Source organism: Musa acuminata, chromosome BXJ2-2 (genome assembly GCF_036884655.1).
Source record: "Musa acuminata AAA Group cultivar baxijiao chromosome BXJ2-2, Cavendish_Baxijiao_AAA, whole genome shotgun sequence".
In the NCBI taxonomy this organism is placed as follows: domain Eukaryota; kingdom Viridiplantae; phylum Streptophyta; class Magnoliopsida; order Zingiberales; family Musaceae; genus Musa; species Musa acuminata.
This window is the reverse complement of record NC_088339.1, coordinates 19,465,566-19,600,311: the sequence shown is the minus strand read 5'-3', so window position 1 is coordinate 19,600,311 and position 134,746 is coordinate 19,465,566. Positions and strand designations below refer to the sequence as shown.

Here is a 134,746-nt window from a genome sequence, read left to right as displayed (position 1 = left end):
TAACGTCACGCATGAAATCCAAGAATTAAAGTTGATTTTAATCATTTAGTCCTCCATATCAAACAATATAATATAGCATATATTTTTATCTCTTTCCTGTCTTTGCCAACATCGCATATCATTCATCTTTTAACTATTTCGTTTTCAAAGCTCTCCAAATTTTCATGAATTTGTCTTGACGTTGAAGATCTCCATCGATTGCTTTCTGCATACAACCCTAATTCTTTTGATCCCGCTCTTAATCACCAATCATATTGAAGATTCCAATCGATTGCCTTTCTACCTACAACCCTAATTGGCTTGATAGCTTTTTGATCGCGATCGATTGCTTTCTGCAATACAACCCTTATTGGTTTGACAGCTTTTTAATCCCTCTGATTCCGCTCTCGATCACCTCGTATGTTCGTTATACCCTTTGCGACTCATCTAGAAATAAGACGATATAGCTAACAAGCATCGGGTGTTTTGGGATGTTGCAGAAATATGATATTTTATTTTAATTTTGTATAAATCTAACAACAATTCAAACCAAATTCCAAACTTTTTTTTTTTTCTTTTTGGTAGTGTAACTAACACCCCAAACTTGATTCTTAAGCACGTGACTAAAATAAAATATATTGATGATAATATCAGGATTGAGGGATAGGCCATGGGCCCCATTCTGCTCAAATATAAGTTCATAAGGCATAAGGAAAACAAAACCTCTTCTACATCACTCTGCTAGAAAATATACCCAATTTGATGCATCTCAGCTTGTGAAAACAATTTGCAACTACCAAAGGCATTACAATTGGACCCAACAAATTCAACAAGATAGATTTCCAATCAGGTATACTCTTCTTCTCGACTCTCTGTAAAACCACATGTACACAGATGACAGATCTACTCATGGCAGCAACTATTCTGGACAAATCACAGGCACAAATATTAAGTTAATTGCTACTTGTAAGTGTTAAAATAAAGTTTTAATTTTAACAACAAAGCTGTTCGGAAACGGTTTTTTTTTTGTCTTTTTTTCCTTGCTGGCTTGCCTTAACTAGTAAGTACCTCAAGCCTTGGGAGAACCAATGGGAGGTGCTTTCTGTGCATGAGATTTTGAACTGGCTGCAGCTGGACCACCAGAGGCATTCTTTGGATTTGCTGCATCACCTGTTGCAGCCATTGACTTCTTAATCTGAAATAAAAGAAACATGCATTAAATTCTTGACATGCATAAAGAACTCTAAAAAAAGAAATACAACATAAGCATCACTAGGTCAAATTCATTGTCCGTTATAAGACAAAATTTACAAGTTATTTCTTGCTCTCAACCAGACACGCAACTATTACCGCCAGAGATCACAAAATATAACAAGATCATGCTAAGTTTTCACTTTAATTCCTTACCTTTTCATTTTACCAGCAAGGACCTTATTACATATGGTTACTAACCGTAGAATTTTAAGATTAGTCATGTAATCTGCCTGTATGTTCCTCTTTCTTAAACATACTTGTGTCATCATTGATAAATTTCACTTTACAATACTCTGAAAGTAAATCCCTTGAATGAGATGAACAAAACAAAAAAAACAGCTCACCCAATGTGTTTTTGAATTCCAAATATACAAGTAGTTAGCATATGTATAAGGATGATCTTTTTCTAATCTAGATTTTATATGTTCAAGTCAAAGAAATAACCTCTCTGCTTAAAGGGAATACTGCCCCCAACCCCGACCAAAGCAAGAGACTAATGCGACAAGCCACTACAGTTTAATGATAGCATATTGCAGCTTCAATTAGAGGTTCAGCACTGACATATGATGAAGTTGCTTCTTTGCAACTAGGATGACTAAGATTTGGAGAAAATCTCTTTGCTTGAAAAAGTAACGATATAATATGCTAGCAATGGTGAGAGTCTCATGTACTAGGCTAGTTGCATTGTTGGCAACTAATTCTTCCCAGATTTTGCATTGGTGAGAGTCTCGTGTGCTAGTCTGTCACATTTATTTTAGTTTGTAGTTTCAATTATTATGCAACATTTTCATATTTGGACCAAAACAAATGATTGTTTAACCTATCATTTTGTCCATTATTCTAAATTTCCACTGCATCTAAAATTCATTTATAATTTCTGAATTAACTTCTAAGACCACAACTAATACTTATGGCATATTACATATAAATTTTATTCTACATTATACATTGGCATCCTTACATTAGACTAAATAAAAGAATGATAGTCATCATATAACTCCACACTCAAACATGTATTTCATGTACAATAATATTCTTCATGATTGTTCGTGTTCATTATTGTTTCATTCTGTGGATCCAAAGTCATGGGAATTATTATCTTCGTCAACAAAGTCAGTAGTTTTTGACAGAAAAATGACATTAGCATGGAATGCAAATAAGGCAAGATGCTCCACATTTCCAAATACAAATCCAATAATTTACTTAGCATGCAACCCACATTTATGGATCATACCATTGGCAGTAATTAGAACAAACTCCACCATAACACTCATATATGTCAGTTTGTTGTTTCTCCATTAAAATACAGACCGTCATAAAAGCATCCTCCAACTTTTGTTTTAGCTTTTAAACCTAGATCAATCAGTTCAAAGTTGCAAAAGGAAGATCATTTAGAATGATGCCAACCGTAGTCAGCTAAATAAGCCAGATCTTTTCTTGTCCATTATGTGCAATACATAAAGTAAATATGATCGGTGAATGGAAATGGAAAATTAGTTGAAACATGTAGCATGAGAATGAAGTTTGCAAATATAAGGAGTAACAAGAAGAAAGCACAGATGGAAAACATACCACAGCAAGCCTCTCTTTGTGAATATCATTTGTGAACTGTCCCAAAGAAATCAAAACCAAATATTTTGTATAAGTTTCTAAAGGAAAAAGGAACAACATGACGCAACAGCAATTTAAATGTAACATGAATTTCATTCACAATCCAAAAATAATTGGATGAGCTACCCCTGCAAGTAGCCATAGATATACACTAATATGCCAAATATCACATATAACCCTACAAACCTAATGAACTGCCAATGGAATTCTTTCTTATGTTCCCTTTTTGGTCAACCATTGGAATGAGACCTCTGACTAGCCAAACATTTTTTTCCTGTCACGTTGTCTCCCTCACCTCCTTGTTGCCCTCTTTCAGACACCACCAGCATTACCTTCTCTCACATTTGGAATGTCTCTCATTAGTCATTAGGCACATAAAGGTTTCTGTATAAGGATGGAGAGAGTGAATGTAGAGAGAAGACCAGACAGTAGCAAGGTGGAAAGCTGGTGAAAGTCAAATGCTCTCAGTACAGTCATTTCATCCTCCTAAGCAGGTAATTGTGGGTATAACACTAAGAATTTGTGAACATAACGGCACGTCCATATCCAAGATTGAATTGTTTACATGGCATACAAAAAATATAAGATTCTCCGATTACATATTCTCAAGTACCTGCTTCTTATAACACTTGATCTCATCTCCACCATAACCAGGTAGCATCATGTTCCAGTTTCTCTCTGTACAGGAAAATTTGAATTTAACATTTAACATAGAAAAAAATGCAAGGGACAAAGAATAATAAAGTTGAAAGAAAACAAAACAACAGGAAATTATTAAACTGCTCACCTACATGGAGGAGTATGTCCTTTGCCTCTAATGTAGTAGATTTTCGATGCTTAGCCAAGGAGCAAGCAAAAGTTGCTACCTGCTTAAGATAAAAATATCACAAACAAATTGACACTGAAAGGGAAAACAATAAAGTTTGACAAGATCGAAGTTGGTTCGCAACTTAATTGATGTACAAATGCACAACCAACAGTTTGGGCCATAACATCTCAAGGTCAAATTCAGGCAAGTTTAATGGTTCCAGTAGAAATAAATTGAAGATATATATACTTCAACCACATATAGGTTAACATAAAACTCATACTTTTTATTTTAAATAAATTATGTTTTTAGGTACCAAGAGAGCTTCATCTTCTAAGCTCATCGAGCACCATCTTCTAAAATCATCTTTCAAGCATATAATATTTTGGAAAGATACAGACCAAGAAAAATGTCAAGTCCTAAATTAGAATATAAACTTTGCATAATGGACCTGTACAATTGAGAAAGGCTCACATCTGATGGGTCATAGAAGAGGATAAAAGGTGATTCATACCGGAATACTGACATTAAAAAAAAACAAAATTGATAGTTTAAAGGAATATCCTTCACACCGATCTGGGTTAGAAATAAAAGGACTGTCCAATAACAAACAAAACCAATGTGGTTCATCCTTCCATTAATCATCTGTCATAAATATTCTTCTTTTAGTACTTTTGCTGCTAGGTATAGCAAATTTCAAAGAAAGTAAGGCCATCCAGCAAAGCTGACAAAGAAACCAATAGTTGGTCTATGAAATTTATGTGATTGACCTGGACACAACTTGGGTTATAAAACAAAATAAATGTGAACTTAAGTTACAATTCCATCCCGAATAGGTATGATAAAGAGGCTCCACAGTATATGCATTCTTAAGAAAGAAAAGCAAGCATTTTTTTTTTAAGGTTCTAACTCAAACCAATGTACATATTGTCTGTGCAGTAAATACACCATGTTCATGTGGGCAAAGGAACTCACAGATTCTACAAAATCTTCAGCAATCTCAACAAGAACATCTTCAACTTCAGAATCCAACTTTTCAGATGGATCAATCTGCAATAAGTTATTACCAAATTATGAAGATTGTACAGCACATAATTTTCAGTAGGTATGTTCCATAAAAGCAAGTGAAAGCTAATTTTAGATATAAGTGCAAATGAGAAATGAGGGATCAAAGAGGCTGCAACTTTTGATCTAAATAATCGATCAATCTCAGCACACTGATACAGTATATAATAAGATTAAAATACAAATTCACTTACCTGGCTAACCAACTCACGAAGGCTTCTCTTGCCAAGAATATGGTCTCCAGATTCTGCAGCATCTGTACCAACAACTGGATGCGTAACTGCTGGTTGTGCAACATTAGTTTGGACTAATGTCGGCGGATTTGGCTTAGTAGTTGCGGGTCCAAGAGGTCGTGCAGGCTGTTGTTGTAGCAATTGCTGCTGGTTCCTTAGCTGTAGGTTTTGTTGATTATAGTACTCTTGTGTTTGACGTGGTGAAGAATGTTGTTGGTGAAACTGCGGCTGTTGCTGTTGTTGTTGTAGTTGCATCTGAAATTGTTGTTGTTTTTGTTGTTGCTGCTGCTGGGATGTTGGTATTTGCTGTTGATGAGAAGCTGCTGAAGGCGGTTGTTGAGTTTGTTGGAGACTGTGTGGCCTTTGCTGCAGAACATTTGGCTTCGCCTGGGGCCTAAATGATGATGAAGATGCAGGCATTTGCTTTCCTTGCGATGATACTAACGACTGCTGTGGCACAGACGATATGGAACCAGATGAAACCATGGAAGGGCCCCTTATCAAACCAGAATTTGGGAATTTCTGCAGAAAAGTAATAATCAAGCTCAGGATATCACATGGCAACAGGAAGAAAATTGTATTAAAAAAAACAAAGCTTTCTTCTCCAGAAGAAAATTGTAAAACAAAGTATTATTTAAGCACCATTTGATGCAAACTGCAAATTTAAAGAAACTAAAAGCCAGTACAAAAGGAATGCACTAATGACTAAACAGAACACAATACGCAGCACGACAAGAGCAAAAATTCCATTGTTTATTTGGCAAAATTGAGGACAATGTAATCAGTGACTTTATGGAACCAAACGAGCATAGAACTATGCAAATGTATCTAGATTAACATGCACCAATCTGTGGTCACAGGAAGGGACATTTGCATCTATTTGATTGGTGAGACTCCATTTTTCTGAAAAGCAATATCAAAGTTGAGTGGCATTCCCTCCAAAAGAAAGTAACATGATCATAAACAAATTTTCTAATTCTATTTCCTACTTAATTAAATCATCAATGCAGAAGACATGACTACAATCAGCCAACACAATTACTGTTTCAAACATCAAGAAGAAATTTCTTTGTTATAAGGTAAACTGGTATACATCTGATTCTTCTAAATGAGATGACAACCATGTGCAAGATGTATTAAAATGTTTGCCAAATGCAAGAAATGAAAAAAAAAATTCTCAAATTACCTGTGAACCTAAAGTTTGGTTAGTTGATGGAGATGCTGCTCTTGATGTTGGCTGAACCAACCTCTGCTGTGGAGGCCCAGTCACCCCACCTGGTCGAATCTGTGTCGTAGTGCTAAGAGAACCAATCATTCCAATATTCTGAATCCCTTGAATGGGTTGCCTTACCTGAAATATTAGACGAAAGGGATAAGTTCCATTAACATCCTACGAATAGAATATACTCGACCAGATCTATATTCAATCCTCCAGAATCAATCACTCAGTTTCTACTGCCATTGAATCTCTTTAAGCGAATCAGTAGGGAAAGAAAGCAAAACATATAGCTTAAATAGCATAAAATGCAAGTAGGAAGCCGAACTTATAGCTTAAAGTTTTAATGCCACTGTTGATAACTAACAAATTCTTTCCCTTTGAATGCTCAACTCAGATCGAATGTGTATTATGTAACAACGGGATGCAATAATGAGTTCAAGTCATCTCCCTTCAACATCCTACTTGTATCTACAGTGGGCTTCCGATCAAGACACTTAGTCGTCAAACTTACATTTTGACACCGAGACAACCATTGAAGTATGTCACTGTAGCGGCAAAAAAAAGAGGCAGATCCCTAGATTAGATTGTCAGGTAAAGCTCAAACGATACCTGGGCATTGGCCGCCGAGGACTGCTCCGTCATGCGAGGCAACGGAGTGAATGGCTGATTGAAGGCTGGGGAGGCGCCTATCGAGGAATAGGTGGCCACGGGCTGCTGGGCCCTCGGGAGGTGTGAGCTGTGAGCCGGGACCCCAATGGCGAGCCCTCCTCTCTGCGATGCGGCAGAAGGAGAAGGAGCAGGCGCGGCGGAAGAGGCGGAGGCGGAGGCGGAGGCGGAGGTGGAGGAGGAGGGAGGAGCGGAAGAGGGAAGGTGGTGCGAGAAGTGAGGGAAAGGGGCGGGGGGACGGTTCCGCACGAGAGGCGGCCGCGGCTGCTGGATCGGCTGCTGGGGCTGGGACTGCTGCTGGGGCGGTGGCGGCTGAGACTGAGACGGAGGAAGCGACTGAGGCTGGAGTTGGGGAGGGTTTTGGGCGGCGGAAGGGGCGGCGGATGGGGGAGGAGGGGCTGAGACGGGCGGTGGCTGCGCGGGATCCGGGGCGGGCGAGGGAGACGGAGACGGAGATGGCGTCTGCGTCGGCTCCGGCGGCTGGGAGGAAGCCGCGGCGGGGGCCGGCTGCTCCGCGGAAGCGGCGGGCTGTGGCGGTGGCGGAGCCTCCATGTCGCGCCGCTCGTGCCATCGGGTTCTCGGCCGCTCGAGGGCTTTTATACGTGGACACGTCTATTGATGGACCGGTTCGAGCACATGGTCTCACTCGACCTCTTTAGTTGTCATGTTCGCTCCCATTTGCACCCGATTGGTTTAAGCCCAAATCCGATTCGATTTCAATTTTATTACACTTGAACCCTAATTATATTGGATCCACTTAAATTTTAGACCGAGCTCGAATCCTTTCCTCGTACAATTTGGTGAACCCTAATCTCGGAATCCAATTGCTACTTTCTTCCGGTTGCAAGTGTTACCCTCTCATTATATTGCTATTTTGATCGTTAACTGTACAATTAGCCACTTTCCATTTAGTTGGGGAATAATGTACTCATAAATTATACCATTGATGAAGATTTTTAAGGTGTTGTTAGTTTGGGAATAATTTCATTAGTTTAATAAGCTTATATTTCTTTTTTCTAATCTATTCTATATATATTGCGTGTTCCAATACTAAAATAACTATCCGACTAAATAGAATCATCTTCATAGACATACAGTTACAACGACAACAAAATCATCCATCAACCGCAACAACACTAGTCAATCGACAGGTTATTCATCACAAGCGATGACGCTGTCATCGCCGCAGCAGAGCACGTAAAGGAGACGAAGAGGAATGGGCACCAATGCTTTCGGATTGGGAGAGAGAGGACGACAGCCATCAGCGCCGCCGGGCGGCCGTCTCCCTCTGAGCGTTGAAGTAGACGGCGGCGACCGGGAGGCCGAGGTCGTTCTCCTGGGCGAAGCGGCGGGTATTGAAGCGGTCCCGCGACGGCGGCGGCGCCACCACCGACTGTCTCCGCTTCTGCTGGAAGAGTACAAAGACGAAGCGGTGGATGCCGATGCTGGGCCTGGGGCTCTCGTAGCCCACCACCTCCTTCCCTGCTTCTCAAATGTCACATAAAGAGATCGAAGATAAGAGACGTCAACACGACAGAGAGGAGAAAGAAAGCCCACCCAAGGACGCATCGGGAGTGCCGGGTATGTCCGTCACAATCCTGCATGACGTCGATCGATAAAGGCAAATGGTTAGTCGAAAGCAACTCAGAATCATCAGTATCACTTCTTCTATCTTCCTCTACGGTAGCAATGATTCATGTGATTTACCAGTGGACGTGCTCCCTCAGGTATGGATCACTAGGGCCTGGCACATCTGGGTCCGTCATCACCTGCGACAGCAGCAGCGGCCGTGGTTAAGATGCATGGAGCAGTGGGGTCGGGGAGAGGAGAGGTGTGGAGGCTGTAGCATAGATACCAGGGTAAAGAAGGACCTCATGTCACCACATTGGACCTCCACTCTGGGTTCGGACACAACCGCAGAGGGGTAGAACTCATGGCCATTGCAGACCAGCTTACTGGAGTTGTAGGTCACCGTCATCCTCACGCTCGGGTGGAACGAGTCGATGACTTCTCCGATCACCCGCCCGACGGCCAGTATATCCGACAGCCTCGCCATGTCGTCCGTGAGAAGCGAAGGGAATGCTTTGTTTTGTGATGGGGAGTGCAAGTAGAGATATCTGGCTCTATTTATAGTGCTCAAGTGAGTGACAACTTGTTATACTTTGGGCTGCATTTTTCTCATGTGGATGTCCCAAGGAATCCTTTTGCTATTCTACTTAGTCGCCATACCCATGATTGGAGATTTGGAACGGATCTATTCTGGGCCTGCCATGGTTGCAGCCGAGCTCACCTTTTTTCTCTCAAGGCAAAGAAGAAGGAACAGCTTAGATTGGATGCTGCTTAGACCTTCTGAAACTTCACATCCATGGATGGAACTTGCTATGATTGCCTATATTCTCTTGAGGAATTGGAACAAATAAAAAAGAGAGAGAAGCTCTCCCTCTTCACAAAGAAATGGTAGTGCTCACATGTCATATCATGTAAAAAGAGATCCTATGGTTCTTGATCAGGAAAAAGAAGGCATAAGTTTACATAAATGGCTGGGAATACTGAAGATGCATATCTTGTGCATATCTTGTCAAGGTGTTGATCGGATCACAGACTGTCCACTATGGCTACTGTCAAGATCTCAGTAAGCATTTGTCCATCATGTTTATTAGTCGAGATGAGAGGGTACGTTCTACTCATTTCAACCCAACATGGTTCTGATTCTTAGCCTGTCTCGTCAAAGGTTCCCTGTTTTCAACCCAACATGGATCTTGGGAACTTATAAGCTTCTGTTCTTACAAGTTTAGAGTTCCAAAAAAATTTCAGAATCTCATGGTGTTCAACCTAAAATTTGTAGATTTGCACCTCTGCATTCTTCCTTGCATTTGTGTATCAGAGAGACAAAAAAAAGGAACTAAAGGCATATAATAAGGAACTGATGCTCCTGATAAGAACTTAATGCAATAGTCCTAATTTTCAGTAAATTATATATAGTTTGAAATAGACCCCTAAGATTGATGTGAGGGTTTAAAGGTTATTATTTTGTTTCCATTTGAAAAAGTTGATAACCTACTTTGGAGCTTTGTGGTTACTGACAATAATATGCGCCCACTCAATCAATCTTAACGAGTTGTAGAAACGAATAATGTGAAGGTGGCTAACTTTGTTCATTGGGTAATGAAGTGGATGCTTGCCTTATCTTTGAGCTCCTCAAAAGCAGATTATACTTAAATCCCAAAAGCCACTGCAGGAACAACAACTACAAATCCACCAGGATCAATTAAAATGGTTCTTGAGGGATCCAAGTAAAACCTATAGACTAACATCAACTATGTAGATAAGTTTTATGGTTTGTGTGTCAAGTATGTCTGTCTCAGTTAGAAGTATGTCTCAAGCATGATGATCCACACCACCCAAAGAAAACATAGCAGTGCAAAGCAAAGGAAGTATACTTGGTAAGCTTTTCTTTTGCAGCAGTAAAGTTTTTGCCCTTCTTCTCCTCATTTTATTTCATTAGAAAAATATCAATGTAAGCAATATTTGGAGGTATAATAGCTAGCAAGCAGGGGCAATTCAGCTCTTCCAAGAGATACATGGGTATCAAGGTAGTAAGTCTACAGTCCACAGACACAGATCTTGGGCCACAATAGCTGCAGGATTTCTGAACCTGGGATATATTAAGCTTTAACTTTTTCCTCACATATTCCCATCTTTGTCTCAAACTTCTTCTTGTCATCAGAAACCAGTTTGCTTCATGTAGATCAATCTCCTCAGCTGTGCAATTATTTGTCTGATCTTGGAGCCGGTTTCATTTCTAATTTATGATCAATTCCTTCTTGCTGTGACACATCGTGCATGCTTTAACTTATCTTTGATTGTTATATTTTGGTTGATTAGGTCTTGTCATGATCTTGTCACTAATGTAATCTTTTATTGGTGTTACATTTCTTGTCAGCTTAGCTTTGGAAATATAAAAAGACTGAAGCTATCTTGAGATTATGTGGTGTTATATTATTATTCATTCTTCCTTTTATATCTGATTCTTCTAATGCTCTCCTCCACTGTAACCAGGATTAGGTCATCTGTAGCTTTCAGTAACTATCAGACTGTCTTAAATTAGGGAAAGTGGCCTTTTAGAATACACATGGATTGTGTTTACCAACAAAACACATGGATTTTCTTTACTATAGTAAAGATGGAGGAGGGAATTAAAATACCACAGAGCTTTTGCATACTTGTTTCCATTGACTTTATGTTTACCAAATTGTTGAGGAATGGGAAGCAAAAAGTAATGAGTTCTTGGAGATTGTCAACAAGGAAGTTTTGAAGCAAGAAACACTTCCCCCAATAATTAACCTGCATTCATCTTTGCTTGTGGACACATGAGAATTTATTTCTTCACTTCGGAAGTTTCTTGGAAACTTCATAGCTATACATGTGGCTATATCAAACAGTTCTTTTACCTATGTTTAATATCTCGATCCTTATATTTTTAAAAATTATATTAAGATCCTTATATATATGTATATATATATATATATATGTATATATATATATATATATATATGTATATATATGTATGTATATATACATATATATATATGAAAGTAAAACATTTAACATTATTTCTTTTCACATCGTCAACTTTGTTAATAAAAATACTGTAATGTTTACTACTGAGCATACTGACTCTGTCTCACTTCGATTTACCACTGAACATATGTAATATTTTCGTTAATAAAATTGATGATATGAGAATAAATGAAGTTAAATATTTCACTTTTGTATTTCATAAGTATAGTGATCCTAATATAACTTTTAAAAGTATAAGAATTGAGATACTAAAGGTACCTAATTACAAAAGATAATTATATAATTAGCCCTCGCATATTATATCAAAATTCTATTTAAAGATACTAGTTATAGAAAAATAATTACAATATTATTTCATGTGTTATAAAATTGATAAAAATAATATATATATATATATATATATATATAATTGCAGTAAAAGACAATTAGTTATATAAAGCAGCATTTGTTAAAATCATACACTCAAATTTGTCTTATTCTAATGCAACTTAGGAAATTATTTGAAGTTAGGTCTAGGTTGGATAAGGTCATACTGTGGCTTAGAAAAGTGCTTCCCTGTTGCTTTTATTGGTACATATGAAACAAGCCTTTTGTATTCATATTTTACTAACAATTTCTTCCTATTGTTCAACAACCACAACAAGAAATGCATTAGAATAATCTTGCTTTTAGCACCCTTGAGCTCTTTTTTTGGGCCAAGTACAAATCTCCTAATGCATAAGAATACAGTCATGGTACAACATGGATGAGCTCAAAATGGAAACTATGCACAGCATATTTCTTGATTGGGAATCTTTTCAGAAGGAAGTAAAATGATTCTGCAGTGGTTGATGAACAATCTGCAGGTCTGTCGCTGATGAGACAACACTGTCATGAACGATTAAGCTCCTGTGGGGAAGACAAGCAGGCGCTAGTCATGTAAATGCGAAAGGATATATGACCAATCAACAACATGATCATAACTTGATTGATGCATTTATGCATTGCGGAAGAGATTGTTTAGCTGCATGCATATTGCAAGGTGCGTTGTATGTTTATAGTCATGCATACCGGAGAAGCTTACACCGTTGCTTTAACCAAGAGAAAGTATCGAGTATAAATAGCAGATGGCGCATGACGAACTTACTGCCGAGGGCGAGAAGCCCACAGAGAGCTCAGAGCACGCAGACGAGTATAATATTCTCCGATCGCTAGGAAACATCTTGCTGCTTGCTTGATCGTCAAGTTCCGACGCAACTGGTGCAACGTTTGTTGTCTCAGGTTATCAGCCTGCAGAATCACAGACTTCAGAATGACTTTATGTGGGAACCAATGACCATTTCTTTCTCGTTCATGGATTCCAGCAACGATGGCGATCGTTCTACCTTACTTTCTTGGCGGAATAGAACTGGCAGAACTTTAGAAATGGAACGGATTAGAAAAGACTATTATTTCTCCTCAAGCCTTCTTTCATACCTAATGTCTTTGGTTTACTTTCCCATTTCTTTTGCTAGAGGACAACTCTACATGGTCATATTAAAGAACAAGTGGGGCTTGAGGTACATGAACTGGTCATCCGTAATGAATCGAGCTATGATCAGGACTCTTTTGCATGTAGAACATGGTTTTTCTATGAAGAATAAACTATTGCAATTAGCTGTGGCCTGGTCTTTCTCTGACTACTATACTTGGCCGGGCATAAAACACATTATGTAATCGAAACAGCTCCTATGAGGGTTTTCTTTTGATGGTTTGTGAATCTGTTCATTGCTCGAATAAAAATAAAAGGGATGTATGAACAATAATGGGTCAAGAGGTAGGAGAACAAAAGAAAGATATATGATAGGGACATCTTTAAGGACTCCAATATTCTTCCTTGACTTGGCAAGTCTTATACGACAACCTTTTTGTCTAGTTGAGGTCTTCTTTTAGTATTTTGTTTTGAGTATTTATGAGTCCTTTTTTTTTATTTGGATTAGATTTAGTAGAATTATATTTTAATTTTTTTGGTGGAAATTTTGGTTCATTGGTGTGCTTATAGAAAGTCTTAAAAGACAACGGTGTGTTTCGGCTGTTGTTTATGTAGGCATGTGTTTTGCTTATAGGAAGACTCGGAGAATGCGAAGTAGAAACCTGGCGGACGAATCCTTCGAGGTTGGCCAGCTTCCCCAGTGCAAGAGCCATGTGGCCCATGTAATTTCCGACATCGACGCCGTCGCTGAGAGAATCGCCGGTGACGGTGTCAGACAAAGACCGGTGAAGCTGCTCGAGGCCCTGCGAGAGAGCCTCCTCCGCCTGCCGCGACGAGAGCCGCAGGTTGCCGATCACCAGTAGCTGTTGCTCCGTCAATGGATCAAGATGAGGCATCAGTATCTGCCGAGCTCATCAACAACCAAACAAGAGTCGAATGAGAGTTGCGTAGATAAGCCTACTCCATTTCCATATTATGACTCTTAAGACAAATCTGTCACAACACGTAATGGTGGATCTCATACCTCGAGGAGCTCAGAGGGCCTAAACCCACCCATCCACAGGAAACAGCGCTCCGCTGGAGTCATCCATGTACCATTCAAGAGGTGGAATACGTCGGATTTCGCAACAATTTCTTTCATACGGAAGAGCTCATCGTAGTTCGCGATGCATTGATCTACGATTACACCAAGATTGCCGTCGGGGAGGTAAGCCTGCATTGCACCTCGAAGGTCGGACATGTGCTTGCAGTTCTCGTCCAGCCATCGAGCATATTCCACGTCAAACATCGCTGCGCCTACAGCGCGGAAAGCTCCGGTTATGGCCAGCACAAGAAGAACGATAAGATCCACCAAAAAACCACCTCTGAAAGCCAGCAAGCGAGGAAACAAATAGCTTATTACCGGAAGTGACAGCTCCATTTGCGCTGCCTGCCACTCCTAAGAAGAGACCCTGACACCGAACAAACAACATAATGGAATCACTGTCTGAAAAAGGCAGATAATAACAAAGGGAAAACAAAGGAGAGAAGAATCAATTAAAAGTTTTAATCATCAGAGTAAAATTGAACCTGTGATCTTGCTCGCTGGAGATCGTGCTCTAACTGCTGAAGTCTAATTCTACTGGACTCTAATTGTTGCACGTAAGCCTGTTTTATTCAGGGCAGTTTGGTGCATCAGATCGATACAATACACACATATGGCATTGTCGCCTATGGGAGATTTGAGATTTGAGTGCACCTTTTTCCTCAGCCGGCTCTTTCTTGCTGCCTCTCGATTTTGAGCTAGGCGTCTTAACGTCTGATATGCAAGTCGATCATTAATAAACGAATTCCTCTAAAGAAAAGAAAAGCACTTAAATCTCCGAGTTCAGATATATTTAAGTCAGCTTTTTTGTAACAGTGTTTCTTTCTTCTTTTTGAGAAAGAAAACATATGAACAGCTTCTTTCCTTTGCAGGGTTATATTTTACTTCGATTGATGATCTTTAAAGGAACCACTCCATGTTTGGCACTCTTAAGAACATGAATCCAGGTTAGCATGATCAGCGCAGGCACGCACACGAGAGAGAGAGAGAGAGAGAGAGAGAGAGAGAGAGAGAACCTTAGCATCAAGTTTCTTTCCATCTTTTCCTGCAGCTGAACCAGTCAACTTTCTCTGCAACATGCAATATAAAATTCGTAGTTTGGCTTGAAGTCAAAAGAGCAGCGAAGATAAGATAACAACAGAGACCAGCATACTTATCATTGTGCAAGTTCAAAAGGCAAATACATAATATATATATATATATATATATGTATATATATAATAATTCTATGATTGGAGCTGATAAAGATGCAAACGCTACAGTATAGGCGATGGGCCAGGTCATGTCAGAACTCAAACCGCATGATCCGTGAGAAAAACGGATGAAGACCTGAGTTTATGAAGGTGAAAAAGTCAAGCTTGGTAGGTCTTGCTGGGATCCGTTTTGACATTATGCTGTTGTTATAGGATGGTCGTCGGTCAAGTATCCGGTTGCAATGATCTGAGGCTTCAGCAAGAACCTAGAGTCGATGCAGTTGAGGAGGTGAAAAAGGCCCAGGTTGTTCGTTTCTTATCTCGGGAATCGAGCTACTGCTATGCTACTGCTACTGCTTAATAAAGCAATCAAACGGTACCTTCTCTTGGGATGCGAGTTGAGAAGTTGGTGTCGTTCCTGTGATGGAGCCGTCGCCTGCGATCATCATCGTCATCATCGCCTGCTCCTGGTCAGCAGACTGGTCCGAAGAAGCCCTTCTGCTTGCTGTAGAGTCTGATCCTAGATGAGATGTGGTGGTGTCTTGAGCCGAGCCCAGATCGGTGCTGTTTGCCGATCGTGTCTTCCCCTGGAGGGTACAAAGCAGGAGCCATAAAGCCTAAATGGAGCAGTCAACCAGCTCCTTCTTCTTCTGGTCTATCTTAAAGGTATTTCTACACCGTAAACCCAAGTCAAGAAGGCAAGACCTTACTCTGGGAGTTTGCTGGGATCTCATTGGCCATGATGGGAAGATCTCAAGTGTCGCTGGCCTGGTTGCGAAAAAGGCTGCAGGAACGGGAGATGCGGCAGATTAAAGAAAGCTCCAAATATGAGGAGAAAATAGAGGAGCAGGTGTCAGTTCTTGAAGAGGTAGCGAATGCAAAGAGTTATAGAACGCTTCAACGAACTTGAACATGCGATCGACCAAGACGTGTCTGTGGTTGATGTGTTTAGAGTTGGGAGAGAACCAAACGAGAAAGGAAAGAGAGAAGAAGGCCCACCCTTTGTGTCTTCTTCGGTTTCTCTTATGCCGTCTACTCCCTGCATGAGAGCCTTTTCCAACTCCCCAAAGTAGGCAGCTCCTTCCTGATCACTGTTCGGGCAACACAAGTCCATCTAACTCATCGATTACGATTTAGAACAGGAAGAAAAGCAAACTGAAACAGCTGCTACTTTTTATGCAGACGGGGAAGAGGAAACAGTGAGCGGAGGAAAGAGGAGGTAGAGATACGAGGAACTGAGAAGAGTACATGTATGGATCAGGCCAAAGCTTTGTGAAATTGGTGTGCAGAGGTGTAGCACAATAAGAATGGGATATAACATAATAAAGAGCCCACTTGGGAAATAGGTGCTTGGAAAAGGTGGTGCTATTCCAATTAAAGGCGGTCGATTAGCAAAGCAAATATGATAACTCTGCGACGATGTGTAAAGCTTGCATGATATTGGGGCAAAGGATGAGATCCAGCCGGAAACTATAAGCATAAATCATTAAAATAAACCTCGAAGAAGAAGAAGATGATGATGATGAGAAGGAGCAAAGACTTCAAGAAGAAAATTTTAGGAACAGTACAAGAAATTAGTCGCAGCTTGAGGAGTGGTGCCATGAATTCCATCAGCGACTGATCGAGTTGAAGGTCCAGAATCAGAAAGGCCAGTTTCACCGACTCTATGATTTGCCATCCGAGTTTCTTCTTCTCCCTCTTGCACCATTCCGAATCTTCAAAGCTGCTTCGTATACTGATCTCTCAAGCTTGCCCGGAGCTTCTGCAGGAACAGAAAATTGCAGCTGGCTCCGAGAGAAGAAATCTGAACAGAAGCAAAGTTACCGTGCACTCGAAAATAAGAGGAGCTCTTCCAGGCAGGGAGGATGAGAAACAGAAGAGAGTTAGTTCCCCTTCCAAAATGGCCTCAGGATGGTGGTATTGCTTTCATATAGCTGAAGCTGACTCGTCCGATGGACCACGGCCGCTGTGTGGTTCTCTTTTTCCGCTCCGGTGACTGGCAATTATGTCCGACTCTCGAGTTCATCCATGGTACCTCCTCGAAGATCTTGTCCTTGTGGATTTTCTGCGCCCGCACACAGAAGGAGAGAGGAGGGAGAGAGGGGGCAAATAATGGTAGGATTCTGGCACCGTCTCCACACCAGTCCTTGTATCGCTATTTGGCCCTTCGGAAATATAGAGTCTCGATTTCGCATCGATGAGAGACAGACAGCCTTCCGTCCAATAAATAATTGCCAGCGAGTTCTCTAACTTATCGTCTATTATACCGTCTCCGAAAGGCAGAGTTTACTTTGACCAAGAAAACACATTTTAGATATTTTTTCCTTACATGAAAAATAATATGAACACTTATGAATGCATTACGGGACGCACACAGACGCCGTGGGCTTCCCTCTGTCTTTGCTCGTCAAGCTCGAGGGGCTGAAGTTGGTGACACGCCATGTTTTCTGCACCTCGCGCTGCAGAATACGCTGCTGCTCCTTTCCCTTCCCGGAAAGCTTGGTATCGACTCCTCGAACCGAAGCGCTGGGAATCGAATCTGTAGCCATCGCAACTCATCGGAGACCTCGCTCGAATTATAGAAGACAAATGGCTGTCCACCTTTTGAGCTCGCAATCATTCCATGCGCATGAATATTCATTCCGGCTAAAACCTATTAGCAAACTCATGCAGAAATGGGTGCGACAGCCATCACCAGCATGTCTGTAGCAGAAAGAGGACAGAAAGAATCTGAAACGAGCAGGCAAACAGGCATTAATTAGATATCCAGCAAGTAGACGGCGTATTAAAGAAACAGGGAATTCGTTCAAGAAGCCAAAATGTAGGATGAACCACCATCCACAATGATAGTCCTCCAATAATTGAACCCGCTCCGACCATCGACTTCTAAAGGCGTCTATAATTAAATGATCAGTTTCTTAAATATTAGACCGACTATGGGCAAGAAACTGCACACATCTATCTATCTCTGATCCTTCTAAGTTGCTCCCATTCCGATAAAGATAAGGCCCGAGCTTTGAAGTCAATCAGCAGGGTAAATATATTATCTGCTCTAATGGGAGCCAAGGCGGCATTGCATTATTCATCCACGCCATTATAGAGAATAGGAACCTCCAATCGCCCACGGCCGGATGCTTTACGTGTGTATCATTTGCATGGAGGCTTATAGAGCCCTCGCATTTGGGCCTCAGAAAGCTGCTGGCCAACAGATCCAACACAGAGAGAGAGAGAGAGAGAGAGAGAGAGAGAGAGTGAATATATGTGTTGGATCCAACAGATCCAACACATATATTCACATTCTATGTCATCCCGAGGCTTCATAAAATCATCTCTCTCTCTCTCTCTCTGACTCTCTCTCTAACTGGATTCGGTCCAAACCTGCACGATAACTCGGTGGCCCAATCGAGATAACATCATGACTAACGCCATTGACAGAAATCGAGTTTGATGTAGAAAGAATGAAAGACAAACTAATGCTAAATTCCACATAAAAACCCGAGAAGAATGGTGCTCACCATTGACAATGATCCTTTGGTTTAGAGGCTTCTGTTCTACGTAAAGAAACAATGTAAGATATTAAACATCCGAAAATAGATCTGCCAAGTTCATAAACCAATAGTGAAGCAAACTAAAGAATTACACAAAAAGTGAACGAGTTTGAAAGATCGAGTAGCTGTAAAAGCTCAAAGCACTAACAGGAATGTAACAGAAGAGCTCATGATATAAAAAGGCAAGCTGCTTGAACAGATCATTGATTACAGAAGACAACTCAATCTATAGCGTAAGGTCTTTCTCTAACATTCGGAGTTGCTATCGATTGCTATATTTTATGACGAACAAATCTATTAAAAATTCTGTACAACCTTAAAAACGTTTTGCTTATTACTACGTGCAAAAAATTTGTTGTCGGTGCTCGGACAACAATAGATGATACCAAAGCAGTGTGTTGGCAAGTCGAAACATAATGCAAAGGATAATAATATGAACCATGGTTAGTTTTAAGTTACACAGGGAAAATAATATGAATCACGGTTCTCTATTTTTACTGTACTAAATAGATGGTAGGTACCCATCTAGGTCTGGATCGGACCTCCTATTTCGGATGGCTTGGTCCAACCCATTAGAAAAATTATAGTTCTCCGTACGCGAGAAGCATGCAATCGCTCCCGAGCCACTACCATTCGATGCTGCCTACCTTCCTGCCGCTATCGTTCAAAATTTCTTATCTCTCGAGTACACCTCCCGCCTCCTCTTCATCCTTCACAACTCCACTGTCTTCACTTTCTCCTCCTACTTTTTTCTTCCTCCACTGCCGCCCCCTCTTCTTCTTCTTCCTCCTTCCTTCTTCTTCTTCTTCTTCTTCTTCTTCTTCTTCTTCTTCTTCCTTTGGCTTACGTTTCTTTTCTCCTTCTTCTTTCTTCTAAGGCATCGGTATTGATCGGTGTATATTAATATAATCAACAGTCAATATAGGGTTCAATATGCGAAATATCATTGTTCGATAAGGATACAACAACAACAACAACAAAGTCATAAATCCCAACTATTTAGCGTCATCAGTTATATGGATCTTTTATCATCATAGAGATATTAAAAAATCATATATTGAGTTACATTTAAGGTACTTAAATCTTTATTTATAGTTTCCATTAAGGTCTTTTTAAGTCTTCCTCTATTTCTTCTTATACCACTAATATTAATTATTTCACCTCTTTTGATCACCACATCCAGAGATCTCGTTAGTATATGCTCATACCATTTTAAATAATTTTCTCTTATCTTATACACTATCTAAGTGATACATAGTTATTTACAAATAAAAGTATTTTTTTCTTATTTTTTCTAATAACTTTATACATCCATCTCAATATTCTTATCTCGACAACATAAACTTTTTGTATATATTTTTTCTTTAACTGTCCAACACTCAGATTCATGAGGCATTGGTAATCTCACAAATGTATTATATATATCTTTTTGAATCTCAAAGTTATCCAATGATTATACAAGATTCCTAACACCTCTCACCATTTTAACCATTTTATTTTACTCTATAAATAATATCTGTATGGATCTCTTATTTTGTTGAATAATTGATTCAAGATATCTATTATTTTTATTTAATGAGACTTTTTGTTCATCCAATTTAACTATATTCTCTTGTCTATTTCTAGAATCACTAAAATTATATTTTATATATTCAATTTTAGTCCTATTTAGTCTAAAACTTTTAGTTTCTGGAGTTTGTCTCCGTAGCTCACGCTTATAATAACATACACTATAGAGATCTATTATATAAGTGACTAATAAATTTATCTATTATCAATATGAATACGTGGAGATGTAATGTTGATTCTTAATGTAATTCTATGTTAATAACATACTCATTATATAACTCCCATAATTCTAACACTAGTAGCTATATTATCATACATATCTTTAATAATATTAATATAATTAGTTGATACATTTTTTTTCTCTAAAACCTATCATAATAAATCTCTAGGAATCCTAACATAAGCTTTCTTTAAGTAAAAAATATATATATAATTTTTTTCTCCCTATACATTTTTATTAACTATCTTAATGAATAAATAGCTTTTATGTTTCATCTTTCAAGCACAAAACCAAATTATTTTTTCAAAGATATTTATTTTAAACTTTATCTTACTTTCAATAACTCTTTCCAAAGTTCTACGGTATGACTCATGACTTTAATTCCTCTATAATTTGAACAATTTTGTATATCATCCTTATTTTTGTAGATTGATACTACAAAACTCTTTATCTATTCATTGGGTATCATTTTGAATCTTATAATTTTATTAAATAATTTTATTAACTAAATTACTTTTGTGTTAACTAAACATTTTCATACCTCAATAGAGATACTATCAATCCCACACTTTTAACTATTTTTATCTTCTTTAATACTTCTTTTATTTCATTAGGTCTAATTTTATGAATAAATCTATGATTATTAAATCTATCAATATTATTTATCATTAAATCTAAGCCATGTGTGAAATATTCATTAAATAATTAATAATTTTTTTTTATTTTTATTAATCTCATTATCATTAACAAGTATTATTTAATCTATGTCTTTAATGCATTTAATATTACCTAAATTCTTATACTTTCTTTTTTTAATTTTATTAATTTGATATATATCTTTTTCACTAACCTAATTTATTATAAAAATTATCATAAACTTTATATCTTATCATACTTTTTATAAAAATTATATAGCCCAAAAGTAATCGTTTTTCTACTGTGCCGCTCATCATGCCTTAATATAAATTATTAGCTAAAATACTTAATTTAAAATTAATAATTATATATCTATTAGACCCTTATAAATTATTTTTAATTTTCTTCACTTCCAATGTGGGACTAATATGAGGTATTACAACAAATTTTTTTAATTATGAGCATTCCTTAAATTATATTATTTAAGTCTTTATAAAATTTTTTATTTGTTTGATCATCTAATTCGACTTGAAGGACATAAGTATTAATGATAATCAAAGCATCTTATCCTTTTACAAATTATAGAACTATAATTATATCTTTAAATCTTTTTACATCTATAATATTATTCTTAAGATCCTTATAAATGATAATTTCTATATAATTTATGTATTTAACTTTTTAAATATATCAAATTTTAAATCCAATATTATCAATCTCTCTCAACTTTTTCCCAACCTACTTAGTTTCTTATAAGCAAATAATATGTATTCTTTACTAATCTAACACTATGACTAACTTTTTTACTCTCATTGGTCCAAAACAATAAGAGAATTTTTACCTACTTAGGCACCACATTTGGACGTTGATGTGATAAGCAGCTTTCATGCAATCTTTTAGCTAATCATTTGTAATTTGAGATACTTAGATACTAAAAGTGTCTCGTTTTACTTCCAGATAATAACCTAGCTTCATATTTAAATCAATTAAAATTCATGTTTATGAGATCTAACATAGTTCTACCCTAGTTGTTAGTGACCTAACGCAATCCTTTAGTTTTTTTCATATGAGCTTAAGACCGACATTGGCAAGATTCCTTGATAAGGTTAGTATTAGAAAATTAGATTTATTACTTATAATTTTATAATTGACAAAACAAGATAACGAGAGTAATTCTCTTATAATAATTGTGATTTTATGTTAGTGCCTCTTATTCACATAAAGTTTGCTTCCTTGCAATATAATATAATTGGCAGCACACGAAAATTTATTGATTATTCTAAGCCATCTTCTATGCCCTAACATGAGCCAATACAACGAGATACAACACCGATAATAATATGTAGCCTTGATGCCTAAACCATTTGGCAACCTAGAGAGCTTTTTTAAATCATTTTACTACTCTTGTAAAGTTGTCTTATGTTTGAATCTATCTATCTTACTCTACTAATCATAATTGTTCATTTCATCTAATTGGTGTGACCGTAGAACCTCCCTAGCATTGGCTATCCTTTTACGTTATCTTCAATTGTACCTATGTCTAATTGTTCATAAATATATAAATTTCTTATTTCATCTATTATAGTGACTCTATGCATCTCTCAATATCACCATCTTTATAATAAGTTTTAAGAACATACAGAAAAGTTGATACTATAACAGTCAAGACAACCTATCACACAATAATCACATAAAATATGTGATGTTTCTTACTTTTTCATTTTTTACATAGTACTTTAATTAAATATATAGTATATTCACCCTTCCCATGAATTATATATTTAACATAGCAAAACTTTTTCATTCAAGGAACTTATAATTCCAGAAACCCTTAATCCATTAATTTTAACTATGCTGATCCTATTTAGTTTAAAACTTTTATTTTTAAGGTTTATCTCAGTAAATTATTATTCGACTCAATCTTTGGAAAACTCAATTATCACTAAGAAATTTCATTCTAATTATGCTTAGTTCATCTCCGATAAGAGATTCTCTTTTAATAGGAACTTTTATTATTCTAAAATGAGAACTTCATTCAACCTATCATCCGTATAGCATGTCATTGTATACAGATAAAAACTTTAAGTATAATTATTTTTTAATAACAATAAAAATTGCATGAAACTATTTTGCCTTTGTTCGTTCACCCTCTCTAAAAGGTCCATAATATAGCTCATTAGCTTAATCTCTCGTTAGTTTAAGCAAAATCGAACATCTTCCTTGATTTTAAAATTATGATTAATAAATTTTATTCTTTAATCATTGATAATTTTTTAATTTTAATTTTCTATTATATAAACTAGCCAATCAAACTATATCCTAAGCCAATAAAATGAAATATTCTCTAAGGATCTTTAAAACACATAAGTAGAAAAGAAATTGTAGCTTATAATTTGATCATATGAATTATTCTCGAATCCTTATTTAACAACAAACATATGACTATGAATTACTAGGATACATATTTGATTAACAGCTAAGTGACTGCACCCATGTAAAATCATGATCCCAGAAAGGATCACGATGATCCACATCATTTTGTTCGAGCTCATAATAATAAATAAATCATACATAATACGAGTGACTTGACTTAGTATAAGGCTAATCTCAACTAATTGTATTACAAATTTTAAGTGTAGAATAGATAAAGGGCTTACCTTGATTACCTTCAGATTATATGGATTATCTAAGTATTAATATTTAATTAAATTTGAGCCATGCATAAAAAGGGATCCTAAGAACCAGAAATTATGTTAGATTATGTGCCTTCTTTAATTAGATAAGATATATTATAATTTAAATTAAATTTTGATTATAATTATCAATTAAAAAAATTTACTTATGATAAAATTTATTAAGAGATTAACTAGGAGGACTTTCCTAATTATTTATCCTAAACCCTCTACTCTCATCTATAAATAGACAATATTTTCTAGAGACTACATACCATATGATATGACATGACATGATCGAAATTATTCATATATTCTAGTCTCCCTTTAGTTTATATTTCATCGCTCATAATAATCATATGAATGATAGAAAAAGATGAAAAGACTAATTTAGTTTTTTTACATATTAATACTGTTATATTCTTTGGATTAAACAATGAAGTACATTCTACAAATCAAATAAAGTTCAGAATGACATCCTAAGTTATGCATCCTAATCTTGATATATTGTTACTTAATTTTATATTTTAATATTAAATTTATTCTATATAGAAATATGATTATGATCTTATACTTATAATTGGTAATAGCAACAGGAACTTATAATAGTGAGAACTTTTTCGATGGATCTTATGGACATATATCATATTTATATTATTTCTAAAAATTTAATTTCTCTATCTATAATTGATAAGTTAAAATATTACCTTTCTTTTCGTAATTAACTCAGTATATTTATGATTTAATAAAAGTTTATTTTAGAATTTTATATAATGATTTATACAGAATTAATTTGAATTTAAGTTTGCAACAATATTAGTGACCCTATAATCAAATGTTGGATTGAAACATAGTTTCAAAAATGAGAAATCTTCCATCTTGTAACACAAATATTCGAGATATATCTTTAAGAAAAGAATCAAAAGATTAGTAAAGAATAATACTTTAGAGGTTTTAGACTATAATGATTTTAATATTTGCATAAATTATATTAAAAAAGTAAACTAAATATATAAATAAAAATATCACAAGAAGTAAAGAACTCCTTGATGGTATCCATACTAATATTTACAAACCATTTCATATTCATTGTTTCCGTGGAAAAAGATATTTAATCATGTTCATAGATAATATATCAAGATATGATTATGTGTATCTAATATATGAAAAGTTTCAAAGTTGATACTCATATAAATGAAGTCAAGAGATAATTAGATAAAAAAGTTAAAATTATCAAATCTAACAAGGGTTTACGGTATATATAATAAGTTAGGTTAAAATCTTAACCATGAGATTCCTCGAAAAGCGACATACTTACGCTCATTATATCTTACCCAATATGCCACGATAAAATAATTTTACTAAAAAATAAAATCATACTATTATAAAAATGATTAGAAGAATGATGAGTTATTTCTTTATGTCCGAGTTAATGTGAGACGAAACTCTTATAATAGTTATGTATATCTTGAATAGGATTTCTAGTAAGTCAATTCCATCAACTCTATTTGAGTTATGGATTAACGGAAAACTCAGTTTAAGACATTTAGATATTTGAGATTGTTCTATAGAGATAAAGAGTCTTCAATCCACATAAAAAAAATCCAATAACTATTTTTTAGTATGTTATTAGTTATTTAAAAAAAATCTAAGTGATTTAAATTTTATTATCTTAATCATAGTTCGAAGACAGTAGAATATAATAATATAAGATTAAAAAAATATATAAATATCAATATAAGTGAAAAATCTCAAGATTAATTTTGATATAGATCAGATATATGTTGATGGTCCTTTATTATTTTTTATTCGAGTGGTCGTGGTTCCTCAAATCACTGAGCAACAAAATAAAATCACTGAGCAACAAAATAGTATTACTGAATCCAACATAATGTCATCATTGATAATCTTGTTAAACAACTATAATCGATAATTTTAAAAAGAACTTAAAGAAAAGAGACATATAATTTCTAATGATTATATAGTATATCTATAAAAATTAAAATATGATATAAAATTAAAATATGACCTATATCATTTTCAGGAAAGCAATAATTCTGAATTGTCTAATAACTATAAAAAAAGTCAGTTGCAAATTGGCTTTTAAGATAAAATATAAGTCAAACGATAATATCAAATGATATAAAATCAAACTTATGATCAAACAAATTTCTTATAAATAAAACATCGATTATAATATGATAATTTATCTAATTTCTAAAAAAGACTTATTAAGAATCGTCGTGACATTAGTAGTGTATTACAATATTAAATTACATTAAATAGACATAAAAATAAAATTTTTGAATGGAGATTTAGATGAAAAAATCTATATATAATAACTCAAAGGATTCATAGAAAAATTAATAAAAAGTTGAGCTTGCAAAATTAGAAAGTCTATTTATGACCTTAAACAAACTTTCAAACAATAATATATAAAATTTCATGATACCATTACTTTCTTCATATTTCAAAAAAATATTATTGATCAATGTATATATCTGAGATCAAATTTATTATATTGGTTATATATATAGATGATATTTTGCTTGTCAACAGTGATTTTGGTTTATTGTATAGAACTAAGATATTTTTTAATGAGAATTTTAAGATAATTGATATGAATGAGACAACTTATATTATTGATATTGAGATATTTAGAGATAAATCTCAAAAATTACTATGATTGTCTTATAATAGGTATATTGATCGAGTCTTTAAGAGATTTAGTATATGACTTTGTTCAACTAATGAATTAAATAAAGGATATAATTTATGCATACATAGTTAAAAATCTATTATATACTCAAATACGAGATTGAATATTAGTTTTTTATTGAATATCGGATAGATACTAGAGCAACCCAAGAATGAAATATAGAAAATTATAAATAAAGTGATAATATATCTATAGGAGATGAAATACTATACACTCGCATATAGGAGATTATATTAAGTTGAAGTGATGAGATATTTTAATGTTGATTCTATAAATTATCTCAACCATAAGATGTCCACTAAAAGATTCATATTCATATTAGTTAAATGGACAATTTCTTGAAAAAATACAAAGTCATCATTTATTGTATCATGAATAATAAAAAATAAATTTATGATGTACTATAAGACTATAATTCAAGCTTTATGATTACGAAATTTCATATCATGTCTTTGTATAATTAATTCAATTGTTAGACTACTAAAAATATTTTTTTATGATAATACTATTATTTTTTTGTCTAATAATAACAAACACTCTAGTGATTCCAAACATATCGAGATAAAGTACTGGTAATTAAAGAAAAAGTTCAAAAATAATAATTACCATTTTGATGATTATTGATCCATTTATAATACTAGTTATAAATGTATGAAGTACGTATTGGAATTGAACTTGTGAACAACTCATAAGAGATATGATGATGCAATCTTAAGTAATATTACTATTAATATTTTTTTATTTACTTAATTAAAGTTCTTTATTTTTTTATCTTATATATATATATATATAATAGTAGAATGTGATAATAAGATTATCTTGACAAGATAAATTATAAAGTATATTAAGAAAGACTAACAATATCGTGAGACATAAAAAAAAATATAATATTGATGATATAAAACTGTTATGACTCGCATTAGTAGTCGAATGAAGTATTATTATACTTATTGGCTTATTAGTCTATTTTAAAATTTATTATCATGTATAAAATACTTTTTTAAAAATTTAAAATCTAATTAGATAAAATAATTTTTAAATAAAATTTTATTTTATTTATTTTAATTTTAAAATTTATTTTATATCTTACTAATTAATTGATAATGTATGAGAATGTTAAATCATGTGGCTCTATTTAATTATGTAAGATATATTATAATTCATATTTGATTTTAATTATGATTATTGATTATTAAAAAGAAAGCTTATTTATCGTAGAATTTCTTAGAAGATTATAAAAAAGTCTCTCATAATCACTAATTATAGACCCTCTATTCTCATCTATAAATATACAAGACCTTTTAGGACTACATACGGTATAATATGACATGATCGAGATTACTAATCTATTCTTGTTTCCCTTTACGTTTTATTTCATTATCTATAATAATCCTATCAATGATATATAGAGATAAGAATGCAACTATAGTTCTCTTGATAAATCTATGTTAGTATATTCTATATACTGAACTACTAAGTACGTTCTTCAAATCAAATTAAGACATTCATAATAACATTCAAATATACACATATAATATTGATCTATGATTATTTAATTTCAGTTCTTAATATTAAATTTATACTTATAATCCTTTACTAGTAATCTCAAAGGGGTATCGGCAATATGCCTTCTAGATCTCTATCGGTTCCAAGTCCCTATAAGTCCCTATAAATTATTATCTATAATAATTTCAGTTCCAATATGACTGTGGGAGGAGTTAGGAGTTAGACCTGAAGGAGCTTAAATATATCTAGCACATTACAAATGATGGTCAAGTTAGTTTAGTCATTCATCAATTAATAACTTTTTATGGACTCATAAATATATCTAGGATATTATAAATGATGTTTACAATAAAATTATGTAAAGAGCAAATTATGAATACGATCTTATGATGATCTATTGTAGTATTACAAGTCAAATTAAAGTGAGTCCAATATGGCAAATGATGCTCTAGTAAGTATATGGTGTAAACAAAAAATTTCTTTGTATCATCCCTAAAACCAATAAAAAATATGTGTTATATTTTTTCACTCAATTCTCTCTCTAGTTGGTTCCATTTTACTTTCCCACTATCTCTCTCCACCATACTTCTCTATCACTAGTGTGATCTTTGTAGTTTGTTAGTTCCAACTCATTTATGTTCACCATCATAATATTATTTTAATGTTGACACTCTAATGGACGTAGTTTAGTTTTTGGTGGCCTTATTGTAACATCAAATTTAGTATCCTAGTTGGATAAAGGCTAAGATTAATTTATGAAGATTGTCAATAATATGGGTTCAAATATTCTAGTTAATGATATACACTTGTCAATTGTCTTATGAGATTGAATCATGATAATTAATATTAATTAGTATAATATTAAGACACGATGAAAGACTTGAATAAAATAAGTTATGGTGAAGATTGATATCAATCAATTTAGTATTAGATATATGGATGACTTGAATAAAAAAAAAATACTCATGGATGAGTCCTAATATATAAATATAGTGTACAAACATCTCATAAAAAATAATATATAGAGTTTTTTGTTACTATGATATATATGGATAGATTTTTTGAATGTTTGTGTTATTATATTATCTTATTTTTAATAAATTCCGGTTTTATTTTTCTTTAATTTTTAGTGGATTGCAATAGAATTCTTTATTATATTATCTTATGTTTCTCTCTCTTCTATTGTCATAATATTATTAATCATCATATTATTTTTTAAAATGAGATTCATAGACAAAAATATATATTTATAAAATAATTCATAAATTGAATATGTAGTGAAATATAAAAGTTACTCTAGCCATAGTTGTTCAAAAATAAGATTTAGAAGAATAATATTTGATTCCTTGAATGATGCACTAAAAATAATAATATATTCTAACTAGTTTATACCTTATACAACTTAAAAGATATATATATATATATTATATACCTTGATGAGTAGCCATATACCCTTACGAAGGATGGACAAAGGATTCAATTCAATATAATTATGAAATGCTTGATGCTTTTATCTTTTAAGATAACCTTAATGTATCAATATTTTCTTTTATGATTAAAAAATTATTTGATCATCAATGTTATATAATTTCTATCATCATTATTATCATGACAATAATACATTTGAAACAATTCAACCATGTATATTGTAGTATTCCAATAACCATTGTAATTTTCAATAAAATAAATCTATTTAATGAAAAGTTGACATGTGGAATGAGATTAGCTCTATAAATTATATTGAAGCTTGGTCAGCTTAGCTCTTACATAATTAGATCAAAATGTAAAGATTTACATCAATAAATTTTATGCCTATCGCGATTTATAAGCTCTTCCTTAGCAATTTATTTCAATATTATATTAAATAACTGCATTATCTTAATTAATTATAACAAATTTAATTTCTATTTTATAATCAATTTAATTATAAAAAATAATGCGACCAAAATTACAATCATTATTATGAGATTGAAAGACTTCAGACCGAACCAACCCACCCAAACCTTCCTGCAAACTGTTGAAAGCATATATCGTGTCCGTTGGATCGAAATCCGACGGACAGAAAGTAGCGCTCGGCATTCTAGGGTTTAAAAGCTCCCCCTTATATATACCGTCTCGGCCGCCGCCGCGTCTGTCCTTCCCCTCACTCTCGCTGTCTCGGTGAGTCTTCGTCTGCTTTTCGCCCCCGAAATCGCCTTCGTGATTAAGATCTGCGTGTTTCCTTTGATGTCGCCTCGATCATATCTATTTTGTTCGAATTGTTTTGCATGCCGTTTAGATTTTGATGGCGTAGCTCATTTATCTTTGTGTTTTGCTTGAAGGATCGGAGGAGGCGACCGATACACATCCGAACAATGAGGTATTGTGGGTTCTCATAAGTGTTTTTCTATTGATATCATGTTGCACGAAAGAGTAGTCGTTGTTGATGTTCTAAGGACTCTACGTGTAGTGCAAATGGTTCATTCTATCGTTTATGTTCTGGAGAATTTAGGACAAGTAATCATCTGCGTTTTTTATCGGATCGTCACACTGAAATACTTTATTCCGTAATCAAGATGTGTCAACAACTACGAGCAGAACCAATATGGGGTTTTTCTAGTTCATATCTATCACATTCTTAGCATTTTGTGGCTATCTGCATGTTGTAGTTTCCTAGCTGTTCATAATGTTTGTTCTGATTTATGAGACAAGAAATGTGTTTGTTGTTATCAGGTATGGTTGTATAAAATCTTACTATGTTGGTTGATGCTTGGCCTGGTAGAAGTCCTTTGTGCTTGACGTTTGCATCATATATCAATGTTTTGTTGATTGTGATCGAGGAAGACAAGTTTGGCCTTGCATGTTTGCTTATCCTTATTTAGAGGGGCTTTTTTTTTTTCATTTATTTGAATCTTTTAAATTCGATGTGAAGCTCCTCTGTTTTGTTACATCAGTTGTTCTTTCAGTATAAATTAGGATAAAATCATAATGTTGTGTTGCATGACAAGATGATCTTTTGTTGTCTTCTTACCTTCTATTTGTGTTGAAATGTAATTTGTTGGTTACTTTATTTGAAACTATATATTCATTTTGGCAGTGGGTTTGAATTACCATATTTGTTTATGTACTGATTACTTTACAGTTTCTGTAGTACAAGTTCATCTTAATGTTTCTATCATGTTGAACTCACCTTTTCAATTATTTTGTTGCTGCACAGCAAATTGCAGAGTGATGTTTTGAGGGAAGCAATCTCCCAGGTTGTTGGTGATTCTCGGGAGAAGAAACGAAAATTCACTGAAACAGTTGAGTTGCAAATTGGGCTGAAAAACTATGATCCTCAAAAGGACAAGCGATTCAGTGGATCCGTGAAACTACCTCACATTCCACGTCCGAAAATGAAGGTCTGCATGCTTGGAGATGCTCAACATGTTGAGGAGGTAAAGCATGTAGAACTTTGTGTTACCCTCATCAATTTCTTTGGTACAGGAATTGTTCAGAAGGTGCAGTTGTAAAGTTGTCCTGACCATTGGAGTTAGTGTTTGTATTACTGTGAGCGTCGAATGAGTCTATAAAAATGTACAGATCATTTAGGCAATTCCAAGTTCACCTTAGATTCAAATGCTGGAAGAGCATGTCCACTATCTCTTGTGTTCAACTGTCAATTTAGTAATGCTGGTCTGCTGATAAAATAGGTGGCAGTTATCTGGAGTATTATGTCTACTTCACTATTCATTTTGATTACATATTTATGTGCCATATGCATGTAATAATTCGGACAAGTATACCATTCTGATTGTAGCCGCTATTAGTACAATCTACATGATGATGACATGAGCAGGACATTTTAGATCCATTTTCACATTATCTCGACACTGAAACATGGCCCTTTGTGAATTCACTCTCCTGCAAATTTTTAGCAGTTCATTTATGAGCTTGTGGACTCAGACTGAAATGCTTGTCTGATTCTGATTCTTGTGTTCTCATTTGATTGCTGTAAGTTGTATTAATGATTACTTTTGTGACCTCCAGGCAGAGAAAATTGGCCTTGATTATATGGATGTTGAAAGTTTGAAAAAGATGAACAAAAACAAGAAGCTGGTTAAAAAGCTTGCAAAGAAATACCATGCTTTCCTAGCATCAGAGGCCATCATCAAACAGATCCCTCGTCTTCTTGGCCCTGGTCTTAACAAGGCAGGCAAGTACAATTTGTTTTAACTTTTACTGCATGATCAGTGTATGCTGCACAATATGAAATGATCATAACAATGTTCATTTACCATTTTTTCATTTTTTTAGTTGCATTTTGGTTTGAGAAATAAATATTATTGTCACGTCTAACACAGCTAAATATGCTAATCGATTGGTATCCACCCATGAGTTAGCTGGCTAATGAATGTTAAATTAAGAACAAATATAAGTCTCAGTTAAAAACAGTTATTACATTGTTTTAGTTGGATAATCTGTATTTGGCAAGTTAGACAAAAGCAAATATGATATACTGCAATTATTCATTTTGTTGAAACCCTAAATAACTTTTTGGCCCTTTGGATGTCTTATTCACTTTGATTGTGTTGCTTGTTGGAATGAAATTTTTGTTTGTGTTTACATATGAAAATAAAACAGACTTGTGACTGACATTGTCATCCGAGAGATTGTTTTTGGGATTGATTGTAATGATCTCAAATATATGCTCGTGTTAATTTATTTGGGATTGACAATCTATTCCTATATATGCTCTTGTGTGGAGTACTTTTTTGTTATTTTTGTCTCCTAATACAAATTTGAATTTGTTTTGCAGGGAAATTTCCCACATTGGTTACTCACCAAGAATCTCTAGAGGCTAAAGTTAACGAGACAAAAGCAATGGTGAAATTTCAACTCAAGAAAGTTCTTTGCATGGGCGTGGCAGTGGGTAACTGTGCCATGGAGGAGAAGCAGATCTTTCAGAACGTTCAACTCAGCGTAAATTTCCTCGTGTCTTTGCTGAAGAAGAATTGGCAAAATGTGGGTTCCTTGTCATCCTCGTTAGTCTATTTTTTAAAGCTGCAACTTTTTTCGTTATTAGAAATAATCAAATAATTTTTTATTGATGCTTATAGAACTTAATCTGCATTTTGTGGACTTGTTTAATTTTGATCACTCGAATTACTTCTTCTGCATTGTAGATTTTGCCAATGATTTTGTAGAATTTCTAGCATATAGATTTTGTAGAGTTGTTTAATGGTTGAATTTGTTGATCTGTACTGTAGCGTAACTAATAATATTGTGTCATTACATGTTCCATCGCTGACTCTGGTGTGTTCTTGCAGGTGAGATGCTTGTACCTGAAGAGCACCATGGGGAAGCCATACCGAGTGTTCTAATCGGCTGATCGATGAATTGGAAATTCTACTTTCTTTTCCAATTTCTAGTTTTTTTTGTTTATTTTGCAGTATTAAAGGACTGAGGTTATCAAGTTAGGCATATTTGAGTCTTTAAATCAATTCTTTGTTTGCTGCAGCCACCGATGAGATACTTAGGTTTTATTGCATCCGTGCGAGCTTCTTGTGGCGTCTGTTCTCTTCCTTTTTGCAGTTAATTGTGACTGACCTCAGTGATTTTATTTATCGTTATGAAATGATAAAAAAATATCTTTATAATAAATATAACATCTATTTAGTTTTCTCATACGGAAATAAATAGGGATTACAAATTCTCTCATGATAAAAATTATAAGATGGTTGTTAGAACAATAATATTTTATGGATTTAAATGTTGAACAGTTAAGAAAACAAATATAATTTATATTATTAAAAATATTTTTATTTATGAATAATTAAATGATATGAATATGTGCTGAAAATTTTGAATGATAAATTAGTATATAAATGTTATGAAAAGAGATAAAAGAAAATTAAAAAAATAATAAATACTATAAATAAAATTTTAAAGAGATTCATGTAACGGACGCAGATAGTGGAAACCTGTTTGTTATTGTTGTTGTACAAATTGCCCCCTCATCTACTCTGAAACAACGAGCGCTCTCCTGCCACCGCTGCCTCTCCCCACGACGCTGCACGCCTCCTGGACGATAACCGCGCCATCGCTCCCGGCGCCGGCACCACGGGTGGTTGCTCTCTGGCTGATACCCCCCTCACCGTCTTCGCCGGGATCATCCTCGGCGGCTGGGTTGATCTCCTCTCCCCTTGCACCGGCTGCTGCTCCTCCTCGGACGCCCCCGGTCCACAGCCGCCGCACCTAAAGATGGCCGTCAAGCCGGCCCAAAAACCTCTAGCCTTCCGATCCTTCACCGGCCTCCGCCGCTGCTCCCGCTCAGGTCCTGTATCCGACAAGACCTTGCCGAGCCACGACACCTTCGGAGACGCCGGCTCTGACTTCGACTCTGGCACAACCGGATTCCTCCCTCCTCTTCGCTTCCTGGGGAAGATCCGGCTTCGTGCGGGCCGACGGTATCCCCGCCCGGCGTAGCCCGAGGTCTGGATCTTGGCGGGGAGGCCGATAATGGGCGGCTTCGATGGGGCGTTCATGGCGCCGGAGAGGCTTTCGGAGCCGGACCGGGACTTGGGCTTGGCCTTGACGGACTTAGGGTTTGTAAGGCCCCTGGTGGAATCCATGCGGCCATAGTCGTGGTAGATGAGCCCACCCCCACCGATCGCCGGCAGTGGACAAACCTCGTCCACCTCCTCTCTATCGCCATCGGGTGGAGTTCCGCAGGCGACCTTGGTTTCGCCGCCGCAGAGGAGGGTCTCCAGCTCTACTTGGCGCATCGCACGAGATAGGGAGGAGTGAGAGAGGAGGGCGTCGAGGCGTCGAGAAGGAGGAGGGACGGAGTCTTAAAAGAGGAGACGAGAGATTGCACTCATCGCACGTACACGGTACGTTCTCCTTCGTTGGCCGTATCCTCTCGGACACGCATCACGCACCACTTCAAGGAATCATTAATTTGATTAGGTGCGCTCTCCGTCAAATTCAATGGATATAGGGGTTTAAGGAAGTCAAAGTAGTTTTACTTTTTGTTTGATAAAATTATATATATATATATATGTATGATTTCAATATTTGGCATAATTAAACAGCTTTTTATTATTTAAAAACCGTATGACCCTAATTTTTTTTAACATGACAAAATATAATCCTAGTAAACTTATGGTAAGTTCAAGAGCTATAATTACATAATTCAAGCAAAATTTAAATTTTTTAGGTATATCTTTATTAAATTTTGGAAGAGTTCTCGTCTTTATCAATTATCTTTTGAAAAAATAAAAAAAATAAAATAAAGTATATCAATTAGCAATCTGAATTAGAAGCACAAAGTCACAATAGATGGGCTGAGGGGATTCTGTCAAGTCCAAGGATGCGTTGCAAGGAGTTGGAGTTGTTTGACCTGAGCACAAGGTCAGAATCCTAGAAATCACATTGCACGAATCATGACCGTCAAGTCAAATAATCTCATATTTGATTCATACCATGTCCCATAATAATGTATGTGGGCTATAGTTTTGATTAGTATAAGTTGTTATGGCGAACATTATAGAAGTTGCAATTGTTTTCATTAAAATTGCTCCCTTTACTGAGAAAGACATGAGATGAGGACTGCCACCAAAGAGATGAAATGCCGGTCAGCAGTAAAATTTCACGTAGAATAGGCAGTTAGAAATCTAAAGAGCCACGTCTGGTTCGAATTAACCATCCGATCATCGAAAGATAATAATAATGCTTTCTTCTTTCTTGATGGATGCCTCTTCACAGAGAGAGAAAAAGAAACACGGCCTCTCTCTTCCCGGTGAAAGGGATTCGGGCTTTTGTACCTCTGGGCTTGTATGCTTCTAAAGTTGGGCACTACGGATATAAAAGGAAAAGTGAAGACGTAAAGGTCGCTGTTAAGTTCTTCCAAGGCACGTAAACTCCGGTTAGTATCTAAACTTTGACACTCGTAAATCCATTATTGGTGTTGAACCAATCTGATTTTTAAGACGGATCTCATGGTCACGTTACAGATATCAGATTGTGCTCTTTGTACCACTTAGCAACTAATGTTTGGGTAAATAAAGTCTGAGTTTATCAAACTCGAGATTAGGAGATCGGTAGTTTGGGTCAAAATCTTGTAAAAAATAATTATATCAGGGGTATATCTAATAAGACTCTTCCTAATGTTTAAAATTAGTAAGTAGTTCAAATCATTTGATAAGTGCCAAAGTACTAAAGATATAATTGTAAGTATAAAATATGTAATCATGCTGTCTGTAATGCAGAAAAACTTTTATGCCAAGATTAAAATCAAATAAATTAGATCTGACAATATTACGATGCGTACCTTTTCTTGTTGTTCAGAAAAATAAATCTTATCTGAACTTCAAGCGCTGAAAACTAGATTATTCTCCTGTCTTCCTATCTTTTCACATGACCTCCTCTTTTCCTATCTTTTCACAGGACCACCTAACCTAGATTGATGGATTAGGGGATTAGGAGAGAGGGAGATTGAGAGAAAAACCTACTCAGATGATGCAACCCTAGAGGTCCTGTCTATCAGATGCCCACAGATGATATCTTTAACCCCTAGAGGTCCTATCTATTTATAGGCGAGAGCAGAGGGTCTAGAATAAGTTATTAGGAGAGTTTCTCTCATCAAGGTTATCTCCTAAGGATCTCCTAAGGAATCCTACTTTAATATGGACTTCTTTTCTATTGGCCAATAGCCATAATCAGAATCCAATTATATATATAATATATCTTATTTAATTAAATAGGATCACATAATCTTACATTCTCCCACTTGGCCCATTAATCAGTAAGATATAAAAGGATTTAAAATAAATAAAAAATAAAAAAAATTATTTAAAAATAAATTGACTCAATTGGATTCTGAAATTTTACAAAAACTATATACACACATCTGAATTTTTTGAAAATAGGTCAATAAGTCCAATAATAATAATAATAATAATAATTCATTAAGTCTAACTAACAATATGAGTCATAGCGGTTGTATGTCATCAGTGTCACACTTCCTTTTATGTACCACAATACTATTAGTCTTTCCTAATACAGTCCAAAATGACCCATATAATTTGTTTTGTCAAGACAATTCTATCATCACATTCAACCATAATATGTACATACATAATTGTGAATAGGATAACAGAAACAAGTAACTTTAAGTACGTAAGTAAGAATGTCAATTATAATATCCACTTAAACATGCATCACCATATCCTTTATGGGTTGCTCACAAACCCAATCATAAGAACATGTTCTTTCAAAATACTTTAGACTGTAAGTCCTAAGTGAATGGATCAGCAATCAATACAGTGGAACTCAAGTAATTATTTGACATTAGATGTTTTTGGACTCATCTTCTCTAACCATCAAGTACTTTATACCATAATGCATATAGATGCAATAGTACTTGTCATTCTTAGAGAAGAAAACTACTACAATGTCATAAAATATCTTCAACGACTTGATAATTGAGTCTGACTACACCAAGTCCTGAGATAAAAAAAAAATTTTGCAGTCAAAAATTTGATTAGTGGCCTCAAAGCATGCCACAAAATCAACTTCTATTATTAATAATAATAAATTACATCTCTAATTACATAGATATTAACTGTAAGGTGGACTTCCTATTATCGAGGTAATTTATATAATCAGCATTTGAAAAATACCATTATTTCAAGCTGATATAATTTCATACATGTGAGCATATAATCTCTTGTCCCTTCCGGATATCTTATTACTTTCTTTGTAGTCCTTTAATGTTTTTACTTCTGGGTGACTTCAATATATACATAATATTTTAATTGTAAAAATTGATATATTTTCTAACACAAGCTTGAGCATAGACTTCCAACTGCGCATATACAAAGAATATCTTCTTTATCTGATTCTTTTCAAGTCATCTTCAAGCATTTACTATTGATTAAAACTTTGCTTTTATGATTGACTGAACGAAGCTGTATATTAAAATCTTTTCAAGACTCGGTTGATATATCCTTTCTAAGACAATCTTCATAATCATTGAGGTATATCCTTGAATTACTCAATGCTAATAATATAAGATGTCTCATTCATATCAACCATATTAAAACTTTTATTGACAAAATTTTGATTTAATATAATAAATCAAGATCACTATTGGTAAGGCAAAATATTTTCCATATATAAGACCAATATAATAAACTTTCTCCCACTAATATAAATACTAATTAATAGTATTTACCTTAAATATGAAATAATGATATCAAGAACCTTTATATATCATTACCTTGAAGCTTGTTTAAGGTCATAAATGGATTCCTGAATTTGCATACCAAACTTTATATTTCTTTCATTTTCTTTGTAAATCATTTAGAGTAACCATATAAAGCTAGATTTTTTTAAAAAAATATTTTCATATCATTATGATATAACTTAAACTCATAATGAATCACTAATGTTATGATGATTCTTAACGAGTTCATTAAAAATCTCATTATGATCGATACATTCTTTATGAGTAAAACTTTTAATCACAAGTCTGACAATTATATCATTTGACATTGTCCTTTGAGTCACATTTATATAATAGACTCTTTTACAATTATTGAACAATTCGATAAATTTATCAGACACTATTCTGGTTATTAATTTTAACTCTTCTTTTATTGCATCATATTATTTTTCAGAATCATTACTTTTCATGACTCGTGACAAAAATAAGGGATCCATTCTGATTCCTATAATATAATTATTGTAGATATACAACATAATAACTATAAATAACATAATTCCTTCCCCTTTGAGATATTCTCAAAGTTATCAATTATGGTTGTCCTACAAGACCATTAACAGTGATATCAATATAATGTGGGAGTTTAATAATATTATTTTGTTGTTCACTTTCATCAAATCATTTAATGATTTGAGTAACAACAATCTCTCGAATAATAAAGGAGTATTAACTTGTATCTCCTTTATATCAAAATTAAATTTCGAGATTTTTACTCCCACTGATTTGCTATTTTATAGGAATCTTATGTTACCAGATTTAATTGTCCTTGTACTATGATTAGAGCAATAAGATATGTACCCATTTTAAACTTTTCTGAATAGATAATAAAATATTCAGAAATAATGATTAAATCTAATTTTCTTTTATATGAGTTGAAGATCCTTATCTCCATAGGACAATCTCAAATATGTAAATATCTTAAGTCATGTTTCCTATCATTTCATAACTTAAAAGAAGTCATGTAATTTACATACTAGGAACACCATTCAAGATATACATAGTTGTCCTTGGAGCTTCCTCTCACATTGATTTGGGTACAATATATATATATATATATATATATATATATATATATATATATATATATATATATATATATATATATATATATATCATGCTCTTAACCATATCTATATGGTACGATGACATCTTTCATCAATCATATTCTGCTATAACACATCTGGTAAATCATATACCTTATTTTTCTAAGAATATAACAAAAGAATTGGGTTCATCATAAATACCATAAAATTTATCACCCTTGTCAAATATAATGATCTTGATTTTTCTATCTAATTGTCTATCAACTTCATTTATATACACTTCAAGAGTATAAATGATCATAGACTTTACATGAATTAAATATATATATATATATATATATATATATATATATATATATAAAATCATATCTTAACATATTATTTATATGATGATAAAATGTCTCTCTTTAATGAGACAAATGCATAAAGTGATAAACATAACCTCAAGGAGTTTATAAAACTACATTTCACTTCAATATTTAATTATAGGATCATTGTAAACTTATGATTCATATTAATTCTGCATAGACTATTATACAGAATTCAAAGGTTAATTTTATTGAATCACAGTAAGTTTACAACCATTAAAAGGGAAATAATATTATAACAATTCTAGGTAAAGAACTTAAATTCTCAGAATTATAAGAACATGGATTCTCAAGATTTATCAAATTGAATCATCTTTAGATATAAGCGATAAATACAAACTAATATCGCTTTCACTTTAAGATGATTCCCGATAAATATTTCATTCTCTTTTGATTTTATCCCTCTTCATTTTTTTAATGAAAATATCTATTATTGGTAACATATGATGAAGCATTAAATTAATCCATCAATAATATCCGTAATATTTGATTTAAACCATACAAAGGTTATAATTATACCTTTTTTATTTCAAATTAAATCTTATAATATATTTCTTCTTCACATAACTTTATTTGCTACAAAAGTAACATTTTATTGTGAATATATTCTTTTATGAGTTTATATAATAATTATAAACTCAGGTGAAATTATGTTACATCCTTATTTTAGTGTTACCTACTCCTTGAGTAGTACTCAAAATAGTACTCAAAATATTATGAGTCTTGAGCTTACATCTTTATCATTTATTTTGAGGATATAATCTTAAATTCCTCAAATACTATCATAGTAAGGTGTCAACTAATGACTTATCAAATTTAAATTGATCCTTAGATATACTCATGCGCTAGTTGTAAACTATACTAAAGTCTAAGTATCATAAAATTGAGTCTTTCATACCTTTTTTGATTAATCACCTCAATTATTTATTTCACAGAACTTTCAATAATTAATATTATGTTCTGTTCAATTAATCTGATCAAGGTCTCACTCACTCAATACAACTTGTACATGCTCAAGCCATTTATTTCAGAAAGTATAGGGATATTTACAGAAACACAATAAAAGAAGTGCCACAGTAATAATATAACATTAATGCTTTGAGTTTCCAAAATATGATGAAATATTGATATCATCTATATTTCACCTTTGAGTGAAATATTGACATATCTAGTGTTCACTCAAAATCACTTATGGAGGACTGATACTATTCTTGTGGAAAAGTGTTGTTACCTTTGGGTATACAACCCTAAACTATAAGAATATCCAAAATAGTATCATCCTACCCCGTCACATAATTATTTGAAATAGATTCTCCTTTGGGATTATCTAAATCTCATAATTATATGTGCCATCGTGAATATTATTTTATTTAATGTTATTTAGGATGAATTTCATAATGTATTTTATAGATTATTAGTCCAGATCACTTTGGTGGCTACAGGACCAATACAAAAAGATAAAATACAGGCTAAAATATCCCATGAATGACATGAACTTTATTATAATTCATATCCTATAAGCCTATCATCCCAGGCTACTTTGGTAGCTACCGGTCAGATAAAACTTAGGAAGATAAATTACAAATAATATTCACTAAATTTCTTTATCCTGATTTATACGGCCATTATGAATATTATTTTTATTTAATATCATTTAGGACTAATTTCATAATGTATTTTATAAATTATCGGTCCAGGTCACTTTGGTGGCTGCAAGACCAATACAAAAATATAAAATACAATCTAAAATATCCTATAAATGATAAGATCTTTATTGTAATTCATATCACAAAAGTTTATTATCCAAAGCCACTTTGGCAGCTACAAGTCCAATAAAACTTAAGAAAATGAATTATAAATAATATTCATCAAATTTCTTTAATTTATGTTAAGCAATTCAAGAATAGAATAACAACCATAATAATTATTGAACATTAATGCTAAGCAGTTTCAATAATAAAATAACTATAATAATTATTGAACATTAATGCTAAGCAGTTCAATAATAGAATAACAATAATAATTATTGAACTTTAATCAGCAAAAGAAAACTCATATGATAATCATGATAACATATAAATCATGTCTTCATTGCCTTCATGTGAAAGGTAAACATTATTTCATAATTTTAAATATATACTAAATAAATATCCAAGAACAATAATTAGATTTTATTTATCACATGTATAATCAATAATTCATATGAGAAAACTATAAAGTAAACCATCATTTATATTTTTTTAATCAAAAAATAAATTCAATCAAATAACCAAAATATAATCATGATTAAATTCAATCATAATTATAATAAATCATATTTATCAATTTTATTATTGAGAATATAACTTAAAATTCTCAATTTCATAAGAATAAAATTGTAAATATATGATAGGATATAAACTGAAATTAAGAAATTCATAAAGGGCAGAATTATAATTTGACAAAATTAGACGCGAGGGTAAAACTATAAATATGTTGACCGAACATAAATTGGAATTACGAAATTTGCAAAGGGCAAAATTATAATTTTGTAAAACCCTAATCTCGAGGTCAAAACCGTAATTATGCCAAAACCCTAATCTGCCTTGCCTGCCGCCTTGCCTGCCGCCGCCTGATTTATTTATGCGACGTGCGGCGTTGACGCCGCTTGCACGCGGCCGTTGCGACGCTACATGTAGCGCTGAAGGGCTGGCCGCGGTTGTTGCCAACGCGCGGCCGCTGCCGCCGCGGGGGCTGCGTCTGCCCACGAGCGGCAGTTGCGGTCGTTCCTGCCCGCGCGTGGCCGCCGCTTATGCACGACCTACCCACCCGCGGCCGCCGCCGATGCGCGGTTGCCATGCCGCCGCGCTGCCTATGCCCACGCGCAACCGCTGCCACTACTGCGCGCGACTGCCGCGGTTCCTGCTCGTGCTTGGCCACCGCCTTGGCGCGGCCGCTGCCGCTGCCCTCTTTCCACGGGGGCAGCAGTTGCCGCCATCTGCGGCCACCGCCCTTCCGCAGGTGTCTTCTTCTGCGGGCGCCACCATTATGCGTGAGGGCAGCCGTCGCCTTCTGTAATCACCACGTTCACATGCGGTGCGGGATGTCCGTGGTGCCGCCACCGCTCGCAAGCGAACCTCTGCATGCGCACGACCGTGATGCGCGGCTGCGGGGTGGTACACGACCCTTCGTCGACAACGATCAACAAAGATGATCATCTCAATAACATCGATGATAATAAATAGTAAATTCATCGATCAAACATAAAATTATACATTGCTCGTAAACAGTAATAGAGCAAATCATATAGAAAGAAAATAGATCAATAATCTCCGATAAATCATTCAAGCATCGTAAAGAACAAAATAAATCTAATATATTTGATCTCAAGAACCTGGCTCTGATACCAATTGTAAGCATAAAATCTGTAATAATGCTGTCTGTAATGCGAAAAAACTTTTATGCCAAGATTGAAATCAAATAAATTAGATCTGACAATATTACGATGCGTACATTTTCTTATTGTTCAGAAAAATAAATCTTATCTGATCTTTAAGCGCTTCATCTTCGGATCTGAAATATCAATCTGCAAGGATGCAAGGATCTGCAAGGAAAACTAGATCCTTCTCCTCTCTTCCTATCTTTTCACAGGATCACCTAGATTGATGGATTAGGGGATTAGGAGAGAGGAAGATTGAGAGAGAGAAAAACCTTAATCTCTCAATTACTGAGATGCTACTCAGACGCACTCTGATGCTACTCAGATGATGCACCCTTAGAGGTACTCAGATGATGCATCCCTAGAGGTCCTGTCTATCAGATGCCCACATATGATATCTTTAGCCCCTAGATGTCCTGTCTATTTATAGGCGAGAGCAGAGGGTCTAGGATAAGTTATTAGGAGAGTTCCTCCCATCAAGGTTATCTCCTAAGGAATCCTACTTTAATATGGACTTCTTTTCTATTGGCCAATAATCATAATCAGAATCAAATCATATCTATAATATATCTTACTTAATTAAATAGGGCCACATAATCTTACAATAATCACTAGAGAAGGGGAGCTCCTTTCAAAACATATCTAGTGAACTTTTTATAATATAGCATTTGATAATTGGATTGTAGTTGTGGTTAAAGTAACACCGAATCTAAAAGACATAAGTTAATAAATGGTTGAGTCAATTTTCATCTACTAGTTTCCGCAAGGTTGAGTTGGTTGCCACATCACCCAATGATATTGTCCATCTATATCAAGGTATCAACCATATGGTGATGAGATATCATCCATGTAGCTATGAGGTGTTGGTCATGTGATATTGAGTGTCAATCACATGATGTTGAGGTGTCAACCATATGACATTAAGATATCGATATTCTTTTTTATGTCATTATTTTCACATCAATTGTCCCCATCATGCCTCGATGAGTGTAGTGGAATCGATGCATGATAAGACTTCAGCTTATTATTCAAAAAAATGGTTTAACAATCATATCACAAAAAGGAGTGCTTTGAGTTGTTTCAGTAGCTTGTTATTGACAAGAGCACTCGGGTCATCTCAATCACATTGTCATGGAAAGGAGCACTTTTGATTATTTCGACTGCATTATCATCGAAGAGAGTGCTTCGAGTTAGTTTGGTTACACTGTTATTAGAGAGAGCGTGGGTCATTTCAATCATATTGTCATCGAAGGGAGTATTTTAGTTGTTTTAACATGTTATCATTGATCACATTATCGTTGAAGGAAGCATTGTTAGCCATTTTAGTCATGCTATCTTGAAGTGGCACTTTAAGCTATTTTGATCACACTATCGTTGGAGGGAGTGCTTTGACCATTTTCAATCATATTATCATCGAAGGGAGCACTTTAGTTGTTTTGATCGTGATATTGAAGGGAGCACTCTAGATCGTTTTGACCATGCTATCAATGAAGGAAGATCATTGAATGTGATGCTTTGGATCATTTCAATCATATTTGTCATCAAAGTTTTAGGTCATTTCGATTATGGTATCATCGAATGGAGTACTTCATGTTACTTCAGTTGCACTGTTGTTAAAGATAGCACTTTATGTCACTTTAATTATGTTATCATCTAAGGGAGTATTTTGGACTATTTGGATAATTTTCATTACGTAATTATTTAACATAATGCTTTCAATCGTTTCGACCATGTTGTCATTGACGGGAGCCGTTGGGTTATTTCGATTGCGTTATTAATGTTAGTAATACTTTTGGTCATTTCAGTCATGTTGTCATCGAAGGAAGTGCTTTGGGCCCCCCCTTTTTTTATATTATCATCGAATGGAGTGTTTTGGGCCGTTTCAATTGCTATCATCAAAGGAAGCACTTTGAGCTATTTTAGCCACACTACCATTAAGTGAAACGATTTAGGTCATTTTGATTATATTATCATCGAAGGGAGCGATTTGGGTTGTTTTAATCGTGTAATCATCAAAGGGAATGCTTTGGATCTTTTTGATCGAATTGTCATCACAGGGAGTGCTTTGGACCGCTTTTGGTCTTGTTGTCATCGAATGAAGCACTTGGGTCAATTTGATTGTGTTCTCAACAAAGGAATGCTTTAGACTATTTAGGTTGAAGGGAGCACTTTAGGTTGACTCAATCACGTTGTTATTAAAGGGAGTGCTTTGGTTCATTTCTACCACGTTGTTGTTCAGTGGAGGACTTTTGGCAAATTCAGTCTTGTTGTTCTTAGGGAACACTTCTCGAGCAATTTAGCTTGTGTTGTTATTGAGAGACACTTCTAGAGTCATTTGACCTCCATTGTTGTTTGAAATGTATTTGGACCAAGTTGATTATGTTATCATCCATATATGCTTTAAAATAATATAATATTAATATTGTTTGGAGATGTATTTGGACCAAGTCGATTATGTTGTAAAAGGATACTTCTTAACTAGATTTGGTTGCATTATCGTATGACACACTCTATGGTTCAATTGCATTATTATAGAAGAATGCTTCTTGATCGATTCAATCACATTATTATGGAGTTTCGACTATGCTGTCAGAAGTTCTCCCCTAAAGTGATTCGATCGTGTCGATGTCGAGAGCTACTTCTTTGGGGGTTCAACTATGTTGGTGTTAGAAACCATCTATTCGAGGGGTTAACTATATTGGTATAGGGAGTCATATCTTTGGAGGGTTTAATTATATAGCCTATGTTATTGTTGGTTGTGTATACTAAAGTACCACTTTATCCCACCATATTGTGGCATGATGCAATTGCTGCACTTAGTATTATTGCTCAAACCCAATGGTAGCTCTTGTGCTAAGATAGTTTGTGACATTCTTTTATTAAGCTATTTCTTTGGCATCATTCAATTAAAGCAAAGCTTGATTATCCAACATATTGAGAGGGTTCAAAGCCAATCTTAATTCAAGTATGTGTCATTCATAAACTTAATATCAAGAGTTGAGTAAAATTGACAAGAATCCTACAAAAAAAAAATAAATTCGGGGTGTACCCAAAAGACCCATATGATGCTTCAAGGTAAAATAAAGATAATATTAATAGTTATATCAATATTTCACCAAGGGTGAAATAGAGATTATATCAATAGTTCAACATTTATAAAAAAAATAATTAAAGTATTAATATTATATTATTTTATTACAATGATACTTCCTTTATTGCATTATTATAAATATCTATATATTTTTTGGATTAAATTATTATAAATAACTTAAGCATAAGTAATTTATACTAGGTATGTTGAATCTTGATTAGACTAATTGAAAAGATCATAGACATAACTATTGAAAGTTCTGTGAAACGAATAATTTAAATAAATGATCGAAAAAAGTCTAAAAGACTCGGTTTTATGATAATTACTAATAATATTTAGACTTTATTAGAGTGTACAACTAGCATACTAGAGTATTTAAATATTAATTTAAATTTATTAATAAGTTACTAGTTGATATATTAATAAAAACACTGATTGAAAGTTAGTATGATAGTATTTGAGAAATATAAGATTATATTCTCATATAAGATTATAAGTTTAAGAATATTGGGCATGAATGTAATTAATTTTTTGCTCATATAATTTATTCTTAATATTTTTTTTCTTAGTTTGGCTAATTTAAAATTTACTATAATAAAATTAAGAATACATAAAGCTTAAATGAGCTAACTAATATATATATATATATATATATATATATATATATATATATATATAAATTAAGATTTATAATATTTTGAGTACTACTTAAGGAGTAGGTAACAACTATTATATAATTTATCAAATAAATTAATTAAGTTTATAAAGATTATATAAACTCATAAAAGAAAAATATTTATAGTAAATTATTATTTCTGTAGCAAGAAAGGTGGTCTTAAGAAGGATTATAAGGTTTTGGTTTGTAAGGAAAGATATAGATATGACATTTGTATATTTTGAATCAAAAGAAATCATTTTCTAATATTCGATAGGTTGATACTAACGATTTAACTCATGTTACTAATAATATAAATTTATTTTAATATGATAATTGAAAGAGTATGAAATATTTATCGTTGTCAGGAATTATGATGATATTGTTTCTCTAGTTGTAAGCTCCATATATTTATGATACCATAAAAGTTAAATTTTAAATTATGTATTATAGTTTGTATAGAATTAATATAAGTCTTGAGTTTGTAACTGTAATCAAAGGAATGAAATATAGTTTTATAAACTTCTTGAGATTATATATGCTTAGATCTATGGGTCACTCTATGTTCTCTATCTTAGTGGAAAGAGACATTTTAACATCTTTATAGATTACTCGTTGAGATATGAGTATCTAAGGTATGAAGTTATTGACATCTTTAGGTATAAATGAATGAAGTCAAGAAATAATTAGATAGAAAAATTAATTTTGTTAGATCTAATAAGGGTGATAAATTTTATAATAGTTATGATGAGTGCGGTCATAATTATGAATCTTTTGTTAGATTCCTAAAACACGGGGTATTTAATATGTCTTACTAAGTATATTAAAGTAGAATAAGATTACTATAAGACGAAATTGTGCTTTTATAGATATAGTTAGAAGCATGATGAGTTATTTTTTTGTACCCAAATTAATATGAGGAAAATATTTAAAGACAATTATGTATATTGAATATGGTTCCTAGTAAATCAATTTCATTATTATTTTTTAATTATGGATAAATAATAAATCTAACTTGAGACATTTACATATTTAGGATTGTCCTATAAAGATAAGAGTCTTTAATTCGCATAAAAAATAGATTTAAGGACTATTTTTAGATATTTTATTATTTATTTAATTTTTTTAAAGGGATATAGATTTTATTATTTTAATTATAGTATAAGATTAGTTGAATCTAGTAATCCAAGATTCTTAAAAAATAATGAGCTAGTGGGAGTGAAAATATCAAAATATAATCTTCAAATTGAGAAAATATAAGTTGATATTTTTTTATCATTTTCAAGAGATTATTATTCCTCACATCACGAAAGAATTGATACGTGTGAATAACAAACTATCATTAATGAACTCTCATATAATACTGATATCGTCACTAATAATCTTGTAAAATAACCATAACTAATAGTTTTGATAAGATCTTCAAGAGAAAAGAAACCTGTCATTTCTAATTCTTATATGACATTTATATAAGAATCAAATTATGATATAGAAATAAAAAAATATTTTATTTTTTCACAAAATATAGAAAATAATAATTTTAAAAAATGATACGATACAATAAAAATAGAGTTAAAATCAATAGATCCAAATAGTAATTAAAATTTTATTAAATTTATTAATAATTATAAAAGAGTTGCTAGATTTGTCATGATTTAATCCTAACTTAGTAATCAATATTTTTTAAATTTGATTTATTATTTAATAAAATTAGAGGTGATCTCGTGCATTGTACTCATACATAAAATTTGATTAATTCCTTGGGTATTTGTACTCGTTATATTTGGTTTGAGTATTTACTTTTCTAGTTTTGCTTGTCTCATATATATTAATTTAAATAAATTAATAAATATTTATATTTAATTTATGAATATATATTTTTTATGAAAGATAAATGTTGGAGGGGGGATTAGAGCTCAAGATATCATAATATTCTATTAAAATCATTATCAGCTAAGTCAACTGGTACCTACAAAAGTATATTAGATGAGATTTTAAATTTTTAACATAAGTTAGTATATTTCAAACCCTTGTTAGTTGGTTTTGTTGAATCTCAGATTTTGATGATAAAATCAATTGATGGGTTAATTGATGTAATCCATATTATTGAGTTAAGTGTGCAGGATTAACTACGATAGCCAAAAAACATAAAGCAAGAATACTGGAGTCAAGTTCGATGGACGTTTAAGAGTCCGAAGAATCGTCGGAGATGTTGCCAGAACCAACCGAGAAGAAATCGGGAACTTGTCGGAATTTTTGGAAGTTCGCCGAAGAGATCGTCGGAGGTTCGCGGAGATCACCAAGAAGGCTCGGCTACTCGTTGAAGTTGTCACAAGATCGGGAGCCTGCTGGGAGACCGTTGGAAGAAATCCAAGGGCATATCGGAAGTCCACCGGAAGTTCACCGGAAAGCTTGCCGGAACAAGACTCAACGTTTGCGGTTGAAAACATGCTTGGGATTTTTTTTTGAGTTACGTAGTTCGCATGTAATTAGGATTAGGACTAAGAGATAATCCTATATCCTGGTTAGGGGCCAATTGGGCCCAAAATTAGACTTGGTTTGGGCTGGATTTAAAGCCCAACCAGTGAACCGAAGGGTCTGGCGGTGGCACCGCTCAGCACCCGAGAGCCAGGCGGTGGCACCGCTAGTACTCTGTCAGTGTCAGACACTGACAGGCGGTGGCACTGCCAGCATCGGGAACCAAAGAGAATTCAAATTTTAGAGCCCAAATTTGAATTCTCTTGAGGCCTATAAATACCCTTCAATTCTCAGCTGAAAAAATAACTTTTGCAAAGCATTAGTTTGAGATAAGAGCCTTAGCAAAGTCTTAGCAAGCCTTGTTTTCAAATTGATTGAGTGTTCACCTCCTTTCTTCTTGTTGAAAAAAATTATAAGAGTGTGAACCACTTATAAAAGTTGAAAGAGGGGTATTTGTCCTTCCCCTTCAAGAGATTTGCTAGTGGAAGGAGGGAGCCTCATCGAAGAGGGCCTCGCAAGTGGATGTAGGTCATTTGACCGAACCACTTTAAAATTGGCGTGATCTCTGATTTGCATTTTCTTATTGCTATTTACATTACTACAAACTTTCTTACGTGCTTTATTTCTTCATTACCTTTGCTGCACACCTTTATGAACATGCGTTCAAGTTAAGCTTTTCAAGTTCGGTTTTTATCGAATAAAAGATTTGTCGAAACCAACGTTTTAATCCGCTGCACTAATTCACCCCCCCCCCCCCCCCCCTCTTAGTGTCGCTCCGATCCTAACAATTGGTATCAGAGCGAGGCTCACTCTCATATTTGGTTTGATATCCAAGAGAGATGGCTTACTCCGGCATACATAAGGGTCATTCTATCACACGTCTACCTATGTTTAATGGGTCGGATTATACTTATTGGAAGACTCGTATGAGGATCTTCCTCATTTCCATGGATTTCGAGCTTTGGACTATTGTCAAAAACGGATTTCAAAAATCTTCTCTTCCGACGAGCGAATGGAATGAATCGAAGAAGAAGGTTTTTGCTTTAAATGCAAAGGCTATGAATGCCTTATTTTGTGCACCAGTCAAAAATAAATTTAATCGTGTTTCAATTTGTGATTCGGCTTTTGATATTTGGAAAACTCTTTGAGGTCACTCATGAAGGCACTAGCCAAGTGAAAGAGTCCAAAATCAATATCCTTGTGCACTCTTACGAACTTTTCCGAATGAAACCAAGTGAGTCCATCGGAGACATGTACACTCATTTCACGGATGTCATCAATGGACTCAAAACTCTTGGTAAAGATTTTACTAACTTTGAACTAGTAACTGAAATCTTAAGATCCCTCCCTAAAAGTTGGGATCCAAAAGTTACGACAATTCAAGAGGCCAAAGACCTTAAAACATTCCCTCTTGAAGAACTTATTGGGTCTCTAATGACCTACGAAATGACATGTCAAGCTCATGATGAGCTTGAGAACCTCCTTCCAAAGAACAGGAAGGATATGACACTCACATCACAAGAAGATCACTTGAAAGAAACATCAAGTGATGAGGACAGTGACAATGACATTGCACTTTTGACTCAAAAATTTAAAAATATTTTAAGAAAGAATAAATTTAAAAATAATATAAAAAATAAATTTGAACACAAGAATGACCAAGTTATTTGCTATGAGTGCAAAAAATCAGGACACTACAAGAACGATTGTCCCCAAGCCAAAAAGAGAACATCAAAGAAGAAGGCGCTCAAGGCAACGTGGGATGATTCAAGCGCGTCCGAAGAAGAGGAGTCCAACACCGAGCAAGTAGCTCATTACGCCCTAATGGCCATCGGAAAAGAGGTAATGGATTTAATTGATGCAGATTTACCATATCATGAATTATTAAATGCCTTCCATGAGTTATTTGATGAATGTAAGACAATTAGTAGAAACTATAAATTGCTAAAAAAGGAGCATGATAGTCTCACTTGTAATTTCGATAAATTAAAGACTGAATATCATGATAGTTTAGCTCCATGTATAAAATGCCATGATATAGAAACTCTCCAAAAAGAGAACTTACTACTTAAGGACACCTTGAAGAAATTCGAGGTGGGTAGCAAGTCTTTGAACATGATCCTTACAAATAAGGGTCACGTTCCTAAAAGAAGTGGAATTGGATTTGTGAAAAGTCCTCACCAAAATCCAACCACCTTCATTAAAGGCCCTGTCTTACATGTTCGGCACCAAAGCAATTGCAACTTTTGTTGCAAATATGGACATAAAACTTATAAATGTCCATTCAAGAAAATTAGTCCGAACAAACTAATTTGGGTTCCTAAAGGAACTATGATCAATTCTATGCAATATGATGAACAAGTCAGATCAGTTTTTAAGGCACCCAAAAGAAAATAGGTACCTAAAAATAATCCCTTCTTATAGAAACATACTGATACCGGGGAGGGTAAAAATGCAGAATGGATGTCGATAGAAAACCGATATAACAGTTGTTCAGATAGAAAATGTCACAAAAGGCAAGGAACGCACTTTTGAAGAAACTTCGATAAAACGATATATAGCTCACCACCAAGTTTAAAAATCAAAAGGGATACAGAAGATCACCACCCTAATGATAATAAACAAGGATACAGAACTGAAAGCGAAAGACTCACCACTCAAGGACGCATCCAAGAGATACAGAGTTCAAAAGAGCACTCCAAGAGAGCTTCTGCCAATATCCTCAGTTTTCTAAAAGTGCTTTCTAAGTCCTAAACACCAAAATAAATACTAGTGCATGAAACAACCCTTCATGCATAGGGAATTTCGAAATTAAGTGTTTACAGCTTCTAACCAACTATTTTAATGCCCTCATTGGTAATGAAGAAATGTTCACAGCTGCCAACCAACTCCTTTAATGCATTCCTTTGTCTTGAAGAAAAGCACCTTAAACAGCTTTAACTTTGTGCAGAGAATATGCTGATGAGCTGTCATTTTTTTTGTGTGCTGAGATAAAGATTATGAGGCATCATTATTGACTGAAAAAGATACTAGATCATAATCAAGGCTCATATAATCAGATTGTAGTAAATTAGACACTCCCGTGTCAATCTCCCCCGGTTGAATGAGACTTGTCCTCAAGTCTTCGTTTGATTCATCAACATGATTATAAAAAGGACTCAAATCAGCCACATTAAATGTTGGGGATACTCTGTAATCTTCAGGTAGCTCTATCTCATAAGCATTTCTGCCAATTCTCTTAAGCACCTTGAATGGACCATCAGCCTTTGGTTTCAATTTTCCAAATTTGCCCGGTGGAAACCTCTCCTTCCTTAGATGAATCCAGACCAAATCACCTGTATTAAACTCCACATGTTTTCTGTGTTTGTTGGCAGCATGCATGTACCTCTCATTTTGCTTCTCAATGGTTGCTTTCACACCCTCATGCAGCTTCTTTATCTGCTTAGCTCTTTCATCAGCATCTCCACTAAATTGCTTTGTTATAGAGTGAGGGATTAAGTCCAAAGGACCAGCAGGATTAGCACCATAAACTACCTCAAAAGGACTCTTACCAATACTATGATGCATAGAACGATTGTAAGCAAACTCAATTTGTGGAAGAATGACATCCCATTGCTTAATATTCTTGCCAACATAGCTTCTAAGCAAATTTCCCAAGCTTCGGTTTGTTACCTCAGTTTGCCCATCGGTTTGTGGATGATGCGAGCTGCTGAAATTCAAAGAAGTACCCAGCTTTCTCCAAAGAGTTCTCCAAAAATGACTAACAAATTTTGAATCTCGATCAGACACCATAGTTCTTGGAATACCATGCAATTTAACAATCTCCTTAAAATATAAATCAGCAATATGAGATGCATCATTTGATTTATTGCATGGAACAAAGTGAGACATTTTTGAAAATCTGTCAACAACAACCATGATAGAATCCTTGTTCCTTTGAGTTATTGGCATGCCCAAAATGAAATCAAGACTCACATCCTCCCATGGAGCATTTGGAACTGGCAAGGGAGTGTACAAACCAGAATTTTGACTTCTTGTTTTTGCCAAATGACACATTCGGCATTGCTTCACATGTCTATCCACATCTCTGAACATTTTAGGCCAGTAGAAATTTGATTGAACAAGAGCTAGAGTCTTATCCCTACCGAAATGTCCTCCCAAAACACCACCATGAGCTTCAGCTAGAATTACTTGTCTCAAAGAACAAGATGGAACACACAACGCATTAGCTCGAAAAAGAAAACCATCAAAGATAAAAAATTGTTGAAAGGAACCTGATTTACAATTCTGCCATATCGAGCCAAAATCCACATCATTCTCATATAGATCTTTGAATGTTTCAAATCCAACCACTTTGACTTCCATTGTTGATAATAAAGAATACTTTCTGCTCAATGCATCAGCAACTACATTTTGAACACCAGATTTGTGCTTGATTGTAAAGTTGTAAGATTGTAAGAACTCCACCCAAGCTGCATGCCTCTTGTTTAGCTTGTGCTGATGATTAATGAACTTTAATGCCTCGTGATCAGAATATAGAACAAATGGCTTGGCGAGAAGATATTGACTCCAATGAGACAAAGCTCGATAAATCACATAAAACTCCTTATCATAAGTAGAGTATTTCTTTCTTGTATCATTCAGCTTTTCACTAAAAAATACAATGGGCCTTCCGTCTTGACTCAAAACAACACCAATTCCCACATTAGATGCATCACATTCAACTTCAAACACATTATCAAAATTTGGTAGAACTAAGATAGGAGCCTCAGTAACCTTTCTTTTCAAAAGCTCAAAAGCATCGTTAGCCTCACTAGTCCATTTGAATTTGTCACATTTCAGACATTCGATGATTGGAGCGACAATAGAGCTGAAACTCTTGATGAATCTTCTATAAAAAGATGTTAAGCCATGGAAACTCCTCACATCATGTAATGAAGCAGGTGTTGGCCAATTGAGAATAGCTTCAACCTTACTTTGATCCATCATGATTCCATCTTTTGAAACAACATACCCCAAAAACACCACACTAGAAGTAAAGAAATCACATTTGTTTAGATTAGCATAAAGTTTTTGCTGCCTCAAAATAAGAAAGATTTCTTTCAGATGACTCATATGCTCCTCTTCACTCTTGCTGTACACCAATATATCGTCAAAATAAACAACAACAAATATTCCAATGCATGGCTTAAGTATGTGATTCATAAATCTCATGAATGTGCTAGGAGCATTAGATAGTCCAAATGGCATAACCAACCATTCATATAAGCCTTCTCTAGTTTTAAACGCTGTTTTCCATTCATCTCCGGGCCTCATTCTTATTTGGTGATAGCCACTTCTCAAATCAATTTTAGAGAAAATATAAGCACCACACAATTGATCAAGTAAATCATCTAACCTTGGAATAGGAAAGCGATAGTCCACTGTGATTTTGTTGATGGTGCGACTGTCCACGCACATTCTCCAAGAACCATCTTTCTTAGGCACCAACAAAGCTGGAACTGCACAAGGACTCATGCTCTCCCGAATTAACCCCATTTTCACTAATTCATCAACTTGCCTTTGAAGTTCTTCATGTTCTTTAGGACTCATTCTGTAAGCAGCCTTATTAGGTAGAACAGCCCCCGGAATAAGATCAATGTGATGTTGAATGTCTCTCAAAGGTGGAAGGCCATGTGGAATCTCTTCCGGTATAACATCTTGAAATTCTTCTAGGATTGGTTGCATGATTTTCGGTGTCTCCTTATGTTGTTCGTTCTCCTCTACTACCATTAGGGCCAAAATATGACCGCCCTTGTCCAATTCATATCTGCATTCTCTATAAGAAATAAAAGCACTAACTTCCTTCTTTGGCGCACTGATTTCGGAAGGTTGTAATGGAGCTAAGATAATCTTCTTTTCATTCACTTTAAAAGAATAAGTATGTTTATAACCATCATACAATACTCTTCTATCATAATGCCAAGGTCTTCCCAATAGTAAATGACAAGCATCCATAGGGGCAATATCACACCACACTTTATCTTTATAATACTTGCCAATAGAAAATGAAACTAAACATCTTTTAGTTACCATGATGTCATTTCCTTTTTGCAACCAACATAATTGGTATGGATGTGGATGAGGGATCGTATCCAACTTCAGCTTCTGCACCATCTCCAAAGAAACCACGTTCTCAAAACTGCCACTGTCGATGATCACCAAGCACACCTTGCCAAGAGAAGTGCATTTAGTGTGAAACACATTTTTTCTCACCCAACTTTCATCGTCGGCCACATATGACACTTGTAAACTACGTTGCAATACAATAGACAAACCATGATCAGCATAAGTAATCTCTTCTTCATCATCATCGTATTTTGGTTCGTCGTCAGCTTCATCTTCGCCTCCATCACTATGATCTTCAACCAAAGTTACAATCCTCCTATTTGGACAATCCGAAGCAATATGCCCAAAACCATGACATTTGAAGCATTTTCGACCACTTGGGGTAGAAGAATTAGGTGTTTTTTTGTTGCCAAAAGACTCTTCACCCTTTTCTTGCACCTTCGATATCACCTTGCTTTGGACAGTAGGCTTGGAACTTCCTCCTTTTGTGTAGTCTTCTTTTGAGCCATACCGAAAACTCTTTTCAAACTTCTGTTGCTTTTCAACTTTTAATGCCAGCTTGCTCACATCATTTAAAGACCAATATGACTGTAGCTGAACAACTTTAGCAATCTCATACTTCAGACCTCCTAAGTATCTTGCAATTGTTTGCTCTTCCGGTTCCACAAGCTCTCCTTTTAACATCAAATTATCAAATTCTGCAGTGTACTCCTCCACACTAAGATCTTTTTGCTTGAAATCATGTATTTTGAGAAAGATCTCTTGTCTATAATTATCAGGTAAATATTTTCTCTTTAGCTCCCTTTTCATTTTCTCCCATGTAACGATCTTACTCTTCCCCTCACATTCTCTTTGTTTCTTCAGATTTTCCCACCAAAAAGATGCATTCCGCCTGAGTTTGAGTGCCACAAGTTTGACCTTCTTTTGTTCCGGTGGTTCATGAAAATCAAAAATTCTTTCTACTGTATTAAGCCAATCGATAAAGTCATCAACATTTATTTTGCCTTCAAATTCAGGAATATCAAATCTGGGGTTATATTTATTCTGCCACTCGTCTTGGACTTCATTTCTGCTCCGACATCTTCTCGACTCCCTTGGAAGAAGTGTATCATCATCATAAGTAAACTCTCGAGCTTCATTTTCATATTTGTTATATCTACTCTGAAGTTCATCGATTATCTCATTTTTTTCTTGTAGGCTACGCAGCAATTTTCGTAGCTGCAGCCTCAATGACTCAGCGTCATCTTCGTGATCGCTACCTTCACCAACTACATCTTTTCCATTCCGCCTTGCCATGATCTCTAGCCTTTAGCTCTGATACCAAACTGATACCGGGGAGGGTAAAAATGCAGAATGGATGTCGATAGAAAACCGATATAACAGTTGTTCAGATAGAAAATGTCACAAAAGGCAAGGAACGCACTTTTGAAGAAACTTCGATAAAACGATATATAGCTCACCACCAAGTTTAAAAATCAAAAGGGATACAGAAGATCACCACCCTAATGATAATAAACAAGGATACAGAACTGAAAGCGAAAGACTCACCACTCAAGGACGCATCCAAGAGATACAGAGTTCAAAAGAGCACTCCAAGAGAGCTTCTGCCAATATCCTCAGTTTTCTAAAAGTGCTTTCTAAGTCCTAAACACCAAAATAAATACTAGTGCATGAAACAACCCTTCATGCATAGGGAATTTCGAAATTAAGTGTTTACAGCTTCTAACCAACTATTTTAATGCCCTCATTGGTAATGAAGAAATGTTCACAGCTGCCAACCAACTCCTTTAATGCATTCCTTTGTCTTGAAGAAAAGCACCTTGAAACAGTTTTAACTTTGTGCAGAGAATATGCTGATGAGCTGTCATTTTTTTTGTGTGCTGAGATAAAGATTATGAGGCATCATTATTGACTGAAAAAGATACTAGATCATAATCAAGGCTCATATAATCAGATTGTAGTAAATTAGACACTCCCGTGTCACATACACCATCACAAGCTATGAGCAAGAGATGGTATCTCGATAGTGGATGCTCAAGACATATGACTGGAGATCCATCTCATTTCTCTATGCTCACTAGCAAAGAAGAAGAGTACGTCACCTTCGGAGACAACAACCAAGGCAAAATCATTGGCAAGGAAACCATAGGTAACAAATTAAAATTTTCTATTGATAATGTCTTACTAGTTGATGGATTGAAACATAATCTCTTAAGTGTTAGTCAATTATGCGATAAAGGTTATATCGTTAGATTTGAATCAAATGTGTGTATTATTGAAAAACCAAACCATAACATAACTATGATTACATTAAAACAAAATAATGTCTATACCATCAACCTTGATGAACTAAGTAATGAAATGTGCTTCTCCGCTTTAAATGATGATGCTTGGCTTTGGCATAGGAGACTAGGCCATGCAAGCATGAAACTAATATCTAAGATCTCATCTAGAGAATTAGTACGAGGAATTCCAAATATGAAGTTTATTAAGGACAAAGTATGCGATGCATGTCAACTAGGTAAACAAATAAAAACTAGTTTCAAACCAAAAATTCAAATTAGCACCACTAGACAATTAAAATTGATTCATTTGGACTTATTTGGACCAATTGACATGACAAGTCTAGGAGGAAGCAAATATGCGTTTGTAATCGTGGATGACTATACTAGATACACTTGGACCTATTTCTTAGCTCACAAAAGTGATTGTTTCAAGTGTTTCTCTAAATTTTGTAAACTCACTCAAAACGAAAAAGGCTTCGTGATTTCATCAATTCGGAGTGATTACAGTGGCAAATTTCAAAACCGTGACTTTCAAAATTTTTGTGAAGTTAATGGATACAATCACAACTTCTCCACTCCGAGAAATCCTAAAAAAAATGGAGTAGTTGAGAGAAAAAATAGAAACCTACAAGAAATGGCAAGAACGATGTTAAATGAAGATAGTCTACCCAAGTATTTTTGGGTTGAAGCCATGAATATGGCTTGTTACATCATGAATAGGGTTCTAATAAGACCGTCCCTATCAAAAACTCCCTATGAATTATGGAATAACAAAAAACCAAATGTTTCCTATTTTAAAGTTTTCGGTTGTAAATGCTTTATTTTGAATGAAAGGGATGCCTTAGAAAAATTTGATGCTAAATCCGATGAAGGCATCTTTCTTGGTTACTCTTCCGTTTCTAAGGCTTTTTGGGTTTTTAACAAAAGAACCTTAGTAATAGAAGAGTCTATTCATGTAGTTTTTAATGAAATTTCTGATTTAAAGAAAAATGATTTTAATGATGATCTTGGTTTTGATAATTTGAATTTAAATGAACCCCTCCTCAAAATAGCAACTTGGATGCACATTTTTCCGAAATTTCCTTACCCAAGGAATGAAAGTGTATAGATGCTCATCCAAAGGAGCTAATTATAGGAGATACATCAAAAGGGGTTCAAACTCGTTCCTCTTTCAAGAATTTTTGTGCTAACACTACCTTCCTTTCTCAAATCGAACCTAAATGCATTGACGAGGCCTTAAAAGATGATTTTTGGGTTATTGCAATGCAAGAGGAATTGAATCAATTTGAGAGGAATAAAGTATGAAAGCTTATTCCTAGACCTAGTGACCATTTAGTCATTGGTACTAAATGGGTCTTTAGAAACAAGCAAGACAAAAATAGTATCGTGGTTAGAAACAAGGCTAGATTAGTGGCCAAAGGTTTCAACCAAGAAGAAGGTATCGACTACGAAGAAACCTTCGCTCCTGTGGCAAGATTAGAAGCCATTAGGATGCTCGTTGCCTATGCTAGTAGTAATAATTTTAAACTGTTTCAAATGGATGTCAAAAGTACCTTCTTGAATGGTTTTATTTCCGAAGAAGTATATGTCGAACAACCTCCCGGATTTGAAAATTCTCTTCTTCCTAATCATGTATTCAAATTGACTAAGGCTCTCTATGGCTTGAAACAAGCTCCTAGAGCTTGGTATGAAAGGCTTAGTTCCTTTCTTATTTTAAATAATTTTACCAAAGGCAAGGTTGATACTACATTGTTTATTAAATATTTTAAAAATAATTTTTTTATTATGCAAATTTATGTTGACGATATTATTTTTGGCTCTTCAGATGAATCATTATGTGAATAATTTGCCAAATGTATGAGTCATAAATTTGAAATGAGTTTAATGGGTGAATTAACTTTCTTTTTAGGATTACAAATCAAACAACTTAGTGATGGTATATTTCTTAACCAATCTAAATATACATTAGAATTGTTAAAATGATTTAACATGGATAATTCAAAAGCAATAAACACTCCTATGAGTACTTCGACTAAGTTAGATATTGATGAAAATAGTGAAAATTTTAATCAAAAAACATATAGGGGAATGATAGGTAGTCTACTCTACCTCACCGCGACTAGACCAGATATTATGTTTAGTGTAGGACTTTGCGCTAGGTTTCATTCTAATCCTAAATTATCTCATCTTAAGAGTGTTACAAGAATATTTAGGTATCTTAATGGAACTCCAAATTTAGGATTGTGGTATCCAAAATAAAAAAAAATTGATTTAATAGCTTATGCCGATGCCGATTTTGGCGGATGCAGGATAGATAGAAAAAGTACATCCGAAACATGCCAATTTTTAGGACATGCACTTGTTTCTTAGACTTCCAAGAAACAAAATTTAGTTGCACTATCTACGACGGAAACCGAATACATTGCTGCAAGTGCATGCTGTGCACAAGTTGTTTGGATGAAAAATACATTAGAAGACTATGGAATTCACTTCAAAAACGTTCCCATAAAATGTGATAATACTAGTGCTATATGTCTTACTAAAAATCCAATTCAGCACTCTAGAACTAAGCACATCGACGTTAGGCATCATTTCAAACACGATCATGTCCTTAACAATAATGTTGTTCTAGAATTCATTGACACAAAGCATCAATTAGCAGATATATTTACAAAAGCTTTAAATGAAGACCAATTTGAATTCATTAGAAGGGAATTAGGTATGTTAAATTGTCCCTAAGAATAAACTTGTTTGAATGGATTTTTCGTAAAGTTTTTCATCCTCTCTCAGTTCCTCGGTGGATTTGATCATTCTCTTTCGATTCTAAATGACATGTTAAATTACCTTATCATATCTTGAGTCAAACACCGCTCCCATTTGATCAAGATTATTGATTTTATGATATTATGTGAATCTCGAAATTGATTTTGATGGCTTGATTACGAGTTTCAAGTTAACGATTTGATTTGAATGAATTTTATCTAAATCATAATCTTGATCTTGCAAAACTGGAATCACAAATAATATCTTTTGGTATTCATGAATTGATACTCACAATATGAAAGGATTGGTATTCATGACTTGAATTTGATTGAAATATTGCATGCTTAAATTAATCATTTTCCTATGTTAAAAAAAAAAAACTCTTTAACTACCTTATGTGATGACTGAAAATTAATTTGATTTATGATAAATCCATGAATACCATTTTGAATCTCTTGAAAGTAATGCTAAGATTTTGATGAATTTGATGATTTGAATTTAAATTAGTTTGTATTCGAATTATGATCTTGACTTATTGGAGTTACTACTTGAAATTTTTTTTTTCACAATCTCTTCTTTGTACACCTACAATTTTTGTTATCTATAAAAAGAAGAGATTTGAGAAAATGGATGAATGCTGAATTTTTTCTTTAAGATGAACTCTGCGTAAATATTTTAGCATGCTTAATTTTGAATGATGAATTTTGTATGATCAATGCTAAATTCTTGGTGTTATAATCACAAATTATGTGCTTCAAGTCTCATTCCTTTTTGTTGATGATAAAGGGGGAGAAGTGATGACTAAGTAATGACTTGTACCATTTCGATAGCATGACTTAATGAAAATGTCTTATGCGCATCGATAACATGACTTATATGAATTACAAGAGCTTGTATAATACAAATATCTTATATGCCTTGCAAAATCCTTGAGTATATCGCAAGTTTTTAGATTGGTTGATCATATGAAATCATGCCTTACATTTATATCATGAAATTCATGTTGAAAATCTTTATCTCCTGTCGTAGTAAAAATTGTCTCTTATCATTCGACTTGAAAATGATTTTCATAAATAGAAATACGAAGTTTCATATTTATTTATGCTTGAATTCAATAGGATGGAATTCAAGTATTTTTTTCTCATAATATGACATATAGATAGGGGGAGTTATGTTTAACTCCATCATCAATTGATTGTCATCATCAAAAAGGGGGAGATTGTTGAATCTCATATATTGATGATAAAATCAATTGATGGGTTAATTGATCTAATTCATATTATTGAGTTAAGTGTGCAGGATTAACTACGATAACTAGAAAACATAAAGCAAGAATACCGGAGTCAAGTTCGATGGACGTTTAAGAGTCCGAAGAATCGTCGGAGATGTTGCCGGAACCAACCGAGAAGAAATCGAGAACTTGTCGGAATTTTCGGAAGTTCACCGAAGAGATCGTCGGAGGTTCGCGGAGATCACCGAGAAGGCTCGGCTACTCGTTAAAGTCGTCACAAGATCGGGATTCTATTGGGAGACCGCTGGAAGAAATCCGAGGGCATATCGGAAGTCCACCGGAAGTTCATCGGAAAGCTCGCTGGAACAAGACTCGACGTTCGCGATTGAAAACTTGCTTGGGATTTTTTTTGAGTTACATAGTTCGTATGTAATTAGGATTAGAATTAAAAGATAATCCTATATCCTGGTTAGGGGCCAACTGGGCCCAAAGTTAGACTTGGTTTGGGCTAGACTTAAAGCCCAACCAGTGAACCGAAGGGTCTGGCGATGGCACCGCCCAACACCCGAGAGCTAGGCGGTGGCACCACCTAGCACCCCGAGAGCTGGGCGGTGGCACCGCCAGTACTCTGTCAATGTCAGACACTGACGGGCGGTGGCATCGCCAGCATCGGGAACCAAAGAGAATTCAAATTTTGGAGCCCAAATTTGAATCCTCTTGAGGCCTATAAATACCCCTCGATTCTCAGTTGAGAAAATAACTTTTACAAAGCATTAGTTTGAGATAAGAGCCTTAGCAAAGTCTTGTTTTCAAATTGATTGAGTGTTCACCTCCTTTCTTCTTGTTGAAAAAAATTGTAAGAGTGTGAACCACTTGTAAAAGTTGTAAGAGGGGTATTTGCCCTTTCCCTTCAAGAGATTTGCTAGTGGAAGGAGAGAGTCTCATCGAAGAGGGCCTCACAAGTGGATGTAGGTCATTTGACCCAACCACTTTAAAATTAGCGTGATCTCTGGTTTGTATTTTCTTATTGCTATTTACATTACTGCAAACCTTCTTACGTGTTTTATTTCTTTATTATCTTTGCTGCACACCTTTACGAACACGCATTCAAGTTAAGCTTTTCAAGTTCGATTTTTATCGAATAAAAGATTTATCGAAACCAACATTTTAATCCGCTGTACTAATTCACCCTCCCCTCTTAGTGACGCTCCGATCCTAATAGGTTTGATGATGACTAAAATCATTATTAGGTCAGATAATAGACTTGGTTCGAGATAAGATTCACTATTCATGATTATTATCGATATCTAATCGAATAGTCATGAATTATCATAAAGAACCGATGGAACCCAACCCTGTGCATCCCAAGCTTGCACCGGCGGGATGAAACCGGGATGCTCATCTCATGATCTCAGTCGTTAAATCTGGCTCGAACAAAAACTCAATCGCATGTCGTTCTTACTCGAACTAATAATAATATTTTATAACGAAAAATGGGAAATAAAATAAAATCTTATCGGTTCGGATCGAGTTCGAGCGGATCCGGGTCGAGAGCGGATTCACTAGTTGTGATCACCGTCCATGTATAATCCGACGGTCGTGATTAACCAGACGGAACCAGAGTTGCCCAAGCTCGCAAAACGCACGAAGCGTAGGGTTCCGCTCGCACCGCCCGGACCAAACCGGGGCGCTCCTCTCACGATCTCGGCCATTAGATCTGTCATAATCGCAGGATCCTACGGCTGATGCTTCTCGGAGTTCCATCGAGTGATGAAATTTTGAACGCCATTTTGAATCCCGTCCTTCCCCCAAACCAAATAACAAAAGCCATCATTATCCCCGATAAAGAGAGCGAGCGAGCGGCTCCCTCACATCCTTTTCCCCATCTCGCGTTGCCATTAACGACGCTTCGATCTCTCTCTCGGTAGTCTTCCAGAGATGGGATCTCGCCACGACAAATAGAAGGCCGTCAACGTTCAGGTCCTCCTCCGCTGCAGGTACGACAGCGACATACCCCCTTTTTTGCCCTCCGACCTGCTAAATGTGGGTTAGGGTTTACGCTTCTGTGACCATTGTGGGCCTGCATCGGTGGCATGGCTTGAATGATTTCACTTGTGGGTGGTTTTAGGGTTCTTTCGTTGGTTGTTTAGCGGTTTTCGTTCTTTTTGTCGTGCAGGCCGTTCAACTAGGACTAGCTGTGGAACAACGCGCGCGCCGCAGGTTGTGACCTGCAACGACTATCATAGGGAGGTCTCCGTCACGCAGACTATAGCGGGGAAGCAGTTCGATCGCGTTTTCACATTTGATAAGGTGCGATATAGTCTCTAGTTCCAAATTTTCAACTGATATTGAAATCTCGTAGGTGTGTGATGGAGTGATATTTGAGGACCTTTCAACTTCTGAAGTGACACAAGTAATCTTGGTTGATCTGCTCGTTTGTTCCTATTTTCTTTAAGATTTTTGTCATTTCTTGTCACAATATTTGACATCGTGCACAAATTGGGTGTCTAAAATGATCCCTCTGTTGGAGTTATCCTAACATCAGCAATAGACATAAGTTCATCTTGTAAGACAAACATTTGCTCACTGGCCCCATTAACTGCACATATGAATTGATTCTCAGGTAATTATGACCGTTAGTTGTTTTCTGTTTCAAGGTTTATCATGATACATAGGTCATCCATTGCTTTTCATGTGATTCTGGTGATTGAAGGCTTTCAATTTTTATGTGAAAACAATTGTACTTCTTTAGTTCAAACTTCGATCGTGTCGGTGTCGAGAGCCAAAAGAGTAAGAAATATTTACTGTTATAGAGAACCAAAATCACTGTTAATACGAGAACCAAAAGAGTAAGAAATATTTACTGTTATAGAGAATTATCTTAAAGCGAAAGAAATAGTAGTTTATACTTGTCACTTATAATTTTAGAAATTATAATAGTAGTTTTTAGAGATGATTCATCTAGTGTTATCTTTCTGTAATTTTAGAAATTTGAGTTCTTTATATAGAATTATCATGATATTGTTTCTATTTTGGTAGTTTTAAGCTTAGTATATTTATGATTTTATAAATGTTAACTTTTAAATTATGTATTATGGTTTGTACATAATCAATGTGAATATTGAGTTTGCAATAATCTTGTAATCAAATATTGGAATGAGATATAGTTTCATAGACTTAGGAAGATTATATATGCTTACATTTACGGCTCACTCTATGTTTCCTATCTTAGTGGAGAGAGATGTTTTATCACTTTTATAGATTATCTATTGAGATATGATTATCTAAGGTCTCAAGTTATTAACACTTTTAGGCATATATAAATGAAGTCAATAGATAATTAGATAGAAAAGTTAAATTTATTAGATCTGATAAGGGTGATAAATGTTATAATAGTTATGATGAGCCTAATCATAATTTGAGTCTTTTATTGGATTCCTAAAACATGGGGTATTTAATATATCTTACAAAGTGTGCTATAGCAGAATGAGATTACTAAAAGATGAAATTGTACTTTTATAGATATAGTTAGGAGTATGATGAGTTATTGTTATGTACCCAAATCAATGTAAGGAAAACCTTTAAGGATGATTATGTATATCTTGAATAGGGTTTCTAGTAACTCAATTCCATCATTTTTTTTTAAATTATGGATAAATAAGAAACCCAACTTGAGACATTTATATATTTAGCATTGTCCTATAGAGATAAGGGTCTTCAATTCACATGAAAAGAAATTAAATTGTCCTATAGAGATAAGGATCTTCAATTTACATGAAAAGAAATTAAATTTAAGAATTTTTTGGATATTTTATTATTTATTTAGAAATTTTTAAAGGGATATAGATTTTATTGTTCTAATCATAGTATGAGGATAATTGAATTTAATAATACAAGATTCGTAGAAAATAGTGAACTAGTGAGAGTGAAGATCTAAAAGTTTAATCTTCATATTGAGGAAATATAAGTTAAAATTCTTTTATTATTTTTGAGAAATTATTATTCCTCAAATCACTGAAAGAATTGATAAGGGTGAACAACAAAATAATATTGATGAACTCCCACATGATATTGATATTGTTATTAATAAACTTGTGGAACAATCATAACTAATAGTTTTTAGAAGATTTTAAAAAGAAAGGAGACTTGTCATTTCTAATTATTATGTGGTATATCTATAAGAATAAAATTATGCTATAGGAATCAAAATGATCTCTTGTTGTTTTCACAAGATATAGAAAGTAACAATTCTGAAAAATGATATAATACAATAAAAATAGATTTTAAATCAATGGATCATTAAATTTTCTAATAATTATTAAAAAGTTAATTGCAAATGAATCTTAAAACGAAGAGTAACTAAAAGGATAATATCGATTGATATAATGACCAAACATATGATCAAAGGTTTTACTTAAAAAAAATATATCAATCATAATGAGATATTTTTTGTTTTTTAAATAAATTCTTTAAGAATCGTTATGACATTAGTGATTCATTATGATTTTGAGTTATATCATATAGATGTGAAAATAAGTTTTTTGAATAAGGATTTATATATATATATATATATATATATATATATATATATATATATATATATATGAACTTAAATGATTTATAAAAATGAAAAAAATATAAAATTTGCTATGCAAATTTAGAAAATCCATTTATGACTATAAATGAGCTTCTAGATAATGATATATAAAGTTTTTTGATACAATTACTTTCTTCATATTTAAAAAAATAACTATTGATTAGTATTTATATCTGAAGATTAGAAAAAGTAAGTTTGTTATATTAGTCTTGTATGCAGATATTATTTTGCTTGCTAGTAGTGATTCTGATTTATTGTACTAAACTAAGAAATTTATCATCAAGAATTTTAAGATTGTTGATATGAATGAGATATCATATGTTATTAGCATTGAGATATTTAGAGATAGATCTCAAGGATTGCTAGGATTATCTCAAAAAGGATATATTGATTGAGTTTTGAAAAGATTTAATATAAAGATTTGTTTAACAAATAATATAAGTAAATTTTTTTAATCAAAATAAATATTTTTAAAATAACTTAGAAAAGAATCTAATAAAAAAATATTTATTATGTATGCATAGTTGGAAATCTAATTATAATAGGATTATTTAGGAGATGACTTTGATGAGAGAGACTATCTCAATTATCATCTTAGATCCTTTGTTCTCGTCTATAAGAGGTCAAAATCTTATAGAGATGAAAAAATCAGTATAGCTTCTCTTATTTCCCTTTATCTCTAATTGATCATTGATAGGGGTCCTATAAAGGATAGAAAAAAAAGGAAAAGACGAATTTTGTTTTCCTTGCAAATCAGTGTCGTTTTGACTTTTGAATCCGATGACGATACACTTGCAGATTAGATAAAGACTCTTTGAGTAGCATCAAAAGGTACATATTATAAATTTAATATATTATTATTTAATTTTAATTTTTAATATTAATTTTTTTACGTAATAATAACATAATCACGATTTTTATACTTACTCATACATTCACATAAGCAAAACACTCGTCTTAAAAGAAATTGGGTAAAAAATCTTCAACAAAATATTATTAAAAATAATTGATAATTAAAACATGATTTAACTTATTTAGAAGCTCAATTAAAAAAAACACAATACAATCATTGGGTCATCGATCCACTTGACTCGCTTTATCATGATTTAATCCTAACTTAGTAATTAATAGTTTTAATTTAATTTATTATTTAATAAAATTAGATGTGATCGCATGCACTGTACTCATATATAAATCTGATTAATATCTCGAGTATTTGTACCCATCATATTTAGTTTGAGTATCTACTTTTCTAATTTTGCTTGTCTTATATATATTAATTTAAATAATTTAATAAATATTTATATTTAATTTATGAATATATATATTTTTATGAAAGATATATGTCAAACCCTCACTTTAATTAGTTGGTTTAATGATGACTAAAATCATTATCAGGTCGGATCGAGTCAGAGCGGACTTGGTTCGAGGCAGGGTTCGCTATTCGTGATCACCGTCAACATCTAATCGGACGGTCATGAATTACCAGATAGAATCAGAGGAGCCCAACCCCGCATCCTAGGCTCGCACCGGCAGGATGAAACTAGGATGCTCCTCTCATGATCTCAGTCGTTAAATCTGGCTCGATCGCGGCATCCAACGATTGATAGTTCTCGGGGTTCCATCGCGTGTGATGAAATTTTGAACGCCCATTCTTAAGAGAGCACGAGTGAGCAAGCGAGCCGCTCCCTCCCATCTTTTTCCCCTTTTTGCGTCGCCATTAACAAAACTTTGATCTCTGTCTCTCTCGCTCTGATCTTCTAGGGATGGGATATTGTCACGGGAAAGAAAAGGCTGTCAACGTCAACGATACGCCCTTTGTTGCCCTCTTGTCTGCTAGATAAGGGTTAGGGTTTACGATTTGGTAGCTGATCTGGGTGGTGTGTTCTGTGTGATTTCAGTTTGTGGCCGATTTTACAGTTCGTTCTTTGTTTATTTAGTGGTTTTCTTTCTTTTTGTTGTGCCGATTTGCTTGCAGGTCGTCCAACGAGGACGAGCTGCGAAACAACGTGTCGCAAGTTGTGACCTGCAATGACTATTCGAGGGAGGTCTCGGTCACATAGATCATCGCGGGGAAGTAGTTCAATTGGGTTTTCACATTTGATAAGGTGCTGTTTAGTCTCTGGGTCCAAATTTTTGTTCGATTTTGAAATCTCGTAGGTGTGTGATGGTGTGATGCTAGACAACATTTCAACTTCTGAAGTGACACAAGTAATCTTGGTTGATCTGCCCTTTGTTACTATTTTTCTATCAAGATCTTTGTCATAGCATTTGATATTGCTAAACTAAGTGGAACATTACATATTGTTTTGACTACATACAATAAAGGTACACAAATTGGGTGTCTAAAATGATCCCTTTGATGGAGTCATCCTAACATTGGCAATATACATAAGTTCATCTTGTATGACAAAACATTTGCTCTCTGGATCCATTAACTGGCACACATGAAGTAATTCTGAGATAATTATGGCCTTTGAATGTTTTCTGTTTCAAGGCTTATCATGACATAAAGGCTAACCATTGCTTTTCTAGTGGTTCTGGCAGCTGAAGGCTTTCAGTTTATGTGAAAACAATTTTGCTTCTTTAGTTCAAACTTTGAAGTACAAGTCTTTAATTCTGATAATTGGAGGTGATAAATTCTATTGAAAACTCAAAAATTGAAAGCATTTTCCTTTATTTGCTGGAGATTGTGGCTTGAGAGCTTAGGCCCCTTATGCATTGTTTGGTCTTAGATCAAATGGTTTGCTGAGTGATAAAAATGAAATATTAGGTAATTCCAAACAATTGATGATTAGCTTGAAAATGCTTGCCTTAGCTGTGGTTTCACATGTCCCAAACACTCTACTTTCTGCTAAAAACAGCCTTACCATATTATGTTGTCCAATTATGTGGGTAAGGAAATAGAGAAAGGGAACTAACTGGATCATGGCTTTTGTAGGCGGGAGCAGCAATTTGGGTTCTTGTTCTTCTTCTTGTTGCTGCGGAGCGTGGTTTTGTGTTGGAGGGCAGGCCATTGAGAGATTGGTGGAGAGGGGGGGATGAGTTCTGCACCATTGCCCAAATGGGCATCGAAGCCCTGCATCATGGGCATTGACGAAGCCGGGAGAGGCCCTGTTTTGGGTACCATTCCTGCATTTCTTTTCCTTCCGTTTACTTTCGCCTGCTTGATTCTTACTTCGACTCTCTTGTTGTGCTTCAGGTCCCATGGTGTATGGATGCTTGTACTGCACGCTCTCGTACCAGAAGACCCTCGCCACGTTGAACTTTGCAGGTTCAAATCCTTAGCATCTTCTACTGATTGTTCAATGTTCTTGATTATTTAATGTTGACTTGTCTCTTGTTGGGAAAGATTGAATCTTTGTTGCAAAAAAAGAGTCCATCTGGGTTTTGCGGTTGAGGTTCGGTAGATAACCGAAATAGTAGCATTAGCCTTTGAACATTGTAATCAGAACCGATTTGGAATCACAGTTACACTGGGGAGGAACTTAACACTTCTCTTTTTCTTCCTTTTGAAGATATAGTCTTTATTGAATGGCTGACGAGTCCTTTGCTTTGCAAACAAAGAGATTTTATCTGTCAAATTACTGAAGTTTGATGTGTACGTGACATTGTTTTATTTTGTGTAATGAAAATAATGTGTCAACATGAGTAACTGATAGTGTAGTTGCAAGTTGATTTGGCTTATGACATATTCTTAATCAGAGTACACTTTGCCAATTAAAGGTCACTTCATCGGACAGTTCATTTGTTGTTTCACTTTTTCACAGATTCGAAGACTCTTAAGGAGGAAAAGAGGGAAGAGTTGTTTGAGAATATAAAAGCTGATGATTCTATTGGATGGGAAGTTGATGTCATAGATCCAAGAGAGCTTTCAGCTAAAATGTTAAAGAGGTCAGTGTAGGATGACTACTCTGCATATGAAAATGAGCTATGGGATTCTGTAACAATACATCATTCACTTCTGGCAGGACAAAAATCAATTTGAATGAGATATCCCACAATTCAGCTATTGGCCTTGTTAAAAGGGTTCTTGATATGGGAGTTCTATTAACCGAGGTGAAGTATACACCAATCTATCCCCTGAAAATGATGAAATTGACTCTTTTTTTCTGAGACAATTCTATTAACTTAAAAGAATTTTATTTTTATCAAGGTATATGTGGACACTGTTGGAGATGCTGAGAAGTATAGAGTCAAATTATCTGAAAATTTTCCTGGTGTAAAATTTGTGGTGGCCAAGAAAGCTGATAGCCTTTATCCTGTTGTTAGTGGTGCTAGTATAGTTGCCAAGGTAAGCATGAGAATCTGATGAGCCTCCTTCTTACTAAACATTCCTTTAATAGGTCTTCACTAATATCTGATCCTCTCAGTCGGGTATAGCGATATGTTGCATTCAGTAACTAAGAGAAGTTGTCGAGCTAGTTATTTGGATCTTAGTTTGGTATATACAGAATGCTTTGGATTTTGCTGCCCTGGGTTCAGAAATAGTTTGATATTTAATAGCTCAATGCTGTCATCGACCTGCATCATGTCTCACCAGACCGATCTGCACCATCTACAGAACACAACAGCAGAACTATGCTGGATTCCCTATTCTTGTGTGTTTAAAAAGAATGAGATATTTATTTAGAAACCTGTTTGGTTGGGTTAATGCTTTAGAAATGAATGACAATTGAAATTTTGGTGAGAACTCAATCCACAAATTTTCATGTCCTCAGCATGGTTCTTGTTTTAGCTCGATTGATGTTAACATTAAGGATGAACCATCAATGTGGGGCTTGTTTTGATCATTGCTAATGCAGGTCACCAGAGATAGAGCATTGCGCAATTGGGTCCTTGATGAAACTGCTGAGAATATGCAAAGAAACTTTGGATCCGGCTATCCAGGAGGTAGAACTTTCAGGCTTTGTTTGAGAATTGGTTTAGTATCCTCTTTGATTTGTATGGGGAATGAGACCATCGTCTCCCCATCATACACTCTCCATCTCTCACATTTGACTTCTCAAACATCCATTAATGACAGTCCCACCTGTCTTATGACTTCCCAAGGACTGTCATCAGTGGGCTTTTTGATTTGTTGAGGAATGGAGTGATATTGACTCAAGTATCTCTACAAATTGGTGAAGGAACTGGATTGTTACCCTTGTGAATTTCCCTTTTCACAATAGCATTTTGACTTTACCAATATTGTTGAGCAGACCCTGAAACAAAAGCGTGGTTAGACTGCCACAAGCATATGGTGTTTGGTTTTCCAACAATAGTGCGCTTCAGTTGGGGAACATGCAAGCCTTACTTCAAGGATTTTGTTGAAGTAGTTTGGTAAGTTTTTCTTAAAATCAAATTGAAAATTTCTTTCATCGATTCAAAAACAACTTTTCAATTATATGTTCAAGCGGCAGTTTGTCAATATACAGTGTTATTTGTTCATTTTGTTGTTGCAGTATGAGTGATCTTTCTCAGTGTTTTACTTGGTGAATTGGCTTCATTTAGGGAGTCTGACAAAATGGATGAAGATTGCCCCAACAATGGAAGGAGTAAACACCAGCAAAAGTTGTCTGATCTTGGTTTCACTGGATACAAAAGGAAAAGCGAAGATATCGAATCCAGCGGTAAAGGCCGTTGTAAGTTCTTCCAAGCTCGCAAACTCCAATTGGTATCTAAATTCTAGTGATGCTTTTGGCCATATCGATATCAAGGGTTCACTATTGGTGATCAGCCAATCTGATTTTAAGATGGATCTCATGGTCATGTTACCAGATATCTACACTTTGTTGTACTTTGTAGTGACTACCATTTGCCATTTAGTTGAAAAGCTCAGGTCTCTATTTAAACACAAACCCTTTTTTTGATATAACGGATACAAATTGTTGCCCCTTCAGACTAGATTATTTTATGAGATACCAGAGCCCTCCGATCCTCTCTCTCTCTCCAAATCAAGAAGAGCTCCTATAAGAATGAATCGGAGCTTGCCCCGGTCAGAGATGTAGTTAATTTGTTTTCCTTCAAGTGTTTAGGAATGAAACTGTATGTGTTTCAGAACCTTTATCAAAAGGGCTCTCTCTCTTTCTCTCTCTACACACTCTTCTCAGTCTCATAATTCACCATTTCTATCACTTCCTGTCAGAATCGTTTTCATGTGTTCCACTGTAGCTTGAATCTGCTCTCGAGCGGAGAAGATTTTTGGCTTCTCTTATCATCCTTCGCTCTCATGAATATTTTGATGAAATCCATAAAGATCAGTCAAATTAGTGACAGTTTCAAAATTTATTATATGAGATTTTGAATTCGTAACTTTTGTTACAATCGTGTTTACCCTTGGATTAACAAGAGCAAATAAATGTTAAATGTTCTTATTTAACTAGATATATTGTCTCGTACTTTGGATTTCGATTCAATGATGAGAACATTTAGTGGATTTTAAATGGTTAGAACATTGCAACTCTTCCTTATTGTTAATTCTCCCTTAGATATTTAATGAATTACAATTCGTCTTTCAATATGCCCATCTCTATGTCAAGGTAACGATGGAACTTAAGATCCATTTGATCATACAATAAGGAAGAGCAATGTCGATCACTAACTGTTTGCTACATTACATATAAAGCTTTATTTCCTAAAGAAATAGGATGGAAAGTTTCAATCAAATGTTACTCAAAATGACAACAAATTACACTAAAAATTCATTAAAAATAATAATAAAATATTATTAACCTTTTTTATGTGCCAACTATTTTCGTTAATAAAGAATTTGATAATTTATCATAAGATTCTGGGTTTGAATCTTGTGTTTACCACTTATCTTTTATAAATATTAATGATAATATTATATAAGTAGACCTATTTTAGATGCTTAGAAAACAATAGGTCTGCGGACATTCTTATTGTTGTTTGTTTCGTGATATGATCATTTGGTCATTAATGAAATTGGTTTGGGTGGAATTTGACTCGCTCTATCAAGATTTAATTCTAATTTAGGAATTGATATGATCAAATTTTATCTGATAAAATGAAGGAACAATTTTTCTGTAGACAAGAAGCGTTTGTATATCATTTTCATTTTCATCCTTCAGTTTAAGGGGCTTGTTTCTTCCAAAAGATTACATCGGTGATTCATCTGACAAAAACCCCTCTGATAGTAGAGTCTGTACATGCTCTTTGTTGTCAAAAGCTTATGACCTTTCTTTGCTTTCCTTTTTTTTTGTTCATTACCTTTCGTAAGTGAGAATGCTCCTTTATATAGTCTCATTCTTATGAGCACCGATTTAATGACGAAATATTTGTTGGTGTTGGGTGCCCAACAAAAGCTTTGTCATCTTAGATAGTCGATGTCGATTCTCAATCGATCGAAAATAATATCATATTAGTAATCAATATTTCAAATTTAATTATCATTTAATAAAAGTTAAAATTTAAATTAGGTGTGACCACATGCACTGTTCCCATATGTAAATCAAATAAATTACTCGAATATTTGTACTCGTTACATATTCCGTTTAAGTATCTAATTCCTTTCTACAGTTGTCTCATATGTATTATTAACAAAAATAATTAATCTAATTTAAGTGTGTGAGGTATGCTTGAATATCCAAAATGATTCGATGAATGTGTGATCCCCTCGAACAAAAACTCAATCGCATGTCGTCCCTACTCCAACTAATAATAATATTTTATGACGAAAAAAGGAAGAAAAAAATCTTATCGGTTCGGATCGAGTTCTAGCGGATCCGGGTCGAGAGCGGATTCGCTAGTTGTGATCACCGTCCATGTATAATCCGACGGTCATGATTAACAAGACGGAACCAGAGTTGCCCAAGCTCGTAAACCGCACGAAGCCGAGGCGCGATAAGGTAAAGCTCGAACCGCACGGACCAAACAGGGGCGCTCCTCTCACGATCTCGGCCATTAGATCTGTCTCCATCGCTGGATCCTACGGCTGATGCTTCTCGTAGTTCCATCGAGTGTGATGAAATTTTGAACGCCATTTTGAATCCCGCCCTTCCCCCAAACCAAATCAACAAAAGCCATCTTATACTAATCCCCGATAAAGAGAGCGAGCGAGCGTCTCCCTCACATCCTTTCCCCCATCTCGCGTCGCCATTAACGACGCTTCGATCTCTCTCTCGGTAGTCTTCCAGAGATGGGATCTCGCCATGACAAAGAGAAGGCCGTCAACGTTCAGGTCCTCCTCCGCTGCAGGTACGGCAGCGACACACCCCCTTTTTTGCCCTCCGATCTGCTAAATGTGGGTTAGGGTTTACGCTTCTGTGACCAATGTGGGCCTGCATCGGCGCCATGGCTTGAGTGATTTCACTTGTGGGTGGTTTTAGGGTTCTTTCGTTGGTTGTTTAGCGGTTTTCGTTCTTTTTGTCGTGCTGATCTGCCTGCAGGCCGTTCAACGAGGACGAGCTGCGGAACAACGCGCCGCAGGTTGTGACCTGCAACGACTATCAGAGGGAGGTCTCCGTCACGCAGACCATAGCCGGGAAGCAGTTCGATCGCGTTTTCACATTTGATAAGGTGCGATTTAGTCTGTGGTTCCAAATTTTCATCTGATATCTGAGGACCATTCAACTTCTGAAGTGACACAAGTAATCTTGGTTGATCTGCCCGTTTGTTTATATTTTCTTAAAGATTTTTGTCATTTCTTGTCATAATATTTGACATCGTTCAAATAAGTTGAACATTGCATCTTATTTTGGTTATGTACAACAAAGGTGCACAAATTGGGTGTCTAAAATGATCCCTCAGTTGGAGTCATCCTAGCATCAGCAATAGACATAAGTTCATCTTGTAAGACAAACATTTGCTCACTGGCCCCATTAACTACACATACGAATTGATTCTCAGGTAATTATGGCCATCAGTTGTTTTCTGTTTCAAGGTTTATCATCATACATAGGTCATCCATTGCTTTTCAAGTGATTCTGGCGGCTGAAGGCTTTCAATTTTTAGTTGGAGGTGGTAAATTATTTTAAAAATTCAAAAATTGAGATGTTTTCCGTCATTTGATAGTTGGATGCCGTTATGTGTTCTTTGGCCTAAAACAAATGGATTGCTGAGTGATAAAAATGAAATTTTATGTAATTTTAAGCAATTCATGGTTAGCTTGAAAATGCTCGCCTTAATTTGTACGTTGTACTTTGTAGCTTTATGATGCTTGTTACTCTTCAACTACATCATGTCTTGTTTTGAGTAGGCCATTTTTTTTTCTCTCAGGTGTTTGGTCCCTCAGCAAAGCAAAGGGATCTGTATGACCAAGCTGTTGTTCCAATCGTGAATGAGGTCTTAGAGGGATTTAATTGCACTATATTTGCCTATGGCCAAACAGGCACCGGGAAAACATATACTATGGAAGGTGAATGTAGAAAGGCTAAAGTAAGTTTCATCTTCAATTGTAAAGGATATCAAATCTTCTTTTTGAAGCCAAATTTGATAAACTGCTGAGTTTCATACTTTCAGAGTGGACCAAAAGGTCAGTTACCTGCGGATGCAGGTGTCATTCCTAGAGCTGTCAAACAAATATTTGATACATTAGAGAGCCAAAATGCAGAGTACAGTGTGAAGGTTACTTTTTTGGAATTGTATAATGAGGAAATCACTGATTTGCTTGCTCCTGAAGAGCTATCGAAAATTACTTTGGAGGATAAGCAGAAAAAGCCATTACCTCTGATGGAAGATGGCAAAGGTGGTGTGCTTGTAAGGGGTTTAGAGGAAGAAATAGTAACAAGTGCAGATGAGATCTTCTCTCTCCTAGAAAGAGGTTCTGCTAAACGGCGCACTGCAGAGACCTTACTAAATAAACAATCTAGGTGATGTTTCTCTTTTTCTATAAAACGTTATCTGTTTTGGTTTTCTCCCCTCTTCTTACTTTTCATTGTATTTTTCATATTCAGTCGGTCACATTCTCTATTTTCTATTACCATTCACATCAAAGAGGCCACTCCAGAAGGTGAAGAGCTAATCAAATGCGGCAAACTGAATCTAGTGGACCTAGCTGGATCTGAGAACATTTCTCGTTCGGGAGCTAGAGATGTATAGTTTTCTTCTTTGTTTCTTATGGAAGAATGATGTGATGTGTAACGATCAGTTGGCAGTTTCTTATATTTGTTTGTGTTCTTTTCCATTGAATTATTCAATTGTAAGCTTTTCCTTATACTGTTCTTACTATTTTTCTTTCCTTGAGAAAAGGGTCGTGCAAGAGAAGCTGGTGAGATTAACAAAAGCTTACTTACTCTAGGCCGTGTTATTACTGCACTAGTTGAACATCTTGGACATATTCCCTACAGGTTTGCACTTGGAACCAGTCCTATACATCTTTGAATCTTTGGATTCTTTTCCTTTTATTTGTTTTGCTTGTTTGACTAAGTTGCATTTTGGATGTTCAGGGACAGCAAACTTACAAGGTTGCTTCGTGACTCATTGGGTGGGAGGACTAAGACATGCATAATAGCAACAGTTTCACCATCTGTACACTGCCTTGAAGAAACACTCAGTACCTTGGATTATGCTCACAGGGCAAAGAACATAAAGAACAGGCCTGAGGTGATGTACTATTCATATTTTCCTACATCCTGGTGATATTTGATGTATTATCATCTTTCTGTCTTTTTATTCAGAATTAGTTATCTTGCAAATCTAAGGTTCATTCCTCCGTCTTTTCCTGTTTCACTCATTGATATTTGAGCCATAGATTATTTGTATAGACATATATGACTTACATCACTTTCATCATGCGAACTTTTGAAACCACATGTACTGGACAAAAGCCACAAACTTTGATTTACACTTGATTTGCTGTATGCCTGATAGTAAACTAAAAATCATTTCTATAGCTATATATCTTCTAGATGTTTACAGTACTAATCTTAAGTTGTTGAATATCTTTTAGCTAGGAAATTTTGTCTTGTTTATGGAAAACTATATTCATTTGGAAGAAACTTGTGACAGTTATTTGTCTGTTCTGGTAGTGTTACCTTTTTTTTGCTACTTCAGCAAAAAGTTACTTCTAGCTATCTCTTTGTTACTTTCTTGTGTTATTTAGTGAGGTTTTGTTGATTGTACTTGTCAAAAGACTGATTGTTTCAGAACAGCAAATGTAAATGATATTAAGCACAATACAATTGAATAGCTCATGCAAATAATTGTTCCTTTTTTCCTTCTTTAAAATTTAATTTCAAATTTAATTTTAGACAACATTATATGTTGGGCTTGATCATAATAAGCTTTTATATGAAAATATTCTAGCGAGTACCTAATTCCTAACACCTAAATCAATTTAAAAGCATAAAGACTATGTCAAATATGTATACTTTGACAGTATATAAATGCTGATATGGTTTGTGAATTTTTTTTTTATTGTTGAGATTATTGATGAGGGATTATAGTATGTCTTAAACCTACTCAGATTCTTATGAAGCTTTTAATTAATTGCAGGTAAACCAAAAATTGATGAAATCAACTCTGATAAAAGACCTCTATGGGGAAATTGATCGACTTAAAGCTGGTAAAAATACCCATAAATTTCTGAACAACTCAATGTCTTATTTTTCGGATAGCTAAACTAATGAAGTTCTTGTTTTAGAGGTATATGCTGCTCGTGAAAAAGTTGGAGTTTATATACCAAAAGAAAGATACTACCAGGAGGAGAGTGAAAGAAAGGTACAAGTTTTGTTACATTTTCTGTGATGTATGCAAATTTTGACTTGTATTTATGGAGCATCTTGTCTCTTTTATACCTTTGTTCATTTTTGATAATATACCTCTTTAAGTGAAAGAACTATAATCAATATTTTGCATTTTGCAGTTCCATTTAGACAACATATTTGGGCATGGGTAGGCTACAATTTGAAATTTTGGAATTCACTATGTTTATGATTGTACTCTCAATTTATCCATAGTTTGTGAGGCCGACACTTTCATACTGTTCAAAATTTCTGTTGATATTATGCAACAAATATTTACTGGGTTCCTATTCCTTTTGTTTCATGAAGGCAATGGCAGAACAAATCGAACAGATGAGTGTTGTGATAGAAACTGGTCAAAAGGTGAGGAAGATTGATGGTTCTACTGAACTTAGTAATTTACATAAGGCTTGCATACTTTCTGATTTAGTATCTACTTCATAACATGCCATTCTTATTGGCAGCGACTTGATGATCTGCAAGGAAAGTATGATGCTGAGCTTGAGCACTCTGTTGAGTCGAATCAGAAGCTCCTTGCCACAGAGGTGCACAACAAATCTTTTTGTGCTTTTCTTTGAATTTCCTTTATCCATTCACTGTTACTATATGCAGAAACAATTGGAGCACACAAGCAAATTACTAGCTAGTGCAACTGAAGAACTCAAGCAAACAAAATATGCTCTTACGGAGAAAGATTATATTATATTACAGCAGAGGAAAGCAGGTCCTTAATGACTTTGAATCTCCTTTTCTGTGAAAACTATCACAATATGCTAATATCCAACACATCTAAAACAGAAAATGCACTGGCACATCAAGCTTCTGTCCTTAGATCTGATTTGGAAAAATCTGTTCAGGATAATGCCTCACTGTATTCTAAAATAGGTAAAGTTTAATGATATTTGTTGTTTTTGATCTGTGGTGGTAAGGTTGCTATATGACAGTATTTTTTCTGCTGAAATATATTATTGCAGCTAGAGAAGACAAACTGAATGCTACCAATAGGTCTGTTGTGAACAATTTTCAAGCTGAGCTGGCAGGAAAAATTGGAGTACTTTGCAATACCATTACTTTATCCACAAAACAACAAAATGAGTATCTTCAGACTGTTGAGAAGCTATGTCAATCTTGCCTCGATTTTCATGATAAGGTAGCTATCTTGGGAGGCATGTTTAATCAAATGGTTTTTGACTCGTTAGTTAATATGGATTTTTATCAAATTATGCTCTAATTGAATGTTCATGATTTAGGCAGCACTAGAACTGAGGAAGAAAGTACTTGCTTCAAAATCATTGTTTTTATCGCATATAGAAGCTGTGCAGAATGTTGTGCGTCTGCATAAAGCAGGTAGCACTGCTGGCCTAGAAGAGATGTCATCTATGATTTCTGCCAACTGCTGCTCTTTTGATCAAGTGAGTAGATAGATCGCATTAGTTTTATATCACATCTTCAGCTTCTTTTATGCTTCACTTAGTTTACCATCCACATGGGTTGTTTACTTGTGAGATCAGTTGCTAGCTCTTGGTGAGGGTGAAGCAGATCAAATTTTCTGTGACTTGGAAAAAAAATTGTCAGAACATCGTGGAGAGATTGCACATTTTACCCATGAACTTCGTGAGGTCTGTTGGTTACTTGTCCTACAAAACTTTCAATCATACTGTCAAAGTGTATGTTTACTCATCTAATTGAATGTGTAGTTAAGCTGATTCTCATTTATTGCAGAGATTCAATACTAGTTTAATCCGTGTGAAAGAATTCTCTCAATTCATTCATGAGCTACTTGAGAAGTTTGGAGAAGAGAAAAAAAAGCTTCATGCCCACTCAAGTCGTGTTCATGAAGCTCATGCAAAGTGCATTGGTGAATTTCAAAAGGCTTATGAGGTCTAATTTTTTTGGAACGATCAAATATAGTTATGTAGGTTTAATACATTTTTCAATGGTCTAATTGAAATTGTTACAAACAGGAGCAATCCAAGGTTGAACAGGACAAGCTTTTATCAGAGATAACTAATTTAGTGTCTAGTCATATGCGTCGCCAAAAAGATTTGGTTTGTCCTAATGTCACACTGATATACATTCTGTTGTTTTCTTTCAAGCATAACCTGCGAATGATTTATGGTTCAGGTGGATGTGAGACTTGCCACTTTGGAAGAAGCTGCTTTAGAGAACAAGGAAACCGCAGAAAAGCTAACATCAATGTTGGATGTCGTCAACAGTGATGTCAAGAGGAAGTGGGAAGAGTTCTACAAACAAGCAGAACATGATTTTACGGATGGATCCAACTTTTCTGCAGCAAAACATTGTCGTATGGAGCTTGAGCTACAGCAATGGTTGGCTCCAAGCGCCTGCTCTTTATTGTGAACCACTAAATCTCGCATAGATTTTTCATTTCTAATACTCACCATTTGTACACAACTTTTCAGCGTAAGCATCGTTGATGTAGCTTCACAGCAGTGGAAGAAGACACATGCATCTGTCAACGAACTAAGCAGCAAACATGCTGCTGAAATGGATGTCCACATAAGGTAAACTTTTCATTTTTACTTGATAAGTTTGTATATATCGTTGTCTCACAAACGAGGAATTGATGGCAGGACTGCCATTGACGTTAATGAACAACACGATGTTGATGTGGCTTCAGCACGAGATGCAGCGGCTGATGCTGCTGCAAAGAGCAGCGCAGACATCATTCAGTACTGTGAAGGTACTGTTCCTGCTTCCTCTTGCAATCATCTGTTTACTGCTGGATCGCCTAAAATCGACCTGGATCAGGTGCAATGGACCACGACCGGAAGCGTGCACAAGAAGTGACGGTGGCAGTGGAAACCCATGCCATGGCCATTCGAGAACTGCAGGAAGAGCACGCAGTCCAAGCTGCCGAAATCAACAAGCAGGCCGAGAACACCTTCCAACACAATTTCACGGTTGGTTCCCATCTTTTTCTATCGATCAAAGTTGCAGGAAGAACATGAGTTTCACCATCGCTTGGCCTTGCAGGATTATGAACCTACCGGGGAAACTCCTGTAAGATCTGAACCGGATGTACCAAGCAAGGGGATGATTGAATGTCTTCGAGCCATGCCAATGGAAACTCTACTCGAGGACTTCCGAGAAAACCATCCTTATGAGTCATCGAAGGAGTCCAAACCATCTCTCATACCACGCTCCCCGCTTGCCCAGCGGAATTGACACTATAATGGTCCACTCACGGAGTGGAGAAACGTGAAGCAGACAGGCCCGTCTGCACGTCTCTCCATCTTTACTCATTCTATGTGCAGTAATCTTATTTGGCTAAAGATGAAACTTCAGAGCTGGAGGGGGGTTTGTCTTGGACCCCACGCTTTTGCACTTGTAACATTGGCATTGACATTGATGTGAAAGAATAGTTAAGGTCTTTGGTGACGATGTATGCTTTACACCATAAACGATTTGGTGTTCTATAAAACTAGGAAATCAACCTCCCTTTTTAGTTGCTTTACGAATTCGTCGAAAATAGTTTGGACTCTGATTTCTCGTCTCAGGTGGCTTCACATCTCTGTTGGGAGAGAGATTGGTAATGTAATTAATATATGCAACTTGTGTGTATGATGGCTCTCGTCTCTCATGGTGGTTTAAATATCATTATTTTTAACCATGCCTTATAAAAAATTCTCACCATGCTATTGCCTTTAGATAAATTAATAATAAAAGCATTAATATAGAGAAATGCATATGTATATGTTTATTTATTGATAGAAGCTGCATTCTTTCCCCTAAAATAGATATAAATGCTCATGCCACGTGGTTGCAGCTAGTTGTCACCAAATCTGGCAGTATCGTTTGCTGTTGAGGTTGTGCGGTGCAGGCGCAGGAAAAAGAATCCTGTATGAATTTGGATACGTATTAGGTTTCGTCCTTCACAAATTAATTAAAGAGTATGAAACCGCACCCATTGGGTCACGTTTCCACGGCTGCGATCGCTCTCCAAGCAGCTGTGTTGGCGGCGTAATCGATCAATCGGTGCCTAACAAGGCCCTGAAGGACGACGCCAATTCGTTCGCCTATCTCGCCGTATTCCGCCGCCTTCCCTCGCTCCCAAACCCTTTCTTCCATGGAGAGTTTCCGACACCACCGATCTCCCAGCTCCGAACGATTCCTCGCCCTCTTCTCCCCGCCGCCTCCCGACGAATCCAATCCCACCACTGGCGTCGAGCTCCACGAGGCCGAAGTCCTCTGGACCTTCGCCCCCGACGACGCGGCTCCCCGGCCCGCCGCGACCGCGAACCCTAGCCGCACCCATTTCCTCCCGCCCTCGGACCGCGCCGCTCTCCGCCGCCCTCTCGACCGGAGCTTCGGGATCCTTGCGGCCCTGCCGGAGGACGGCTCCCCTGCCCCCGCCGCTGCCTCCCCCGCCCCTCTCCTCCAGCGGAAGCCCTCAATCTCCTCCGCGTCCTCCTCCGCTTCCAGCACCCCGTCCTCTTCCTCCTCCTCCACCACCGCTGCGCGGATGATCTCGGCGATCCCGAAGCCGAAGCCGGAGTGCTCGCTCTCTGTGCCGGCCGGGAGGACGCACCACCTGGCGCAGTCGCTTCCGGTCAACGTCCCGGTGGTCCCACGAAGGGCAAGGAGGTTCGAGATGGAGGCCACAGATGGTGCCGACGATGCGGATGGGCACGAGATCATGCCGCCTCACGAGATCGTGGCGCGGACTTTTGGCAGGGAGTCGCCTATGACGACCTTCTCTGTGCTCGAAGGGGCCGGTAGGACGCTCAAAGGAAGGGATCTGCGGCGCGTACGTGATGCTGTCTTTAGGCAGACAGGGTTTCTTGATTGATGCAGTAAGGATTTCTTTTCCTACGGGAATCAGAACATTTCTATCACATATATCTGGACAATGGTTTGCTTAGTTTGATGGGAATGACTGGGTAAAAAGACCTTTGCTTCATCTTGCATTTCAGTCTCATTCTTTCATCTTGTTTTAGCTTCATTACCAGTTTGCAATTTGTCTACTTCTTCTCCTTGTAAGGAAAAATTGGCAGTTTGTATACAAAGGGCAGCAAAGATTTGCAAGGCCATATTCATTTTGATTCCATCCTTGTTGTGGAACTGTAACATGACTGTTATCTGAAACCATTTATCAAAATCTTGTGTTGTAGATGACTTAGATGTCATTGAGTCTTTGAGATACTTGTAGCTGGGGGTGAAAGTGGTTTAGGTAATTTCTATCGGTATCAGTTTCCACAATTGGATGGAGCCAAAGATTATAATCCGTTCAAATTGTGGAAATCAATGTCAGGGATTCCAGGTTAAGATTGATGTGAAGTAGCTAGGAGATGGTGGGGAAATTTGCCATTATACGCTACCAACCACATCGAAACCAAAAGCGGAGTAAGATATTTCATGTTATTTTTAGTTGATCAGTGAGCAGTATGTCAACGATGAATACATTTTTGTTTTGTAGGGCGTTGAATAGTATACAGTTCTCAGAATTGGAGATTTCAAGGTAGAAGCAATTGGATTCAAAAAGGATGGGTGGCAAATGCTGAGAAGAAATACCTCACATAGTGACTGCCATGTACTTGTGCATGTGCATTTATTAGTAGTATGTGCAGGGTATGATGGGAGGAATTTATGGACCTATATTTCACCATCCCAAAATTCTTATGCTTTAGAAGTGGTACCAAAGGTTATGAAGAAGACTGGGCAAAAATTGATCTGGGGTCAAGCTGGCACCTACACTCTTGAGTGTCTTGATGAAGTTGGAAAGAAGTGACACTAATGCAAACAGTGCAGAGAACACTGCCATCATATTAATACCGGTAAGAATCTTGTCTGCCAACATATGAGACAACTCTTCATATTATGTTGCTCTATCTTTTTGTCGGATGGATCTTATATAAATCGTATGATGAAGTACCACATGAGTGGATATATAGGAATCCAAATCTGTTGAATCACTCATGTTATGATCTTCTACATCCTAGGTCTCCCCAGATGCAGTGTCAAAGTCCCACTATGCTACCCTGAAGGTACACAGATGCAAGGAGAAGTTACTGATGAGACCAAGGTTCATCGTACCACAGTATACCGCTCAGTATGGGCGCTACATACCAGTCCGATAAGAGGACCGGTATGGGTGGTACCACAGTGTTGTACTACTTGTAGGTTTTTATGTTTTGGACCTTGAACTTCTAATGTGTAAAGCATATACCTTGCCATGTTGTATGATCTGTACTTGTTGGACCTTTTTTTCTTTTTATTTTTCTCAACTTGTATCTAATGCTTGAATAGTTGAATGGTTGTTTTAATTAATGGTTGTGGACTTACATGCTTAGTTTCCCATTGAATGCATGTTATATAATTATTTATTAGTTTTCAGCTAATCTATGCGATTGTGGAGGTTTTTTTTTTCTTGTTGAATCTGTTATAGGTCTATGGAAGGCATCCCAGATCATTGTACATTCTTGAATGTTGTTTCTTGACAAATTTTAGTTCCAGATATAGTTGAGCTTGTTGGAATGTAATAATGTGTTATTGTTGTTCAGTTTACTTGGACTGGTTAAATGTTTAGGTTGGATAGGGATCTAAAATGGTCCCACTGATGTGACCTTAAATGGGTTCTGGATATAGTTGAGCATTCAGGATTCAATTAGATTAGATATGTTTGAAATGATGTCTATCTAGTTTGAGTGGAGCTTCAGTTTTCTTTTTCTTTTTATTCTGTATAGTTTTGTTTAGCTTCTAGTGGAGAGGTCTCATACTGAATGAATTCATAATTAGTGTATCATGTCGACAGATTCATGATTGTAGCATAGCTTTAACTTGGCATTTCAGATTGAATGGCCTATTCTGAATGATTATAGTTCAAGCTTCAGTCTATAAACTCAAATGATCATTTCAAGTGCTCCATATGGCAGGTTCATGGGACGAGTTCGGACTCGAGTTTGTAGAGAGCAATCAGCAACTATTTTGCTATCAACTTTCAGGTCAGCCCAATTCTCCTGAATCAATATTTGTTTTAATTCTGTTCTTTGATTTACTTGGACATGTTCATTTGAAGCTTGAGCTCATAACCAACAAACAACAACACGACATAGAAATCAACTAGTCATGCATTCTCTGATCCATTTTCTGCTGATAAGCGAAGGCTATTTTTGGACTGGTTAACAACTTAGAAACAAGCTGATTCATACCAAACAATTTCATTTCTTTCAACTGGTGATAAATTATAACCAATAATGAGTTGGTAGCAATCTGATCATCTGTAGCTAACTGAACCGATTTCATGTCGAGTGCTTTTGTGCCCTTGTCATTGTGCGTGTGGCTGCCATAACCATGGAAGCCACCGATGAGACTCTCCGTTACTTCTCTCATTTCTTTCAGTCAATGCTAACTTCGCTGATCTTCAAGCACTAATATAACAACTTTGCATCTTTACCACATTCAATATGGATCAACTGACTTGGCTGGTTCTTGGAGGACTGTATGAACTGATTGATAAAAATAGAACTCGTCAGATTCAATAATATATTCAAAATGATTTAGACTTTCCTTCTGCATGTTGCCCCTTTTTCTCTGATTGTCCCTTTTCTTTGACTACCTCTCTTCCTACAGCCCTTTCTCTTTTTCTGGCCCTCCCACTCCCTCTGGTAAAATCCCTTCGATCGTCCTGTCCTACCCCTTGTTAAGTTGTTTTCTCAAATATCTCTTCCACTTGACGCTGCAATGCATTCAATAGATGCATGGCTCCTTATGATGCCTCGCCATCGCTGCTTGATTCTAAGTCATCGGAGCTTGGGGAGACTGCCTTTTCTTTGGTTACCTTGGGTGGTTGGAAGGATGGCGAGAGGAAATTGAGAGCTTTCTTTGAGGGCACTTCCTCTCCATGTGCGGGCCTTCGTACAGAAAACATCTGCCGGATGTGGGGGCTTTGCTTTCGAAATTGTGAGCTCTTTGGCTTCGGTTCACGAGCAACGTCCTTCCCTTTGGAAGGTCTGGTGGTCAGCTCCCCAAAGCATGCTTCCTTAGACAAAAAAATTGAGTTGTTCTGTGAGTGCAATTGTATCAGCCAATTCATGGATATTCTGTCGGTGAAACTCTTGTTGCCCCATGGCTTTTAAGCCACTAAGGACACTAAAGAGTAAAAGAGTTTATCCTTTTTGAACATGAATAGGATGTCTAACATCCGCGTCGAGAACCACTTGGAATTATATTGAGTCGCCTCAACTTCCATCTTGTGATGAACTCACTGGTCTCCGACGGGAATTGAGTTTGCAGTTGGTGTTGATGTGGTATTGACCTTGTTGGACTTCGTCCCATTAGAATCCTCCACCAAAGTTTGGTGTCATCATTTGGGTACATGGTCTTGACTGACCCATTATCTATTTGGAGTTGGGTCTCGATGCTATGAAGTATTATTTCGAGTCACATATAAAGTTTTTGAGCTGTTTTGTGGTGGGTCTTCAGGTGTTGCTTGCTCTAGCATGCAGAGCCTGCCCTGTGAGATGTGTCACAACCTCCTATATTGTACTGCACTGACTCTCTGGTATCCTTAGTTTTGCAACCTGAAGTTCGCTTCAACCCATTGGGGTCTCTGACTTTATCTTGTGTGCAACCTTCATCAGTCATTGCTCATTTTGGTAGAGTTCTTCCAAACTCATGGATAGGTATAAAGTATGCTATCTTTCTTCATCAGTCATTGTTCACTTTGGTAGAGTTCTAACACCCATGCGCACATAGATGGTCAAACCGATAAATACTGATCAGTTTATGTTGGTTGGACCAATTTTAGAAACCTTGATCCGTGATGAACGGTCTGCTTGTGTCGACAACACAAACTAACATCTTGGTTATATGGTGGTGCTGACTTAAAATGTCTAATGTCTAAATTTTAGTCCTCTTCATTATTGAATGATGTTTGTAATCTGGTTTTTGACAGATGACTGATTTCATTGACATGATGTATGGGGAGATGCTGAATGCTTATCATCAACGCTCTTGTAAATACTCCAAGCCATAGGTAAAGCTCTTTAGCAACACACTTTCTGTTCTCTGTGGCTGTGTAGAACTAGGACTGGAATCTTTGGTTTTGGTTTGCTCAATTCAAATGAATCCTCTCTGCTTGTTAGATGTCAATTCAAATGAATCCTCTGCTAAGGGAAAATTTGAGAATATATTTCCTGTTCTTCCTTCCTTTTCACTTACATATAATATATATATTTTTTCCTAAGGTAAATTATATTGAGCACTAGGAGAGACCGGTAAAAAAAGAAAAAAATCCGACCATTATTGTTGGTGAATAGTATGTTAAAATGGATATGTAAAGTTATTGATAAATATAGGAAAAGAAATAGTATTTTTATTTGTGAATAATTATGTATTGTTTCGATAAAGAATGAAATAAAAGAAAATTATTTTAAAATAGCATGAAATATGTTTAGGATAAAAATTATTTATTAAAAAAAATTAAAATATAAATATTTTTTAATTTAGTTAAACATATATGTATGAGCTCATACTCTTCATCGTAAGCATGCAGCTTTCTCGATCAGGATTCAGCCAACAGCAGCTTGAAGACCAGTCAATTGACATGAGAAATAAATAGTAGTTCATGCATTCTTGCTTTTTTATTTTATGTTTATTTCCGAAATAATTTATTTTCTTTTGTGGTGATTATTTTTTTGGAATAGTTTTGTAGCTACTGTAAGCTCATGCCTTGGTAACACTGTAGCCTCCGTCCACCATCAGGTTGGCGCCGCTCACGTACCTCGACTCGTCGCCTCCCAAGTACGCCACCGCCTGCGCCACATCCTCCGCCGTCGGCTTCACCCCCTTGAGGTTGGCCGACCTCTCCACAAACGCCTCCGTCGCCGCCTCATCCATCCCCACCACGCCCATCATCAGCGGAGTCATCACCCCGTGCGGTGACACGCAGTTCACCCGCACCCCGTGCCCCCCCAGCTCCGCCGCCGCGCTTTTCATCAGCCCCACCACCGCGTGCTTCGAGCAGACGTACGAGAGCGGCACCACCCCGCCCAGCACCGACGCTGTGCTCCCCGTGATCACGATGCTCCCCCGGCGAGCCGGCGCCATCACCCGCGCCGCGTGCTTCGTCGCCAGGAACGCCCCCACCACGTTGACCGCCATCACCCGCTCGAACTCCGCCTTGTCGCTGTCGGCGAGGCCCTTCCCGAACTCCCGCAAGGTGCCTGCGTTACTGAACATGATGTCGAGCTTCCCGTAACGGGCGACGGCGGTGTCGACGGCGTTCCTCATGTCGGACTCGTCGGTGACGTCGCAGTGCACGTAGCAGGCATCAGCGGTGCCGAGAAGGTCGCAGAGGGCGCGGCCTTTGTCGTCTTGGATGTCCGCGATGACGACTCGGGCGCCGTAGCGGACGAACAGTTTGGCGGTGGACTCTCCGATGCCGCTCGCCCCGCCGGTGATCACCGCAACCTTCCCTTCAAGTCTGACCCCATAACAGAAGCACTGGTTTGTCACTTTCCGCTCGATCTATAAATCTTTACAGTTTTATTATGTAGAATAAGGTTTCAGAACTCATCCTAAATCTAAAGTAAATGACTGATTAATATGCTAAGTATAAAAATTTGAAGTGAGATAAATATATTATTACTAGCTTAATATTTTTAGATGTAAAAGAAAATATTAAGATGAGATTCTAAACCCTTAATTTAAGGAAAATAAATTAGATATATCACCACGAGACTAATATATTATACATATATAAAGTGAGTTATATGTCTCATTATTTAGACTAATATTTTTAGATGTAAGAAAGAAAGAAAGAATAATAAGATGTGACTATATGTAAGATAATATTTTAAACCATCATATAAGGTAAATATATCACTATTAAGATCGGAAGTATTCGGTCTAAAATTTATAGAAGATTAGAAAACCTCAAACTAAATTAAATTTATTAGATTAAAGATTCGAATCCTCAATTTAAGGTAGACAAACAAGGAATCATTAGATATTAAGTCAGCTATAAAGACTTACTGAATGGCAATAGTATATTGATCGGCAAAAGGACCTTATCCATTACTCATCTTAGGTTTTCAATAGCTAAATTTAACTTAAAACCAAAAATAAATATAAGAATACATTTGATGTTGTAGGAGGTTTTAATCTAATAAAGCTATGAGAGCATATGGTGATGGTAATATACATGCAATAATGGATTGAAGGAGATTAACTACAAGAGCATATGGATATGATGATGGTAATTAATATATGTCACAGAGAGAGAGAATTCACCTTTTTTCTGCCGAGGGGAGTTGGGCGGGAGCGGTCGTCATGATGGCGGCTGGCTATCTTCTCCTTCCTTCCTTCCTTCCTTGGCTTGGCTGGCGATGGTATTAGTCTCCCTACTGCCTCAACATATAAAGGTCTTGCTATGACGTTGACATTTCAAAATACAAACAAGAAGACATTCAAATATGATGGCTATAAACCATCATTTTTCTTCTCTTGACTTGTTGAAAATTATGTTTAAAAAATAGCTATGACTAAACTTTAAGAGATTAAAAATATATTAAAGTATTTGATGTTAAGGTGAGGATGGCCCTCATCTTATTGTTGAAGTTTCTCGCTACAGCGTTTGACCTTTCAAAATATGAGCAAGAAGACAGACAGATCTGATGGTTATTCTTGTTTGACCAACATTTTTTTTTCCTCTTGATTGATTGAAGTTGTGTTCTAGAAAATAGTTATGACTGAACTTTGAGAAATCGAGAAGTATTGAAGCATTTGATGATAAGGTTTGGCTATGTTGTTGACCATCGCTTTTAAAATGTGAACATGGAGATGCATGCTTGACCATCGCTTTTCTTCTATTGATTTATTGAAAGTGTGTTACAGAAAATAATTATTGAACTTTAAGAAATTAAGATATATATATATATATATATATATATATATATATATATATATATATATATATATATTATTGGTTCCGATAGGCTTATCATGTGTTCTAATAATTTTTTAACTAATATAAAATTAAAGATCTTGTCAAAACTCTCAGTTGGAAAGTTCAATTTATTTGGAGCACACTATGGCAAATAATTATGCATATTTAATGTTTATATATGTCTCTTTTTATATTTTATTAATTCTTTACATAATATATAGAGGATTTATAATAGGTTTAATAATCCTATTTTGATTAATTTTTATAATAATTTTAGTCCTGTACATACATGTTGTTGTGATCAACCAGTACAATACTCTAGAACTATCTGAGTGACATATAGTTGGATAGACCTTTTAGGTATTGTCTAGGATGGTTTGTGATATTATTCTACAATAATATTATGTGGGGACTTATAGAGATTTTTTATCGTGATAGATTATTTTAGATCTTTTATCTTATAACCGTTTAGAGCTTACGAAGTTTATATTTATAATTTGTATTATAAATCAAGTATTATTGTAATATCTACTTATGATATTCTGAATTAAATGCTTTCTTTCATTCATCCATTTTTTTCCTAAGATCTTTAGGGTATCATAACAAGTTTCGAAAAAATTAATCTTTTTTAGATTGATACATAAGAATACCATATGATTTAGACAAAATCGACTTAGTCCATGATAAATATAATTGGTGTCATCTAACAAAGTAAAATTTTCTACGTGAAGTTATTTGTTTTGTGGTGAAACTCAAAAGGCACTTGTGAGTGAATTTTTTTATGTATTTTTATTCGACCTCATCTTTTATCTCCTATTATCATCTATTATGCATAACAAAAGATATAAAACTCAAATTATAGTATAATATTTTATAATAATAACATTTCAAATGGTATACCAATCGAGAATGGTATTATAATGTTTCAAGTGAAGTGAGAGTTACGGAAAAGAGAAAGAAACAAATCTCAAATTAATTCAATCGATGGAGATATAATAAATAATATTAATCTTTTATGTCGATGGATTCCTACAACCAAAAAAATAAATAAATTGAAGTGTGAGTAAAGCAAGAAAAAGAATAATTTTAGATAAAAATTAAGTAAATAATTACACAAAGATAGATTTTATATTAATTATTTTATATTAATTAATTTTATTGTTTTTTTATTACCAATCGAAGGAATGGGTTCAGAATGGGATCGAATTTTGCATGATTGGGTCGGGTCGAAGGAGTCTCGACATGTCTGCCACGTCGGTGCTATTTTTTGCCACATCATCATTCTCGATGAGGCGGTGCGATGTTCACCACATGTTGCTATTCACGGACATGGTGCTCTCTCCATCTATCTACCTCTCACGTTAGCATCCGCGAACCAAAATTTAGTTCCCTAAATAAGCCTCCTCCTTCGCGCTATGTTGATAGAGCCATGTGGGAGAGAATGGAAGAAGTGTTCCCATTTTGCTCCCACCATGTCCCACGCCAAGTTCCTTAAATCTCCACCATCCTCTCCCAAAGTGCCCCTCGCTTTGCCCTCACACCCGTCTGCCTTTCCCTGAACGCCACCATCCCCTTCCCGAGAGGCCCACTAGGTTAACCCCGCCTCTTTCCGTTGTGCCCCCCGATCCCCCCTCCTTCTCATTCCAAGATAAGCTCCTCTTCCTCGACTCCCTCGGGGTCGACCTCTTTGCCGCCGAGGCCACCCACTCATTCCTCGCCATCGCACCCCTCACCGACCCACCCACCCCTGCCTATGTTGAGAATTGATTCATAGTAGTTATCTAGGTAGTTATCATATTCTAGATAGTTATAGGCATGTTCTAAGAAGTGACCCATGATTTAAAAGTTATAGGGTAGTTCCTACACCTAACTCAATTATGGGTGATATGGAGTGAGGTAGTTATCAATATGTCCTATAAATATGATCATAGTTCATGAAGCAAAGTAAAGAGCATATACTTAGGAATATTTTGTAAGTGTTCTATGTCTATCCTCTTGTTTAAATACTACATCGGTTTTCTTGATCAAAATGATTCTTTTTAATTGCATCGTAGTATTATATTTTTATCATTTCCTTGCTCCTCCATCCTTAATATTTATGGTATTAGAGCTAAGTTTCAGTCTGGGCATTATGATTTTCAATGGTAATTCCATGTCGCAACCCCTTATTCCCATCTCCTCGGGCAAATACTATGAATTTTGGGGTATCAAGATGAAGACTCTATTCAAGTCTCAAGATCTTTATAACTTAATTGAGAATGGATATGCACATCTAGATGAAGAAATCAGGCTAAGGGAGAATAGAAAAAATGATTCAAAGGCATTGTTTTTCATTCATCAGGTTGTACATGAGATAATCTTCTCAAGAATTGCAGTAGTGACAATCTCAAAGTAAGCTTAGTTGATACTTCAAAATAAATTATGGCTCATCAAGGGTGATTATGGTAAAACTTCAAACTCTTCATTGTGAGTTTAAAATTTTGTTCATGAAAAATAATGAATCGGTGCAAGATTTTCTTTCTCGAGTGATTGAAATTATTAGTCAAATGAAATCTTATGGTAAACATATTCTTTATCACATAATTGTTGTAAAAGTTTTGAGAAGTCTAACTCTGAAATGTAATCATGTTATTACTGTAATTGAAGAGTCAAAAGATTTATCTATATTTTCATTTGATGAACTAATGAGTTTCTTGCAAGCACATGAAGTAAGCTTAAATAAGTCACTTGAAAAAAGTGAAGAAAAAATATTTCAGATTAAGGGAGAGTCTTCTACTTTAAAAGAAGATAATAAATTAATAAGAAGAGGACGTGACAAAGGAGGATTTCATGGTAGAAAAAATGGAAGAGGAAGAGAAAGATGACACTTTGATGGGCATGATCGAACAAAAATAATCAAATTATGAAAAAAAAAATTATAAGAGTGGAATTCAATATCACTATTGTAAAAAGTTTGATCATACGAAGGCAAATTGCTAGAAAAAAGAAAAACAAGCAAGCTATGTAGAGGAAAATGATGAAAATAGTAAGTTCTTTATGACTCATTCATAAGTTAATGATATCTTAAATGATACTTAGTTTTTAAATAGTAGATGTTCTAATCATATATTAGGCATAAGAACAATGTTTAAATATATTGATGAAACTCATAAGTTGAAAGTTAGACTTGGAGACAACAAGCAAATCTCAGTGGAAGGGAAAGAAATAATTGAGGTAAAGACAAATCAAATGAAGGTAAAATACCTTGATAATATTTTATTTGTTCCTATTTTATCATATAACTTATTGAGTATTGACCAATTGATAGATGATGGATATTCAGTTATATTTGATGATGGTTCATGCACTATTAAAGATAAACAATCTAGTTTGATTACGGTAAATGTTTGTATGACATAAAACAAGATATTTTTACTTAATATTTCAAATATTGAAAAGCATGCTCTTGTCACAACTTAAAAGAATGAGTATAATTTATGACTTTTAAGATATGGACACCTTAGCATTAAGGGTTTAAGGTTGTTAAATAAAAAAAATGGTTTTCGGATTGCCCAAAATTAATTCACTTGATGTATATGAAGGATGCATTTATAGCAAACAAAGTAAAAAAACTTGAAAAAACATGGAGAACATCGAATTGTCTTAAATTAATTCATGTTGACTTATGTGAACCTATGAATATAAAATCATTTGGTAGAAGTCATTATTATTTATTGTTTACTGATGATTATAGCCACATAGGTATACTTTCTGAAACTGAAATATGAAACATTTGATAATTTTTAAAAATTCAAGGCATTTGTAGAAAGACAAAGTGGTAGATGTATAAAGATACTTCAGACAGATAGAGGTGGTGAATTTTTATCTAATGAATTTAATTCTTTTTATAAAAAAAATAATTTTCGTAGAGAAGTGACAACACCATATACACTGTAGCAAAATGGTGTAGCCGAGCATAATAATCGAACTATCATTGAAATCAATTTTGCTTAAAGGAGTTTACTTAAAGGAGTTTGCTTAAAGGAAAACACCTTTCAAATCAATTTTGGACAAAAGTAGTTACAATAGCAGTTTATTTGTTAAATATTTTACCAACAAAAGTTGTTATGAATCAAACTCCTTACGAGGCTTGGTATAGTATAAAACCAAGTGTAAGTCATTTAAGAATTTTTGGTTATATTGCTTATGCTTTGGTGAATTTACAAAATCATCACAAGCTTGATGAAAAATCTAAAAAATATATCTTAATTAGTTATTCCTTACGATCCAAAGCATATCGATTATATAATCCTATTAATGACAAAGTTATTATTAACATAAATGTTATGTTTGATGAAAGGATAAGTTAGAATTCGGAGACCAATAAAGGTGGAACATAAATTCAGATTTCAGTGGAACTAGACACTCCACAGAATCAAATGATAGATCCTACTCAAACAAGTTCATCGTTAACCTTGTCCAATAGTAGTTCAAATTCTTATTCCTTATATAAAACCCCTTCAGGAAATTTCAAATCATTAAAAGAAATTTATGACTCAACATTTACTTTGTTTATTTCATATCCTATAACTTTGAAGTAGTTGAAAAAGAGGAATGACAAAAAGCAATGAAGGAGAAAATCAAATTAATTGAGAAGAATAAAACTTAGAAGCTAATGGATCTATCGAAAGACAAGAAAGCTATTGGATTAAAATGGATATTAAAAACAAAATTTAATGCAGATGGAAGTATCCAAAAGCATCCAGTGACTTGTAGCAAAATGATATTCATAATAATAAGTTATTGATTTTGATGATAACTTTTTTTCAGTTGTTAGATTCGAAATTATGATAACCTTCTTGACTTTAGCTGCTTACTTGAGTTAGCTTGTTTGTCAATTTGATGTGAAATATATGTTTTTAAATATAGATTTATACGAAGAGGTTGTTGTTACTCAACCTGAAGGTTTTTTTGTTAAAGAACATGAAGAAAAGGTGTATAAGCTAAGAAAAGCTGTTTATAGGCTTAAACAATCTCCAAACGCATAATATAGTAAAATTGATTATTATTTTCATCAAAATAAATTTAAGAGGAACAATAATGAATCTACTCTTTATCTAAAGAAGAAGGTGAATATAATATTCTAATGATTTATCTTTATATTGATAATTATATATATGAGTTCATCTAACTCTTTTGTAGTAGAATTTTAAAAGTGTACAATGAATAAGTTTGAAATGTCAGATCTAAGTTTACTGCATTATTTTCTTAGGTTAGAAGTAAAGTAAAGGTCAGATTAAATTTTTATTTCACAAAGAAAATATGCAATGGATCTACTCAAAAAATTTAATATGATTAATTACAAAGCTGTAGCAGCACCTATGAATATAAATGAGAAATTAAAACTTAAAGATGGTACATGTTTCACAAATAGAAGATACTACAGAAGTTTGGTTGGGGGTTTAATTTATCTAACTCATACTCGACCAGATATTACCTTCTATATTGGTGTAGTATCCAGGTTTATGCATAGCCTAAACAAACATCGTCTCGGAGCTGTTAAAAGAATTCTACGTTATATTGATGGAACTACATATTATAGTATTTGGTATTCTCATAGTTTTAAATATAAATTATTTGGTTTCACTGATAGTGATTGAGTAGGAGATTTAGATGATAGAAAGAGTATTTCAAGTAATATTTTTAGCCTCGGATCATAAGCTATATCTTGGAGTTCAAAAAAGCAAACAACAACTACATTATCGACATCAGAAGTAAAATATGTAGTTGCAACATCTGTAGCTTGTCAAGCAATATGACTTAGAAGACTTTTTGAAGACCTTCATTAAGAACAAAGAGAAGTAATTAAAATATTTTATGATAACAAAGCCACAATTGCAATAACAAAGAATCCAACATTTTATGGAAGAACGAAGTATATAGAGATACGCTATTATTTTATTCGGGATCTTGTGGCAAATAGAGTCATAGCAATGAAGTATTGTGGAACTGGTGAACAAATTACGGATATTCTCACCAAGTCGCTTCCGGTTCAAAAGTATATTTATTTCATATGATAAATCGGTGTATGTAATTATGAATAAGGGAAAGTGTTGAGAATTGATTCATAGTAGTTATCTAGGTAGTTACCATGTTCTAGGTAGTTATAAATATATGTTAAGAAATGATCCATGATTTAGAAGGTATAAATAATTCCTATACCTAACTCAATCATAAGTGACATGATGAAGTGAGGTAGTTACAACTAGGTCCTATAAAATAGGACTATAGTTCATAAAGCAAGGTACAGAGCATACAATTGGGAATATCTTATAAATGTTCTATAATTTTTTTGATCGAAAGAGTTATTTTTAATTGCATCATAGTATTGTGTTTTTATTATTTTCTTGCACCTCCATCCCCAACAGCATCCTCGTCTCCGACTTCATCCCCACCCTCTACTTCATCCATATGCTCGGTGTCACCCCAATCGCGCGGCACGCCTCGATGCTCTCCTGCAGCGTGGAGGAGCAGCGTCTCCCTTGGCTGGAGTTCCTGCAAGGAGTCGGGTTCTCCGCGGGCGATGCGCTGGCCATGGCGAGGAGGTTTCCGCAGCTCTTCTGCCACAGCATAGAGGAGAATTTGAGGCCAAAGATGGATTTTTTTTGTGTGGGAGATGCGGCGGGACCTCATCGAGCTGAGGGAATTCCCGCAGTACTTCTCGTTTAGCTTGTCGAACAGGATAAGGCCCAGGCATCTGGGATGCGAGGAGAAGGGCGCCTCCTTCGCGCTGCCTGCGTTGCTGCGGCCGAGCAACGAGGAGTTCACTGCACAGTTGGAGGTACGCATCAGCTCTTCCCCTCCGCTGAGAAGGTCACCACTTTGGAGTGGAAGTTTGGATGCACAAGTAGAATGGGGTCTATAAGGCTACTGATGAAGTCTTTCGTTGTGAGTATAATCTCCCTTAGTACGATGAGAAGTGTAAATTTGCCTCGGTTCCATTCAATTCTGCTCATTTCCAACTGTTGTTCTGTACAATAGCTGATTGGTATTAACATGATTAATTTTGCAAGCCAAGGGTGCTTCTTCTGTCATGGCTTGTGACTTCAGGAATCTATTTCAACCAACCATCTGCATTCTTGCATAAACCCTTGACTCGTATCGTGCATTGCCAAGAGCTGTCAGAAAAGTGCCAGATGAACCATCAAGATTACGAAATCGCAAGTAATGCAATGACAACTCGAAAGCCACTGGATGCAGTGCACACAAGGGTGAGAATAGGTGGTTGATCATACACTAAGCCGAAGAAACTTAACTCTATCAATAGACTGTTCTCAGTACGTTTTTATGGAGTGTTAAATACTGAGTTGTCTTCCTGAGGGAACCGGAAAGGTTATCTAGGTACGATACACATTCATGGCCAAGCTTTGAGGATGGGCAGTAGAATTTTAATTTGCTCGAAGTAACTATGATTCCCTGGTAATTCATTAGGCATAAGTTGGTGGAGAATGGAGTTGTTTTAGTTGATTGGAGCTGATGATGTGCATTTCAGGTTAAAGCCCTAGGAAGTGAAGGGAAAACTCTAAATGTCTTTGACATCAGTGTCGATGGGGATCCATATTGTCACAAGTTGCAACTTCTAAAGAGATTGGTAGGATAGAATCACCAACAAAGTTCTTGCTTGTTTCAGGTGCCTAGAAGCAGCTAGCAGGTTAGATTCTGCATTAACCTTATTTTGAATGTATTTAGTCTTATTACTCCTCTAATGTGATTTTTTTCCCGTAGTATTATTATGGAGGCTGTTCATCCTCACAAAAGAATGACCGAACATCCGATTTTGGTATTTCTTGTTGATCTTAGTAGGAAGAAGGGATAGAGTTATTAAACAAAGGAAGAGTAGAGACAAGTTTCAATCTTCTATATTTCTCTCAAGAAAACTATTTACAATTTCAGAAACTCTATCTATTTTATGACCCAAGGGTTTATATAATCCCCAAAGATATATTACATTAATTGTATTCAAGATGAATCATTCTCTTTCAAGAAACCCTTTTAAGAACTAAAACTAATTTGACTTATCTTTCCATAGACTTTTAATCTATTTTTTCTTGATGTAATGAATCTCTCTCTCTCTCTTGATGCAATGAGCATTTCTTTGATTAAATGAATCTCTTTATGATACTTGAACAAGTTTAATTCCAACATTCTCCCTCCTTAAACTTGTTCTATCTAACATATTAAGTTTCTTTCGAAGTTGTTGAATATATAGCTCTTCTTCAAGAACTCTATTAAGAAATGCTGATTTGATATTCATTTATAAAATTTATCATTTCATTTGAGTTGCTAGAGAGATAAGTAATCTTATTGTCTCCAATCGAGCAACTGGTGCAAATACTTCTTCATAGTCAACTTCATATTGTTGTTTGTTTTCTTTTGCAACCAATTTGGTTTTGTATTTCTCCACCTCTCCTTTTGCATTTTTTTTTGTTTTAACGATCCACTTAACACCGATAGCTTGGTAGTCTTCCAGAAGTGTTGTAAGCTCCCATGTATTATTTTTGTTAATGGCATAAATCATTTCATTCATAGCTTGTTGCTATTTTTTATCTCTATAAGCTTCTTCCAAGGTTAATGGATCATTTTCTACAAAAAGATAAAATAAAGAAAGTTCATTATTATTAGTATCAATCATTCGAGTTACATCATATAGCTCCTGAATCAGGCTTGTCCTTCTTATAATTGGACTTCTTGAATCATGTGACCTAACTAATCTAGGTGATGATTCCGGCAAAGCCACTTCGGTACTTGCTTGTATTATATAATCTTCTTCTGAAGCTATAACTTTCTTATGTTGCTCATCACTTTTCCAGTTCCAAATCTATTGTTCATCAAATTCAACGTCCCTTGACATCACAACTTTATTTATGATAGGATTGTAGGGTTTGTAACAACTGAAATTCTCTGGATAACCTAGCAAAATGTATTTATGACTTTTATCCTCCAATTTTGTTCTATTTTTTGTTGGTATCTTGGCAAATGTAATACTTTCAAAAATCCTCAAATGATCAACCCTTGGTTTTTGTAAGCTTCATGCTTCTCCTGGTGTAACATTACCAATTCGCTTTGTCGGAAACCTAATAAGCAAATAAACTGCACAAGAAACAACATCTCCCCAAAATTCTTTAGGAATTTTTCTTTCTTTTAACATGCATCGGACCATATTAAGGATAGTCCTTTTTTTTTTTTTTCTGAGATACCATTTTGTTGAGTTATGTATGACATGATGAATTGATGTAGAATTCCATTATTTCTACAAAAACTTTTAAATTCATTTTATATATATATATTCACTACCCATATATGTTCTTAAACATTTAATTTTACAACAACTTTGTTTTTCAATCAAATCCTTAAATTCTTTGAATTTGGTTAAAACTTCTTTCTTTTCTTTTAACACGTAAACCCAAGTTTTGCCACTATGATCATCAGTGAAGGTAAGAAAATACTTGCTTCCTCCAAGTGATACTCGATTGATAGGGCCACAAACATCTGAGTGCACTAGATCAAGTTGATGTCATGCTTTTTTTATTCTTTTCACTTTGATAGGCTTGCTTTCGTGCTTACCCATGACACATACTTCACATAATTTTGATGGGTGATCAATTTTTGACATTCCTGTCACCATATTATACTTCTCTAGAAGTTTCAAAGCTTCAAAATTTAAGTGAGCATATCTAAGATGCCAAAGTGTAGAAATATCCTCAGCTTTAAAACAATTTAATTGATAAAAAATACTTAGATGTAGAGAAAACATTCTATTCTTTGTCATTTTTACATATGATATCAATGTTTTATTCTTGTCATCAATTGAGAGAGTCATATATTTTATCTCAATATCATAACTTTTTTCAACTAATTGTCCCAAGCTTAAAATATTATTTTTCATATCAGGAACATAATAAACATCTAAAATACATGATTCTTTGCCATTATTAAGTTCAAGGAGAATTTTACCTTTACCTCTTACTGGTCTTTGAGACAAATCACCAAATGTAATGTTCTCGGAATAACTTATATCCATTTCTGAAAATAGCTCTTTGATGTCACACATGTGATTTGAGGCTCCTGTATCTAGATACCATGTCATAGACTAATCATCTTTCAAATTATCATAACTCATTAGCAAAACTTGATTTTTGTTCTTTTATTCCTCAATAAAATTTATCTTATCACCTTGATTGTTAGGATTATAATAACATTCATAAGAGTAATGTCCATACCTTTTACAAACATAGCATTGTATTTCAGACCTTTTATAATTTCCGCCACGTCCACAGCTTATGTCGTTGGCCATAACCTCGACCTCTTTGGTTAGAATTTTCTCCACTACCTTTATTGTTTGGAGATTCTTGATTGATCTGATTTCTGCCTCATCTTCCTCTTTGTCCTCGTCCTCTTCCTCTTTGAGAATTTGATTCACCTTTATTTTCAAGAGTAAGCTTCGTTAGTAATGTTTGATCTATAGTTTTGTCTTCTTCTCTTTTTGTAATCTTTTGTTCATGAACTTGAAGGGAACCTATAAGTTCTTCTAAAGACATTTTTTCCAAATCTTTAAATTCTTCAATCGGTAATAAAATCAAATTTTGGATCTAAAGATCTTAGTATTTTTTCTATTACTCTCTGATAATTTATTTATTCACCATTTCGTCTCATTTGATGAACAATAGAAATAATTTTTGAGAAGTAATCAGAAATAATTTCAAAAAATACCTTGTTGTAATTTTTCAAACTCGGCTCGTAAAACTTATAGTCAAAGTTTTTTTACCTTATCAACACCACCAAATGCTTTTTGAAGCATTTCCCAAGTCTTCTTTGAAGTATTTGCTAGAGCGATGATCTCGAACATTGTATCATCAAGCCCTTGGTAGATCGTGAACAAAGCCTTTTTCTCATTCTTCCTTCTTTTTTTGAATTGTTTTCTTCCTTCTGTATTCATTGCTCCTTTTTCTGCTGGACTTGGTTCAACAAATCTATCTTTTACAAACTCCCATACATCTTGGGAGGCTAGAAGAATCTTCATTTGGATGCACCATATATCATAATTTTTTTTTGTCAATCTGGGAATCTAGAGTTGGATGGTACTTGAGGAAGAGGTCATAGCTTAACCTATGCTCTGATATCAAATGTTGATCATGATAGGAAGAAGGGATAGAGTTATCAAACAGAGAAAGAGTATAGACAAGCTTCAATCTTCTATATTTCTCTCAAGAAAAGTTTTTATAATTTTAAAAACTTTATCTATTTTATAACCCAACACACGAGGTTTATATAGTCCCCAAAGATATATTACATTAATTGTATTCAAGATGAAGCATTCTCTTTCAAGAAATTTTTTCAAGAATCAATAACCAATTTGACTTAATCTTTTCATAAACTTTTAATCTATTTTTTCTTCTTGATGTAATGAATCTCTCTTGATGCAACGAACCTTTCTTTGATGAAATGAATGATTAATTCCAACATTCTTCGGTCATTGTTTGCAAAGCTAAAACATGGAGATTTATGTTGTTGTGGTCAGGACATTCTAATGATAAAATAGACAAGGTTAATCAAATATAGCGTATGCAATGCTCTAAGGAAGACAGAGTTCAAGTTATTGAAGTCTTGATGCTTCATATTATGGTGACTTGAAAAATCATCATGACTGCATACTAGTCATTGAGGCATCAACTACAGATCATGCTAACCATAAGTATGAGTTTGATAAGTTCATCTATTACTAGTGTCATATCTAGAGAAGGATTTTTGCCACATATATATTTATAATGTTTTCTTATTTCATTGTGTAATCAGATTAGTAGAGTTTGTAAATTAAGTTCCTCGGTTGGTTTAGGAGGCTGCTTCTCTTTCTCTAACTAAAGAAAAACATGTCGGAGGCAGCACTCTGGACATCAACATTGGCATATTTTGTGAGGGATTGTTCTGCTACCATCTTTTGTGATGCTCAGAAGATGCACCACACAAGAAAGTGACAAGGTAGGGAGTTTCTTGCTGTTTAAAGACGGAATCAGCATAATATATATGTTGGTTTCCTATCATGTGACCTATGTGGATCAATCAATCGTTTTAGAAACATCTCTTTAAGAGAAAGGATAAATAGAATCTTTTGGACAGCAGAAGATAGCTCTGTTTATCAACAGTCTGAATCTCCTTCTTTTTTTTTTTTTTGGATGAGGTGACTTAGGAAGAAAAAATTATTGGACAAAATTTCGTCCATAAATAAGTGGATTTGATACATTATCATCGGTGTAAATTGTTAGATGAGTTTTTGATCTCTGTCAAAGAAATTATCTTTTATATGTATAATGTGACTTCTGTTGATTAATTAATAATCTTCTAAACATCGTCTCTCTAAAAGACTAAAATCTTAATTTGGATAAATCTCCGGAATAGCTGGGAAATTGTGCTTCGATTTCCAATGTTTCTTGGCCTTAGTAATTAACCGTAGCTTCTAGTCAAAATGTCAAACTTTACCCAGCTGAAAGTCAAAGTCAACATGTAAGAAAAATACATTATTTAATTTTATATATATATATATATATATATATATATATATATATATATATATATATATGTATATAAGCAATACTCGAAACTATAAATCCACGAACTGTGTAGTGTACACCTCTCGATACCCATACTACGTATACGTATACCAATGAAACAATGTAGTGTGGTGCACGAAGCTAAAAGTGGTGCACGTGGCACTTGGTCTTCTCGAAGGAGCCGGCGGTCCCCGGCACGGGAAGCTTCAAGCTGCAGTCGATCCGCGGCCGGTTGTACCGAATCTTAAAGACCCACACCTTGAGCCGCAGCTTGGCGTACACCCTGACGTCCACGTAGTAGAAGCCCTCGCCCGTCTCCCTCACGTACGTCTCCGCGACGCCGTCCTCCGTCACGACCTGCGCGCCCTGGAACGCCGGGGCGAGCGCCGCCGTGCTCTTCCGCCTCTGGTAGAAGACGGGCAGCGGGGCGTAGCCGAAGCGGAAGCCGTCGTAGCTCGCCCGCGCCTCCAGGTAGTCGTAGTAGATGCTGATCCGCTTGTTGGGGTTGCGGATGCTCATGGCGAGGCTGAGGTTGTAGCTCAGGCTGCCGGTGCCGGTGGTGTAGTTGAATTGGGTGAGGGAGGCGTCGTCGACGTGAGCCTTGATGTCGTTGGGGCGGAAGATGAGCCAGAGGACGAGGACGACGATGCCGAGGGTGATGACGATGGAGACGATGAACTTGACGAGGTTGCAGAGGAGGCAGCAGGGGCCGCAGCAGCAGAAGCTGGAGCTACGGCCGACGCTGCGGTAGGTGTCTCGCGGCGGGACCGGGGGGCCGTAGTAGGCCCCGTTCAGGTAGGACTTCTTCTTTTGCTCGATCCATGGGATCGAGCAAAAGAAGAAGAAGAAGACGAAGAAGGGAAGAGAGATTGAATGATACGGTGCATGAGGGGTTGGAAAGGTAAGGGGCTTTATAGAGGTAGGAGTGCGAGGCGAAAGGGAAGGAGAAGGCTCGCGGGGGCTGCCGCGCTGCGTGTTGCGGGCGGAAGAAGGAATCGAAACGCGTGCCATGAGGACGCGTTCAAGCTCCTTGTTTCGCTCAGAGGGCGTTTCGTGGTGTTTGATTGGTGACGTCGATGAGGGAGAGTAGTCGCGAGGTAGGTTAGAAAGACAGGATGAAGACGCCAAATCGTCTGCGCGGTAAGAGAGAAGAGGCGGAAGAGTTCAAATAAAACACGGATGGATTGGCCATAAAACGTGGGAATTCAACTTCTAATCTTTGCTTCATACTAAATCTGGATTAAAAAATATAACGTGGATAAAAAATAAAATACATAGTACAAATATGTTTATAATATTAAAAAAAAAGTCGGATTCAACAGTAACATGTTTTAATCCGACTTGCAGAGCAGTCATTAATTCATCTTTGATTGTTATAGTTAAAAAAAAGAAGAAGAAGATAATATTCTTATGGAGCAATCAACAACTAGGAAATTTCTCAAATATACCTTACCGATATCATCATCTCTCTTGAGAATAAATTGTAAACCACCATTTTACTATTTTTAATCAAACTATCACAGTTCAATTTATAATTTGTCAAAAGAGAATTTTAACCATTTGACATATTGAGAGGGATGAGGAATATTATAATCTAAAACTGAAGAAAAAATTCGATAAAAAAAAGACAGACAAAAAATCCATTGTATAAGGCATAATTTCTAGTCCTTCAAATCTACCAGAGACCAATGCCAATAATAACAATTAGGGTATCACTAGCACCTTCCTTAAGCTAACAACTAGAAATTCATTAATCAAAAACTCAAAACCTAAAGCAAAGACTATCCTAGAGAACAAGTACAAACATAAATAATAAGAAAAAGATTTAGGTTCAACACCACAAAGCAGATAGTGAAGAATATCATAAATGGAAGTGATAATCTAATAATTGTTAGCAAATTGAGACATGATCAAAATTTTTCACAAGCGATGCCATTGGTCCACAAAGCCGATGGTTAAATTTAAATGGAGGAGAGCACATATTTAGTAAAAATTCTACTCTTACTATCTGATTTTTGTAACCCAAATTTGTCATAAGGGTTGATAAATAGATCAATGTTGTAAATTTTTTTAATTAATATATTGTCAAATAATGAGTCATGTTAATATCTCATTTACAATTATTAATAAGAGTGAAATAGATTGATTACAGTTTAAATGTTTGATGCTAAGAAATATTAATTTATAAGCTAATGAAATGTTAGACAACTCGAACTTAGGTTCGAAGATCGGGGCAACGACATATGTCAGATGATCTCGATATTTGAGCTATACCTGAACACGTGGTTGGAATCATCAGCCATTCGAGGTAGCTTTTTTATGATGAGTTCACACATATTTCATGCACGAAAGGGCTTTTTAATAGCCCTGCGGATGGCTTTGAAACAGTTCAACAAGTACATGGGTTGGTCTTTGACCAACCAAGCATTGGGAGAAGATGATGGCAAGCAAAAAATATTAAAGGAGAGATATAAACATTGATGTTGGCGACCACTAAGTTCCTTATGAAGAATAAGCTATTCGATTACGTTCAAGAAATAGTCCAATTTACAAACATACGTACAAGATTTGAACTCCTAACCTTCGGATTCGTGCACCATAGCCATCGAGCGGCTTGCCGCCCTGTTTTAATAGAACTCAAAACTCAAATCTGATTATTACTAACAATTTTTGTCAATAAATAATTTGAATTTTAAATTATTAACTTGATTGTAATTTTTTAAAGAATATCAATATCAATTAAAATATTAAACATCCATTCTTTTATAATAAAATGATATTTAACTAATGAAAACAAATTTCATGGACTCGTGTATATATATATATATATATATATATATGTATATATATATGTATGTATATATATGTATATATATATGTATGTATATATATGTATATGTACATATATGTATACATATATATATATGTATATATATATATGTATATATACGTATATGTATATATATACATACATATATATACATATATACATACATACATATACATACATATATACATACATATATACATACATACATATACATACATATATACATACATACATATATACATACATACATACATATATACATACATATATACATATATATATATACATATATACATATATATATATATATATATATATATATATATATATATATATATGATCCATGATCCTCAAATTCAGAATCTCGTTGCCACTTTGATAAGCTTTATCTGGTGGAGGTAAAGCATTGATCTCCTAAATATAAAAGATTGTTGGATCTGCTCTAGAATTCAACAATTTCATTTCTCTAAAACTTTAGGAAAAAAAGATATAAGCATATTAAAGCTCTAGTTTTTAAGATAATTGACCAAGATATTTTCAACTTCTGCTTAAGGTTGAAGGATGACCGGTCAAAAACGGAAGCAATTTGGTAACCTATCTGGTCCACCAATGGCTAGCTGTTCTTTAACTAATCCAATTGGCCGTCTCGGTTTTGTTTTATGGTTAAGTCCACCAAAGTAAAATAATTGTTTAATTATATTTCACAACTTATGCTATTTAACAAAGCAAATATTTTTATCTGCCTCAACAAGCATTAAATGACAGTAATCAAACAGAAATTTGTAGCCTCACTTATGTACATGAAATGCAATTATTATCATACTTATTTTGCAAAAAAAATTTAAAAATGGATTACTTTCTAATGCGCATGCAGATTAAAGAAAAAAAAGATAGAGAAAAAACTCTCCTCTCGAAATAAAAAGGCAGTATGGGTAAGTTTAGCAAGATTTATCAACCCAGTTGGCAACCATTTAACAAATATTGAATATTTCTAATTACAGATGAAATACTTCCAATTCCTTGCAAATTATGAGCAATTGCCTCGAACATAACATGCAACTATAAACCTTTTAGTTAACTATAGCAAAAAGATAAGACTAGTTATGCTGTCGAAACTAATGTAAACCTTGAAACTTGCTTAGATAATATAATGAACAAAGAAGGAATATTATCTGACCAAGATGGCCAAGTTATCAGTGCCACATACCTGAGAAAAATTGTTTTCCTTCAAAATGCAGATATTTAAGTGCGACCTGCAATCACAACCACAAGAGGGGCCAAAGCGAAGACAGAATATCACCTCAGGTTGCTGGCGCTTTATTACTTCCATGCCTTTGGTCGTCCTGCCAAAGACCACTCCAACCAAATAGAAAGAAACAAAACCTCCTAAAAGATATTACAACCATAGTACAGTCACTCGCCAATCCACCACGGCCAAACACCGCTCGGCTCCTGCCAACCCCGTTGGAGCCCACCTCCTGTCTCTTGTACCCAAGTATGACACGCCACTGCCACGTATCCACTTCGATACGAACCCCGGAGGTTTTATATCTTGCACCTCCCTGTCTACGCGAACCTACTCACAACCAACACAAAACCATCTCTCTCGTAAAGTAATCAATAATGAGAAAAGGGCGTGCGGAATTATCCGGTCCAGCTAAGCGGAAGCTTCGACCCGCTTCTTAGACGGCCGCTGAATAGGCCCCACCGGCGAGCGGAAGCGGAAGGTAACCGCGTCGTGGACGCACCAGTGGAAACTCGGGAGACGGCCCTCCGCCCGCGCCTCCTCGCACTCCTCGCACGCCGCCGGACGAGGAGGCGCCACTTCGGCGCTCGTCCGCGACACCCGCGCGTACCCGTCCTCCGCCACCGCGAACGGTCCGTACGAGGCGGCCGCCATCGTGGTTGACAGGAGGCACTTCTCACGCTGCAGCTGCAGGTCCCGCAGCTGGGTCCCGTAATCCCACATCCCCATCCCGGCCATCGCCTCCGGAGCCAATCCGCCGAGCGCCGGGTCGAGGCCACCCGATCCCGCCGAGTTCCGCCTCAGGATCGTCATCTCCGGCACATCCTTCCTCCCCTCCATCCCATCATCCCCGGCGCGGTTCCTCCTCCTCGAGCGGCCCCGCCTCTCCCGGCGGGGCCGGCGGAGGACGGCGAGGACGAAGCAGTCCCTCTCGCGAGCGATGGCGCCGAGGTCGGAGGTCTCGTCGATCGGCACCTTGCGGCGGACCTCGGACGAGGCCCCGGCCTTCCTACGGCGTACGAGCGACATCGAGATCTGGTGGGGAGCGACCCCGATCCTCTGGCTGATGACCGCCTGGAACTTTCCGAACCCCAGCGACGGGGTCACCGAGATGGATCCCATGTCGATCTCCCGATCACCGTCGAAGAAGAGGACGGGAAAGGAGGCGAAGGCCGCTGTCGCGGCCAATCCCGCCGCCATATCACCGGCGAGGCCGGAGCAGACCGGGGTAGGGTTTGTGAGGGTCGGAGAAGGGAAGAAGCATTGGAATCGTGGAGTCTGGATGAGGTTAGAGTGCCAGGCTTTTATTACTGGCTGTTTGAGCCACTGGGTTTTTCGGTGGCTGCGCTGAGGCAGTAGGGATATTTTTGGTAGGAGAATAATTTCCTAGGATCGCTTTGGCCGTAAGGGACTCCTCGTTAAATAATAAAAATAAAAATTATTATTATTATATTTTTGTTAATATTTAAAAATATTATTTAAGTTTATAACGTAAACTTGGTTGAGAGTTTTCATCACTTTAAAACAATATTTTATTCCTTTTGATGGATTCAAGCTTCTAATCTCTTGCTTGCCTTGTAAGCTATAGAAAAGGGTGTTTTTGTCATTGCAGTAGGTTGAAACCCCGTCGAACGAGATTAACACGGCTTCTACACGTGCTCGATGTCCTCAATTGGGCTGTTTTCAATTTCATTTTATTTGGGTGTTTTTACATATATATTCTTGCATGCTTAAGAAGTATTATATTAAACCTTATAAATTTTAGTAGGTAGTATGAACATCCAAATATTAAGCTCCTTCACACACATCCTTTTTGCTAACATCTATAGTTTTGTTTAATATTACCTAATATAAATTGAATATTATATATTTTAAGTATCTTTAACATTCTCATTATCATTATAAGATTTTAAAGGGTATAAATATAATATTCATACCACCAACTCAACTTTGTTGGTAAATTTTTTCATGGATCCGAATAATGAATGTGATTTATGATGAAATTTTAGTGTAACCTTGACAAATTAAAAAGAAATTCTAAGAATTATATGCTACCATTACAATGGTATGATAATAATCATATTAATAATATTTACAAATTATTTATATATTAATATCTAAAAATCTCTATCATTCTTACCAGTATAATATAAAGCTTATAAGCACATTAATTTCATTAGCAATTTTCAAGTCTCTACTCTATGCAATTTTTTTGGGTTTGCAAGGATATGTATGTCAATTTTGAATATAGAGAAATTAATTATTCAAAGGATATTACTATTTATAATCGATTTGTTATTAAACTTTAAATATTCTTAAGATATTTTTTTATAAATAGAGGTATATATCTTTAATTTATAATTTAATTTAAATATATTTTTTCTTTTTTCCCTTCTTGATTTTCTTCTCCTCCTCTTAATCATCGTAAGTGATGCAAAATAATAAAAAAATAGATGATGAAATAAGATCAATTGAAGATCTAAAAGAATGAGGTGAAAAATAATTTTTGATATTTATTATAATAATTTAATATTTTTAGAGTTATGTATATTCTGTATTAATCGAGAATAAGTTGTATTAACTCGAGCGATGGGGATGTGGTAGTTGGGTTATGAATAATGAAATATTTATTTTATTATTTTTTAAAAGAATTACTAATAGTTAAGGTATTGTGAATAGTAAAAAAAATATATTAAATAGTAAATTTATTATTACAGAGCATATATATCATAATTTTGCCTAAATTAATTAATTGAATCGCGCATCTGATTCCACCCCGTCTCGATTACCACCGCCTTCGCGTCCCTTTATTCCCGTTCCTCCTCCCTTCCTTCGATCATCGACGACAAGCTTTCTAGGGTTTCTCAGTTGGATCGGCGGATCGGAGATGAAGATCACCGCCCTCCTCGTGCTGAGAACCACCGGCGCCGGCGACTCCTCCTCCTCCGGGTCGTCGGATCCGGTGGTCCTTGCCAACGCCTCGGACGTGAGCCACTTCGGCTTCTTCCAGAGGACGGCCGCCAAGGAGTTCATCCTCTTCGTCGGCCGCACCGTTGCCAATCGCACTTCCCCTGGCCAGCGTCAGTCCGTCCAGCACGAAGGTCCCCTTCCAGATCTCTAATTCCGCTTCCAATTTTCCTGGTGTAATTTTTCCTTCATACGATCCGGTCCGATTTGAGCAATTGGCAGAGATTGAGGTTTAGATGTTTCATCAGTAGGCAAATTTGGTGTTTCCTCTTGTAAAGATTTATCCTATTTCGCTTCTTATGTCATAGAATTAGCAGTTTAATTCTCGTGATATTAGTTTATGAGATCTCGGGATCACGTTAAGCTACACTAGGGGTTCTATATCCTATCCCCTAGAAGCTAGTCAGGAACTCTTTAAAAGGGTAAATTCGGAGTTATAGCCTCTAACATAATTGATGTGAACTCTGGTAGGTTTTTCACTGAATTTGCGTTGGTGGGATCATAGTGAGGATACTGATGTGAAGATGTGATGGATTGATATTGTAAAATGTTCCTGATTCCTTTGATCTTTTTGCAGAGTACAAGGTGCATTCTTACAATCGAAATGGTCTTTGTGCTGTGGCATTTATGGACGATCATTATCCAGTCCGAAGTGCATTTTCTCTCTTAAACAAGGTAGTAAACATTCCCTTTTTTTATAATTTGTTGTCAGTGGTTTTGTTTGTTATGCAGAGGAATAAGTTTTTTGTTTGAAAAGATCCTGCTCCCGTTGTGCATACTTCTTGGTTCTGCCTATGCTTTTACTTCTAAATATATTTCTTCATTGGACTACAGATTGTTCCTCTCTTAAAGCAATGTTATCTTGCTAGTTTTCTTTCTTGTGTACTTGGATTAGCATCGCTGTAAGAGAGTTTCATGGAAAAAGATTCTCTGTTTATTGTGGGGCAAACCTATTGATTATCTTAAGCCTTTTGTCTTAGCAAAGTATTTCCATCCAATTATATTTTTGGTTAAAGATCCATATTCATGCATTCATTGTGTAAGAGGGCATATCAAACATCACTGTCATAAGGACATATCAAACATCACTGTCATATTCTTCTCCTTGTCGCGTCGTGCCGAAGGCCGAAGATGTCTATGGCCTTCGACGTCTTCGCCGAACGCTGTAGATGAGGAGAATACCGCGTTCTTCTCCTCGCTGCGTCACACCGAAGGCCGAAGTAGTTTGCGGCCTTCGACATCTTCGTCAAACGCCGCAGATGAGGTGAAGAAAAGGAGGCGACATCGCTAAGGTACGTACACCTCCTTTTTTAAAATTATATATATATACACACACACACCGAGCTGTCACGGACTTAGCTGGTTTTGCCTAAGCCGTGCAGCACCCTTGCGTGTCTGTCCGTAAAGAACAGCCTCCCCGAAACCTCCTATGGTCCCTTAGGACCTACAAAAGAGAAAACGGGTTAGAGAAAGCGTCTCACTCGGGATTCACAAGCAATCATTTCAGTAAACACTTCATAGTCAATGCAAATTACAAATAAACTTTACAAGCTTTGAACGGTCGCACAACAAATGGTCCAAAATGGTCCACTATAGACTGAAAGAAAATGAGGCTGCTAAGCCTACTGCCAACCCTTTACATGTTGTGCAAAGCATGAACAAACCAAAAGACACGGACATACATAAGCATTACGTCAAACACTTCATTTACAATTTTGACCGTGACATTCTCCCCCACTTATTCCTTCGACGTCCTCGTCGAAGCCCTTGCCGACGCTACAACTCCTTGCCTTTGCTGAGTCTTCAATCTTCTGCTCCTGCTGCAATACACCTCTTGGCTCTCAACTGCTCTTCGCTGTTGTTGTTGAGCAGTCGAACTTTTAATCCGCCATGCTGCTTCAACTCGCCAATGACTTTGACTCTAATGTAGGGTTGGCTGAGTTGTGTTAATCTACTCTTAGTAGCATTGATCACCATTGGTGAGGATTTGATAACTATTGTCTTCCATTTGGTTTCTTCGAAGGGTCTTTGAATATGTGCAGAGTTCCTCTGCTGGATAAATCAGAGAATTGGGATCCTCGATTTCGCTCATTCTCTTAGGAGTTGAGAAGGCAAAGGTTACTTGACTTCGCCTGCCTCCTCGAGGGTTATACTCCATGCATCGAGCTGGTTGTTGGCCTTCGTCTGCTCTTTGCTCACTCTTCTGAAGCACTTGAAGTGTTTGCACTCCTTGCGTTGGGTTAGTTACTGTGATTCACCTTCCCAATGCCATCGAACTTCTGGAATGCAGGAAGTCTTCTCTATCAACCCAACCGCCTACTCCACTGAGTGGCAAAGGTACAACACCGCGTACTGCTTACTTCGTTCCTTGGTCGTGCACTCTTGTATCGACCCGAAGTCCTCCACTTTCGGCTATCTTGATGAGAAGCTCATTGACACCGGTCTTACGAAGTTTCCTGGCCTATGCCCTTCAACCTTGTCTAAGTACTTGGAGTTTGCCTCTGCATTCTCTACCTCCTCAGCCCCTTTCACGACCAAGCGCTCTCCCCCCCATGAGAGCAAGGGATCGATGACTTCACGAAAGTCTTGCCTCTGTGGTACCATGGCGCTGTCATACCCATAGCTCTACTATCCGTCACCTCACATTTGCATCCCTTTCTTCGCAATCGGTAGATCTGCCTCTGTGGCACTCCTTTGAGTCCACCTTTATTCTAACCGATGCTTGGTTTTGGGTAGCTAAGTCCCTTTGGACTCGTTGTTGCTTCCTCGCCCCTTTCGGCCCCCTGCTTCAATACCTTTGTGTTCTCTAAGCAGTTTCCCTTGGTCGATGGAAAGGCAGACCGTAACTCCCATGCATCGCCTCTGCCATCATGTTGTAGGGTTTGTACCGATACTGTTTCCTTAGCTTCCTTGGTAGCAACGTTCGCTTACTCGGTCTTGTCCTCTGACTCGTTGGGCTCCCTTAAGCGAATATGAGCTCTGGAGTAGTCCAACTCTCCAGCCGTTCTGATCGTACCTCTGCATGATCAAGTCCCTCCCATGGGACTCGTTGGTACTTGCATTTGAACTTTTCCCTCAGTGGTACACAACCCCCATATGTTGATGACCAAGGCTTTCATCCAATGCAAAATTCGATACACACACGAAAGACTTGCTTTTGCGGTACTATGGCTTTCACTCCTTGAATCCATAGCCTTCTAGCCGTCGTGTTGTTCACCGAAGTGGAGCTCCCAGTAGCTCTCGATCATACCTTCCTATGATATAGTCCCTTACGGGACTAGATTCGTGTGTATCGCATTGCCACAAACTGTTCCACCACGATCCGCTGCATTATATCACCTTCTGGTGACATCTCCATTGCATTCTGATACTTGTGGGATGAACTCGGATTATAATCCCTCCATGTGTGGCCTCTGCCAACATATCGCAAGGCCTCTTCCACTTTCGATTGTGTTCGCTCCTTTGGCAATCGACCTTTGTCCACCCGCTCTCGGGTCACACCTAGACGAAGCACGCTCTAGGACAGTCCATCACCTAGTAGCCCACAAAGTCGACCGACTTCGCTGAAATTGGTGCACCATTGTCTAGATCCTAGGCCTTTGCCCCTATCAGCACAATCTCCACTTTGCACCGCTCCCTTCATGGCAACTTGAATGGTAGCACTGTGGCATATTCTTCAAGAGTACCCACCTCCGCGTCCTCTTGCCTCGTGTCAAGGCCTTCTGAACCCAACTTCGCCTTTGCAAGTTGAGTCGCCTTAGTTCTTTCATCAAATGTTTCTTCGAGATAAGGTGCATGTGCCCAAAAGCTTCCTTCATTTCCCTCCATCAGAATAAAGGACCCATGGAACGACATGATCTCGCTTTTGCCTCTGCAAGAGTTCATGTCCTTGACCTCTATCTAAGGAAAGCTATGTGCCTCTATTTCATATTTTATCTTCTATGCTGGCTCTCTTCATATGCCTTGGGTACTTCGCCAAGTTACACCCAAGCTGCTCTACTCCTCGATTTGCACTGAGTGATAATGGTCCTCACGCCCACCATTCCACGGGTCAGCCCTCCATTGAGTCTGATCTCCATATCGACTCCAAGTGTGCCTTCATTTGTGTTGCTTTAGATTACTCCCCCACTTGATCTTGCAATTCATCCCCCAATGCATTATCTCAAGCGAGATCGTGTGATTACTCCTCGCCGCTCGCTCGGTCCATTGAGCTTTGTGGAGTTGTTTTGAGGTACTCCTCCTCAACATGTGTGGTCCGTTGCACATGGTTCTCCTGTTGGAGAGTTGGGACTTATCCCTCCTGGATATTTGTCCCGTTGGAGTAACATGTGCGGTCCGTTGCACATGGTTCTCCCTCTAGAGAGCCGGGACTTATCCCTCCTGGATATTTGTCCCGTTGGAGCAACTTCTCTCTTCGCTTCCTTCCCTCTGAAAGTTTCGGAGACCACCATCCCCTTGGACTACTCCGCCTTGCTGAACATACTGTGCATTATTCTGCCTCCCGTAAACGCACTTGCTAGATTGCGACTCCACGTCAACACAGTCCCCGCTACACCCCTCAAGGCCTAGCAACATGCTGAACTCGCTGTACAATTCAGTCTCCTACGGATATATCCTTCTCATGTTGAAGAGAAAGTTTCAAAGCTTCAGGGCGTCGAGTTTCGGCCGCCTTGGGTTAGCCACGAGCACTCCATCATTCGCATACAAGCCCTTTCATGAGTACCGAATTCTTCGATGTAACAATTCTTCTCACCTTTGTGAGCTTTTGCAGAACTCTTTCGGTCGTTGAACGACCCATTCCACCTTGCATGGTCTCATCTTTTACCAAGCGCCTCGCTTGCCTTGAGCACCAACAAGTATAGTTGCCAACGTTGAGCCGTAGCTTAAACTCAGTCATTCCAACCTTTGTGCTCTACACATTCTTCCCAGCTTGCTTGTCCTCGTGGTGCCTTTTACGCGAAGGGTTGACCATTCCTCTGAATGTCAATCTTAGATGCCCGCTCCTCTGAGCGACTCCTTTTCCCTACATCTCCATGCCCGTTTTCCCCCAAATGGTCGTGCATGCTGGCTTCCCTCAACGCAGCCCCGTTAGGTCCCCCACATTTGTATGCCAAGTATTTCTATGAGTGCTTGTCCCGCTCTGATACCATATGTCACGAACTTAGCTGGTTTTGCCTAAGTCGTGCGGCACTCTTGCGTGTCCGTCCGTAAAGATCAGCCTCCCCGAAACCTCCTATGGTCTCTTAAGACCTACAAAAGAGAAAATGAGTTAGAGAAAACGTCTCACTCGGGATCCACAAGCAATCATTTCACTAAACACTTCATAGTCAATGCAAATTACAAACAGACTTTATAAGCTCTGAATGGTCGCACAATAAAGGGTCCAAAATGGTCCACTACAGACCGAAAGAAAATGGGGCTGCTAAGCCTACTGCTAGCCCTTTACATGTTGTGCAAAACATGAACAAACCAAAAGACACGGACATACAGAAGCATTACGTCGAACACCCTATTTACAATTTTGTCTGTGACAGAGCGGTACACCCTAGCATACCGCTCGGTATGCTCGTACCATACCGTATCGAGCAAAGCTCGAAACATTGATATGGTATGAAATTAAAAACCTTGGTCACAAGCAAGGTAGGCAATACCGAATGATACCGCCCGGTACGCGGTATACCGTTTTGTACCATACCGAGCGAACGTCGAAATGCCGGTACGGTACGGTATTGCGAACCTTAGTCATAAGTCATTATTATCTATGTTTTCACTTTAGTTCTCTGAATTGCTCAAGGGGAAAAAAAAGAAAACCAATGAAGAAAATATGAAAGAAATAAGATCTGGTTTGATTGCAGATCACAAATTTTAAATGCAGATTCCTTCTTTACAAGGAATTTCATTCTAAAAAGATGAAACCAATCAGTCAGATATCATTAAAAAAGAAGATTATTTGTTCAAAATAAATCTGAAAATTATCTTCTAAGAACATATGATTGATTTGATGATGTAATTTTCATAATTATATTCTTTTCTTTTTTTATTTTTTGTACTTAATGTCTATAAGAAGGAAAAGAGATTGTAGTTGGGACGTCAATGAAAGAATGAACAAATGAGTTTTTTCTCCTGCAATACGTGTGAGTGGTGTGAGGGAACAATCTTTTCCCTAAAATGAGATTAAGTCATAAAGTTATCTGTTTCTTGTCTTCCCCGAATCTTCCCTCATTATCCTACCACTTAAATTCCACCATTATATATTTCCTACAACCTTATAATCCCTGTTACCTTTGACTTTTCTTTGATTATACATGATCCACCACATTTTAAACTGTTGAAAATATGATATCATTGGAGCTATCCTGAACTTCATGATCAACCAATATGTATTTGAATTTGTGTTACTTGTACTTTCATTTGTTTTGAATTAACTTTTCTGTGAATCAAGCGTGTTTATTGGTCTCCTATCTTCTTTCTCTTTTTTTCCTTTCACGAACTTTTGTCTCAATCCCCTAAGCCTTCTCACCCTTTAGATTATTCTACATCACAACTATTTTATTACATGTGAGTCTAGTTGCTTTTCTAGAGAACATTATCAATTATTATTCATTAATAATGAACAGCACTTATATATTGGTTTAATTTGTCTCCTTACTGAGGTAATTTGCAAAGGATCAATCTCGCGAATGTTATTTCCCTAAGGGTACCACAGAAATTCTTGAAGGTAATATTTGAAGACCAATGACTAAAGATCTAAGCACCAATTTTAGTGGATGAATTTTATTTGCCATGATTAGAGAACTTGTTTTCATCAAGAACAATGCTACAATCTCTTATTAAAGACATGGAAAGATAGCCTTTTTGATAGTTTGAACTTTGAATCATCTTGTGCAGCTTTTCTATTATTGGTTATGTTATTAAAGGAAGTTTTCACGCCTTGTCTTTGCTTGTTATTATTGATGTGAAAAAGAGTCTAAAGGGATAGTATATCAACTTATCTATGATACTTCCATTGAGATCCAAGCCACAGAGTGCAACTTCCATATGTCTTTCCAGTGGAAGATCACTCATCACAAAACAACACAAGGGAAAATGTAGTTTGTAGCTGGACTGGTTAGCCTATGTGCACCTCAGTTAGTTCCTCTTAGGATATGTGTACTAAATACACAGCCTTGTACAAAATATACTCAACAGTGGTGGGAACCTTATATCACTACGATGGAATCATTCTCCAAAATGGTATTTCCTATGCCTCTATGATCAGAATACTCTAGAAGAATGATCATTCCTGTGTTCTGTTCGACAAGAGAAGACTTGGTAATGTTCATGTGCTACTGCAGTATTTTGATTCATCATATTGAGCTGAGGCCTTCAACTTTTTTCGTGCATCCTTATTTTGGTTTAACAAAAACATCTTTCATGATCCAATTGTATCTTACAATTGGAAGTTTAAAACAATGCTATGTTCTTCATGTCAGAACTGACTCGACTGCTTCTCCATCCTATGGAATGGGCTCAGTCGACTGGTGAAGCAATCTTCTCTGGTCATGAGAGGACATTCTTCTAGTTAAAGAAATATAGTTAAGATGGAGCAAAGTCTGAATGTTTTCTGATAGGAACTATTGTTACGAAGAAAGTACAATCGAAGGATGGCCTTAGAAAAAGTATCCGAATAATGTGTGGTTAGAAAATATGAGATTGTGCTTGATAAGTTGTTGCTGAGTTTCAGAGGGCTTTTAGAAGCATAGTTGCTGACATTGAGTATATAGAAATGGATATCAAGTAATAATAATTGTTTTCAGGCTCAGACTATGAATGTTTTTAACCTTTCACTTACGGTATAAATAGTTGTCATCTGTCATCTATTTCTTCCTGCCTACTAAAGCAACTGCTACTGAAACTTCCAGCAGTTTTTGAGGTCTTTGGCCCAATTAACTTATTTTTTGTGTCTTGAGAAGTTGCATTGAAATTTTTTGCAAGATCATGTTGCACAAAATTTTTCATTTCTTTCTCAGCCACACCTGAACTGGGCTCTATGGTTCTTAGATTGCTTCCTAGGTATAGGAAATTATGTTCTAAACTGTATTCTTGATATGTTCCTGAAAAGTTTCCATAGTGGTTTTCTTGTTTTGCTGGACATGGCAGCTTCACAATTGTAATTAATATACTTTAAATGCTATTTCCTTGTTTTGAGGTCTGGGGCCAGCAATATAAGTAAGGTTTTTACCTTGTCCTATTATCATGTTTCAGTTTCACCATGACTTAAATGTTGGTTGTTCTGGGGTATCTGAATTAATTTTAACCTACTTTTCACTTTGCATAAATCTTACATAATTGTAAATTCATGTAGGTACTAGATGAATATCAGAAGGCTTTTGGGGAATCTTGGAGAGTCCAACAGACAGATTCTACTCAACCATGGCCATATCTAACTGAAGCTTTGACAAAATTTCAGGTCTGTCTTCTCAATTGTGAATTTTCAGTCATGTCTAGTATTTGGTTTTATAATAGTCTCACTCGATGCAGCAGTCTTGAGGTAGATAACTTCAAGAAACTATATCTGAAGTAATATCTGTGTTTTAAATCATAAACATGTTCTCTTCCTTTTCTTTAATTTATGTTCTGAAAATGCTGAAATAACTTCCGGAGTGATTGCATTTGAATCTTTACCATCGAACAGACTTTTTTCCCTTTTCACTGTTAGCTTTCAGTTCAACCATTTTATTTCATTCTATTTCAGTTGCATATAATTATTTACCTTATAAATTTCTATAATAACCTTTCTTTTACATTTTTTAGGACCCTGCAGAAGCTGACAAGTTGTTGAAAATACAGAAGGAGCTGGATGAAACTAAGATTATTCTAGTAAGTATATTTATGCAGAAGGTCATGATGCTCCTGTAGATTCTTAATTATGATTCATGTGTATTGCTTAGCATTTTACTTTAATGGAAAAAAATGAAAGTCATGTTGACCAAGAAGGATACCTATTGTATTGTTTATCTTTATTTGTCTGAAGATTGATTTTACGGCAAAAAAGGAAGAAAATTGTTACTGCCAAAAATAATTAGATAAGCTTCTGCATTGCATGTTCAGTTTGTCAAGATTCTCATACTCAACTAAACAAGTGAGAGGACTCTAATTTTTTAATAAGAGGATCTGTAGACAACAGTTTTACTGTTTCCAATTATGTTGGCTCTTCTACTAATTTTCAGTTGGGCTTCACTTGCAAGACTGTCTTAGGCATTTCTTTTGAAGTTTCATACATTCCCCTTTAGTTTTGTTACCAGACAAGTGATAGGATAATCGTACTTCTATTCTTTGAAAAATGATCTGCAGACAGAAGTCATTCGGTCCAGTGATGTTGCTTTCTGTGTGTACATGTGCATATCTGTCTGTATGTAATAACCCTTTGTTTAAGTCTGACATGTTTGCACTTGGTAAAATCATCATTGAGCACATTATCATTATTCTAGTTTGTTGTGATTATGGTTTTCATGATTCTTCTTTTGTAATTGTTGGTCCCAGCAGGTTCTCCATGTAAAGTACATCCAAATTTTCTTCTTGCATCTCATGAAAGTTAAATGACAGCATGTTGATCCTTGTTTTAGTTAATTGATGTGAATAAACAATGTTATAGCAGAAAATATAAGATGATCACTGTTGATCCTTGTTTTAGTTGCTGGTGGTGAGCTTATATGGAACTTATCAATAGCTTTTACTGACTGGTGTCCTCCTGTACTTGAAACTGATGCAGCATAAGACTATTGATAGTGTGCTCGCACGAGGAGAGAGATTGGATAGCCTAGTTGAGAAGAGTTCAGATCTGAGTGCAGCATCACAGGTGAGCATGCACAAAGCAAAAAACAAAAACTTTAAGCTGACATCTTGATCCATAAGCACATATACAACACGATTTGTTAATGTCATTTGTTGTCAAGCATAACAATGAACACAATACTCTGTGCAATTGTGTGAAACCAAAGGCACCACATGCCATGTCTTCTGTTTCCTAGTGGTATCCACATGCTCCATATTGATAACCACCATTCCCCAAGCAAGAATAGGGTGCAGTTATATTTCTGTCACAGGCACGCGTCCTCATTGTTTACCAAAGTTAAAAACACTATCCATGTCAACCAGGCAAGATTAGGGAAAATGACAACTTAGTTACATGAAGTTGTAATGTTTTTACTCTTGCTGTTTATCACTGTTTCATAGCACAAGTATGCAATGTTGCAGATAAATTGAACATTTTGAACTGACTGCTTTTTGGGCCTTCCTTTTCCCCTTTTATGAGCAGATGTTCTACAAGCAAGCCAAGAAAACCAACCAATGCTGTACCATGCTGTGAAACCGCCTCGAACTCTTGTCATTACCATAACAATCGTGATCCGTGGTGTAAGCTCTGCCTATTTGGATACGTAGATATGGTTTATGTACCCCTGTTGTCATCATTCCTTGTGATTGCTGAATACCCTCCCTTGCTGTACTCTTTCTTCTCTGCTAATAATTACATTGATGTGGTTGTGGCACAAAGTAACCATGGTATTTTTCATCCATGTCCGGAGACTGCATCCATTTCCTCTTCATTCGGTGTCTTGGTCTAAAATTTTCCTTTTTCTGACGAGGAATTGATTGTTGAAATTTCTTGGAACTTTGCCCTTTTGTTTCATGTGGTCATATGCTTGGATGGAAGCTTTTGTTGGTTGATTATCAGCTTTTCAACATGTAAAACCCCCCTTTTTATTCGCTCGTAAATCTCACATTGCTGGTCGTTAATGTGCTCGGCTTCTGTTTAGCAATTTTACTGCATAAAAAAATGCATGCATGCCTGCATCCACCCATCGTTCATATTTTTGTGCACTTATGTGACAGCTCGAATACACGCACACAAACGCTGGAGGAAGGCGTCACCGAACGAAAGCCCAGATATCAGAGTCAACGAAATCTGGTTCATCTCAATCCTTTGTCTTCTTATTTTTCCTTTCTTTTGGACTGACTTCTTTCTTTCTTTCCTTTTATATTTCCCTTTCCACCCTACCTTCAAAAACTTTGCATAATTCAACCACACAAAGCTAGCTAATTCCATGGCAACTGATATCAGAGCTCGTAAAACGATTAACTAATTTGATCTCCATTAATTAATGAATATATATATATATATGCTTGGCTTTAAGGATGCAATTTTTATCCAACAATGCACCTTCTCTTCCAATCTGCATTTGTTACATCGAGTACTAAAAATAAGAATAACGAATGAAAACCGGACATCCTTTGATTGTTTTAATCATTTCCAAAATGACAGGATAAACTTTCCGGTTGAGAACATCTTTTTTAACTCATTCCATGACAACAGAAAACGAAAGAAGTCTGTTGACAGAGACAGGAAGAAAAATTAAAGAGATGAGTGAATAAGACCACAACAAACAAACTCGTAGCATCATATGCCATGACTCGTGTGGTTGATTAGCAATACAGGGACACCCTGCAATGACGCACACTTGTTTTTTTGTTTTTCCTTCTCCTTTCTATACAACTCTTTAAAGAGAGAGAGAGAGAGAGAGAGAGAGAGAGAAAAGATAAATAATGAGATGGAAACACAGCCATCATTTCTTCTTGCACGTCCACATCTTGTTTTACCACTACCTATCCTGAATGCAGACCTTTGTACACCATGCAAGTTCACTCAACACATCACTGGAAACAAATCTCGAGTCATCAAGCAGCTACGGTTTCTACAGTTGCGATGCCCTCGAGCAGCCTTCCTACTACCACTCCATAGAGCTTGTTCTTCGCAGAGGTCGGTTTGGTCTTTTACTCTCTGTTACTGGTACTACATTTTCTGTAAGCTGCAAAATGATTTTAAACTATGAATTAATAACTACAAGTGATTAGTAAAATGCATCTCTATTGTTAGATAATAGACAGGTACTCAGAAGATTTTTTTTTAGTGCAAACCAAACTTTAATATGACCTTGCCTAAACTCTTGTTTCCTTTTTCCAATTTTAGGACTACATGGTAGAGATTCAAAAAGTTCACCAAGCATGCAGCATGACAGCTGACTTTTTAAACAAAATAACTGATTGGCACAGGTTTCATACATCATTGAGTAAATTTCATGGTCTTAGATGAGGGTACACAAATTAATATGGAGGGAAATCAACAAATTTGAATCCAAAAATAAGGAATAGACATACTCAATATTCTAGGGTTCTACCAGCCTTTTTTTTAATATAAATATGCAGTGGAGACCAAGAAAGACATACATCATTAATTAAATTTCATGGTCTTAGATGTGGACACACAAATTAACATGGAGGGAAGTCAACAAATTTGAAACTATAAAATTAGGAATAGACATACTCAATATTCTAGGGTTCTACCAGCCTTATGGATGTACTGTTCCTTTTTTAAATATAAAGATGCAGAGGAGACCAAGAAAGACAGACATCATTGAGTAAATTTCATGGTCTAATATGTGGAAACACAAATTAACATGGAGGTAAATCAACAAATTTGAAAGTATAAAAAAAGGAATAGACATACTCAATATTCTATGGTTCTCCTAGCCTTGTGGATGTACTGTTCCTTCTTTTAATATAAAGATGCAGAGGAGACCAAGAAATACATACATCATTGAGTAAATTTCATGTTCTTAGAATGTGAACACACAAATTAACATGAAGGGAAATGAACAAATTTGAAACTATAAAAAAAAGGAATAAACATACTCAATATTCTAGGGTTCTCCCAGCCTTAGGGATGTACTGTTCCTTTTTTTAAATATAAAGATGCAGAGGAGATCAACAAATACACAAAGTACGACCTGCGACTGCTGGTGTCAAGAAGAAAAGCTCAAACTTGGTACTGACACTTCAGAATATTTTAATTTCCTTTAGCATGTATGAATTGAATGTAACAAGTTGAGATTATCACAAGCTCAGAATCTGTGCTCTTATCACCAACTGTTGATTACTCCTCATCAAAACACATTGTTGTTCCATATAACAGGTAAGCTCCCCAACTTTTGCTTTTCCGTACAGCAGTACAAAGGTTTCCAACAGCCATCTAGCAACCTGTCTTATCTACCATGGGTCCTTCAGGGGATCCATATACTTCTTATGCACCCACAACTGGTGGTGGTACAACCTTACCAGTGTACAAAAAAAGGAAAATATTGAGAAGTTCTAAAGATTATGATGCCCAATTCCCTGAAAGCACAATTATCTGCTGAAACACAAGCACCATCATGATGGATTGCTCCAGAAGATCATGCATTCATCAAGTACATCAAACCACAATCTAAGTCACAGTAGAAGTGGATTATCCAAAGGCATACGACAAGTACATGGGCTTTATTCTTCATTCGTTTGAAGCAGAAAAAGCATCAATTACATGAGAAATAGCCCAAAAACATATCAGCTGATCATAACGCCAATGGGGAAAGTTCATTCAACAGATAACTAATGCATAGGCATTCAGAACCAACGTCACCAGACCAATCAGTCCCTGCAGTAAGTCAAATGCATAACTAATTTTGAGAAGATCTCAAGGCTAATCCATGTGGTGGAAGTGACTAATGACCGATCGATGTAGGTTTTACTTAATGTAGGTAGCTTTCAAGTTGGCTACAACCCATTTTGGATGGTGATTTTCTTAGGTGATTAACAAATAGGAAAGTCATTAACTAGGATTTAGAATTAGGAAGTTTCAAATGTCTCATAAATAAGTTTTTATGGGTTAAAAATTACCAAAAAAGGGAATATTATAGAGAAAGTTTTTGGGAGGTAACTTTGAGATAGAGAGCATTAATTTTATGAATATATTTTAATTTTTGCCTTGCAGAATCCAAAGCACCTTTTTTTCTCTTTTTCCTCTATCACACCTGTGCATTATCAATGCTTTCTCTTCTTCACTACTATAATTGACAATCTATTACTCTTTTACCAAGATAGCAGATTCCTGACTATTATCTACCTCTATTCGACTGCACATTCATTCATTATTATAATCTAAGAATATATAATAGATTTCGGCTAAAATCAGCATATAAACCCATTGTTTGAATAAATCATAAGAGTTCATATGAAAAGATGATAAAAATTTAAAATCCTTAACTCATCCATTATACCAAATAGAATATCAAATACATCATTCAAAGTTATATTATGATATAAAAAACATTTTTGCTAAACCATAAAATGGAATATAATACTTCCAGTGAGATAATAGGATGAAATGCTTTTGAAGATATCTCTTTATGGAATCTCCGAAAGAAAATTTAAATACGAGTTTTCTTCAGAGACAAACCAATTACAGTGCATGAAGACAAAAACTGGTCATTCACATAAGCTTAAGCAATTTAAGATTGAGAAGAATAGTTGATTAGACTGTTAACTTAGGCAGGAAAAAACAAATAATTGTTTGAAATTAAATCCATGGCAGAGTTCTAAATCTGTTATTGATAAGTTTTGACTCTTTTGACCCAGTCATTGCATTAAATTAACCTTCAGATCCAATTAACACTTTAGATCATGATCATCTGAGAATTTCTTGATGTTTCTTCACAATATGACCTTTGATTAATCAGAAGCAAACATAATTATCTTGACCAACTGAACAATCATTTGGCTATAGTAGCAGGAACTAGACTAAGGTCTCACATTACTGCAGAAGCTTTAAAATTTAGAAGGAATAGTGTGCATTTAGTAGAACCAACCATGGGGCATCTGAAAGAACATTTCAATGATTGACCCAACTGTGACTGATTGATTCTAACTATCATTCCAGAATGCACTTCAAATTATGGAAACAGGCAGTTTCAATAAACTGCCTACTAATAGTAGGCATGTGTTCATCACAAAAATGGACTAGCATTCTTCATTGTAAAATTAATTAACAAACACTTCATATGTCTACCATGTTAACTTCAGATGCATGTGTTCATCACAAAAATGGACTAACATACTTTATCATGCATCAAACTAATAGTAATAAGATACATGTACATATAGATCCTGACATGTATAGTACAATAAAATTGTTTTGGATATTTACAATTCCTACACTCTCATAACTCCCTTCATTTCTGACTTAAGTAAAAAGGATACAATCAGAATGATACATGGTACAACAATGTAACATTCATGAAAAATATTGGTGTAACAAAATCTTATCTGGCAAGGTGAGGAAGACCAAAATGATAATACAATGGTCATGACTGTCAAAAGTTTACTAAGAAAATAAATGTAACTTGCTTCAGTGTCAAGAACAACAATAAGCAAAATATGTTTATCTCTGATTTACACTCATACCTGCTTAAACCTCGTTCTTTTCAGCTCCTCCTGCAATTAATAATTTGTTTAATGAGAACCCATCATGAAACAGTGATCACTAAGTCTGAAAGTAAGACTGGAAAAGAAGTTTATATTTCTTATCCATAATCCCAATGGTATTCTACATATGAAAGCTACATTTAGGTTTAAAGCCTTTTGTACTGTGTGCATAAACTACACTTCTAAAACTGATTCACTAAAAATTTTGTTGCCCAAATCTCTCGATCACAAAGACATGAAATTTGGTCCTATTGATGACTAGCCTATAAACATAGTCATTTTCCCCACCAGTGAAGGGTATACCAGCAGACAATTCATGACATATACTTAGTGACCATATAAGTTAAGCAAGTAGTAGAACTTCAAACTGCACTATTTTACTTGAGGTGTTGCATTACCAGAGATCTCAACAACTGTGCCTTGTCCTGCTCCAATCGTGCAACCAAAGATTCAAGCTCAGCAATATAAGCCTACAAATTAAACACATTTCAAGAGTTGAAATTTTTGTTCCACCACTTCTCTTTTAGTGATCAAACCAACTTCTCGATGGAAAATGATAGATCAAGGACCTGTTTCCTCTCCCTCGATCTAGCAGCAGACTCCCTGTTCTTGATCATCCTCTTCTGACGCTGTAAAGTGGCTCTATCCACCGGATCCAACATCGGCCTCTTTTTCCCTCTCCCGCCCCTTTCAGCACCCTCCGCTTTCCCCAACCCCGCGGCAAACTGCTGCTGTTGGACTAACCGATCCACCATGATGGGACTCGGCCCCAAAACCACCGGGCTCCAACCGGACGCAACGCCGACGTCCTCCTCCCCCACCGCGCCCGCCCGCGCCAGGAAGTCCTCCAGCGTCATCTCCGCGACCGATCCGTCCCCGCCGTCCGGCCTCCGGTCAGCGCCCATCTGTCGCCACACCTCCTCCACTGCCTTTTCCCCGACGACCTTGGGTAGCACGAAGCTCCCCTGCCGCAACATCGGGTCTCCCCCCTCGCCGCCCCTGCCGCCGCCGTATATGTTGCGGAAGAGGTCCTCCATGCTCATGGATCCGAGGGTCTTTCCGAGGCCCCTTCCACCGCCGCCACTGACGGAGCTCTGGAGGTCCGCGATGGGGAGGGAGCATGCGGATGACTGGCGCGTGAGATCGGAGTTCGCGGACGGGGACGACGCCATCACCCGCGACGACGCCATGAACCGCCGAGGGGTTTTCGAAGGGTGACTTAGGGTTAGGGTTTCAATCGCTCCACTTGCTTCTCAGCAAGGTTCGTCGTCTCCGCGTGGTGTCCGCGGAAGAGGAGGCCCGAACTCGAATTTATTGACCGGCGAAGGGGCTCCGTGGTCAAAGAGGAGGAGTAAGAAAAGCGTGGGCCCCATCGAAACCGCCAATGAACACGGGACGTGGAGGATTGACCGTAGGATTTGTGGTCATCGCGTTTCCTTCCTCTGGGAAGTCCGAGCTGTATAAGGGACCACGTCGTGGGACGGAATTGGACGAAACTTTCCCTCCCCAACGAGCTTCCCCCCGAGCATCTCCTCGTCTTCTATGATCGAATGTGAGGCCCACATATGCTCCAGAACAGGGCCCCGGTACTCCTGGATCCCCTTGTGACCCGGGAAGAAGCCCCTTGGGGACGCGTACTTGAATCCTGATTAGCGGGAATAAATCCTGTAATAAAGCTTTTTTCCTTTCATGATTAACAAAATCCTGAAGTATATAAATATATATATATATATATATATATGTATATATAAAGGGTATTATTACTTTAATGTTAAAGTTGAAATTGATGCCCTAAAGAATATTACATATACATTGATAGCCTAAGAAATATTACATGTATTTTCCTTCTAAATTTAGTAATTGTTGGGTTGTGACAGACACTAGAGAGGTTTCAAGAAGTTCCTTATACTCATAAATGGGGACAGAGAGTTTATGGTAGATATTGTAATATAAACATATTCATAATCCTAAACATGATTTGTCTTCCAATCTAAGCATGATTCACATGGAATGATGGAAATATAATGGGACCCCAGACAAGGTTTTCTTATGTCAATTATTAGCATGTATTGATGTGGACCCCATAACCTAAGTATTTTCTTTTTAATTTAAAAGAGGTGGATGAGGATGCAACAAAATATTTACTTATAGATATAATAAATCATTGTGAGAAAAACAAGACTAAAAGAAATATATTGAAGAGGATTAGAGGAGATCAGACACTAGAGAAAAAAAAAAAAAAGTTTGAAAGGAAAAAAAAATCCAGAAAATTTTTAGTTGTCTAATGTGGATGCTGAAAATAATATATAGCATGTCATGTCAGATAAAAGAAAATTTTAAAATATGCAAGACTATATAGCGTACTCAATAAGAATATGTCAATACTTGAAAAATATATTAGTTAAATATCGAATTTTTTTGTCCCAAGCGGATATATCAAATGTAAGAAGATATTTTGGTTACGTGAAATATCTTAGATTTTTTATTATAGGTAAATATATCATGCACAAAAGGGATACTCTAGTCATGTTAAATATCCTGAATAATCACATAACACACGTAAAGGAGATGCTTTAATAGTTAGGTTACTTTAGATTTTTTTTAATAAAATAACATACAAAATGAGATATTTTGGTCACATTGAGTGTTTTAAATTATATTGTCTTGAACAAATGCATCGTGTATAAGAGAAATACTTTAAACATTCTTTTTTCAATAAGCAGATGGCAAAGAAAATAATTTAATTATGTTAGATTTTTCAGATGTCTTTTTGTCTTAAATGGATGTATATATAAAAATGAATAAATAAATATTTTGAGTGCATTAGGTGTTTTGGGTAAAAAAGAAAACCCCTTATGTATATTAGTGTCGTTAATTTTAATACTTTTCCTGATGTTTCCTCCTAAAGAATGACCGAATGATCGATCTCTAAGTTGCAACGGGCAAACACATATCTTTTTAGTCGAGTAGGGAGTGGCCGATGTGGGCATGCATCTTTTGTTATAAATTGTTCAAATTAAAAAGAAAAAAATTTCTTTTCAAAAGATTTATTTGAAAAAGTGTTTTTGTTTATTTTTTTTAGTTATTTTTGAAAGATTGTGTCTTTTGATAAAATAGTTATAATTTTGAAAGATCATATTTTTTGAGAAAATAGTTAATTTTCAAAGATTGTGTCTTTTGAGAAAATATCTATAAATAGTTATTTGAGGGTAAATTATAAATACAATTCTTTGATGCTCTATTTATTTACTCTCCAAGTGATTGAGTTAGACATTCTCTAATTCCTCTATGAAGATTTTTTATTATTTGCTCAATACAAATCTTATAAAGGCTTGTCATATCTACTAAAACTATTTGCATCAAACCCATAGTAATCTTATTGAGAAGAGGGTGCAAATATCGGTTTTAGGAAAGTGTTTATACACATTTCAAGTCTAAATATCTTTACTAAAGTATTCTTGATCTTGTGTTTGTTATTTGTTTCCATAGTGTTTTTTATCCTCTTCTTTGTCGTATCTTTTTCCCAACATCTTTTTAGTGAATAAATGTGTCGTGGCTGGTGAGTTAGCACGGCCTGGTCTATGCGTCGATGTCGGGAGTTCTCTGTTGACTGAGCTGGACACCAAGGTAGGTCGGGTCTTCGCTATGGGGTGTTGGTCATTGTTTCTCGGTCTGGGCGCCGTCTGCATCGAGCTGCATCCCTCTGTTCCCGGGCTAGATGACAACTCACCCTCATTCACTGGATGGCGATTTCCGGGTCGAGGTGCTCGTGGCTGGGGGATGATCGTTTTCCTGCAAAAAAGGCTTTCGTTGGGTGATTCCCGACTTTGGCCCCTCCGACGAGCAAGTCAGTTGGTGTGAGAGTTATTTTTTATTTCTTTTTCTCTCCCTCTGGTCGGACGCCGGTTAGGGACTTTTATACTATTGTACGAGGGTCGGTTGCACGTGGGTTCGGCATGGCTGTTGACTCTCGTGGCACTTCTGACTAGCCACCGTCTTGAGACATGCGAAACGACGTCAAATGACATCACCCCAAGCTCACGGGACGAGACATGTGGAACAACGTTTCGGTATGGCTTCTGACTTGACGTGTAGCGTCGGCATTCTGACTTGGCACGTGGCATGCCTCGCAAGCGTCGACTGTGACGTGTCTTAGGCCCAAAATTCCTCTTATCACCATCATCACTAGGCAGTTGCCCTTTCGAAGCTGAGTTGAAGGCTGAAGATGTCTCAAATGCATAATAACCAATTTGAGACATCAAATCATCTTGAGATTGTGATTGTCTTAACAGTGTGGTTAACTTGGGAGTGCAATCTTCTTGAGTATGCAATCGACTTTGAAGATATCAGGTTATGGTTATATTAAAAGATATGATTATTTTAAGGATATAATCTACTCGAAGTATGTAATTCTTTTAACTACACAATAGACTTGAAGATGACTTAAGCGTTACCAATTTGAAGGCTAGAGTAATTTGAGAATGATTTAAAACTATGACTAACTTAAAGAAGCAATTGTCTTAAAAATGTCTTATGAACAACTTAACAATGTAACCTTAACGACACGATTATTTTGAGAGAGAGAGTGACGATTTAATATACATAGATATATGTATATATATATATATATATATATATATATATATATTCACATTTATTACTTTTTTCCTTTTGATTTCTCCCATCATATTAATATATGTTATCCCTTCTTTACTAATAAAGTAGAAGAGAGCGACGAGAATAAAAAGAAAAGAATCAAGCGATAAATCATTGATGCATAATCTTCACTTAGATTGGATGCGATTAGATTTTGATCGTTTGTTTAAGATAAAAAATCATATCCATATGAAATACATCACATAGTGAGCACTTTGAGTTGCAAAGTACAATTAAGAGGAGTTGGAAGATAATAAAGAGAATTCCTTTTGCTTCTTTTACTATATGAGACTATTATCATATATATATATATATATATATATATATATATATATATATATATATATATATATTATTTTACTTGCAAAGGAAAAGGAAAAGACGGACGAATCAAGAAGCTCGTTTAACATGTCATGCCACACAAACAAGGGACAAGGTAACCAATGGCGGGATTCAGCTGTGACCAGAAGAAGGTGGAGGAAACCGGCTTGAATCCATCCAATACGTTGCCGGGAACTCCGATGCCCCGTCCCTGTGCATCCCTTGGTCTCCTGCAGCACTTGAAGCAGAGGAGGAAGGAACGACAATGGAGGAAGGAACAGAGTAGGCCGGGAAGGAACCAGAAGGCCAAGAACTGCTGTCCCTCACGGTCGGAGCCATCGGCGCCGAGGCGTGACCGGAGAGCATGAACTGCTCAGCCCCCTGCAGGAGACTCGAGTACGGCGGAGGAGCAGATGGGGACGGCCGGAGGCAGACGTTCTCGGGGAAGTTGAGCTTGGCTCTGCTGCCTCTGAAGCGGAGGGCGGCCGCATCGTAGGCCCGGGCGGCCGCCTCGGCCGTCTCGAAGGTCCCGAGCCACACTCGGGCCGCCTTGTGGGGGTCGCGGATCTCGGCCGCCCATTTGCCCCACGGCCGCTGCCGGACGCCGCGGTACTTCCTCCTTTGCGTCGTTCCTTCTTCTTCTTCCCTGTTGAAGGAAGCAGGGGAGGGCTCGTCCATGGCTGCTGCAGGAGCAAAGGGTTGCAGCGCTGGACGGAAGCTTTGTGGATATTGCTCTGTTGCTCCACGGAGAACCAGGCGCACAAAGAATGGAAGATGTCAGCGACAAGCAGAGGAGGTGAAGCGAATACTGTACGAGCTAAAGATGATGAGAAAGAACACAGCAGTAGAAGCACCTGCAACATCTAATGGTGCACCAACTCCTGGGTAGTACATCAATGGCGTTTCAGGTGGCAGCTCCAGTCTCATCCTCTTCTGACTGCTTGCGCCTCCGCCGCCTTCACCACCTAAACATGGCGAAGAATACAACGAAGAGACGTGCGACTGCGACGACGATGACGAGGAGGAGGAGGCGGCGGAAGAAGAAGAAGAAGCGCCAACCAGCGGCCTCCCCTCGCCGGACATGATCACGTGGGTCAGCGCCGACTCCATGGTGGGTATCTCCCGAGCGTAACGATGGCCCGTAAACAACATCTCCTGTGCCATTGCTGACGAGTGCATCATCATCGTCGCCGCCTCCCCCGTCGCTTTCTCCTCCGTTTCATCGCCGCGGACAACCGACGACTCGTGCGGGTTCGCTACCTCATGACACATGGCATGAGACCAACTCTCGCAACACCTGTTCTTCTTCAACACTTTGAATCTGTGGGAAGGCGCCGCTTATAAAGAGAAGAACGTAAGGGATCAGAACTCAACACAGGCCATTAAAATAACATGAGATCTACAACGTGGTAGCCGCCATTATTTACCTGTTTTCATGGATTAGATCTCGCTGGATGAACGCCTGCCTCCATTTACCGAGCCTTCATTCTCGTTCAAAGTGATGTATATGGATAGATAGATAGATAGATAGATAGATGTGATTTCCACATACATGTTTGACCACTTAGGTTGGGTTTTAATGGTGGGAGGAGAAGAATTTGGATCATACTTTTCTTGTTCTTCATATATTTAAGCTTATTGGGAACTCATCTTCTGACCCGAATATGGCGAGGATTATTCTGGAGTTCTTCACTGTATCTACCTAGATGCTTTTTTGACATTTTGCACCATCACTGTCTTGGAGTTATTGGATCTTCTGTTTTCAGGTACTTACTTCATCAACCACAACAGTAGCAGTAAAAGGGTTTGGACTTCGTGCGTAGCGATGAACACATGACAGAAATAGAGGAACAGCCATGATGCATGTACAGCATAAGTTTCCTGGTCCAAGGAGACTAATTTAATGAAGAAGATGACGTGCTGATGAGGCAAGCTGTTATGTAATCAATCACGTCTGAAGCTTGCTTTCCCACTCTCCTCTAATGGGTGGAGGCATACAAACTAGAGGAAACCTAAATTGCCTCGTCTGCTCATAGTTCGAATGATCATCCGATTAGATATTGTGTTATTGCTCCGATAAATCGACCGATTCGATCATGAGTTGATTTTTGTATGATCAGTGAACTCTTCTCCTACTCGTTTGAACTCTTCTTCTCACTAATTTCCAAGATGATGAGTTCATCATAGTGCAGGTTCAAAGTATGGCACCCTCAAGGACGAAGAGCTGTTGTGTCGTCAACCTAATCCTCAATTCAACTGTTTGAATCACACCACAAATCAAATCAACAACAGGAGAATGCATGAACCAGCAAAGACAGATCTCAGCTTCCCGTTTGTGACAGATCGACACGATGCAGAGTTCAAAGAATCATATGTTTCAGCACACAAAAGGAGGAGGAGGACGACCAGCAGCTGCGTCGTCGTCACCCAAGTTATTAAGGTGAGAGTGCATGAACCATCCATCATTGCAGAAACAACTCTCGGCTGTTTCGTGTTATGGTAGGAAGAGATTGCTGCTTGCAAACAGAGACTGCATGTTGGAAACATTACATGTTGCCAAGTCTGATTTGGTTTGACCATATCCACCCAAAGAATTGTCTCCATCAGTCAATGATTTGAAATTAAATCAGGTGGGTGGACCATGCAACATGAAAAATAAATGGCCACTGGCAATCAAATGGAACCTCCTCATCTTCTAAATGAAAATAATAATAATAATAAAGGAAGAATCACACATAACACTTCAGTTCTTGGATTGTCTTGATACAAAGCATGCAAAAGGAAAACAAGGTTGACATGTGAAAGCATGAATAGTATTGCTTCGTACATGTCCTTAAATATGCAAAATTACATTATATATATATATATATATATATATATATATAAAGTTAGTGATTTTCTTATTTTATTATGTTAAAAATATTTTGGACATCTTAGATATTTTATATTTTCATGTACTTATTTTACATAAAAACAAATTCAAATTTTTTGGATGGATGTTAATGTGAGTATCATATGGGAGGATCCTAATTGTTTAATATATATTATATTAAAATTTATAATGATAAATATGTTATTTCTAAACTTTGCAAATATATTGTGAAGGTAGTTTCTATTTGTTTTTTTAGATTCTAACTCGAAGCCGATCGATGTCTTATTTTATATATCTTAATGTGGGATGGTGTCCTATTTTATATATCTTTATGTATCAAATCCTGTAATACAATATCAAGGTGTATTCGACAAAGTTCCTCTAAAACTTAAATAAGCTTTTAAGTTAAAATTATCGATTGCATGCGAGTCAAACTTATTAAAACAATAATCTTCATTAAAAAAATATATACCTTAGTGTCTTTGTATAATAAGGTATTGGACCATGCACTTGATGATTATGTATCATTTTTAGTGTTGGGTGTAATCATGCTACATCAAACCTGAAAATTATAAAGTGATTGAGTGAGATCGAAATAAAAATTAAAATTAAGTTATGTCAATCATGTGATAATGAGATATTGATCACGATTATATAATATTGAGTATCATTTATATAAATATCAATCATTGAGGCGTCGATAATATTTTTTATATAAATATAAAACTTCAACTAAATAGATCTAACATGTTGTTGGGAATTGGGAAAAAGAATCTCATTGAATCCAGCATTTTGGCGTTCATCAACTAATATTGGTCACACGCATTCTTCATTGGGAATCAAGGAAAAGAGAGTAAAATTGGACTCATCTTCATCCAAGTAACGTTGGTTAGAGTCTTCGATCATGGTTTGGTTAGAACTACGATTGAATCAGATTAGAATTCGAATCAAAGGAAGGACAACTGAGCAATTTGTCTCTCCCAACAACCATATAAATGACTATATTTAAGGATATTTTTTATTTTTTATAATTAAAAATATAAATTTATGAAAAAGATAGATAGATTTACCCTTTCCACAATCAAATACTACTTATTTTTGGGGGGTATTTTAGAAAGAAAAGATCCAAAAACTTATAAATATTTCTCAAATCCTTAATTTTTTTTTTTTTTAAGTTCTTAAGCTCTCTTTTTCACCACCGAGGAGGCTTTTGAAGATCCGATCGTAATATCAATAAAATCAACACATCAACATTGATGTTGATTAAGAGGAAATTGATACGGTGACCAAACTTAAATTGGACATCTTTTAAGTTATACTTTAAGAAGGTTCACAATGTTCATGACTATTTTCAAATTACTATGATCAAACTTTCAAATTCAAAAGAGGATGAAGTTATCAAATATTCTAAAACTAACAAAAGTACTATTTCCATATCTATAATAGTTGTCGAGCAAGTTTTCGATATGAGAAGATAGATCATGAATGAAACTAGATCGAGCATGACCCGCGAATCAGTTCAAACTTAAGCATATATTGATAATTAGATAAAAACATTGAAATATAACTAAGAGATCATCCGAAAAATAATTAAGAAGCCTCGACATATCAAACCAAGGGACATATATCAAGGTTCTTTTGTTATGCCATTATACATTTCATCAAATTTTTAAAAAAAATTAAAATAAAATTATAAATTTACTATATTATAATTAAAAAAAATCAATTTTGATTTTAGATTTTATCAGGTCAGACCTAAGGGTTACAGCTCACGTTCTTCCTTGGGAAAACGGAGTAGAACCGGATCCAACTCTCTCATGTTCATCAAGTCTTAGATTGAGAGAACGTGACATTTCATCCTTGCAATGGATGGCCACCTTTCGACATGTACATTATCTTAAAACAATTCCACATGAATCGATCATGCTATTCCCATAGTTGGTAATATTTGCAACTTGATTTAATCTAAAAAAAAAAAGATTATTCACAAGATAGTAGTGTGAAATTTGATCATGAGGTTCAATATGATTGCTGGTAATATCC

At 36.1% G+C, this 134,746-nt stretch overlaps 13 protein-coding genes across 20 annotated transcripts; 5 read left to right on the top strand and 8 right to left on the bottom strand.

The window, feature by feature from the left end:
* Positions 1-599: 599 nt before the first annotated feature.
* LOC104000244 (transcription initiation factor TFIID subunit 12) lies at positions 600-7,407 on the bottom strand. 3 transcript variants are annotated; one of them, XM_009422243.3, is made up of 9 exons: positions 6,779-7,407; positions 6,137-6,301; positions 4,912-5,472; positions 4,628-4,702; positions 3,632-3,710; positions 3,458-3,522; positions 2,806-2,841; positions 1,048-1,174; positions 600-903 (listed from the first exon to the last, which is right to left on the bottom strand). In XM_009422243.3, exons 1-8 carry the CDS (start codon positions 7,385-7,387, stop codon positions 1,049-1,051), a joined length of 1,716 nt encoding a protein of 571 aa, XP_009420518.2. In that variant the 5' UTR covers positions 7,388-7,407; the 3' UTR covers positions 600-903; position 1,048. The 3 variants fall into 3 exon arrangements, 2 of the variants coding, with proteins under 2 accessions (XP_009420518.2, XP_009420517.2); XM_009422242.3 differs by having other exon boundaries at positions 600-1,174; XR_010484403.1 differs by lacking the exon at positions 600-903 and having other exon boundaries at positions 1,073-1,174; positions 3,636-3,710.
* Positions 7,408-7,907: 500 nt separating this feature from the next.
* Positions 7,908-8,914, bottom strand: LOC135604916 (CEN-like protein 2). The gene is made up of 4 exons (XM_065094567.1): positions 8,691-8,914; positions 8,543-8,604; positions 8,393-8,433; positions 7,908-8,317 (listed from the first exon to the last, which is right to left on the bottom strand). Exons 1-4 carry the CDS (start codon positions 8,889-8,891, stop codon positions 8,097-8,099), a joined length of 525 nt encoding a protein of 174 aa, XP_064950639.1. The 5' UTR covers positions 8,892-8,914; the 3' UTR covers positions 7,908-8,096.
* A 3,077-nt stretch (positions 8,915-11,991) lies between these two features.
* Positions 11,992-17,448, bottom strand: LOC104000242 (transcription factor TGAL5). 2 transcript variants are annotated; one of them, XM_009422239.3, is made up of 13 exons: positions 16,968-17,448; positions 16,712-16,905; positions 16,143-16,234; positions 15,854-15,927; positions 15,524-15,730; positions 14,967-15,020; positions 14,605-14,664; positions 14,436-14,513; positions 14,269-14,317; positions 13,891-14,162; positions 13,529-13,768; positions 12,543-12,685; positions 11,992-12,304 (listed from the first exon to the last, which is right to left on the bottom strand). In XM_009422239.3, exons 2-13 carry the CDS (start codon positions 16,849-16,851, stop codon positions 12,214-12,216), a joined length of 1,500 nt encoding a protein of 499 aa, XP_009420514.2. In that variant the 5' UTR covers positions 16,852-16,905; positions 16,968-17,448; the 3' UTR covers positions 11,992-12,213. The 2 variants fall into 2 exon arrangements, with proteins under 2 accessions (XP_009420514.2, XP_064951157.1); XM_065095085.1 differs by lacking the exons at positions 16,712-16,905; positions 16,968-17,448 and having other exon boundaries at positions 15,849-15,927; positions 16,143-16,240.
* Positions 17,449-30,079: 12,631 nt separating this feature from the next.
* Positions 30,080-33,495, top strand: LOC135605235 (large ribosomal subunit protein uL1-like). The gene is made up of 6 exons (XM_065095084.1): positions 30,080-30,173; positions 30,335-30,372; positions 31,210-31,429; positions 32,022-32,187; positions 32,791-32,996; positions 33,302-33,495. The coding sequence occupies exons 2-6, from the start codon at positions 30,368-30,370 to the stop codon at positions 33,353-33,355; spliced, it is 651 nt and encodes a 216-aa protein (XP_064951156.1). The 5' UTR covers positions 30,080-30,173; positions 30,335-30,367; the 3' UTR covers positions 33,356-33,495.
* Positions 33,496-63,523: 30,028 nt separating this feature from the next.
* LOC135605234 (ribonuclease H2 subunit A-like) lies at positions 63,524-72,180 on the top strand. 3 transcript variants are annotated; one of them, XM_065095082.1, is made up of 11 exons: positions 63,524-63,699; positions 63,879-64,012; positions 68,278-68,407; positions 69,241-69,422; positions 69,502-69,573; positions 70,070-70,193; positions 70,271-70,358; positions 70,456-70,593; positions 71,105-71,192; positions 71,501-71,621; positions 71,793-72,180. In XM_065095082.1, exons 4-11 carry the CDS (start codon positions 69,341-69,343, stop codon positions 71,968-71,970), a joined length of 891 nt encoding a protein of 296 aa, XP_064951154.1. In that variant the 5' UTR covers positions 63,524-63,699; positions 63,879-64,012; positions 68,278-68,407; positions 69,241-69,340; the 3' UTR covers positions 71,971-72,180. The 3 variants fall into 3 exon arrangements, with proteins under 3 accessions (XP_064951154.1, XP_064951153.1, XP_064951155.1); XM_065095081.1 differs by lacking the exon at positions 68,278-68,407; XM_065095083.1 differs by lacking the exon at positions 68,278-68,407 and having other exon boundaries at positions 71,744-71,880.
* A 2,155-nt stretch (positions 72,181-74,335) lies between these two features.
* LOC104000240 (kinesin-like protein KIN-5C) lies at positions 74,336-81,461 on the top strand. Its single transcript, XM_018819259.2, has 23 exons — positions 74,336-74,498; positions 74,690-74,819; positions 75,519-75,677; positions 75,762-76,111; positions 76,196-76,334; positions 76,491-76,588; positions 76,688-76,844; positions 77,736-77,805; positions 77,884-77,960; positions 78,293-78,346; positions 78,448-78,528; positions 78,596-78,707; positions 78,782-78,868; positions 78,958-79,133; positions 79,234-79,395; positions 79,495-79,602; positions 79,706-79,864; positions 79,948-80,031; positions 80,108-80,313; positions 80,407-80,508; positions 80,578-80,687; positions 80,756-80,907; positions 80,981-81,461. The coding sequence occupies exons 1-23, from the start codon at positions 74,440-74,442 to the stop codon at positions 81,170-81,172; spliced, it is 3,024 nt and encodes a 1,007-aa protein (XP_018674804.2). The 5' UTR covers positions 74,336-74,439; the 3' UTR covers positions 81,173-81,461.
* Positions 81,462-81,796: 335 nt separating this feature from the next.
* On the top strand, positions 81,797-88,498 carry LOC135605233 (protein S40-7-like). The gene is made up of 4 exons (XM_065095080.1): positions 81,797-82,800; positions 84,880-84,948; positions 86,901-86,981; positions 87,710-88,498. Exon 1 carries the CDS (start codon positions 82,074-82,076, stop codon positions 82,794-82,796), a length of 723 nt encoding a protein of 240 aa, XP_064951152.1. The 5' UTR covers positions 81,797-82,073; the 3' UTR covers positions 82,797-82,800; positions 84,880-84,948; positions 86,901-86,981; positions 87,710-88,498.
* On the bottom strand, positions 87,516-89,359 carry LOC104000237 (secoisolariciresinol dehydrogenase). The gene is made up of 2 exons (XM_009422234.3): positions 89,240-89,359; positions 87,516-88,430 (listed from the first exon to the last, which is right to left on the bottom strand). The coding sequence occupies exons 1-2, from the start codon at positions 89,278-89,280 to the stop codon at positions 87,671-87,673; spliced, it is 801 nt and encodes a 266-aa protein (XP_009420509.2). The 5' UTR covers positions 89,281-89,359; the 3' UTR covers positions 87,516-87,670.
* A 13,143-nt stretch (positions 89,360-102,502) lies between these two features.
* Positions 102,503-105,178, bottom strand: LOC135605232 (NDR1/HIN1-like protein 10). The gene has a single exon (XM_065095079.1). The coding sequence runs from the start codon at positions 103,487-103,489 to the stop codon at positions 102,620-102,622; it is 870 nt and encodes a 289-aa protein (XP_064951151.1). The 5' UTR covers positions 103,490-105,178; the 3' UTR covers positions 102,503-102,619.
* A 1,426-nt stretch (positions 105,179-106,604) lies between these two features.
* On the bottom strand, positions 106,605-107,850 carry LOC108951475 (uncharacterized). The gene has a single exon (XM_018819282.2). The coding sequence runs from the start codon at positions 107,752-107,754 to the stop codon at positions 106,966-106,968; it is 789 nt and encodes a 262-aa protein (XP_018674827.2). The 5' UTR covers positions 107,755-107,850; the 3' UTR covers positions 106,605-106,965.
* Positions 107,851-109,303: 1,453 nt separating this feature from the next.
* Positions 109,304-120,107, top strand: LOC104000235 (VAMP-like protein YKT61). The gene is made up of 6 exons (XM_009422231.3): positions 109,304-109,655; positions 110,099-110,196; positions 117,866-117,970; positions 118,315-118,380; positions 119,273-119,359; positions 119,819-120,107. Exons 1-6 carry the CDS (start codon positions 109,442-109,444, stop codon positions 119,867-119,869), a joined length of 621 nt encoding a protein of 206 aa, XP_009420506.2. The 5' UTR covers positions 109,304-109,441; the 3' UTR covers positions 119,870-120,107.
* Positions 120,108-120,775: 668 nt separating this feature from the next.
* Positions 120,776-126,162, bottom strand: LOC135582735 (bZIP transcription factor 12-like). 2 transcript variants are annotated; one of them, XM_065095077.1, is made up of 4 exons: positions 125,424-126,160; positions 125,253-125,324; positions 124,834-124,863; positions 120,776-121,367 (listed from the first exon to the last, which is right to left on the bottom strand). In XM_065095077.1, the coding sequence occupies exons 1-4, from the start codon at positions 126,042-126,044 to the stop codon at positions 121,287-121,289; spliced, it is 804 nt and encodes a 267-aa protein (XP_064951149.1). In that variant the 5' UTR covers positions 126,045-126,160; the 3' UTR covers positions 120,776-121,286. The 2 variants fall into 2 exon arrangements, with proteins under 2 accessions (XP_064951149.1, XP_064951150.1); XM_065095078.1 differs by lacking the exon at positions 120,776-121,367 and adding an exon at positions 122,388-123,028 and having other exon boundaries at positions 125,424-126,162.
* Positions 126,163-129,894: 3,732 nt separating this feature from the next.
* LOC104000233 (ethylene-responsive transcription factor ERF114) lies at positions 129,895-131,390 on the bottom strand. Of its 2 annotated transcripts, none has more exons than XM_009422229.3 (3): positions 131,259-131,390; positions 130,686-131,168; positions 129,895-130,565 (listed from the first exon to the last, which is right to left on the bottom strand). In XM_009422229.3, the coding sequence occupies exons 1-3, from the start codon at positions 131,266-131,268 to the stop codon at positions 129,964-129,966; spliced, it is 1,095 nt and encodes a 364-aa protein (XP_009420504.3). In that variant the 5' UTR covers positions 131,269-131,390; the 3' UTR covers positions 129,895-129,963. The 2 variants fall into 2 exon arrangements, with proteins under 2 accessions (XP_009420504.3, XP_064950638.1); XM_065094566.1 differs by having other exon boundaries at positions 130,686-131,152; positions 131,259-131,374.
* Between the last annotated feature and the right edge of the window lie 3,356 nt (positions 131,391-134,746).

Excerpts from the sequence above, each read along its gene's own strand:
- LOC135605235 (XM_065095084.1), top strand. Across the intron at positions 31,430-32,021 it reads ATGCTCAACATGTTGAGGAG|GCAGAGAAAATTGGCCTTGA; the intron begins GTAAAGCATGTA and ends TGTGACCTCCAG. Across the intron at positions 32,188-32,790 it reads CCCTGGTCTTAACAAGGCAG|GGAAATTTCCCACATTGGTT; the intron begins GCAAGTACAATT and ends TTTGTTTTGCAG.
- LOC104000242 (XM_009422239.3), bottom strand. The coding sequence starts at position 16,851 with ATGGTGCAAGAGGGAGAAGAAGAAACTCGGATGGCAAATCATAGAGTC. Across the intron at positions 15,731-15,853 it reads GATCCCAGCAAACTCCCAGA|GGGAAGACACGATCGGCAAA; the intron begins GTAAGGTCTTGC and ends TGTACCCTCCAG. Across the intron at positions 14,514-14,604 it reads AGAGCCGGCTGAGGAAAAAG|GCTTACGTGCAACAATTAGA; the intron begins GTGCACTCAAAT and ends TGAATAAAACAG.
- LOC104000240 (XM_018819259.2), top strand. The coding sequence starts at position 74,440 with ATGGGATCTCGCCATGACAAAGAGAAGGCCGTCAACGTTCAGGTCCTC. Across the intron at positions 76,112-76,195 it reads TTACTAAATAAACAATCTAG|TCGGTCACATTCTCTATTTT; the intron begins GTGATGTTTCTC and ends TTTCATATTCAG. Across the intron at positions 77,806-77,883 it reads AATTGATCGACTTAAAGCTG|AGGTATATGCTGCTCGTGAA; the intron begins GTAAAAATACCC and ends TTCTTGTTTTAG.
- LOC104000244 (XM_009422242.3), bottom strand. The coding sequence starts at position 7,387 with ATGGAGGCTCCGCCACCGCCACAGCCCGCCGCTTCCGCGGAGCAGCCG. Across the intron at positions 6,302-6,778 it reads CCTCGGCGGCCAATGCCCAG|GTAAGGCAACCCATTCAAGG; the intron begins GTATCGTTTGAG and ends CTAATATTTCAG. Across the intron at positions 5,473-6,136 it reads ACCAAACTTTAGGTTCACAG|AAATTCCCAAATTCTGGTTT; the intron begins GTAATTTGAGAA and ends ACTTTTCTGCAG.
- LOC104000237 (XM_009422234.3), bottom strand. The coding sequence starts at position 89,280 with ATGACGACCGCTCCCGCCCAACTCCCCTCGGCAGAAAAAAG. Across the intron at positions 88,431-89,239 it reads CTCCCCTCGGCAGAAAAAAG|ACTTGAAGGGAAGGTTGCGG; the intron begins GTGAATTCTCTC and ends TTATGGGGTCAG.
- LOC135605232 (XM_065095079.1), bottom strand. The coding sequence starts at position 103,489 with ATGGCACGCGTTTCGATTCCTTCTTCCGCCCGCAACACGCAGCGCGGC.
- LOC135605234 (XM_065095081.1), top strand. The coding sequence starts at position 69,341 with ATGAGTTCTGCACCATTGCCCAAATGGGCATCGAAGCCCTGCATCATG. Across the intron at positions 70,359-70,455 it reads TGGGAGTTCTATTAACCGAG|GTATATGTGGACACTGTTGG; the intron begins GTGAAGTATACA and ends ATTTTTATCAAG. Across the intron at positions 70,594-71,104 it reads GTGCTAGTATAGTTGCCAAG|GTCACCAGAGATAGAGCATT; the intron begins GTAAGCATGAGA and ends TTGCTAATGCAG.
- LOC108951475 (XM_018819282.2), bottom strand. The coding sequence starts at position 107,754 with ATGGCGGCGGGATTGGCCGCGACAGCGGCCTTCGCCTCCTTTCCCGTC.
- LOC135604916 (XM_065094567.1), bottom strand. The coding sequence starts at position 8,891 with ATGGCGAGGCTGTCGGATATACTGGCCGTCGGGCGGGTGATCGGAGAA. Across the intron at positions 8,434-8,542 it reads CTGAGGGAGCACGTCCACTG|GATTGTGACGGACATACCCG; the intron begins GTAAATCACATG and ends GACGTCATGCAG. Across the intron at positions 8,318-8,392 it reads CACTCCCGATGCGTCCTTGG|GGAAGGAGGTGGTGGGCTAC; the intron begins GTGGGCTTTCTT and ends TTTGAGAAGCAG.
- LOC135605233 (XM_065095080.1), top strand. The coding sequence starts at position 82,074 with ATGGAGAGTTTCCGACACCACCGATCTCCCAGCTCCGAACGATTCCTC.
- LOC104000233 (XM_009422229.3), bottom strand. Across the intron at positions 130,566-130,685 it reads TGCACCATTAGATGTTGCAG|AGCAATATCCACAAAGCTTC; the intron begins GTGCTTCTACTG and ends GTGGAGCAACAG.
- LOC135582735 (XM_065095077.1), bottom strand. The coding sequence starts at position 126,044 with ATGGCGTCGTCGCGGGTGATGGCGTCGTCCCCGTCCGCGAACTCCGAT. Across the intron at positions 125,325-125,423 it reads GATCGAGGGAGAGGAAACAG|GCTTATATTGCTGAGCTTGA; the intron begins GTCCTTGATCTA and ends TTTAATTTGTAG. Across the intron at positions 124,864-125,252 it reads CACAGTTGTTGAGATCTCTG|GAGGAGCTGAAAAGAACGAG; the intron begins GTAATGCAACAC and ends TATTAATTGCAG.
- LOC104000235 (XM_009422231.3), top strand. The coding sequence starts at position 109,442 with ATGAAGATCACCGCCCTCCTCGTGCTGAGAACCACCGGCGCCGGCGAC. Across the intron at positions 117,971-118,314 it reads AAGCTTTGACAAAATTTCAG|GACCCTGCAGAAGCTGACAA; the intron begins GTCTGTCTTCTC and ends TACATTTTTTAG. Across the intron at positions 119,360-119,818 it reads ATCTGAGTGCAGCATCACAG|ATGTTCTACAAGCAAGCCAA; the intron begins GTGAGCATGCAC and ends TTTTATGAGCAG.